General features: G+C 40.9%; 1 protein-coding gene and 1 pseudogene across 1 annotated transcript; one reads left to right on the top strand and one right to left on the bottom strand.

The window, feature by feature from the left end:
- Positions 1-72,542: 72,542 nt before the first annotated feature.
- Ahr (aryl hydrocarbon receptor) lies at positions 72,543-113,672 on the top strand. The gene is made up of 11 exons (XM_028878425.2): positions 72,543-72,692; positions 84,977-85,164; positions 95,166-95,269; positions 97,032-97,121; positions 99,664-99,787; positions 100,860-100,993; positions 102,451-102,653; positions 103,336-103,445; positions 104,441-104,582; positions 105,757-107,197; positions 110,970-113,672. The coding sequence occupies exons 1-11, from the start codon at positions 72,631-72,633 to the stop codon at positions 111,105-111,107; spliced, it is 2,736 nt and encodes a 911-aa protein (XP_028734258.1). The 5' UTR covers positions 72,543-72,630; the 3' UTR covers positions 111,108-113,672.
- Positions 113,673-143,020: 29,348 nt separating this feature from the next.
- LOC114699376 overlaps positions 143,021-144,179 on the bottom strand; it is a 9,632-nt pseudogene continuing 8,473 nt past the window's right edge.

Here is a 144,179-nt window from a genome sequence, read left to right as displayed (position 1 = left end):
ATGTTAGCTGATATAGTTAGGTTGTTTGAAAAGCTACTTAAATGACTAATCTCAGAATTATGAGAAACATTGCAAATTTAAGTCCTTAAACAGAACTTAACGTATGTATGTTAATGTGTGTGTGTGTGTGTGTGTGTGTGTGTGTGTGTGTGTATGTGTGTGTGTGTGTGTGTGTGTGTGTGTGTGTGTGTGTGTGTGTGCTCGTGTGTTGACTAAGGTAGTAGACCAGTTGAGACCTTGGGTCTTAAGTAAGAATATTATCATGGTATTGCTTTACCTATGGAATCTTGCAGGTGCACTTATGAACATTTTTTAATTTCTAAAATACAATAAAGAGTCAAAGCTTTAGCTTTGACATGAAGTAAGATGATAAAAGGCAGTTTTAATTTCTCAAATGTCTTCCATTTTCCTGCATAAAAATAATGTTATATCCTCCGCAGAGAGTTGTTTTCCTTAATCAGGGCCATATCCATTGAAATCTGATGTCTTGAAAGACATACATGACATTTCCTGCAAGATTAATAAGATGAAGGAAAAGGACAGGAAAAACCCAAATGGCCAATTATATAATTTGCATTTTTAGAGACTTATTTGCAAACCTTAACTAAAAAATAAGTCTAAGATTAGATTACCTTAATATTCATTTAATGGCAGAAAACCAGAACTTTATCTTTAAAGGTTTCACGTTTGGGGCTTGGAAAGAAGCAGCTGCTGCTGCTGCTTCCTCCTCTCCCTCTCCCTCTTCCTCTTCTTCTTGTTCTTCTCCTCCTCCTCCTTCTTCATCTTCTTCCTTTTCTTCCTCTCTTTTCGATTCTCTGGATTTTGCAACCAACAGGAGTATATTATCTAGAAAACAGAAGGGTTTGCAAGTGAGTCCTGAGGCACAGTGGCTTGCAGTTAGGTATTTTACTTGGATTGATGTCTGTCCGTAGTTTATTTGGCTTAACTTAATTATTAGTGAAAACTTTCCATCGACTATTAAGTCAGTAGACACCGAAGAGGACATAACAAGGTGAATGTAACAAATGGTATGCACTGTAAGCAACAGGAAATAAATCAACTCTGGATCCTAACAGAATTTTATAGATGAAAGGAATTCCCAGAATAGCACATTTCTAACACGTGAATATGGTCACTTTGAAATGATGTGTAGTAGAAAACTAATTTGAGTAATTCGGTGAATATCAGTTATCAACATTTTCCAAGCTACCACATGAAACCCAGCAGTGTCTGATGGCAGACAGAGCCCTGATCTCTGAGAACTCCCAGCTTTTGTCCTTGGATGGACACCTTCAGTTCTACCAACGAACCAATTGATGCAATAAATATTTGTTAAGTACCTACCACGTATTCAGTACTGGGGCACATGTTTGAAGTGTGGCACGCATGGTACTAATGCTTGGTTGCTGAATTCAAGGGTGTTACGATTATAAGTGCTTCTAGAAACATAAAAAAAGACCTGGATATGAACACTTACCAATCAAAAATAAGGATGCAAGGAGAAGTCAACGGAGAAAGAAGACTCTTTTAAAGAAATCATGTCAGGACAAAGCACAGCCGTACATAAAAGAAAGACCTTGGCTTCATTGTACATCATGTAAAAAATCAAAAAAATAAATGCAGCACATCTTCTAAAAGCTGAAACTACAAAATTTTAAACCTGAAGGGGTGAATCTCTGTGACCTGAGATGGGGCAATGGCTGCACTAAGAACGTGGGAGACATAAGAGAAGTAGGTCAGAGTTCATCAAAATGTAAAAAATTACATTTCAAAAGATACGATCAGGGACATGCGAGAACCTAGAACCAGAAGAGACTGTTTCTGGATACACAGGAACTGAGCCTGTCCAGCCATAACAGAGCCCAGACTTTTAAATGGACAAGGATCTGGGCACATATTTCTCCAGTGAAGATACAGAAACAGTGAAACACATGAAAAGATGCTGAATATTGCCGGACACCAGAACCCAATTGAAGGTCTACCTGGCACCCGCTAGGAGAAGCGGCTAGCAAGGGCTACTAAGGATGTAGAGAAATCAGAGCCCTTACCAGGTGAGGATGTGGAATGTTACAACTGCTTTAAAAAATAGTCTGGCAGTTTTCAAAGGGTAAAACAGAGTGAATGTATAGCCAGCACATCAGTTCTAGACATAAACCCGAATGAAATGAAGTCAGGGGCCACACAGCCACATGCACTCAGGTGCTCTACAGAAAGTGGCAATGAAATACTGTACATTCATAAAAAGGAAGGGTGCTCATGTACGCCATTGACATGAGTGAACCTTGAAAACGCTATGCAATTAAGAAGGTTGTAAAAACGCATTACTAGACATTTTTGGTTTATTAAATTTGCCCCATAATTGCACATAGTTTCCCTGAATTAAAAAAAAAGGAAGCAGGGTGGTGGTAGTGAATGCCTTTAATCCCAGCTCTTGGAAGGCAGAGGCTGGTGGATCTCTGTGAGTTCAAGGTCAGCCTGGACTACAAAGTGAGTTTCAGGAAATCCAGAGTTGTTACACAGAGAACCCCTGTCTCAGGGTGATGGAGGGGGGAGAGAGAAAGAAAGAAAAAAAGTGGACTTACTACAAATTGGCCTAATAGAGATAGGGGAGAACTCTAGCACAAAGCACACATCCACACACCACCTGTAGCCATCTCACAGTTTACAGAAAAGGGCTAGAACTGTGTGGGCGTGTGTGAGCCGTCTGGTTCACACTTTCCTGGGAGGAAGCAGAAGACGTGGGTCTCAGCCTGCCTCCAGGTCTCTGTTTTTGTTGAATGTTTGTTTAAGCTTGGGGCTGAGGAAAATTGTGTCTGAAAGATGCCTCGTTTTGTTGGATTCCTGCCCGTCCTGAGACAGTCAGAGTTTTTCCTCAGTAACCCGTTCCTTTGATAAGAATGCAAATGTTTTTCATCTTTTCTTTGGAGGTCAGCTTCAAGAACCAGACTCCTACATTCTTGTATTTGGGGAGAAAAATAAAGGTGTCAGTCTGATTGCAAAGGAGAGGGGTGTATTCCACTGTAGCAGCCACTTCTGAACAACCGTTTCAAAGGGATAAATGTTATGTGATTTAATTTGCATAAAATTTCTAAAATAAGCAGATCCAAAGCCGCAGAGGTAGACAGTGATGAGTGACAGGTAAAGACAGGAGTTCGTGTTTGAGCTGGGGTGGGGGGGAGACGCGCAGCTCTGGTTAAAAGGTAGACGGTTTGTCCTAGAGGTGCTAAAGGTGTTCTGACATTGATTGTGAAGATGGATGCACAGATCTGTGAATACGAAAACCACTGAGTACACCCCCTGCATGAAATGTAGCTTACTGATGCTGTGTTTAGAGTAGCATAAATCTGAGACATTTACATGACACCTGGAGCCCCTGCTCTGTAAATGTAAGAACGAAATCTTTTCATTAAAACAAAAACAACAAAAACCAACAAATGATAAGAAGTTACGGGCAAGAGAATTTTAATTGGGAGAGAAATTTCAAAAGTCTCTAGTTCCCAAGTGTCCCTATGATTCACAAAAACTTAAAACATTAAAAAATTACAGTAGCAGTTAAGTATGTGGGTTTTGGAAGTGGTAGACATTGGGTCTCCATCATTTACAGCCATGGTAGACAGACAGACATGTTCACCCTCAGCATTTTCATGTAGAGAAGCAAAGCAAGGGGCAGGATATAATGCAGAATTTAATTATTGCAGGATTTTTATGAGAATGCACACAGTCATAAAAAGAGTTATCAATGAATGCTGCTGTTAAAAACTACGTTCTCCGAGTCATTGACTATATGTAATGGAATAAAGACACAGTATACTAGGTTTTCTTTTGTACTTCCTGTCATACTGAAGGACTAAAATTGATGATTTATTCTCTCAGGACGGATTTAACAATGCTAAAGTCTAGTGATGTTTAGAGTGATTGGTTTCTATGCTGTTGTGATGCTGCAGACAGAAGGGACCCACTCTGAGGTACTAGGAATGTCTGTGGTGCTCTTGGCCTATCCAGAGCTCAGCTCCACCACAGCAGCACTTACACTTTGGCCTGAGACTTCATCCTGTGAATTCTCTTGTTTGATATTCAGTCTGTCGCATGTGTTAATGTGATATGAGTCATGACATCTGCAGGACTTGGGCAATCACATCTGATTTTTCCTTTAGAAAGGTAAATTGGAAAATTAGATTTTACAGATTTTATAAAAATTTACCTTTACAAAGGCTTTGTATTTACCCAAAGATTCCCTTTAAGGGAAACAGATGACAGTAGCTTCAGATCTTAGAATTCTGATAGTCTCCTACATGCTTCAACTTAATTGAATTTTGATAGTTTTCTATGTGGTTCAAATGAAATGGCTCCTTTCATAGATGCTTCTGAAGTTTCATAAGTAAGTTGATCATTGGCTCTTACACACACCATCATCGTGCTGGCCAATTGTATGCCAACTTGACACATGTTGGAGTAATTGGGAAAAGGAACTAAAGTGGAGAAAATGCCCCTGCCAAATTGACCAGGGGGCAAACCTGAAGGGTTCACAACACACCCCCATGGTTGGGCGGGTTTGCATATGCCTGGCAGACACTTCTGCCTAGCCAGTTCCAGGTCAAGATAGCCATTTCCGGGTCAAGGCATCTCATGTGACCAGGATCCGTGACTTTGCATGTTTACGTAAGCGCGCAGCGTAGCCATGTGATCTACGCACATGCGTAGAGTAGTGATGTCAACCTGTGCATGCCCAGCCTTTATAAGCCGGTGCCGTATTCCCGGCTCCTCCTTCTTCTCCACACGTGTCTCCCACAGGCCTGAGCACTCTCTGTCCCTTTTATCTCAATAAAACTCTTATTAGCGGATTCTGTCGTGTTTCGTGACATTTCCTTGCAGGGTAAGAACACAGCGCCGAAATAACTAACAAAACCCCTGGTGCATTTCCTTGATTCATGATTGGTGTGAGAGGGCCCAGCTCACACAGGTGATGCCACCCAGACTAGTGGTCCTGGATGCATGAAAAAAGACTGAGCAAGCCATGAGGAGCAAGCCAGTAAGAACATTCCTCCATGGCCTCTGTTTCAGTTCCTGCCTCAATGTTCCTGTCTTGAATTTCTGCCCAGATTTCTCTTAAGAGATTTACAAGTTGTAAGGTAAAATAATCCCTTTCTTCTCTAAGTTGCTTTTGAATCATGGTGTTTTACCTAAGATAATCCTAGAAACATTTTAATTAATAGGCAGACAAATCCTACCAATTTGCATAAGATATAGAAATACAAAGTCTATAGATATTTATAAGGAACACTTTATAAGTATACATTCCTGTATTACTAATGAGATTATTTGTAGAGAAAACTCTTCTAAAAGGGATTTTGGAAAAAGGCTTCAAAAATCTTCAACTTTTGACTCAGCATTTTGCTTATTAGTAATTTGACCAACAAAAATTGTGAGAGCTGTGCCTGAATATGTAAGAATAATCAAACTAAACATTATATACAATGTTGGCATTTTTAAGGATAACTTAAATGTTCAACAGTAACTACTTGCACAAATAAAATTCAACATGTCTATGATTTTTTTATTTATAAAAGATTACTCATATTATATATTCTACAAAAGCAGTGAGTTTTAAACAGTATGCATTATATGGTTATAATATCACAGTATAAATTTTATATAAACATGTCTATATGCACATCCATGTTTCCAACTTTGTCATTTAGATTTAATTTGCAAACCATCTTACACTTCTGATTAGCCCTGAAAATCCCCTGGACTCCTTAGCTATGTAAACCTATGTAAACTCAATGACTTTCCCTAGAGTTCCCTGCCATCAGAATATGAACTATAAAAACAAATGTGATGCTGTAGTGTAGTTATTTCGTGATCTAGTACTACCGAGCAGTAAAAAATTACCTTCTGGTTTTGGATTTTGAAAATATGCATGCCTTGATGACATTTAAAAGGAGCATTTGGGGACTGTTTTGTGAGTCCTTGTGTTGTTCATTAACTGTATGAAGTCTTGTAGAGTACACAATAGACAATATAGATACTTTGTCACTCTGATTTATTCCTAATGTACTGTGGTGTGCTTGAAAGAGACCCAGATGACAATGGAGGTTGTTTTTCTGGCAAAACTGCTAACTCATCTTCTGATAGGCTTTGCAGCTTGCAATCTTCCTACATCTTATAGGATTGTATGTCATGTACTGAACATATTTATGGGCCTAACAGAATGATCGTTCCCTAAGTCAGGTGTCTGTTCTGTTTTTATCTTCATTACTCTGCTTTCTGATGCTGGCAGTGCCAATTTCCTATTGCCAAAGAGAAAGAAAGTTACCCTACTTACATCTAATCATACCCCTTTCCTTTATTTTACTTTGCTGAAATGCGATTGACATAAACATGTAAAATAGGCAAAAAGCTTTCCATATGTAAGGCATATATGTTAGCATGTTTGGAGAGAAGCAAACACCAACAAAGTCATAAGCATAACCTACAGCATTAATGGACCCACCTCCTTCAAATGTTCCATTACCCTTGCTATGCATTTTTATGTCAAGAGCTCAGCCCAAGACACAACATTTTAGCAGATTTTAAAGTATACAACCCAGCACTGCTAGCCATTGGCGCTATGCTAGAGAGCAGTAACTCTGTGAGAGGACTTACACATATCCTGAATGATGAGAACTTTGGTGTTTTCTCTTTCCAGAGTCCCCGACAACTACCATTTGCTTCTCCACTTCTGTTAGCTTTGCTGTCATAGGTTACGCATGTGTGTAGTGCTATAACCTGCCCTCCAACATCTGGTTGGCTACTTTGTTCCACCATGAATCATCAAAAGAGTGACAACAGTCAGTGACATATACATATACTGAGCCAATGGTGTGCATTCTACCCTCAGGTAGCTATTCCTTTGGGTATTACCCCACGTGCACCCCAACCAAGTCAATTAGGTCTTTAGAAGATTGTTTCACAGAACATTTTCCCATATGTTTGAAAAAAAAGTGTCAGGGATTCTATGCCAACAAGTTGCTAACCTGTATGTATTTCGATTAAACAACTTTCCTTTTCCAAGAATAAAATTTGTGAATAATTGAATAACTATTTTCTAAGAATTTTAAATGGAAATATCCTGAGAGACTGGTTTTAACAGAAAGATTAATATTTCATCCAATGCCAGGCAGTCTGTGTAACTTAAAACTCTTCATAGTATCTCTACATTAGACTGGAAAAAAACTCCCATAAATACTGACACATGCCCTTGGAGTAAATTTTCCTGATGAGAATTGAACTTTCTGTTCTCTACAGGGTAGAAAAACCACAGAGAATACTGGCTTTTCCTCCATACTTAATACTACAAATGTTGTCTGCGATGAAGAAGAGGAAGAATAGTGTATTTTTACTTTATGGAAACCAAGAGATGCTACGTGAAGGAGGCAGGGCTTGTTACTTGATGTGAGAGAATATTAACAGGAATACTCAAATAGCTGGTGACTGGGAGCTTGTAGTTAAACAGGATTCACACCACTGTGGCAGACAAGCAGGAGTTTCTGATCCCTTTCACATCTCATTAAGAGAAAGAGTAGATAAGTAATCTAGAGCAAGCTGTTGGCCAAGCATCACATCCCAACAGACTCCATCAGGATGATGGACAAGGGAGCAGACAGAGGAACTTTGAGCAACTCCTGGTTCTCCACGTCTCCCCTTGGTAACAGCTGTAGAACGAGTCTGCTGTCACCACTTCCCAATACTATCATTTAAAAACTTCACAATAAATTTAATGCAGTTCCTGAGGGACATTATTTTTCTGGTATCACAATGTAGAATTCATGAGACAGTCAGAAAAATGATATAATAAACCCAAGAGAAAACTTTACTATATTCCAAGAAACACTCTGACTATCCTGCAGTAGAACTAGAAATACCACAATATAGCTAGTAAAAGAACAATGTTGCCTTACTTTTTGCTAATAATTTGTTTCCATCTATCCAAGACTTTCCATGCCTCTCTGCTACTTGGATAATATTTTATGTGAATATATAAACATACATGAGAATAAAGCAATTAAAAAATTTCTCCAATAGCTTCAATATCTAAGTTTAAAAAAGAGGACAAAGTCATTCTGTTGGATGTCTTTGTATATTTTATATCTAATTTTTTAAAAAAAAAACAAAGCAAAGTCTTTTGAGAGCAGGACTAAGTTTCCAGTATAAGCAGAGCCAGCGTTTGGAATTAGCTCTATACATTCACAAAGCTATCTCTCTTCCATAGTCCCAATCATTCAAGCTGAAGATGGGTATTGAGAAGTAGATTCAGGACTGGGGCTGTGACTTAGTGGTAGAGTACTTGCCAAGCATGTAAGATTCTGGGTCAAATGGCTAGTAACTCAATTTATACAAAACCATGCATGATTTAAAGTCCTTTTAAACAATGTTAGTGTACCTGTGTATTTAGGGCTACACAGCTCATCCATTAAACCATTTTACTGAATGTCTATTATAGGGAAGTCATCACCGAGAAACCATTGAACAAAAATCTACATCTGTAGTACTTTACACTACAAATTTCCCAAGTAACTGTCTATAGGCATCAAAACTGAATCTCCTCGGGAGTTATTTTGAAATTGCACTAAAATGCAAGTTTCCCTTGAGCCTGGAAAAATCTAGGTGAAGCGAGTTTGTTTGTTTGTTTGTTTGTTTTTAGCTACCAACAGACTGCACAGTGGGAGAATGAAGATAAGAAGAAAGACAACTAAGTAACCAAACTGTCAAGGTAAATGGTTGCTCTGCCTTTCGGGGAGGCATCTCTAGATGAGGCCCTAGCTAGGTCAGATAAACAAGGCAGGATAAGAGGTAGCATGGTGTATCAGAGAGCAGACCCTATGGAGAATGAACAACAGGAGCTTCCTCACATAAAACTTCAGCAAACAAGACAGCTGAAATTAAACTAATGTTTAAAAGTACAGTGTTGGGCTGTTTGAGATGAGAAAATGAAATTTCTCAAGTATCATGTGTAAAATAAAAGCAATCATTTTCTTTTTTGTTTCAATTATTGGCATTTGGATGTGACAGCCTCTATCTTAACTTGTCACTTTAATCCCAGCTTCTCTTGTTGTTATTTGGGGTGGGGTGAGGTATGCAACTTATTTCTGGATTCTACAAGCCAGTTTTCTTGTTTCCATCACCATAGCCATCGATCACCTCAGAATACTATCCTCCCAACAACCTCCTCCCCTCACCAGGATCTCCTTAGCCTTGACCAGTCCCAAATCACCTTTGGGTGGAATTATCCCCCAGATCCTTCTGGGACAGATGACATTGCTGATGCTTGGAGGTCTTGTTACATTCTTGTGTATCTCCCTACCATTTCTAACTGCTCACTATTTCTACCACTTTTAGCTTCTTACTCCCTAACAGATGTGAACTCAGGGTGTCTTATTAGTTTACCTATTGCCAACTAAGCTAGAGACTTAGGGTTAGTCCACGCAGGGTGATTTTGCTTAACTATAAAAGCCACTGTTTCTACTTCCACTCACACAAGTGGCCTCAGGGAAGGTGTAAGGGAGCTGGAAGGATGAACAGCACTTGAAGTATTCAACTACTGAGACACATGAGGAAAAGAGGGAAGAGGAGTGAAATACTGACTATAGCCACCAACCCTGAAGAACAATTGTATTTCCTATTTGTGCCAGGAGCCATTCCAGCTCCGAACAGCCAGGGTCATAATTGGGCTCCATTAAAACACAGCCAGCATCACGACAGCTGCGTTGCAAACGGGTTAAACCGTTCAGCTCAGTTTGCTATGTTTGTGTTTGCTTCAAGCTTTTGAGTATTTTTTCTTTATGTTTTTATGCTTTTATCTCTTTAAAGATTTGAATATTTGCATCAGGGCACCCTTTATTTTGACACCATTTTACGGCAGTTGGTTTAAAGGTGATTTTAGATCGTCAGTCCCTATTGATTTGTTAGTGAGCAAGCTGTCTTTGAGTTCACAATGATTTTTCTCCTGGTTCTTGCATGCTGGGTGGAGCTTCCACACTGAGGCTGTTTTGTTAGGAGGTCCTGATGCTGCTTCTATTCCCCATGTTAGGTAGTGGTTGTATTCAGGATGTGCCTATTGTTTCTGCTCCACATGTGGTGCGTTCTGGTCAAGTGACAGTTTTGTCTTCCGACTCCTATGTAATTTTATTCTGGTCCATTCTGTCTTCAGGTACAATTAGACTTAGTGTTCCATCTCTTCTGCCTCATCTCCGGGGTTAGAAAGTGCTGTAGCTCAGTGATCTTCTGGGGGAAGACGCCACTGATATGAGAAGTAAGTGTGTGCTATCTTGTTCCAGAACCAGAAACCATACCAGGTTTTGTACTGTTTCTTTTAAGCGTTCTTGAGAGTCTTGGCTGCCAAATGCACAAGGATGTTGGCTGGAAAAAAAGATACCATCAAAAATATCCAGGCGGTAAGGAATAATGTAATACAACAATTTATCATTGTTCAATACTCAACAACTGATCACCTGTGTTTCCTAAGTGCTAGCCTAATAAGGGAAACAGGTGCCTTAAATAAACTACCTCCAGCAAGGCTTGACTAAGGAAAACAGGTGCCTTAAATGAACTACCTCTAATAAGGCTTGTCTCAGATAGAAATTAAGCAGAGTACTAAGGTCAGATCTACCTCAGGTAAATGTCACATGCCTCTATCTGGGCAGGCCAGATCTACCTCAGACAAATGCCAACTCCAAAATAAAATAATAATGATTCTTTCTCTCTAAGCTCTTTCTATGTCAATAGTATCTTGTCAAACAGGAGGTCCCCAGCCACAGCACGGATGGACAGCCGCAGAACCAGGAGATGGCAGAACGTCATTCCAGGACCTCCACCATCATCCCCGGACTTCACAAGATACCCCTCATCCCCCCCAAGAGCCAACCAACACCCACTATTCAGCTGGAAGCAGTCTTTGAGAGAAACATCGCCCCCATACCCAGTCAACCACAATTTTTTTCTTTTTTTAAAAAGGAAAGAGTCAGGAATGAAGGGTTCACAACACGCCCCCACGGTCGCATATACCAGGCAGACACTTCCGCCTAGCCAATTCCAGTCAAGATAGCCATTTCCGGGTCAAGGCGTCTCCCGTGACCAGTATCCGTGACGTTTCATGGCCACGTAAGCACGCAACATGACCATGTGATCTACACACACGCGTGGAGTAGTGACGTGACCTGGCCACACCCACAGCCGGTTTTAAAGCGGAGCACCATGTTCCCGGTTCTCTCTTCTTCCTTCTTCTCCACGCACGTGTCTCTCCCACAGGCCTGTGCACTCTGTCCCTTTAACTCTAATAAACTCTTATAAGCGGATTCTGTCGTGTTTCGTGACACTTCCTTGCAGGGTAAGAACACAACGCAGCTAAATAACTAACATTTTGGCATGCCAACTTCCAGCAGAGTTGGTCAGAAGGACCAATGACAGTCCATTTCTCAGGATTTAGAAGGCACAGAAAGTATTGAACAGACATTGGGCATATTCGTGTGCTTAAATCTTCCATTTCCTGCCATCTAGTTAGTTCTTTCTCACCAGCAACTGTGCTTCATGAGAGGCATCGACTTGGGGAAACCGTGGCTCCATGAGTTACCTCAGGAGCCTGTGGTAAGGAAAGTCACAATGATTCCATGTGGTAGCATCACTGAGAGTTTGGGAGCTTGGACATAGATAAGCACTTGGCCCTTTCTGCTTTTTGAAGAATATTTTCATCTCCATAGAAGGAGGAGGAGGAGGAGGAGGGGAGGGGGAGGAGGAGAAAGGGGAGGAGGAACTGGAGGGGAGGAGGAAGGGGAGGGGAGGAGGAGGAAGAGGAGGAGGAAGAGGAGGAGGAGGAGGAGGAGGAGAGGAGGAGGAGGAGGAGGAGAAGAAGAAGAAGAAGAAGAAGAAGAAGAAGAAGAAGAAGAAGAAGAAGAAGAAGAAGAAGAAGAAGAAGAAGAAAGAAGAAGAAGAAGAAAGAAGAGACCATCATTGTAGAGTACTTGCCCACAAAGTGGTCTAGCCACACACTACTCAAAAAGTACTTTGTGATTCAGGTGTTTGTTCAATGATCTTCTAACCATCTGACTACATCTCAGCTTGGGTGTTCTTGCTCTTCAGATCATACCCAGGCAATTGGCTCACTATGCTAACTACTCTCTTGGCTTTCTCAGTATATGTTGGCGTCTCTCATGTTAATGGACGTGACTTCCGCTCAAACACTGTTGGAATAGCTTTTTCCAGCCAAGATCCAACCCGCTGATGAAGTCATAGCTCTATGCCACTTCTGGTTTCTTTATAGTAAGCCACAAGCTGCCAATGCCTCAGCTCTTACAGGAGAAATGTGTTCTAAGGAGTCTCTTCAAAGTACAGCTTCTGAGTCCTCTGTCTCCTCCACCAATGCTCCCTGACCTTCTGCTCCTACAGAAGGGAACTTCTCAAAATCCTGGATCCCCAATCCTGTGAGAAAGGAGCAGTAGACAGACTGAGCTCTTCTCTTGGGTTCTTCGTTCCCAGGCCTGTGACAAAACTTCTCCACTAACTGCTTCAGTACCAGATGCTGGTCCACATGAGAGTTCTAGAGCACTCAGAACAATGCCACAGTAATTTGATTAATTTGTAATTAGGCTGATTACTTTTTCTATCAGCAATCTAGCATCAGAGACTTGGAAGACTTCACTGGTTTATTGTTGAAACAAATTTTGTTCTATTCATCAGACTTGTCACATTTTGACCATTTACTTGCATATTAATTTAGGAATTGAGGACATAATTCTGTTATAAGGCAGGATTAGGCTCAGTGATCTATTTACCACACCACTAGAACTCACTAGCAATGTGTTTATTTTAGAGCAGCTTTCTTCCACCAATTACTACAAAGTTTGCAAAATGGCAGATTTCAGCAAAAACTTGTCTGAAGCTCCTCTGTACCAAGAACTAACTATCATACAGAAAACACAGAGGTTAAAAAAAATCAATATGAATCTTTTTTCTAAAATTATTCTGAAAAAATTTACATGCACAGATGGTGAAATTAAGTATATGTTGTTGAGTACAGCAGTAGAAATATGGGTAAGACCAAATGTCTCTCTTAGAAATGGCCTTTGGTGGCACTGAAATCCAGGAGAAGGTGACATTTGAGTTTTGGTATGGAGTGGGGATAAACAGAAGTTGATCACATGAGAGAGAAAGTTACCCCAGGCTTAGCAAGTCACGTGTCAAGTCACAGAGATGGAGAGTTGGGAAGTAAATGCAGCCCTGCATTGCTTTATGCAAAGAAAGGCTGAGATGGCGGGTGCCATATTACTGTGTCCATTATGAGGAGCTTGGGTTTTATCCTCTAAGAAATCAGAAACTTATAGTAAATTTTAAAGTGTAAAGAAATTATATGATTATATTAAACTGGGGGGAATCACTGTTATAATATTTAACACCTTTAATTGTCAAATGATAAGTTTAAGTATAAATTCATGTCTGACTGCACTCTCCTACCAAGGCTATACTGCTATGCAAATCATAAGCATACAATATGGGATATGTCTCATCTTAGATGAGACTTTAGGTAAGAATTGCTGTGAAAAAATGTGTCACCTCTCAGGAAACTTCTATATTCTTTCTAGGAAGAATCCCAGACACATGGAAATATGTTTCCTTATTTATTTTTGCTAGGCCTCTTTGCTAAGCGTAAGTTCCCACCCACACTATCCTTCCCAACAATGTTCCTACAGCCTCCATTCCTCATTTCTAGGAGAGAACTGAACTCAAAGCCCTCAGTGGAAGAAAACAGCTATGTGTTTAGTCACTGGAAAATACCCACCATGACAGGAGCCATCTCAAGGATGCCTGGTGAACATGAAGATGATTGTTAACACATCTCCCAGCAGAGGCTGTAAGAAGGAAGGCGCACTGATCCTATGGGCAACAGTCAATCTGTCTCTCTTTTCCTGTTTCATCCTTGCCCTGCCACAGCCACCCAGAGAGAACAGCATAGTGGTGACATGGCTGGGATTCCTAACCTTGCTGGAAATTAACACCCATTTCACCAGCCTCTGCTATCATTATAAGAACATACCACAGGAAGAAAAAAATAGAATCTCTGTTGGCATATCAGGTACTTTATATAAAACACCCTGTATGAGAAAATGGGCAAGTTGAAAGATAAACAGAAAACATGTGGTTTCTCAATGTGTCATAGCAGGGTAGATATGATTTTCAGGTCAAACTAAATTCCCTTTGTGTAACTGACATTTAGTCACTCAGACATTTTTAATTTTAAAAAAGCTAAGAAGCTACTGTACTGTGGCTTTTGCCGGTACTTTTTGTAGCCACGGTGTGGTAGGAAGTAGGGCCCGTTTCCTTGGCAACGACAGAGTATAAGTGAAACAACACAGCTTGTCAGTGAATCATCTGAGGACTTCTGCTTCTGATCCTTGGAAATAATTGACCAACTGTTTTTACTTGCTCAGTCTTTGCTGAGTCCCCATGAACCCTTGAGTGAACAAGAGGCCTTTGGCTAATTTGGTCAATCATTGAAAACAATGTGACTGCTCCATGAGACCTCCAGATTGCCATCCATGCCCCCTCCCTTTGCTTTCTTTATTAAGAGTGAATTGGTGCACTCAGGAATCTTCAGGGAGGAAGTCTCCTTTCTACAAAGATGTCTGATACACCCAGCAGGTTGTGTCAAGGCTTTACCCCAACTCGTTTGTTTCTTGGCATCAACGGAAGCTGATCTCTGTAGATCTCAACTCCAGTCACAACACATATGCAAACAAGCCGAGAAGAAAGGTGGTATGCCTTCCCATCTGAAACACAGACTGAACCCTACAAGACTTTCAAGAAACAACGTGCTCTTAGTTTCTCTACTATTGTTTTTCACAAATATCCTGCTTAATTCTGTTATCTCAATATCTGCTGAACGTACTTATCCAAGGTTTACTGCTATCTTGGTCTTCCCAACTCAGACTATCCCTTACCCTCATTCTGCATGGAGAAGGAAAAACAACTTCCCCAACAAAGGCTGTTCTCGTGTCGACAATCAAATCAAGCTCCTTAATGATCCAGTAGCTATTTATGGATGTCTTTATCATTCATTATGGCTGCAGTAGTTGCCATGGTGCCTGGATCATAGAATATGTGTAATTAATGGGAGGGGGAGTTGTATGTATATGGCGTGTGTGTGTGTATGTGTGTGTGTGTGTGTGTGTGTGTGTGTGTGTGTGTGTGTGTGTGTGTTGCATGGGATAGGGACTTGTTAATGTAGGTGTGTGCACATGTGTGCGGGAGCACCTGGGAAGGGCAAAGATTGATGCCAGGTCAGGAGCCTTTCCTGTCACTCTCTCCCTTGGTTTTATGAGACAGGAACTTTCACTGAACCTGAAGGTCATTGATTGGTCTAGTCTAGCTGACTACTGAACTTCATTGATCTGCGTGTTTCCTCCCTCCCAAAACTCACATAGTACAAAAGGTTAGGGACACATGGCACTCTGCTGGGCTTCATTTTATTATGGGGATCCAAACTCAGGTCCTCATGCTTAAGCAGCAGGCACTTTGCTGATTGAGCTACCGCTCATGTCCCTCAATAAATAGTTATAGAATGAATTACAATAGCTGATAGTTTCTCCTATATCACTCCATTCCCTGCTCTTATTAGACCTACAGAAGCCTTGTCTCACACGCCTCTGTGTCCTCTGCTCCTAGATAGATGGCTTCTGGTGTATTGTACACATCTAGTCAACGTTAAGTGGAGTGAGGAGGGACATTTCCCATCTTCCTTACTGTAACTTGAGCCTTTGGACTATTTAAGTCCCACACAGTCATTCATGCCATTTCCCTCATCTGAATGACCCTCTACATCCACTACAATCTGGTCAAGACTCATGGACTACCTTTACCTCACAGCTCTTGATTTACTTCCTCCATGTGGTCTTTCCTTAGATTTGTGCCTAATGAGTGTTCCTTTAAATCCTCAGGCAATGTTATATATTTATCTATTTTTCACATCACTTGCAGGTTGAGGCCACCAAGTGCCTTTTTCTGTAGCCCAGACCTCTCCCTGAGTACCAAAACAGTACTTCACTAGGATGCTAAACATGTTCAAGTTTCCAAAGTCTTAAATTGTGAAAGTGTATTTATTGTGTTTCTTGTTGTGATGAGTCCTTTTGCATTTATGTATATAAATCAAAATATAGAGGGAATGACATGATGTGTCCAGTATATTTCCATGTATTTGAGGAGACGTTAAAAGGAAGACAATAGTCTATTGTACCCACCACTGTGTATGCTGGGACTTTTCATTTTTTATACTCTCTCATAGTTTCCTCTGCTGCCGCTTGTCATCATTTCAAATCTGTTCCTCCTTCACTCCTCTATCTATCAGTGTTCCCCTAGTTCCAACGCTTCTGGTGGGGGTGAACAGATAGAGATCGACACATGAAGATGAGTCATACTTTTAATTAATTTAACCCCTTTATAGCCTATATCCCAATTTATTTTGACTTTGGCAATATGTATCCCATCTCCCCTGCTGCCCAAAACTTGTATAAATATTGGTGTCTTTCTTCTTGCTATTCCCTACCTGTCCTGAGTATTCTTGGTTAATCTACTGAACTGAGTAACATCAAAGACATGGAAAGAATGTATTTTTAAACTTGAAATCAGCAATACTTAATATTTGATATCCATAGCCTGCTTAAACAATGCCATAAACTCAGTCATCATTTGATGAAATAAAAAGGTCTGTACACAGGCTGCTAGTCCTCATAGCTACTCATACACCTCATCAAGATTCTCAAAGTTATACTTATTTAACCATTTAACCAGTACACACAAACACAGTAATTGAAGGCTCATATCTGCATCCTAGCATTGAATAAGCAAACTTAGCTAGTAGTAATTTCAGAAACAGATAAAAGTTTAACCCCACACTTTCTGTATAATACTCCATTGTCCCTATCCCGCAGATAGCAGGTGCCTGTCTGTGGATGGCAACAGGCTGAACGCACCCAAAGCTGTCCATCCATCATAGATACCTTACAGGATTGCTGCCTACAGGACTTAAAGAAGTCTTCTGAAGCCAGATGTTCAAGTCCTGCCTATGCCTGGCCTCAGGACTCTCAATGTGTTATTCCATCTGGTAAACCAGTACATCTACCAGAATACAAAAGACCAGGTTAACTAAATGAATATAAATTTACATAGCTCACAGTTCCTGAGGCTTGGAAAGCAGGTTAGGGTCCATGTCTGGTGAGGGATTTACTGCTACGTCACAGCACAGATGATACCACTGACAGAGAAAAGACGGAACCAGCTGGCTTCTAGAATATACCCACTGTCTCATCAGTAATGAAGGCATGCCCTCATCAGTGTGGGCACAGCCCTAATGATCTAGTTACAAAAATGCATCACCTCACAACACTATTACATTGTGAAATAAATTTACAACACATGAACTCTGGGGGGGCCGTATTCAAATCACATCAGCAGCCAAAGTGGAAGGAATCACCGTGCTAGTGAAAGTGGTGATGTAACAGCAGAAGTAGTGGTGTTCCCCTTGCTATCTAGTGTCCTTACTCTGTGCCTCAGTTTCCTTGTCTGTAAAAAAAAGATAGTGCTGCCCTCTAAAGAGGATCAGCTTTTTGAAGCCTAGTGCCTATGGTGAGACACCTTGTGCAGTCTTGTGGACCACGTGCAAGGCACTTTAAATAGTGAGTGAACCCCACTATTTGGTGGGTTTTAGGGTTTAACTTCTGAGGCTGTTTTTGAGATATTTAGAGCCTGAGCATCTCAAATCTCATTCATAGTCTCCACAGTCTCTCCAGACATGCTTAGTCTGCACAATCGGTTTTAACATTATACAGAAATAGCTTTTCGCATAATATTTCAGCTACAGTTTGGAATATGGATGCACGCTGAAATTTAAAATTAGGTGAAAAATACAGCTCAAACTAGTTCTTATTCAATTTTCAGGTTAGAATTTTGGTTAGAAATAAAAGCAATGTTAACATTAAGTTGATATCATTGGTACATGAACAAATCACCTCAGACCAAGGTAATGAACTGAGAGTGACGCTGATATCTGGCTGTGAGAAAAAACTAGCAAAATATAAAAGTGATATAGAATGTATTTGATCATCTAGCCTCTAGGATCTTATTGAGTATTCTCATGTCACAGGCAGGACTCTTGATCGGTTAAAGGAGAAAGGAAATCACAAGTAAATGAAAGCGCTTTCTATGGCGGGTGTCACAGAAGGAATGTGCTAACTGTTGGGACCTTCTAGACAAGGGAGAGGCCGATGACTTCACCCTCTGCCTCTACCTTATGGTAATCTGGGGTGATCTGAGCAGAAATCCTGACCTAAGAAGCCAACACGGCGGATGAACTTTTCAGACTGGGCAGCAGGTACAAAGGCCACAGTAAGCCTGCCCAGCACACAGCAGAGAAGGAGGCTCCTGCCAGCTCCCCTCCCACCCCCACTGCTTGCCCCCTGTTCCTCGCACAGGAGAGGAGAGGAGGGAGGCCCCTGCCCCCACCCCCACAGCAGAAGGGGAGGGCCTCCTGGCTTGCACTCAGGAGAGAGGGGAGACTCAGGTTGGGGCAATTTACAAGTAGATAGCAGCAGAAAACCCGAGTCTGGAGGCCACTCAGGCTTCTCTGCAGAGGTCTGGAAGCTACTGCACAGAAGGGGATGGCAGTGTTATGAAGAACGGAGTGAAGGAATATCCACTGTGGAGTGAACACCAATACTGATAGTAACGGAGTGAAGGAATATCCACTGTGGAGTAAACACCAATAGTAATGTAGTGAAGAAATATCCACCATGGAGTAAAACACCAATAGTAATGGTGACGGAGTGAAGAAATATCCACCATGGAGTAAAACACCAATAGTAATGGTAACGGAGTGAAGAAATATCCACCATAGAGTAAATCACCAATAGTAACAGAGTGAAGGAATATCCACCATGAAGTAAATCACCAATAGTAACAGAGTGAAGGAATATCTACCATAGAGTAAATCACCAATAGTAACGGGGTGAAGAAATATCTACCATAGAGTAAATCACCAATAGTAACAGGATGAAGGAATATCCACCATGGAGTAAATCACTAGTAGTATTTCTTCAAAAATTTGGAGTTTGGGGTTATAAATTTTCCTATTTATGTATATTTTTGTTCTTTCATTAAAATTCTCTATTTGGTCATATTGTAGTAAAATAACTTAGACGAAGGTCAGATATAATACAAGGTTTGTGTATGTTTTTGGTTTCGAACTCTCTCATTCTCTCCCTTTCTCCCACTTTGTGTTTGTTGGGGGGGGTGGTATTTCTTTTTAGAATAAAACTAATATACTACTCTTTGCTAAAAGGTTAGAAAGTCACTGAAATTTCAAATGAACTGAAATCCCCCACAACCCAAACCCTAACTGCATTACTAACGGCTCACTCTGGGGTAAGGTTTTTTACAGTTCTGCTTGCCATTCTCTGACTTCAGTGGACCCAGGACGAAGAAAGCAAGCCCCGACTGTAAGGAGACGCTTTGGGGGCTCAGTGCAGATGAGAACAGACAGGGCTGAAGAGGTACACCTGATCCGAGACGAGGCAGTTTGGCCCGGGTCAGCACCATGTGCCGGAGGAGAGCCTTGATCTCAAAAGTTACTAAAGTTTGTCTCCTCTGAGTGAGTCAATGAGATAAGGTCCTGTCTCCCTGTGGAAATATGTTTGAGGGAGAACAACCTCCGGGAAGTTAGACTTGTTCTGATGAACACAGGCTGAAGTGGGAGGGACGAAATCATGACAGATTTTGCTCATTCAGAGCGTTTGAGACGTGTTATTTCAAAAGCACAGCCTCATACCTCCTCTTTTCCTCTTGTCCTCCTTTTCCGTATTGGATTTTGTAACTCTCCGTAAACAAAGAAAGATTTTCAGTTGCCTTCTACTAGGCAGTGTGGTACCCAAGCTCCAGGGATTCAGAGCCCATGCACACCTCTACACTAGGATGAGCCAAGTGTAGAGGTAGCCAACTGCTACCTCTGTTCTAGAGAGTTCTATCTATCTCCTCTCAAATAAAGACATGCTTTTGGGGGAGCCAGAAATGAAAACTTAGAGGTGGAGATGGTTCAGCTGTTCTTGGCTGCCCTGTGGTTCTCAGTTTTCGCCCTTAAGCAGTCCCCAAAACCACTTAAGGTGGAGCTAGAGAAAGCTGAATTACATCGCCTTCATCTCAGAAGTCACAGGGAATAATTCTCTGTCAAATGTATATGCAGATATAAAGGTAATCATATCACATGTATGTATACCTTTGTGTATGCATGCACATTCATTATTGTAAATAAAATCCTGTATTTTATATTTTCATTGATGAAGGTAGCTCCCCATCACCAATTAATTCTCAAAACATCTTGCTGCAAACAACACAATTATACAGATGTATTTATTATTACTAGCATAACTAAAAGTATCCTGTTATTGGACTTTTTATTGATTTTCTTTATTGGATTTTTTATTGATTTATAATTAACTTAATTTCACATATCAGCCACGGATTCCCCTGTCCTCCCTTCTCCCACCCTCCAGCCCTCCCCCAATCTACCCTTCATTCCCACATCCTCCATGGCAAGGTCTCCCCTGGGGAGTCAGCCCAGCCTGGTAGACTCAGCTGAGGCAGGTCCAGTCCCCTCCTCCCTACACCAAGCCTAAGCAAAGTGTCCCAGCATAGGCCCCAGGTTCCAAAAAGCCAGCCCATGTACCAAGGGCAGGTCCCAGCTCCACTGCCTGGGGGCCTCCCAGACAGTTCAAGCTTATGAACTGTCCCTCTTATCCAAAAGGCCCCAGTCCAGTTCCATGGGAGCTCCTCAGCCATTGGTTCACAGTTCATGCGTTTCCACTAGTTTGGCTATTTGTCCCTTTGCTTTTTTCAATCATGGTCTCAATATCTCTCGCTCATACAATCGCTCTTCTCTCTCACCAGTTGGGCTCCCAGAGCTCCACCTGGAGCTCAGCCGTGGATCTCTGCATCTGCTTCCATCAGACACTGGATGAGAGTTCTATCATGACAGCCAGGGTGTTCAACCATCTGATCACCAGAGCAGGTCAGCTCAGGAACTCTCTCGACCATTGCCAGAAGTCTACAGTGGAGTTATAATTATGATGGCATAATGAATGTTTCCAGTTGTTCATTTTCAGGATCAATCCCAAGATATAGATCTGGCATGGTCGGTTATTTGAATGCCTGTGAAGGCTCTTAACTCTTATTGTCCAACGGCTCTCCTACAGGCAGTAGTTTAGAAGGTTCTTATAAACTCAGCAAAGTTGTCTTTAAAAATACTCACTAGAATTAGTTTTTACCAAGATGTAAGATATTAACTCAGAGTCACTTTTTATTTTCCTCCCTACTGAAGAAAATACAAGGTAAAAAAAAATTCTTAGTAGAATTAAAACAAACATTAAATTACCAACTACAGTTTAAAAACAGTATGCAGTTTTTAAACTACAAAATGCCCCATGTTTCCTTTCAGAAACATTGTTGTCTTGCAGCATTTCTACAGACCTTGGAATTATGTTGTTTTTAAATCCCATATATTTGACTTTTGGCTATTTTTCAGCAAAGAAATTCCTAAAACTTATTGATACATTAATATACTTAAAATAATATGACCTGTGGATTGGATGGCAACAATGTATTTAAGCTAAAAGCAACGTGTGATTGAAGAGTTTGCCTTAAGCAGTCATGCAGAAATAGCATGGTTTGAATATTTTCATTTGTAATCTAAATTATGCTTATACCATTAAGTACTTTTAAATGAAAATTTTTTCTTTGATCTATGGCAATAGTTAATTTTATTAAAATACAGAATAAATTAAAATTGCCTTTATTCTGTGAGATTTCAACAGAATTTGGTCTAATGTTCTTTTCCATAGCTCTCAACCAGACAGCTGTTTTATTTCTAATGTTATTACTTTTTTCATATTTACAGTTTACTTAATGGAAATCATAAAATAAATTGATCAACTTTTCCCAATAATGATTATTTCCCCACTGTCCATATCTACTGTAGTTTATGAAAACTTTTAAAATTTAAATTTTATACATTATGAACAAGGTCAATGCAGTTTTAACAATAACCCTCCATTCTAGTATCCTTTCAGAGAGGTGGTAATTGCTATCTCAATAATGTGGATTCTTCTAGACTTTCTTCTGTGCATTTGTAAAAATAAATAGTTATGAAAAATATATGATATTGCTTGGTTTTCCTCTTCTATACAAGTAGTGAAATGTGCCTACCATGAGATCAATGCCAAACTGTTCCTTGTCTATAACTTTTTCCTTTTGACCTTTGTACTGGATCTGAGAGTGTGGTCACTCTGTCCTCAGCTGTATAGTAAGTACTATCATAGAGCAGGATCAAATGGTAGGTTAATTTTAGCTTTTTGAGTTTTCCACACTACTTTCCAGAGTGGATGTCTGGGTTTGCAATCCCACCAACAGTGAATAAGAATTCCCCTTAGCTCCACACCCTCCTCAGAATTTGTTATCAGGTTTTTTTGTTGTTGTTGTTTTGTTTGTTTTTTTTTTTCTTTTTGTTTTTATCTTAGCCATCCTGACTGGCATAATGTAAAATATAAAAGTTATTTTTGATTTGCATTTCTCTAATTGCTAAGGATGATGGGCATTTTTTGAGATATTTCTTAGCCATGTTTATTACCTCTTTTGAGAACTCTGTTCAAATCTATAGCTTATTTTTTTAATGTGTTGTTGGATTTTGTTGTTTCTTGACTTTTGACTCTGATTTCTTTATATATTCTGGATATTAATCCTCTGTCACATGTGTAGCTGGCAGATTCTCCCCCACTCTGTGTGGCTTCCTCTTCACTTGATTGTTTTCTTAGCCTGGCAGAAGCTTTTTAGTTTTATGAGGTCCTACTTGTTGGTCTTAATCCTTGGGCAAATGGAATCCCATTCAGGAAGTCCTTTCCTACATCTACATCTCGTAGAGCATGGCCTATGTTTTCTTCTAGCAGTTTCATTGTTTCAGGTTTCACATTTAGGTCTTTGATCCATTTGGAGTTAGTTTTTGTGCAAGGTGACAGATGCAGGTCTAATTTCACTCTTCTGCATGTGGATATCTAGTTTTCCCAGCACCAAGATACTGTTTTTATCTCTAATATAGTCTATCTATCTATCTATCTATCTATCTATCTATCTATCTATCTATCTATCTATCTATTTATCTATCATCTATCTATATCTATTTATCTATCTCTATCTATCTATCATCATCATCTACATATCTGTGTTGGCATTTGTCAAAAATCAAGTGGTTATAGTTACATGTTTGGGTCTTCAATTTTTTTCCATTTGTCTACATGTTTCATAATGTTTTTATTACTATAGCTCTATAATATATTTTGAAATCTGGAATGACAATCCCTCCAGCATTATTTTTCCCCTCAGGATTGCTTTGATTATATGAAACCTTTCATGATTACATATGGATTTTAGAATAGTTTTGGTGTATGTGAGATGAATGAGTCAGAGATTTTACCTGGGACTGCATTCAATCTGTAAATGGCTTATAGTAGAACGGTCATTTTCAAAATATTAATTTTACCAAGCCATGAATATATTCTAGTGTCCTTCTCAATCTCTTTCTTCAGAGATGTAAAGTTTTCAAAATGATTAGATTATAATCATCCAAAATTTATGTTATGAATAATTTAATTACTGTTTTTAAGTAAATAGGGAATTGTATTAATACTAAGAACTGTAACTTACTTGATTAACTGCCTTGTTTATATTACATGAACGATCACGTTTCAGTGGAGTTTTTGCAATTGCATCGACACAGTTCTCAACTCTGCCCCAGTGTGTGTTTTTATGTATAATTCTAAAGTACGTTTCAGATGCAATAGATAAGGTCACTTCTTAGTTTCATTTTGCAAAGTTTTATTTTTGTATAGTCACTGTTCTTTATGAATTTCAAGCTTTGCATTTCCTTAGCAGATAAAATTCATATTATACTAAATTCATAGACTGTTGAGAAAAGAATGGACACTTTCAAAGTGTTGAATCTTTCTATTCATGAACACAGTGTTATTACCTCTCATCTCTCTTCTGTTTTAGTCCCTTAAATTCTCACTGGGGTTATTCCTAAATCTTACATATGATTACAGCTGTTATAAATAAAACATATTATTGATAGACTCTAGAAAAAATGCTGCTTCTGGTTGTGCTCAGGTCAAGGACAATCCATCACACTGTATTAATAGTTTCCTCCTGTAGCCCTTCTTACAGATGCATCACTCACTTAGTGAGGAAGCTAATCGGACAGATAGGAAATATTTCTCATTGCCTGGGAAAGGAAGAGTTGGTCAGATGGTGTGAAGTTCAACCGTGGGACACATGTTTGGCAGGGTGTGCTACTTTTAAGAGAAGTATTTGTGCAAACTCATATCCTCTCTTCTACCTCTCATCACAGAATTTTGCAGTGTAACCAACTAACATGTTTGACACAATATTCAATTTTGCAGACATTTCACTTTTCAAATGATGTGAGGGTCACCTTTCAGCTCAACGGATTCTGAGGAACTAGAAACTTTATTTCACAGTATACAGACTTCCTTTTTCTCTACTTCTCATACTTATTGCTACAGATACTTGGCTTTTGATCTAATGTGTTGACACCATGAACTTCTCACCATTAAAAAATAACCTGTCAGACCCCCAAATGATGCCACCAGGAAGTAAGATGGATAAAACAAATGAACTCACATAGAGAAACAGTGTTTGTTCCCTAGCAACATATATCTGACCAAACATTACACAGAATACTTTTGCCTGCCTTAAAATGTTTGGATTACTTCTGTCTTTCATTCTGAGATAAGCAGTATTTACAGTTCAATGAAAAATTAACTAAATTTGGCAAGCTTTAAGGAGTTCAAAAGTTTGTGAAGGTACAGAAACCTTCATGTTTTATTTGAATTGGACACTGACTTTTAACTTAGCGACAAAACTAATTTTTCTGGTTATTTCCTACTTAAAACCCATCAATCTTTGGACATTAGGTAAGAAATGGAAAAGTAAATATGATGTAGGAGTTACTGATATGACACTGTCCTTAAATAAGAAAGGATATTTTGTAGCAGGTGTGGTGACTGAGATTACTAATCCCTGTACTAAGGGAAACTAAATCGGGAGGGTTGGCATGGACTCCAAGCCTGCCTGGGCTATAGAGTGACATTCTTTATATATATATATATGTAATTGAGAATTCCATTAAAGCATGTTTTGATCCTGAGTAGTGAGGTTGATTATGATCCTGTAGCTTCCACTAGATAATGCTTAACTTGCAGCTTAACCATTGTCTCTGTGGTTCTGTCTGCACTGAGCTATATTAAGTAAGTATAAGTAAGCATCAGGATTAGACATTCATTTAAAGAGAAATTCCTCAATTAGAAGCCACACGCATTATCTGTAAAAGGATGAACCATATTAATGAAAATTTAAAAACCAAGAGCTGTAAGAGATTGTATTAAAATAGAAATCTCTTGTTTTTTAATTAATAAAATGCAACAGTTTTAGTGAACTAAAAATGTTTCTTAAAACTTCTACTTAATCTCTTAAATTAATTTAGGACAATGACAGAATACCAAAATAAAATGATGTCTTCTTTCAACATGTCAAGAAACATGATTTTCTTAATCTTCAGGTGACCAGTGTGAAAGAAAAGCACGACTATCCCCCTCACATCCTCCAGTCTTGGTTAAACAACCTATTTTTGTTATTGTTTTCATTGTAACTGTTTTTATTGATGTATTATGAAGAAAAAGTACACAACTTGTAGAAATTAAAATCCAATGTTGTTTTTTACATTTCATTTTATTTTTTCATGTGTGTGGATGTTCTACCCAAATGTATGCATGTGCACCACATGTATGTCTGGGGCTCGCAGATGTCAGAAGAGGGCAATGGATCTCCTGGAACTGGAGTTATAGAGAATGGTGAATTGTTATGTAGGTTCTGAGAACTAATCCCCGGTCTCTGTGAGAACAATAAGTGCTCTTAACCACTAAACTGCTCTCCAAACGAAACCAATACATTTTAAAACATAGTTGTGTAAGCAGCAAGCCATCAAAAATTAAGCCATCATAACTCCTGACATAGAAACTTCTCTTCACTACTCTTCCCCCATAAAGGGAATATCTCTTCTAGCTTCACTAATCAACTATTAACTCTGCTGATTTGTGAAGTTTATATTCGTGAAACAACATCAAATGTGGGTTTGTTTTGTGCTATTTTCTGAACATTTTGTCATTTAAATTTGTTCTTTGACAGTTCCATACTTGTACATAATGCCTAGGTAGCACTCTCAACTCCCATTCTCTCCCATCTCCTTACTACCTTGTCTGTGTGTCCTCTTCCCCACAAATCACGTTCTCATGGTCATGTTTATTTGTTTTGGTTTGTGGCCATTGAGCTTAAATGAGGCTTTCAGTCCAAACATGAATTTAGAGCTAACTGTTGGAGTCTAGTGATCATACAACTGAAGTAAACGGTTCCCACGTTCCCAGAATCTATCAATAGCCAAAAAATAGTTCAAGAGTAAGAGGTAAGGCCCCGAGTAAGGAGTGTAACTTACCAATGGTCACACCACCAAAGAAAATGACCCTCCTTGTCCCAGCAATCATTAACAGCATTAACACCCCAGGGAGGATAGAGGCCTTAAGGGCCTCTCTGTCATACATAATAAACCATCCATGGTGGGCCCAGTCTTGTGCTGGCTTTGTGTAGGTGACCACAGCTGGCAGGTAGTGACAGCTGCTGTGCTTCATGAGTGCAAGAGTTGTATCCTATCCAGGAAATGTCCTTTTGCTGACCATCTCCCCATCCTCTGGCTCTTATGATCTTTATGTCTCCTATTATGCTTCCTGGGCTGTGGAGGGGATGGTAAACATCCCTTTTAGGTATGAGCACTCTGACATCCCTTTGACCACATCTGAATCTCTGGATAACAACCACTGACAGCCACAAAAAGAAGCTTCTCTGAGGAAAGCTAAGAGCAGCAACAATCTATGGCTATAAACATGTATTTAGGAGGCCATTTGATGATATAATCATTTAGCAAAACAATAGTAATAGGCTCTCACCTAGGGCCTATACCTTCCCCAGACACACAGATGGTTGACCAGGTTATAGTACTAGGCATGAGTTCCTTCCTATGGAGAAGGTCTTCAATCCAGTCATAAAATGGTTGGTTACCCCAATAATCATGCTACTATTACAACAGAAGTCATATCACATCTGGAAGATCGTTATTGCAGCTTGTTAGATTTATCATTGAGTAAGGCTGTTGATGACTAGTCTCCCCTAGCTTTCTGCATAGCACTATCTAGTACCAGGGAAGCTACCCAGTTCAGCTCCAGCTTCATTCCTCTGAGTCCTGTGACAAAACTATGTCCACATATACATCTGAGAACATTATCAACAGCAGTCATAAAATCGATAATAGTCATTGCATGTGCTCATTCCTTTACCTGCATTATTTCATGGCAAATTTATGAGGAATGAATACTGTAATTATGAGTTTCATTGAACACAGGCACCAAGAGGTGAGTTACCTGAAGGCCATCCAGATGGTGAGTAGGAAAACCAAGATTCACCCAACATCTAACACCAGAACTCAGGCCTTCAAGCTTGTTCTTGCTTATCTCCTCTCTCCTTTCTCCTTTTTCTCTTCTCCCTCCACCCATTCTTTCTGTTCTTTCCCTTTCCCATTGCTCCTCTTTTCTCCTTCCTTTCTTCCTCTTTCCACACACACATATGTATAGATATTAAAGCACAAATATTGTATGTTCTATATAGATAGGAAAACTGAAGCACAGAGCATTAAGAAATTTACACAAATTAACAGAATTATAGAATTAAATTATCTGGAAAGCAAGAGCTTTTACATCCAATAACTGGGCTTTTTACTACTATTTTCTCTATCATCTGTGAAAAGTAATTCTAATAAAAAACATGACATTTCTAGTAAAAAAAATCTATTCATACAAAGACACATTTGTTGTGGAATATTATTAAAGTTTGTTACATTTGTTTATGCTGTGGAATATTTGTTTAATGATGCAAAGGTGTGTTGCATTCTTTTCTGTTGCATTTGTTTAACTCTGTGAAGCTATGTTGCTATGCCTGTCTAAAACACCTGATGGTCTAATAAAGAGCTGAATGGCCAATAGCTTGGCAGAAAGGATAGGTGAGGCTGGCAGACAGAGAAGATAAATAGGAGAAATAAACAGAAAGATAAGAAGAAGGAGTGAGAAAAGAAGGGACCAGCCACACAGTCACACAGCCAGATACAGAATAAGAAGGGAAGAAAAGATATACAGAAATAAAGAAAGGTAAAAGCCCAAAGTGATGGGTAGATGCAATAACTTAAGTTAAGAAAAGATGGCTAGGAATAAGCCATGCTAACGCCAAGCATTCATAAGTAATAATAAGCTTCTATTTGATTTACTAGGTATCTGGGTGGCAAGTCTCCCAAAAGGGACCACCAAAGACTAAAGAGTAAAAATCAACCAACAATACTAACGCCAAGCATTCATAAGTAATAATAATCTTCTATGTGATTTACTAGGTATCTGGGTGGCAAGTCTCCCAAAAGGGACCACCAAAGAGTAAAGAGTAAAAATCAACCAACAATACACATTTGTGGAAATATAAGTCACATTTGTTCAGAAGGATCTTTACTTTCCATCTCTTGTGCCAGTCTCTCTAATGGGCAATTCTCAGAGTCAGCAACATCTGCGAACATTAGTATTATGTGTTGCATATTTATGCCAGCTAATTGTGAATAATGGTTTTTCCACACTATATGGTTATATGTGGCTTATTATTTAGGCAAAAATCAAAGAAAAAGAGAGTGAATATTTGAGGACTAACAATGGAATTAAGGTGGATGACAACTTCATTTGAAGAGAGTTTAAAAAAGATGTCACAATTAGAAACAGAAAACTGGATTGTAATAGTCAATGTCCATGCCTAGGGTCACATGCACAGTATGAGGTGCTCATTGATATAAACATGCCACCAATGGCAACAAAGTAATTTCAAGCACTGTCCCCATTATGATATGACTCTGCAACCATTAGTGAACTGGTTTGGTGACACAAGTCCTTGAAGAGGTCTGCAGTCATTTTAGCTGGTGTGACATTATACTGCAGTGGTACTTGTCATCACCGCCTTTCTGTAAAGTCCATCTCATCAGGCGCAAGCAGTACATACAGGTAAAACAGGTATGAAGCCTGTTTTAAATCACTATGTATGTATAATCTGGGGCAGAGAAAAGCTCTCATTAAATATTAAACGAGCAAATGAATAAATGAAGATATAAAACACTTGAGGTTCAAATACACAGCATTTAAGCAAATTGTATCTCTATTATACTAGACAGCCTGGGACACCAAGTGTCTTAGTTAGGGTTTCTCTTACTGTGAAGAGACACCATGACCATGACAACTTTTATAAAGGAAAACATTTAATTGGGTGGCTTACAGGTTTAGAGATTTAATCCATTATTATCATGGTGGGAAACCTGTTAGCATACTGGCAGACATGCTGCTGGAGAAGGAACTGAGAGTTCTACATTTCTGATGCACAGGCAACAGGAAGTGGTCTGAGACACTGGGTGTGGCTTGAGCATATCTGAGACTTCAAAGTCCACCTCCACAGTAACTTACTTCCTCCAACAAAGCCATGCCTCCAATAGTGACACTCGCTTTGGGGGCCTTTTTCTTTCAAACCACCACATCAAGTTTAAGCTCATCTCATCAGAAGACAAATTAGAGGTGGTAGCATAATTTGTACCATGGTGAAATGGCTGAGTCATGACTAGAATGTAACTGTAGCTAGAGTTGGAAGGATCTGGAAGAATTCATCCCTGTTTCTTCCCTAACTCTGCAGTCACTCCCATCAGCAGCTTTGACTCAGTGGACTTTTCCTTTCTCCTCGACGCAAGGTCTTTGTTTGGATTCCAGTGTTCCACACTGTCTTGGTTTTTACTTTTGTACAATTCGCTCATTCGTGCTCCTTGACTAGCTCACCCACTTCTTCCCAACTTAACTTATTTTAACAGTGTCTGTAGAACAGCCAACTTTAGAAACTACTAAGTCTAGCTTATTATGTCTTTCTTTTATGCAGCAGTTTTTGGTATAGCATCTAGGAACTCTTTGTCTAATTCAAAATAACACAAAAATTTTCCACAATTTTACCTTGTAAAATGTTTCATAGTTTTCTGTTAACATTCATATCAATTATCTACTTTGAGCTAATTCTTGTGTATAATTAAACATGTTAATTGCTGTTTATTTTTGTATGTTTGTGTGCATGCATATTCATGTGTCTGCAGGCACACATGTGTTCAGGCACATGTACAGGTGCATAAACATGCTTGGGGAGGCCGGGTGACAACATTGAGTTCATTCATCAGTTGCCATCCACTTCTTTCTTGTTTTGTCTTTGAGGCAAAATCTCTCACTGCTTAGGAATTTGCTAAGTGTCATGGCTAGCTGGCCAGCGAGTTCCAGGATGCCTCCTGTCTCCAATTCCCCAGTGCTGGGATTATAAGCATGCATTACAACATTCAGGTTTTTTTCTTTTATTGAAAATAGATTTTTTTTCACACACAATATATTATGATTATGGTTTCTCTTTCTTCTACTCCTCTCACTCCCTCCTCCCTCCCCTCCCTGCTGGATCCACAGTCTTTCTGTCTCTAACTAGAAGAGAAAAAGCTAACTAAGGAGTAATAATAAAATAAAAGAGAATAAGATAAATAAAATAGAAGCAAATTGGAATGTGGCAAAACAACACAAGAAGAATCCAGAGAAAAAGTATAAGAAACACATATAGATGCAGAAATAGACATATTTACACACTTAAGAATCTCATAAAAAAAAACCAAAATGGAAGCCATAATATATACACAAAAGACCTATAAGATAGAAAAAAACATACAAAACAAATGAAAAACAAAACAAACAAAAAACAAAAACTCACCCTGGCTTAACATTGTGAGACAATTAACTTCCAAAATTGCTGTTGAGTTCATTTTGTATTGGCTATCTACTGCTGGGTATGGGGCCCACCCGTAAGAGTGGCCTGTTTGCCCAGTAAGACTCCTTTGGAAAAACTTAATTTTTCATTTGCAAGTAGCTATCAATTATGAGATAGCTTCTGGGTTAGGAGTAGGGGTATGTATCTACTTCTCCTTTCAGTTTTAGGACACCATGTGATGCCAACCAATGCTGGCCCTGTGCATGCTGCCTCAGCCTATGAGTTCATATGTGTGTCAGCCCTGTTGTGTCTAGAAAGCCTTAATCCACTGGTGTCCTCCATTCCCTCTGGCTCTTACACTTTTTCTACCTCCTCTTCTGCAGAGTTCCCTGAGCCCTGAGGGGAGGAACTTGATGGAGGCATCCCTTTTAGAACTGGCTGTTCCAAGGTCTCTCACTCTCTGCATATTATCTGGCTGTAAGTTTCTGTATTTGTTCCCATCTGCTGCAAGAAGAGGCTTCTCTGATGATGAACAAGCAAGGCACAGATCTACAAGTATAGCAGAATGTCATTAAGAGTCATTGTACTGCTACATTCCTTCATCAGAATAGTAATACTTAGTTCCTGACCTACCTAGTCTCAGGTTCTTGGCCACACAAGCAGTGCTGGGTATGGGTTCCATCTCATGGACCGGGCAAAACTCAAATCAGATAGTGTTTGGCTACTCCCACAAGCTCTGTGCCGCCATTGCACCAGTAAATACTGTCTTGCAGGCAGGACACCATTGTAGATCAAAAAGTCTGTAGCTGGGTTGGTGTTTACCTTTCTCCTTTGGTATCATGCAGAGTACCTTCCAGTACCATAAATACTAGTCCATAGGGGTAAGAGCTGTTTGTATGTGGGCACCAGCTTGACTTCATGTTCAATGAGTTGTAGAGGTACAGTATTCATCTTTTTAAAATGAGTACTGGCCATTGATTGGACTTAATCTTCATGCTTGCAAGGCAAATGCTTTACTAATTGAGCTATCTCCCCAGCCCTGAAATTCATTTTTCATAGATGAGTATCCAGTTATTCCAGGATTTCTTTTTTAGAAGAAACTAGTCTTTTTCTACTATATTTTCATTCAATCTTTGTCAGAAATTGCCTAAGAGAATGAAACACAAGTAACCAACCAAGAAAAAAAAACACCCATAATCATATATGTGATAAGTGACTTACATGCAAAATGAAAAGATAATTCTCAAAATACAATTGTAAGTTTAAGGTTCTATGGGCCCTCACTGGCCAATAACTCCAGAAGAGGTGACCAGCTCCTGGCACTGGAATTTTTGTTGGTTAATCTGTGGTGTCTTGTAAGTTCTCTACTGCCCTGTTAAAGGGTAACTCCATTTAGTGCCTTTTTATATGTTTATGCATTCATGTATGTCTGTGTGTAAGATTCTACAATAGTAGGTTCTTTTAGACTCCTAAAAGTTAAAGACTATTGCCATTGATACTGATTACTCTCCAGAATTTGAGGATAAGATCCTTTTACAGTTGACATCCACAGTTAAGTTATAGAACATGGAGAAATGAAGCTGCTACTTACCTGAAAGCTTTTTGTCCCAACTGTTTATTTTTCATAGGTTAGAAGGGGAAAAAAGAATAATCATCAATAATTGTACCTAACTTTGGACTTTTAGAACTACAGTAATGACTAACTGAGCAAGACATACCCACTGGGGCAATAGAAACACTGACATCGTGGGGTAAACAACAATTTTCTAGTTGGATTTAAGGCCTACTCCATAAGTTGACATCCGTACCTGGAACCATTCATTATCTGGGCCAAGACCCTGAGGCTAGATGGATCATAGGCCCTAGGGGAAGAACCTACTACTATTATTCTGCTAAATGGACATAGTATTAAACTGACTTCTAAAGACTTATAATACCCATCAATTAATGCATCTCTCAAATCTCATCAGAGAAGCTTCTACTTGCAGTAGATAGTGATTAACACAGAGACTCACAATTGGTCAAGATGCTGAGAATAAGGGACTATGGAATGCTCTGTCCAAAATAGGGCATCTACATCATATTCCCTCTTCTCATGACTCTGAGATCATTGTGAAAGTAGGAGCAGAAAGATTTTAAGAATCAGAGGTGTTGGTTGATGATAAGAAAACTTTCTACATACTGTGGAGCTGTTGTACATATGAACAACTAGTGCTTATGAGAGCATGCACAAAACTGCACAAGCTCAAGCCAGACAAAATACAGCAGAGGAGTGGAAAGGGAGGCACAGTTTCACCTCTGGCTGAGCAGACAATAGCAGTTGATAGCTGTTGAGAGAGGAAGGGATAGTTTTCTTTAGAGATGTATTTGTAGGTAGATTGGCCGTGCTCCAGTAGAAGGCCAAATATCTAAGAACATGTGGGCAGCACAAATGGGACTCAACAGTTTAAGAAAAAAGAGGACACAAAATCAGGTGGGTTATGGAAGTGGGATGGATCTGGGTGGAATTGGAGAGTATTAATATTGTCAAAACACACTGCCAGAAATTCGCAAAGAATTTATATGACACCAGATGCTTCATCAAAGAAGACATTCGCAAAGCAAAGAAACACCTGAAAAGAATTTCAACATCATTAGCCCAAGGGAAAGACAGATCAAAATATGTGTCACCACCGGCCCATATTAGAGTGGCCAAAGTAAATATTACTGACCCAAATCAAGTCCAGGTGGAGAGGTGGAGTAACTCTGAGCTGCGGATAGAAGTACAAACTGCTGCTGCCTCTTTGGAGAATTGCTTGAAAGTTCCTTACCAAGTTAGAATGCATTTCAATATGATTTATCAGTTCCACAATCAGAGGTTTACTGAAGAGAGCTGCAATCCCATGTCCATACATAATCCTTGGTATGAATACCCATAGCAATTCTTTGCCTAATTTCCCAAGCTGGAATGAGCCAATGTGTCCTTCAGTGGAAGAGGCATACAGTCGAATGCTGAAGAAAAACAATAAATAAACAACACCTTGGCTGAATCTCATAGGCATTTTACTAAGTCATAAAAAAGAAACTAGTTTGATGGAAAACGGATCAAATGGAAAGGGAATGGGGAAAGGAAGGACAGGAGAACTAGGCTGTGAATAGATATCATGAGGACATTTAGGGGCTGGGGGAGGCTACTCTGTATGTTTTATCTAAATTTAAACATTTGTAAATGTCATAAAAATTTGAATAGGTGTATGACAATGTGAACTTAACATGACTATTATTTTCATAAATACATTTGGTTATTTTTTGTGCTTTCTTTCAAGATGCTTATACCAAAAAGTAAATGGAAAACCAGGGATTGACTGATTAAAAGGAATATTACTAATCAAGTATTAGGAAATATATATTCATTTGATACAGAGGCTTTTTTTCTATAAATCAGTTCTTTTATTTGGTGATTTCTCAAAGGTGGGTAGATTGATTTGTAGATAAGATGAAGGATCAGGCTCTAATCACCTAGATATCCCAGACAAAGAGAAATCTGGACAAAGACTCAAAAAGGCCACCAAGCTTGGGGTGCTCATGGAGGAGTAGTCAGCAGAGTTTGGAAGGGACACTGAGACACAGCTCAGTAGCAAGGTGGTTGTGAGCCAGGCCACACTGGCCTAATCCATTTCAAAGGTGGGATGCAAACCTGGGAAAATTGTGAGTAGCAGAGACATATCTGAGTTTGTTCTAAAAATACTTGTTTTGCATATTGCATGGACGAAAGACCAAAGTGGGTGAGGAGGCAGCGAGGCAGCCAGACAGAGAGAAAACGGCTTTCATCATGTGAGGCCATAGAAGAATCAATAATTTAGCAAATTACAAAACAAAGTGATATAAAAAATATTGAATTAAATAAGTACTTTATCAGAATAAAAAATATTAACATGCTAATGTCTCTTCTTTACATACTTACCATTCTATAAAGTGACAGTCGTATATTTTTCTTTTTGACTTTATTATGGAATTATTATATACTTGTCTTATTGGCATTATTAGGTTAAAGAGATAATCTATTTTTAAATGGAAAGATGCAGCACATGTTAAGCTCTGTATGAAAAAACCAAGGAAGTGATGGTCCTAATAGGAGTTGTTTAGAAGAAAGTGAGATTGGTGATTTTTTCCCTATGCTTTTCATGCTGCAACCATTTGAAGATAAATAGTTCTTTAATAAGCCGGACGAGCAAGATCCTCCTCACTGCCAAGTCAGGGAGCTTCTCCAGTTGAGAAGGACTCCAGCTCTCGCCCACAGCCATTTCCTCCCTTTAGATGACAGCGGTTGAGCGGCTCCTTTTCTCTTTGGCAGCAATCTGCCCTACAGCTAGTTTTCAATTCAACTGCTGCACTTGTTTGGTGAGAATTTTTTTTCAAGATTCCAGGCTGAATGTATCCACTGTTCACAACCAGCATAGAGCCTGAAGGCGACTTTCAAAACACATGTGCAAAATAAAAGAAGAGGGAGATACAGTAGCGTGGGATCATAATGTCTGACTAACTAGCACTGTCTCATGAGTTGTTGATAAATCTAACCTTAGCTTTGCAGGGCCACCACAAGCTAGGAAGTGAGAAATTTCTGTATGTATGTATGTATAGATGTATGAATGTATCTATCATCTATCTGTTTATTTTTGTTTTCTTTTCTTTTTGGCCTCTCACTCAGGATCCTCCTTGGTGCTGGGATCAGAGGGTATACCACCATACCAGGCATAAGAAGACATTAGACATCTTTTATGGTTTGTTTATTTGTTCGTTTGTTTGTTCTTCAGGCAGGTCCTAAACCCCCTGTGTAGAACACCAAGCTGGCCTTAAACTCACAGAAATGACTTCCTCTGCCTCTCCAGAACTGGGGTGAATGACAGATTTCTAATATCTGAACCCAAACATTTCCCTCATGCTTCACTATCCATCTCAGTGAAACTCATGATTTAAATCTTTTCCTCAAGACCTGTCACACACACATAGAATATCTAAGTGAGGTAATGCATTTGGTAACTAGCGAGATTGAATTACTTCCATGATGTGTACATACTTCAGACACAACACATTATACATGTTAGGAAACATATCTGTTCGGCCAGCGAGATGGCTATGAGGGTAAAGATACCTCCTGCTAAGGCTGATGACCTGAGTTCAATTCCTAGGGCCCATGTGGTAGAAGGAGAGAACTCCATCCCACAAGTTATCTTCTGACCTTCACAAGTATGCCATGGAATGCCCCTCCTAATTTTTTTCTTAAACTCATATCTATTACTTCAGGAAAATATAACTTTAAAGAAACTAACTTTTAAATTAAAAGGTGAATAACAAGCCTGGTGCCAAGCCATTGTTTGCACAGGTAAACACTTGTGGTTTGTGTTACTTCCTTGTATTCATTACCTAGCATGTGAGAGAAAGGGTCAATTAAAATGTGAGAGAGCGGGGATTGCCACCGTCAATTGCCATTTCTCCCAAGTGCATTTGATACTATTCCTGTTAAGCAGAATATCTTTCAAATATAAAGTCCTGCTATTTAACATTCAAGCATGGAAATCTTTTCCTGAGAGATAGATTTGTCCCTAAAATTTCCGCCAATGTCTTTTAGCATTCAATGATGCTTCAGTTTACTGTGAACACACAGATAGACAAAGCTCCTGTGTAGACCATATTTACCAAATTATTTCTTATCATTGTCTCATTGAAATGCAAAATGGTCAGAAAACCATATAAATCAATTACCATAATCTGGAGCTTGCAGACAGAATGTCGAATGAAATTTTAAGGTCTTGTTTTGAATTCATGTAAAACTAAGAGCTGAGAAAAAGAGTATATGAAGGATATTTCAATTGGTTAATTATGAAAACAATGCATATTCATGAGGAAGATGTATTTTTCAGATGCAAGTGTTTTCCCTTTTTCAGCCTGTTTACAACTCATAGTTACTGAACTGGAGTGTAAGATCAGAAAAAAGACAGAAGGGAAAAAAGAGTAGTTGAGATTAAGAGTTGAGTGTAAAGGGATTATGGGACTTTCATGGGGAAATACCCCCAAAAGGTTGACTGCTCACGTATTGAGAGAGTCCTGAGCTAAAAATGCAGAATCCTGTTAAAAGCACGTTGATGGCAGAAGAATTGATGGTGACTCAGAAGGAAGAAGGGTGGGTGTGCCAGGACACTTCACCGTGGGATTTATCTTCGCCGAATGTCACCGTCTCTGTTAGTCTACATCCTGATACACCGATATTACAGTTAAGAGGGCTGAATTTACACTTCATGCAGTTCATAAAACAGAGAGGCAGAAATAATTTTCCAAGAAAAAACATTGTGCACATCTTTCTCTCTACTCCAAATACTTCCCAAGACCTGGCCTTCTGGCAAAACCCAACTCACTTGCCTTTTTTGTTTGTTTGTTTGTTTTTTTGTTTTTAGAGACAGGGTTTCTCTGTGTAGCTTTGGTGCCTTTCCTGGATCTCACTCTGTAGACCAGACTGGCCTCGAACCCACAGAGATCTGCCTGCCTCTGCCTCCCAAGTGCTGGGATTAAAGGCGTGTGCCACCACCGCCCGGCTCATTTGCTATTTTTTATGAGTCACTGATGACATGCTGAAATCAATCTGTTGCTCATTCCCACCCTGGTCTGTCTGTTCTCCCTGCTAAATTGAATGGTTCTGGAGGCAAGACCATGTTTTCTTCCTCTTTGTATTTATCATTCCTGGTCAATGCCATTTATATTAAAATTACTTTTTAAAAAAATTCATTAAAATTAATTTTCCTTGGTCATCAAATTTGCAATTATTGTAAAAGATTTATTTTATCCGTGTGTAAGTGGATATGAACACATGTGTATGCAGGTGCCCTTGGAGCTTGAATTCCAAGTGTTTGTGAGCTGCCATTCAGGGGTGTAGGTAACCAGACTCACGTCCTCCCATAGAGCAGTAAGTACTTCAGCCTACGGGCCATCTCTCAAGCTCCTTAAAAGTGATTCTGCCTTTCAATGTCCCATCCATCTGAAGAAAGTAGACACAGAAACATACCATTAGACCTGGCAACTTCAAGATGTCTGACTTCCATATGCATTTCTTTATTTGTCAATGTCTTTGCTAAAGATTTGTGATTTCTTGTTGCTTGGGGATTATCTTCTAAGTCTTTTGCTTCTTATTTAAAAACAAATACATCTTCCACCTTTTTTTTGTTTGTCCCTGGTGTCCTCATTAATTTCCTAACAAACGGTTACTGTATATAGAGCATTAGGCAATATCCTTTTATTGAGAATCACTGTAAGGCATAGATGCAGTCAATACACATCAGCTGCATGCACCTCTACTCACTATAGAGACAGAACAATCATCCAATGTGAAATTCGAGGTAAAGAACAAGTTTATTATAATAACAAGTATCTGTAATGGAAAATCCTTTTCCCACAATGTGTAGCACAACATTTCCTACTACTAAAACACAAGACAGTGAGTCGATGCATGATACAAAAAATGGGCTTGAATGGTAGGAAGGATCTGGGAATTTATGGGACCCCAGACATTCTTTGTAAGGAAATGAGCAAAGACAATCTTGGTCCCTGGAAAAAGGATAGAAAGCTTCAGAAAAGTAGAAAAGGGAAATTGTGTCATGGGAGTTGTAAATTCATACATTCTCCCTGCGATTCAGAAGTGATGGAAGTCTTCATGAGAGACTCCTACAGACAAAATATAAGTTTGGGGGCACACTAAAATTTATGTCATCCCCAAACTATATTTACCCCATTACTCTCTGATAAAATGAACATTATTCAAGAGGCTCTCTTATTTATTCTTTCCCTAAGTGGCTTCTATAATTTTGGGGCCTGCAGCTTATTTAATATTGTGGAGAAATATAGAAAAGGAAGGCTCACTGGCATTAACCCTAAAACAGCTGACGCACTCTGTGCACTGGAACAAGCAGCAGTGATTCCCATGATGCTCAGGTGTCATCGTGAGAGGTGTGAGCTGGTGGAACTTGGTCTGGATATTATAGGCTTGGTCAGGGCATAGTCATCTGCACACCGACCCAGCCCGCCCACCAGTCTCATATCCACTCAGCTGTGCATCTTCTGAAGTCGGGATTCTGAATTCCTTGGCTCAGACCCCAGCCTGCCTCTCAGCTTACTTCCCCAAGTCTGTCTCAGTGCACTCCAGGACACATGAAGAGCCAATCACAGGAAGAAGCCACACTTCTCTCTCTAATCCACCATCTTCCACACTAAGCATACCTGCTGTCTCAGACTCAAATTGACACAGGAACCCATGTAGTATCTTGTTCTATGGCATGCACCTTCGATTAGGACTTCAGCAAGCTAATTAGCAGTCTTCTCTCTGCTGAGAGGAAAGTTCACGAGGGTAGGACTATACCTTCTTCCTCTTTTGAATTTATATACATAGGCAGTTCATGCCCAGTTAACCCTAGGGACTGAAAGGGCACGATTTCTATCTTTTTTACTAAACTATGTCTTTCACAAAATTCTCTGGTCTCAGTCTTGGTAGGCCAGTTTCTAAATGTTTTAAAGGGAGGAATTAGGAATTTAGAAAATCCTCTTGAATAGGTCTGGCTCTATAACTCCCCTCCTGTCCCTTTGTGTCACAGCTCTCTTCAGGTCCCTATCATGGTCATCAAAAGCCCTTCTCAAGGAAAAGCCCCAAATACACACACAGTCCATTTGCCAAGATATTATGTCAATTATACCTAGCTTCTCAGAGTGTTACTCTTCATCCAACGGGGGAAAATATCCAGATTAGATTTCTCTCATATGTGAAATTTTCCTCCAAAGAAATCTGGGTTCCCGAATTTCTGAACTCCTAACGCCCTTTCTTTCCATTAAGTTTTCCAAGTTCACAGACCCTTTCTGGGTAACTGATGCTATATTCTCTAGTTTTCTAATGTCCCAAAACCATGTTTACTTTTAATTATTAAATAACTATATTAGTTTCTTCTTAAAATGTGAGTTTGTGAAAGTTTTTAGTAAAATTCCCCAGCATTCAAATGCCTCCTTATGTTCATTTTCTATATGAACTCTTGAGTTCATATTACTGATTTTAGTACAAATATTTACATTCCAGGCTGCTGGCTCTACCATTAGTTCATACCATACCCTCCCCCTTTTGTGAAGTGCTGGTCGGTGTTAGCTACAATGTTAAAATCAATTTTGATTTTCTGGTAGGTTTGATTATATTTTCTATTGAGTTTGTAATTGCTCGACAAAGATTGCTTCTTTTTTGTCTCAATTCTTTTTTATAAAGTTGATTCTACCCTAGTTGTTCTTAAAATTCTTGAAACCTGGATACATCTACCAAAGGAAAAATATTAAAATTTAGATTAAATTCCACAAGCTGTTGAGAAGGACAGACCAAAAATCCATCCATGTGATTCGATTAATCAAAAATAGTAGACACAGTGTCGAGTATCAGTGCTAGTCACGTTGGTGGGAAAGGAAACTAGAATAATCAGGTAGCCAGAGCTTGCTTTAATTTCTGTGCATTTGCTTTATCAAATCACCATGATCAGCAACTTACCACTCTGAGTTTACTCAGTCCTGAGACTGTAAATGTCGAGAAATACCAGAAATACCTTGGGATCCACTATTGTTATGTGGTTTCATACCTAAATGAGTCACCCTGCCAAGAACCCTCAGAATACCAGTCCAGTCTAGACATTCTAATCTTAGTGACTGATAACTAGACTTGGCATAAATTAGTGCATCATTAGAAAGAGTGTGGGTGGGAATGGCTCTGTGCATATTCATACATTAGAACTTAAACCCACAAAATCCTGACTAGTCATTTCCTCCACTAAACCTTTCCGTTCCCATCATTTTTATGAAATTTGTATCAATAACTTGTTCATTAGTTTGTCTCACATCTCTAGAATAATCCATACCTGTCCTATTGGTATTTTCAGAATGTGCCATGATATGACTTTGTAGTTTCAGTAAAATGTATTGAATGGATACTGACATAAAGGAACTCATGTAAGAACTTTCTTGCGTGAACCTTTGAAACGCTTACCTGACAATTCCTTCCTTCAGTCTTCCCTGTTTCTTGGGCTTCAGGGTATTTGCTGTTCATTTTCACAACCTTATCCAGCAAGTATGATGATAAATTATGAGTGACTAATTAAGTTTAACTGTTACCAGCCTTTTGATTTCGAGGAAAATTGACTATAGCTGCAGGATGTTACTTAATTTGGGGTGGAATAAAGGACTGTCAGTCAATTTAGGTTGGTAAATGGGCCAGTGATGGTCATAGAAACTAAGATGCAGAGAAGTCCATACAGAGCAGTCTGAATTTTACCCCATGCTATTCTTTTGGCCTTCTGTCCTTGGGAGGTTTTAAGACTTTGAAATTAGCCATGTGAGCATATTGTAAATTTAAGGCATCATTAGGAAGTATTTTGATGAGAAGCATATAGAAGGCATATCTTGGCAAAGATTAAAGACATATTTCTCCCTCTTGATAAGAAAACAAGAACAGATAATCCTTTTAGAATAACCAGAGGAAGAATAGTTTAGAAGGGTAGATATAAGGTGGGAAGCTTCTATTTGCCTAGGGAGAGGATTCTGGGATCTTCTGGGTTTTGAGAATTGAAGAGCCAAGCTTTCTAAAACTTTTCTGAACCCACCTCAGCTCTGCAGTTCAGCTCACATGCTCGCTGAAATTCTTCCTTTGCTGCCTTTGTTCTGGTCCCTTTCCTAGAAAGATTAGACATCCTCATCATCACTCAATACACTGATAATGACCAGAACTCTTTGCCAGTGCTGGGGCTTGTGTTATTTTAGACTCTTGTATGCTCATATGGTGTCTGCCTACTTGGGAGATTTCTAACTTGCTCCTGCAAACCATAATGTACTATGTCCTGGTTGGCTTTTTGTCAACTTGACATAAGCTAGAGTAATCAGGGAAGGGGACACTCAATTGAAAAAAAAAAAATGCCTGTAGGTATAGTCTATGGAGCATTTCCTTGATTAATGATTGGTGTGAGAGGACTCAGTTCACGGGGGACATTGCCAATCCTGGTCAGGTGGTCCTGGATTATATAACAGAGCAGGCTGAGCAAGCCATGAGGAGCAAGCCAGTAAACATTGATCATCTGTGTCTTCTGCTCAGTCCCTGCTTCCAGCTTCTTGCCTTGAGTTCCTGTCCTGACTTCCTTCAGTGCTGAAATATGATCCAAGAGTCCTAAGCAGCAATTAACCCTTTCTTCCCCAACCTGATTTTGGACACAGTATTTTATAACAGTAAGGAAATCCTAAGTGGGAATCCATTTGTGACAGTCCTAGCCATACCACATGGGGTCTAGGCTCCAAGTACTACTGCTTAACCAGAGCTAAGGCCACGCCTCATTCACCCACAAGAGCATCTCACTGGTAGGAAGGATGTCCCAGTATTATACTGAGTCAATGTGGGAAGATCACGCACGCTGTTTCCTAGTCTGCGCTTAGAGGAAGCTCTTACATGTTTTCACCATTAAGCATGTCATCAGTGGTGAGCTTTACTTGCTGTACCCCTCTCAGTCCTGCCACCTCCTTTCTCGCTCAGATACACCATTTCTCCATTTCCCTTCAGAAAAGAGCAGGCTTCCCAGTGATGTCATATCATAGTGATAGCATTACAAGGTGGAATAAGACTAGGCACATATCAAGGCTGGATTACACAACTCAGTAGGAGGAAAAGGGTCCCAAGAGCAGGCAAAAGAGTCCCCATCCCACTGTTAGGAGTCCCACGAAAACCCCAGGCTGAACAACCCACAGCATATATGCCAAGGACCTAGTGCAGACCCATGCCAGCTCCATGACTGCCACTTCACTCTCTGTGGGCCCCTATGAGCCTGCTCAGTTGATTCTGTGAGCTGTGTTTGCCTGGTGTCCTTTGCCCCTGTGGCTCGTACAATCCTTCCTCTCCCTCTTCTACAGTGTTCCTCCGAGTTCTGCCTAAAGTTTGGTTGTGGTTCTCTGCATCTGCTCTCATCAGCTGCTGGAGGAAGCCTCTCTGATTCTAATGTGAACTGGACTAGGCACCAATCTATGAGTATAGCAGAATATCGTTAGGAATCATTACACGTGACTTGTTTTGTTTTGTCTTTTTAGTCAGTCATGTTTGCTTATAACCTAAGTATCTGAGTTTTCCGCCTTCTAGCTCCTCGCCATCCAGGCACGGCTGGGCATGGGTTCTCTCCATTGCTTGATCCTCAAGTTAGCAACCATTGCCCCAGCACATCTTGCCAGCAGGACAGCTGTGGGTTGAAGGTTTTGTAGCTTAGTTGGTGTCCAAGTCCCATCACTGGGAACATCCTGAGTTCATTAATTTGCATATATTAAATCATCTTTATATCCTCAGGGATGAACATCATTGATCTTTTCAGCATGCTATTGAACTAAGTTTCCTGGCATTTTTCTGAGTATTTTTCCATGTATGTTTAGGAATGTTGTACTATAATTTTCTTTCTTTCACAGTATCTGTTTTTAATGGCTCTTAAAAGCCATATTTGTAAGTGGTTTTTTTTCTCTATTTTTTAATGAGTTTCTAAAGACTGATACTACTAAATCTTTTTTCAAGGTTTATTGGAATTTTCCAGTGAAGCCATCATTTGGGGGGATTTTTTTATTATAGAATCAACCTTCTTTTTTATTGGTCTGTTCAGACATTCTGCTTCTTCATGAGCTAGTCTTGGTAAGATTCACATTTGGGAATGTATCCAATTTTTTTTTCTTCAAAAGTGGTTTTCTTTTCAGGGATAAGATATATAGTTTGTAGAGGAGATTTGTACAAAGTGACCAGATCTACATGAACAATAAGATTTCACAAAGCACTAGCATCTGAGGCACAGATCATCTGCTGTGTTAGTAGCCCTGGGGTCTTAAATACAGGCACCTGGAGTGGCCAAGGACCTAGGGTTCAGAAGTGAACATGCTCTGGGATCGAGGGTGCACATACTGCTGGAGTGGCTATGATGTCTCTTGTCATGTGCTTGTAGAGTGAGAACATGTGAAACTCTAGCGCCTCTGGGGTTTGGGCTACCGGCTGCTAACCTGTAGCAGTGCTACTCCAGTGCATGTGTGAAGTACGACCATCAGTGTGGAGCATGTGCAGAACAGTCACAGCTCCTGGCCCAGGGTATACACAGCGTTGGGCAAGAGGAACGGACTCCATCTTGGAGCTGCACTGTAATGGCTGCTCTTTGGGCAAGGGGTGGAGACTCAGGAGCATCTTTCTCTCCTGGCAGGTCAGCAGTGCCTGCCATGCTGCTGACAACACTGCTGTTTCACGGGTAACCAGTAAATTATTTAAGGTAACGTTTATCAAACCAACAAGCTGATTTTATATCCCATTCTGATAAATAGAAAAATTAGGAAGATTTTCAGGAAGGAAAATATAGAAATGTGGTGTATTAACCTTGGTTGAACAAGTAGATTAGTCGAAGTCAAGTACAGCTCTAACTACAGGCAGTAACTTTTAAGTGTCCAATCTTGCACAGTACAAGATTTGAAGGACTGAATGTTTGTGGTGGAGATTATGATCCCTGTGACACATCTCCTGAATCTACATTTACTAACATCTCAGGAAAATCAGTACCGGTCAGACAACCCATCTTAGTTACCCTTCCATTGCTGTGAAGAGATACCGTGACCAAGGCAGCTTATAAAGGGAAGCATTTAATTGAGGGCTTGCTTATGGTTTCGTAGGAGTGGGTCCTTATCGTCATGCTGGGAAGCATGGTGGCAGGCGGGCATGGTGCTGGGGCAGCAGCTGAGAGCTGAGAGCTGAAAGATGGAAGCAGAGAGAAAACAGGACAGGGCGTGGCAGGGGCTTTTGAAACTTTAAAGCCCACACCCATGGACACATATTCCCTAACAAAGCCACACATCCTAATCCTTTCAAAAACAGTCCACTAACTGAGAACCAACTCAAATATATAAGCCTATGGGGAGGGGGGGGTCATTCTTATTTAAACCATCATGCCATCCATTCTGGAAGGTGTGTTTAAAATGACCCCATCCCATTTGGTTACCTCCCTCTGTATTGTTCAGAGATTTCTTTGTCCCCATTCTGGATCAAATAGAACAGTCTCCACTCTGGAACCCACTTTTCCTCCCCTTAATCAGGACTTCTCTTAAAATACAGATTTGACCTCATTTTTCCTTTTTCTCTGCTTAAATACTCTAGTCAGCAATTACACGAGGCCCTTTTTATTCAACTCTTTCCACAGTGTGTCACCCTTCCCCCAGTAATACTGAATGGAAACATCCAGAAACAAGCAACTCTGTTTTATATTGTATGCATTCCTAATACAGTGATAGGATGCTGGATCACCTTGTTTCTCGCCACTCAGGACATAATCCACCTTCCCTTCTCAGTGCTACGACTTTGTCTGGTTAGAACCTAACATCTGTAATCTTGTGGTTGTAATTTAGCTTTCCCTACTAAGAGCTCTTGCTTTATGCTCTAGCCTCATTTCCTACTATGATGTTCTCTCCATTCCCATCTACATTCACAGTGTACCCATTCTAAATACAAGGGTTCAGACATTTTTTGCTTTTTACTACCTCCGTAGATAAAGAGTTTGGTGTTTTATTTATTTGTTTGTTATTACTTTTATGTGTTATGCTGAGGACAAAATCCAGTACCTGGCACATATTATACAAGTATTCCACCACTGAGTTATATACTCCAAGCTCTCAGCTGTATTTATAATTTTTAATGGGAAATTTAGAGTTTTACTTATCTTTCATTAATACTGACTTATGTCATCAATTTCCTTCCTCTTGATTTCAGACTCTTTAAAACAGGAAACTAAGATGTATTACTTTATGAAGTAACTGCCAGAGTCCAAAGAAAATAATGGGAATTACTACCTCATAGCTATAACTATGGCAACTCCTCTTCCCTATAGACATTTAACTCCTGCAAATGGTCAGTTTAACTTTATTAGTCTCTCCAAAATTTTACAGTCATAGACCCTCACTAGAGTTGTGTTGAACTGAACCGAAACATTCTGTGCATTAGGCTCCCACAACTGATTACTGAATATATATTATTAAATGTTTACATAATGTAGGGTGATAGAGGACAATAGAATCCTCAAACCCTTCTAAGGTACAGATGCTATGGATGAAACTCCACTTCCATAGTAACATCCTGTTTTCAAATATTTAATTAGTTAAGGGAAGCAACACTATTGTGATAACGTTTTTTTTTTTTTTTTTTTTTTTTTTTGGTTTTTCGAGACAGGGTTTCTCTTTGCGCCTTTCCTGGAACTCACTTGGTAGCCCAGGCTGGCCTCGAACTCACAGAGATCTGCCTGTCTCTGCCTCCCGAGTGCTGGGATTAAAGGCGTGTGCCACCACCGCCCGACTGTGATAACTTTTATTAATATATCTTATATTGTTGTTGATAATGATCACATTTATAAGAGATCTAGAGATATGCAAAGATCTGTGTGATATTTAAAGTGCCAATAGCCACATGGTAGGCAGTTCTATACCTTTGCGATTGAAAGGCCATGTGAGATTTAGCATCTGGAAATCCCAGAAGTTTGTCAGTATTTTCCTTCTCTTATTATTGATTTTTATCATTTTAAAACAGGACACTACTTTATGCAGCAACTCTTGGGGTCACATGAAAATAATACCAAAAGTTGCATTAAAAATAAAACAAAACCTAAACCATGAATGGTAGAATCTGAAGGAAATTTGAGAAAAGAAGAGACAATTGCCTCCATTTGCTCTTATCTTCTCTGGGGTATTTGTATCACACTTGTCTTTTTGGTCTTCACAGGTATTTACCACATAAAGGGAGACTAGAGACCATGGACTGAAGGCTAAATATGTTCTCTTGTTCTTATAGACCATCAACTATTTTTTATATATAATGTATATGTATATATACACACATATAAAGTCATTCATCAAATATAATCTAAAAATATTTATTTTACAAATGAAACAACCAAATCATCAAGATGGTATAGAATAACCCAGTGGCTTCAAATCTGTGATGATCAGATTGGCAGTTTGTGGATGAATTTGACAGTTACTTACAAATACGTATTTCTCTAGAGAAGCAGGTACTAATCCTGTCTTTAGTGTTGTCTCGATCTCTGAGGGAGTCTCTGGAATGTGGCAGGATATCCTTTGCCTAGTGCTGTCAATGATAGCTCCTGTGCTTTGTCAGCCAGCTAAGGTAGCTGCAGTGATTTCAACAATAGCCCAGTGCCCTCTCAGGGTTAATGAGCTTCCCAATGCCTAACCTGCTGTGAGGGAGTAGTTCAGAATGTGGGGAGATTAGATTCTTCTTTATCATGGCAGGACTTTTTTTATTTGTTAACCTAATGCCCTTGACATTTCCCACAATTATATTTCTTTCCTACGTTTTATGCCCCACATCTTTAAAAAAGCAGTGTGTGCTCACCTCCTCCCTTAACCTCACCTCCCACTGCTCGATCAGCTTTTGGCTGCTTTCCATAAGCCGAATTCTGTGTTGGGGCCTTTTGTTCTAGACCAATTCAAAGGTCTTTCTCAAGTATCTCCTCTCGATTCCTTTGTTTTATGAGAGTTTAATTATTGCCTTATTTGAAACTATTTCATTATTTGGTTGGCAATTTAGACTAATAGAGGCCAGTCCTGAAAATCTCTCTACCTCACCCCACCTCCCCCATCCCTTCCTTGAAGGTGTTCTTGACCTTGCTGACTTTACTTGCCTCTCTTGATAAATCTATTTCTACTGATTGCTTCTATGATCATGTTATGGCAACGAGTCCTTAAATCATGGTCTTTAGACTCCATGTGCATGCACATCCATGCCTGTGCACCCCCAACATACACATATGAACACATATACAAGTATAACACACACATGCACACAAGCAGATAAACTATCACATTAATTAAATTGTGCTCCTTCCCAACCTACCATGAAAATATCCAATGAATTTCTATTTTTCATGCTCTAAAGATGTAGCAAACATTATTTCTAGTTAAGGATGTATTTGTAGAACTATGGTATTACACTAATCATTATGCATGTTCTTCATAAAAATTTTATTATTTCCTCCTCCCCTTTTCCCCCTCCTCTTTTATCCTCCTCCCTGCTCTGAACACAGAGCCTTGCACACACCAAGGGCTCGCCCTCTGAGCTACATCCTCAGCCACAAAGCCTTCACGCTTGCTATCGTCACTTTACGTTATCCGTGCCTCCACCCACCTCACGGTCCACGGCTTAATCTCCAGACAAACCTTCCCCCTGTGACAGAAAGGCCTCTGAGCCGGTTTTCACATGGTAACTGTATGAAATGTTCCTCATGTGACTAAACCACTACCCTTCCCTGACTTCACTCTCATAAATGAAGCATGATGCACCCAAGGTTGTGTCTGTTACAGAAGGGTGGGAGGGTAGGAGGAAATGTGAAGAGTGGCATCAGTAAACCCTAAATCAGCTGCTCCAGTTCCTTTACTTATTCTTATTTGGGTTGGCAACAAGTCCCTGAGGAATAAAGGAGGTAGAGGAAAGCAGCCTGCCCCAAGGACAGAGTATTCAAGAATGCCCTTGCTTTTAAGAATTAATTCAGAATCTCTAGTTGCCGTATCTAGCCTTTGCTATAGAATTACATTGCTTCCTATAATATGAAGCATGGCTTCTCTATATAGAGGCTTGCTTTGTCTCAGTTCATCTTTCAATCTGTGGACTTCCTAGCTGTGCCTCTTTCAAAGGCCAGACTTGGGTGATGGTGTCGGGAGCAGGGATCTGCGTGTAAGCCTGGAAGAAAGTTTGCAGACTGCACCATTTTTAAGGCTCACTGTTTCTTAAGTGTACTGTTTCTTTAGAGATTCACTCACTTAACAGAGATTGGTGAACTGCTGTTACTAAATGTCCCTGGGTTGTCAGATTGCCTCTGAGAATGCAATGCTATCCACGGCAGACACAGACTGTGCTCTAGACTATGAGAAACAGCAATTACCAAGAAGTTGGAGAAGCCTGGTAATAAGGGAAGTGCCCAGTTCTGTGGAAGCACGTGGTATTCACAGCATCAGCAGAGTTCCACTACTTGTTGCCTTGGGAGATCACAAGCAAGTCACTTAGGGACAGTTGTAGCAGCAATAATAGCTGCCTTAAAGATTTGTTGGGACAGTTGAATTTTTACAAAGCATTTCATAATTGATATGTAGTGAATACCCAGTAAGTACCACTTACAATAATAGCATAAGTAATTTTATGTTATGAATAGTTTTATTGTTCTGAGTTTCACTTCTTAAAATTCTCTTTGCTTCAACTCTCAGCAACGATGTGGTTCACTTCTGACTCAAAACTTCTGACTCAGCCGAGTCAGACAGATAAACATTAAACAAATCATCACAAAAGCAACAGCGGATCAGCACTGCATCACAGCATGTGTATAAATGCATTTAAAGAGAAAGTTAATGGTCTTTTAACATAGCGAAAGACAGCCCCAGTCAAGCTGTGAAGCTGGAACCACCTAATCCCAGGATCATGGAAATGTCAGGCTTCCTTCTAGAGCCCCAGAGCCGAAAATAAGCAGAGAATAAAAATTAATCTTCAAATTTAGAATATATGCATCTGGTAAAAATTTCTTCTCTTGTTTTATTAAAGTAGATGAAGAATACTTACGATTTTACAGTGGGCTGTAATAGTAGGTCAAATGCAGTCACATTCCTTAGAATGCAAGTTATGCTAAGTGCCTGAAGCGTTGGAAATACTCGGATGCGCTTTGGCCTAACAGTCAGGTCTATGTGGCAGTGTCTTTCTTCTGTCAATGAAGGAAAGCAGGCATACCAATAAACATACCTGATTTATTTGATTCACTCTAGACATTTCTGCAAAGTCCTCTGGACTTGGCCTTAGCCTGAGATCTGGGGCCACTTACTAATACTCCCAGTTTCTTTGTGCCTGAAGCAGGGCTGGTAAAAGTATCTCAAGTGATGGGAGGAAATGTGGGACATGATGACAATCTGGTAATGTCAGGGGTGACATGGTAGCAAGGGCTATAAGTATTAGTAAAAAAAAATGTGGGCTGGGGATATGGCTGATGGGCTAAGAGTGCTTCTGTTCAACCACAAGGACTGGAGTTCAATCCTTTGCACTGTTGTAAAAAGCTTAATATGGCTCCACATCGGTACTAGGGAATAGAGACAGGAGAGGCCTTGTTAAAACTGGACAGAGGAGGAGAGTAAGCAAGCAGGACACTCAATGTCTTCATCTGGTCTCTGTAGACATGCCTATATGCACATGCAAGGGCAAACACACGTGTGCTTGTACATACACACATGTGCACACACACGCGCACACACAAATACATATCCAAATACATACACACACACACACACACACACACACACACACACACAGAGCAAGAGGGGAAGAAACTGAGTAAAAAAATACATTTGGGGTTTGAGTTATGTGGTGGTTTAAATGTGCAAAATTCCCTATAGGCGCCTATGTTGAAAACTTGGTTTCAGCTAATGGCACTGGTTTAGAAGTTGTAGGACATTTGGGAAGTGAAGCCTTGTTGGATGAAGTGGTCACTGGAGGCAGGCCTTGAGGTCACAACTGAGCCTCACCTCCTGCTCATTCTCTGATTGTGGACACAATGTGACCAGCTCCTAACACCATACACTCCCTTTCCAGATGGACTGTGTCCTGCCGGGGAACAGAAGGGCAAACGCTTGCTCGATCGTGATTTTTGAATACAGACCATGAAAGAGGAGCCTCACAATCCTTCAGACCTTTTGGGTTTTAAGCAGGAGGTGTCAGAAAAGTTACCGCTGGGATAACTGGCTTGTGGCGGCCAAGCGTTCATAGCTAAGACGTCGCTCTTTGATCCTTCCATGTCGGCTCTTCCAGATGGGCTGTGAAGTCAGATACGCCCTTCCTTGTTTCCGTTGCTTTCTCGGGCGCTTTGTTACAGCATCAAGAAAGCATATGACTGACTGTGCAGCCGGCTTGGAGGGTTTGTTCCAGACCAAGGGTTTTCACTGGATACAGGACCAGGAACAGGTCACAGCAGGCCAATGAGGAAGTCCTGGTGAACCAAGGGTTGTGCTCATGCATTCCTAACCTCAGGTCTGTTCCCATGTTGATCTACATAGAATTGGCATTATCCCATAAACCTTGACCCTCAATAGGCTATTTAGCAAACATTAGGTCCTTAACAACAAAAATTGACAAAACTGAATATTTGATGAGACAGAAATTATTTTCTGAATATTGCATTTTTCCCCTTACAAACACCTAGTGCAATGAAGCAAGGAGAATTGGAAAGTTATAGTTAGTTGTCTGAGGGAGGGATTTTCAGGTTCACATTTATGTATTCTGGTAACAGTATGCATTCTTTATATAGCCAACTTTGGGCTCTGACAGCCAGTTTCCTACTGCAGACACCATTATTGCCAGTTTCTATGATGCTGACATGGGAAACACAGCCAGCGCGTTTAGCACCTGTTCCATCCGAACGCTCCCCAGCTGTCTGGGATTCACACTCCTAGTCTGAAATAGATGTGCTTGTCAGCAGCTACATTAGTTTCAGGCTCTGTGTGTCACCTGCTGGTTTGGGGTTTGGGAAATTTCTTTCTTAAAATGCATCTTTAAAAAAAAATGTGTGTGATTTGCTATGCTGCATTTGTTTCATGAATTCAGAATCCACAATTTGCATTTTAATACATACTTTATCTGTAAGGGAGATCTGCCCCTGGGAGTCAGTACAGGACACACCCAGACACCTAGTTCTCAGCACAAAGGAGATTTATTACCCCAGAGGGGCAAGGGTGGGGGCTGCAAAGGCAGCAGCAGCAGCAATAGCAAGCAAGCAGAAAGCAGAAATCTGGTGTTTGTTTTTATTTGTTTGTTTGTTTTTGTTTTTGTAGAAGTGGGTTTTTAAGGAGGAAAAAAAAAGGGGGGGAGTCTGTGCTAACGTAATCAGGTAAACCCTGATTGGACAAATTAACCAAAAAATGAATTTTGATTTTGGATCTTAGTGTTTTGTCTCTAGAAGAAGTCAGTGGCCCACAAGGCACTGGGTCTTGGGAGCTAGCTTTAGGAGTGTGGTGGTGTTTAGCCAGGGAGACGAAAGGAGGTAAAAACTAGAATCCTGTTAGAACCGTCTTTGTAATGCTAGGGCCTGCGAGAGCCCTTCATTATCTGTTACATTTTCATCCTAATCCAGAGTCGTCCTAACGCTATTAGAGATGATAGAAGTCTTCTGTCTTACATTTCCTAGTTGCCTCTGAGCTGGAGTATAAAAATCTCTGACTCTTCGAGAAACAGTTTATCTCCAGCAAAGTGAGAGATGGCTCACCGATTACCGTGTCCTAGAGAAGAAAAAAGACAAGTAGGCGGGGCACTTCTCAGCCTGAGTCATGGAGTCTGTCATAGTCACGGTTCCACAGCTGGGATAAGGCTCGTTCCGGTCATGGGCTGACCCTAGACAGTCTTCTGTGGTGTTGGCGTCACTGCTTCTCTGTAACCTTCATCTGACAAGTGGTCCTATCTAAGTTGAAGATTTAGTGGAGCTCAAAGGTGGAATCAGCATTTTTTTTTCTTGGTTCAGAGCTCTGAGAGTGATTTTTAAGCTCTAGAATTTAAAAAAGAAATTGTTTAGAAAATTACAGTCTCATACATAGTAAGTTACATCTATTTTCAGTACCATCTTTACTTAAAAGTTCACGGTCTAAAACTGAAGTATAACCTTGTAATACAATTGTGTTTCATCAACATGATGTTGGCTTGCAGTTTACAGTGTTCTAAGGACAGCTTACTGTAGTCGAAAGTTTTCTCTGTGTCCCACTCAGCCACACGGTCCCTTGGCTGCTTATAAAATAATCACTCACTCAGAAACTTAATATTAATTATAACTGCTTGGCCATTAGCTCAGGCTTATTACTGAGTAGCTCTTACAATTAAATTAAGCCATAATTCCTATTTATGTTTAGCCATGTGGCTTGATATCTTTCTCGGTTCTGCCTTGTCATCTTGCTTCCTCTGTGTCTGGCTGGTGACTCTTGACTCAGCTCTTCCTCTTCCCAGATTCTCCTTGTCCCTTATCCCACCTATTCCTGCCTGGCTACTGGCCAATCAGCGTTTTATTAAACCACTGTACAAGGGCATTATCCCACAGCATTTCCCCTTTTCTGTCTAATCAAAAAAGACCACCCATCTCAGCTTTTCAACATGGTGGAGATAATTCACCGCCAGCTCTGGGAGCCATGCTGTCTGCTGACTCTGGGATGCAGTGGGTCTGTGCTTCTATCAAAGCAACCTCTTTTTTTTTTTTTTTTTTTTTTTTTTGGTCTGTACTAGCAAAGGTTAAATCCACCAAGCAGCTTAATGTGTGGCTTGGAGAAACCACCATAGAGTAGCTCAAGCCCACAGGCTAAGCTAAGAAGCTGTTTTTAGCTCCATTTTAGAATTTTTTTTAAAAGCTTTCTTGGGTTTTAGGTGGAAACTCTTGCCCCACATTTTGGTGCCATTTGTAGCTGAAAGTTTTTCTGTGTCCTGTCTAGCCCGTGGTCAGGAAAACTCTCTCCTACCCACTGGTCTTGTAGCAGTTCAGACTAGCTTTAAACTATGGCCATGGCAAGCTTCTTGTTATCTATAAGTCTATACTTTGCCACATGGCTTGTGGCTTACCTGTACTTTTACATCTTGCTTCTCATGGTGGTGGCTGGCAGCGTCTCCTCTGCTCTGTCTTTCTCCTTCCTCTCTATCTGTTTGGATTTTCTGCCTGCCTCTAAGCTGCCTTGCCGTAGGTCAAACAGCTTTATTTATCAACCAATCAGAGCAACATATTTTCATAGAATACAGAAAGACATTCCCTCATCAGCTTACAAGCTTAAAATGTTCCTTGCAATACTTTCATTTTGTATTATTTTTAGTTTGATGGTTTGTTTACTCAATGTATTTTTTGAGAACCGGTGCAGGGAGCAAATCCTATACAAGAAACGCTGAGAAGTCTCCCCACAAACCCAGCATCGCTTTGCTTTCTCTTGACACAGTCTCCTTATTAATCTCTCATCTGCTTTCCTGGGGTATGAAAGGAAACACAGACACATTTCTACAACACAGGGGATACGATATATAGAGCACCTGGGCTGGAGAGAGGGCTCAGTGGGGAAGAATCTGATGCTCTTGCAGAGGACCCAGGTTCACTTCCCAGCACCCACATGGTATCTCACAACTCTGTATCTCCAATTCCAGGGGATCTGATACATTTTTCTGGCATTCATGGGCACCAGGCACACATGTGGTACACATACATATATGTATGCAAAACATTTATACACATAAAATTAAAATAAGTGAATCTTTTTTTAAAAAAGATGTATTGAGTGCAATAAAATACTATATGAAGAGTGCATGGTGAATGGTTTCCAAGTGTGATTATTAGCTGAGAATGAAGAGACACTTTTGGCCCGGTGTCCTTAGGAAAGGCTCCACAGAGAGGCTGGCATTCGAACTAATTTTGCAGTCTGTGAAAATTATTGGATTTGTAGGGGACTTCACCTCTTTCCTTCTTGTGTTCATAGTGTATTGAGAATCATCGCAGCCAGTGCAGACAACTAGATATATGCCAGTTACCTGCCTACCGAGTTCCCTGGAGATGAAATGTTTGCCTCTGGAGCAAAACAGTGTGGGAAGATTATGTTCCATACTTTCCCCAACTTGTTTTTGGAATAGCCCAAAGAGCCAAACTCTGCACTTTCAGAGCAGAGTGCCCTGGAAATGAAGTCTCAATTCTCTATTGACCCAGTGGAGAACATAGACCAACAGATGTTACATGTTCTCACAGAACTTGTTTTTCCTTTTTCCTAAGAGGAAGAGGTGGAGCCAGGAATGTGACTCCAGTGATTGTTCTTGTTCAAGGAAATATAAAAGGAGCAGAAAAGAAGTCACTTTGTCCTTAGACATGTAAAATGTAGGGTGTCTGCAGAACCCATATCTTGAAACACATTCTCTCTTTTCTGATAAGAGAATGTGTGGGATATCAGTGTAGCCTGTCTGGTAATAGTATGACCCAAGGAAACAGTGAATCAGACAAGACATGGCGAAACCAGGGACACAGATACAAATCAGATGAATTAGAGAGGGAACGACTGAAGAGGAGGAGGACACACCAGGGGAAGGGCGGGACAGGCTGAATGTTAACTGGGTCTGGAATGGGAGAAACAGATTCCAGAATGAACTTTTCCCTCCTTTTCCAGGACTCACATATTTGTTGTGCATTATTTTATCATTTCTTAAATCAGAAGTTCTTGGGGGTGAATCTATGGTGCCCACAAACACCTAGCACAAACCAAGCATTTCATGTAAATCATCCTGCATACATGGATTTTCCTTGGAAAATGAGGTAGTTGTAGGAAATTTTAAAAGGTGGGAGCTCAAGAAGGAAAGCATCCATTGCAAATCGCCTCCTCTGAGTTACAGACACAAACACGGGGTGAAGGTCTATGTAGGCACGAGCTGAAGCTGCTCATGTTGAATGAGTTGTGTGGGTGTTGACTTCGGCTCTGGGGCCTTGCTGTCAGTTTGTGGAAAGCAACCTATTGTCTTGGCAACAGCCTTGTTTCTTTGGGGCAACAACCCAGTCCTGGCATTGCAAGTGTCGTTTGATGAAGAGAGATAGCCAGTAGGAAGGACTTCATTAGGAAGGATTGCCTTTGTATACTATAGGAAGTTTCCACTGCACTAGGCTTCCATGCCACCCCTCAAGTGCTCTTCAGTTCTAGCTGACTCTCCCCTCAATTCCTATATCTCCTCCCCAATCCCACCAGATCCTCCTGTTCTCATTCCCCCTCCCCTAGCTCCAGTCCACCCATAAAATCTAGAGAAAAGTCAACACCAACCCTACCACAAAACCTTTAATCTACAATCTGTTAGATCTGCAAAATATACTAGAGCAACACAAACTCTGTGGGAGTAGCTTTAACTTAAGGGCAACTCCAAGAGACAGAACCCACACCCAACACTGCTTGATGACCAAAACCAGAGACTAGTTAGCTCAGAGACCTAGGGTAAAACCAAATTACTGTCTAAAAAAAAGTAATAATAAAATGACTCCTAATGATATTCAGCTCTCATAGATTGGTACCTTATTCAGCCACCATCAGAGAGGTTTTCTGCTGCACCAGGTGGGAATGCATAGATTCATAGCAAGACATTATGCAGAGAGAGAGAGAGAGAGAGAGAGAGAGAGAGAGAGAGAGAGAGAGAGAGAGAGAGAGAGACCTTGGAGCACACAGTTCCAAACTAGGTATCTCCATCAACTTCCTCCCCTCAGAGCTCAGGGACCCTGTGGAAGAGGAGGCAGAAAACATGAGAGAGACAGAGGGAATAGAGCCCATCAGGATAACAAAGCCCTCTAATGCAACTGGCCAAAGCTCATAGGAATTCACAGAGACTGCAGCATCAGGCACAGGGCCTACACAGGTATGTACCAGGTCTTCTACATATATACTATAGCTTTCTGTTTAGTACTTTTATGGGATTCCTGAATATGAAAATGAGTATGTCTTTGATTCTTGTATGTAGCTGAAGTTTTTCTGGTCCCATCTGGCTCCTGTGGTCCCTCAGTCCTGTATCCACTCAGACCCAAATGAACACACAGAGGCTTAATATTAATTAAAACTGCTCAGCCATTAGCTCAGGCTGACTACTGACTAGCTCTTACACTTAAACTCAGCCCATAATGTTAATCTATGTGTCTCCATATTTTCTGTGGCTTTACCTGTGTGCCATTACACGCTGCTCCCTGGATGGCGGGCTGGCGTCTCCTGACTCAGCCTTCCTCTCCCAGAGATCTCCTTCTCTGATAACCCCGCCTATACTTCCTGCTGGCTATTGGCCAGCATTTTATTTATCAGCCAATCAGAGCAACACATTCACAGCCTACAGAACAACATCACCGATCACTTGGAGTTTCTCTTGGAGCTCTTTTATTTTTTTTATGTTGGCATGTCTTGTCCAACTTCAATATGATGATTTTCATTTTATCTTAGTATATTTTATTTTGTTAAAAATGTTTTTAAAAACTTGCCTTCTCAAGGAATGCTAACAGTTGGAGAGATAGTCCTCTCCAACTGGTTATCAAATACCAAATGATCAGCTGTGAAAACATATATATGAGTAATATTTAGAAATATGCGTGTGAGTGTGTACATTTTTGCATGTAACAGTAATTAAAAGATGTCATGAATTTGAAAGGGAGAAAAGAGGGATATATGGGAAGGTTTAGAGGATGGAAGGGAAAGAAGAAATGATATAATTTCATTATCATATTGAAAATAGAGTAAAAAAGGCTGCCTTCTCAGCATTTCCTCTGAGCAAGATTCTCTTTTTATTATTTTGCTCTGCATGTCTACCCTCTGCAACTGTCAGAGCTTCATTGGCTTTCTACATCTGAATGATAACCGGATCTGAGTTGATGACTAGCAACTTCATCTTGAACTAGATCTGTATTTGTAAGTGCTCCTAAACTGTCCACTCAGTCAGTCTAATCTGCTTGAAGGCCAACATACCATATCTGACACTGGAGAGACAAGGAAGTCTTTGCTTTCAAAGATTATTTTATGATTTGTAACTATTATTTACTGAACATGCAATATAACCTAGGAGTATGCAAATGGCTTTTCTATATCATCACATCTTACAATATACCTATAAAGTTTTGATTTATAGAGATGATGATGTCACCCAATTAAAGTCAACTAACTACTTATCTGAAAAGGCTGAATTTGACTTGAATTTTCCAGGCTCAAGGGGCTGAGTTTTTGATCACTATAGTGTGCTGCCTATCTCATAGCAGTTCACACTTAGAAGCAGATCTTGGCAGCAGCAGCACACACTGGGAGAAATACAGGACAATGTCCACTTGAAAACTGTGATTCTCAGTGGTCTACATGATCAAGTCCACAGCTTTAACCCCACTAATGTTTGCTCTCGGTTTTCGATTGCCAGAACATTTCCTATCACATTCTGGCATCTAGTCACAGCAAACCACTAATCTTTCTCCCAGCATATTGTGCTTGCTTTTCTTGAGTTATGATTTGAAACAGAAGTGCCTTGGACATGGTTATATTTTTAATGACTATTCCCCAGATGGTTGTCTATTTTAAGAGGCTGCAGAACTTTTAGGAGGTGGGGCCTAGCTTGGAGAAATAGGTCATTAATGCCAGGCCTTTAAAGATTGTATCTGGGCCTTTGCTTCCTCCCTTGCTTTCTGCCTCACGGTCCACCACGATGTGAACAGTCTCCACCACACAATCCCACTGTCATGAACTGAATTTCTCAACATGTGTTCTCTACCATGAAGACAGAAGTCCTTGGGAACCATAATCCAAAAGACATCTGTCCTCCTATCAGGCACTCTGACCACAGTGATGTGAAAGCTAACACACACACACCCTTTAAATTGTCCCAATCAGGCATTGTGACTGGTGACATGTGAAAGCTAACTGACACACCTCCTTTTCTCAGCGTTTCATGCTGCCTAGCAGGATGCTTGCACCTCCATCTTATCTTCCTAAAAGAGCTTTATTGTCAATGCCTTTTCACGTGGTATGCTTTATGTGGTAGTTTGAAGAGGTGTGGCCCCCAAAGACTCATGTGTTTGAATGCTTGGCCTATTTGGAGTGGCACTATTAGGAGGTGTGGCTTTGCTGGAGTAGGTGTGGCCCTCCTGGAGGAAGTGTGTCACTGTGGAGATGGGCTTTGAGATCTCATCTATGCTCAGGCTACATTCAGTGTGGGACAGTTCACTTTCTCTTGCCTGTGAATCAAGATGTAATACCCTAAGCTCCTTCTCCAGCACCATATCTGCCTGCCACCATACTTCTAGCCGTGATGATAATGGACTAAACCTCTGAAACTGTAAACCAGGCCCAATGAAATGTTTTACTTTATAAAAGTTGCCATAGTCGTGGTGTCTCTTCACAGCAATAGAAACGCCGATGAAGATAATTTCTATGTACCTCACTGGGCTAAAGTGAGTTACTCCTTACTCTTCTGTGCCCTCACCATAGGGATTTGATATGGCCACTTATTTCCTGCAGTTCCTTTATTCCATAAGTGATGCTGATGCAGTGTCTGGGCTCACTAGTGTCTGCATAACAAGAGATACTCAAGTTTCCTTTGCCTTTGAGAGGAGGCTTCACTGTACAGCGAAGAAACCACACAGAACACCTTTGGACATGGACGTGGCCATGTCCTCTAGACATATGTGATTTAAACCATATTATGTAAGGAGCCTGGCTATCATTATATTTAATTTGTCATTCATGGTTTTTGTACAATCTTTTAGAAGTTTGATTTTTTTAAACCTTTGATTCTTTGACAAGTTGACACACATAAAGAGAAAATTGTTCTAGCGAGGATATAACTGAGGTGATTTTCCTAGATTACCTCCTTGATAAAGATTTGTTTTATGTAATAAGTGTGATTTAAAAAAAATCATAGTTGGAGGATAGAAATGACCTGGAAGCCAGTGATGATCTGCTTCAAAATATGGTGGCAGTGAATAAGCTTGACCTCAGGAAACCTACAGCAATTAACACAAAGTAGAGAGACAGGGGTCACTGGTGGCTAGGTGCAGACAGGCACTTGCCAACAGGTCTGACGACCTCAGCTCCATCCCTGGGAACCACGTGGTGGAAGGGAGAACTGTGTCCCACAAGCTGCCCTCTGACATTCACATATATGCTGCTCCATGTACATGTCATCCCACTCACAAAGATGCAATAAGAATTTAAAAACCAAAGCTACAATAACTAGAACTATGAGACTATTAGAAGAAAACATAGACAAAATGTTTAAATCTCAGATTTGACATTTTTAGCAGGGACACTACAGGCACAAGAAACACACTGGACAAATGGGGTTTTATTAAAGTTGAAAATGTTTGTACATCAGCAGACATTATGAGGAAAGTAAAAAGACAGTCAAAGGAGACAAAATTATTTTAAGTAATTTATATAAATTTAATAAATAAACACCTATTTATAAATATGTTTAACAGCAGAGTATATATCTATATTATATGTAATATACTCATATGTAGTATTCATATATATACTCACATACACAATTCAACAATAAAATAATCCAGTTTAGCAATTGACAAAGAATTTGAGCAAACATTTCTCCAGAGAGGACATAAAAAAAGGTGCTTCGATCCTTAGTTATTAGGGAAATGGAAATCAAGATCATAGTAAAATATTACTGTACACTCATTAAATGACTATAATAGCCAGGCTGTGGTGGTGCACACCTTTAATTCCAGCACTTGGGAGGCAGAGGCAGGCAGATCTCTGAGTTCGAGGCTAGCCTTGTCTATAGACTGAACTCCAGGCCAGTCAGGGCTACACAGAGAAACCCTGTCTCAGAAAAGTGTTTATAAAAACGAACAGCAATGAGATTTGGCAAGAATACAGAAAACTGTGACCCCCCTCTGATGCTGGTGGGAACAGAAAACTGTGACCCCCTCTGATGCTGGTGGGTGGGAACACAGAAAACTGTGACCCCCCTCTGATGCTGGTGGGAACACAGAAAACTGACCTCCTCTGATGCTGGTGGGAACAGAAAACTGTGACCTCCTCTGATGCTGGTGGGAACAGAAAACTGTGACTCCCTCTGATGCTGGTGGGTGGGAACACAGAAAACTGACCTCCTCCGATGCTGGTGGGAACAGAAAACTGTGACCCCCTCTGATGCTGGTGGGTGGGAACACAGAAAACTGTGACCCCCTCTGATGCTGATGGGAACAGAAAACTGTGACCCCCTCTGATGCTGGTGGGTGGGAACAGAAAACTGTAACCCCCTCTGATGCTGGTGGGTGGGAACACAGAAAACTGTGACCTCCTCCGATGCTGGTGAGAACAGAAAACTGTGACCCCCCCTCTGATGCTGGTGGGAACAGAAAACTGTGACCCCCTCTGATGCTGGTGGGTGGGAACACAGAAAACTGTGATCTCCTCCAATGCTGGTGGGAATGTTCTCAGTGATTCAGCCTCTGAGAAAACAGTCTGGCAGCTCCTCACAAAGTTAGCCATCATTACTAGAACCCAGCAACCTTACTCCTACACACAAACTCCAGGAAATGAAAAGAGAAGTGTATATGTTGCTTTTCTTTGTAGTACGACAAACTCCTGACAAGACATGACCATGAAGGAGCTATTTCAGCTCATGGTGGCTCAGTGGCTGGGCACAACCTTTGGTGAGAAGCTGCACCTGGCCACCTGTAGACAGGAAGCACAGAACCCAGCTAGGCTATACCCCAAAAACCCGGTGACCCACAGGCAGGACTTACGTTTTAAGGTTCCATAACCTCTCAAAGCAGCACCTACCAGCTCTTCCATCATAAAAGCCGATGGGGGACATTTCACATGCAAATCCTGAAAATAAGCTCACACAGGAAACTTGTACATGAATATTATTCAGAATGTCCCTAAACAGAAACTACCAAAATGTTTATCAACTGATGAATGAATTGACAAAATGTGGGTTATGCACACAACTAAATATTATTATTTGCATATTTCACATTTTGTCTATTCATGTAAAAGAATGAAATACTGATACATGCTATGACATAGATGAACTTTGAAACACTAAAGTAAGCAAAATAAACTAATCATGCACACACACAATTACTGAATGCCTGTAAATGTGTTGGTCATTACACCACCTGAAAATCCTATGTAACTACAGTAACTATGTCATAATTTCATATCATTATTAATGGAGCTTTAACTTACAGCATAAAAAAGCTTTTAACTGTGAGAACTAAATCATGCCAACCCATAGCATCCTGCAGACAAAATATGTAGCAAGGAGCCTTTCATTCCAATCAGTGCTACAGTATGTTGTAAAGACACCTTACACTGTAAGAAGTGTGTGCGACTGTTTTTGGTTCTGCATTCCTGAACGTTGCACATGCTGCACTAAATGTTTAAACACCCTTGCCCAAACACAAATGTGGTATTAATTTTGTTCTGTGACAGGTTGACACAGTAGTCTCAGAGGTGACTTAGTGAGTCACAGCTGCTTCAGGAAATTCTGCTCTTCAGCGTATGGGATTTCTGAGGAATAAATAAGTCTTAAGACTGTCACTTCAAAGAACATCCACTACACTCATCCAGAGAAAGCCACAAACATTAAATGGTTTCCCAAGTATTAACTGAACAATCTCCTGATAGACACAATCTTTCTTTTCAGTTTTATTTTAGTTCACAACACCAGGAAAGAGAGGAGAGGGAGGGCTGGTGTTTTGGTGCAAAGTCTCTTGGTTCCATGGGCACAACAACAAATGGAGTTACACATAAACTGATGGAAGAAAAAAGAGGATGGTTTTATTCCTTTAGAAGATGCAGAGACAAATAATACAGAACAAAGTGTTCTGCACCTTCCCACTCTCTCCACACATGGAGGGGGTGTCAGCTCCCTCCCACATGCAGAGTTAACCACCATATTTCGGATGCTGTTATCATAAAAAACGGGTCCAGAAACAGAAAAATATAACTCAGAAGTAATCTCTCCATTTCAGCCATAAGAATTATGTCATATAAGCACATGACTCTTCTTGGCAAATGGAAGCCTTGTAATATCTGGACACTTTGAAATATGCAATATTTTTTTTGAATTATGTGCCCATAATTTTATGAAATATGTTTATACATATATTATCTTGTTAAAATTAATAGTAACAGAATACAATGAGGTAATTCAACAGCTGCTGGTTGGCAGATGTGGCTATTTTTTCAAGAGTGTATGTATACTTGTTTGGTCTTCTCAAAGACCTAAAAGAATAAGATTTACCTGTATATCAATTAGAACTCATTTGGAGACAGTATAATCTCTGGGCATTTTAAGTAGACAGAGATTATCTACAAGGTATTAAAAGCTTACAAAATAATTGGAAAGGCTAGAGATAGAAACTCTAGGCTGGGCATAGAGAAATGTTTCCAGAATATTCTGCAATTGACTAGTAGGGGGACTACTGTTTCTGCCTCAGTGGGGAAGATGGCAAGTATAGAAGTTCTTAGAAAATCATCATAAAATACCCCACCGCAATAGAATGAAAGGACCAGGGACTACCGCAGCTGTCACTCAAGAGCCTCTCGGGCTAGTGCAGAAGTCAGATGCAGAAGACCGTTACGGAAGAGCCTTTCCTCTGCAAGGTCACTTAGCAGGAAGCAAAGCAAGTGATGGGAAGATGACTTTCGCCTCTGAATCTTCACAAGTGCTTCTAACTGAACCTAATCAGTGAAACTTTCTGAAAGTTCAATGCCATGGAAATCTGGGAATTCTATTTTCAGCCCTTTGGTCTCTGTAGTGTAGAAATGCACTTTATAAAGAAGCAAGAATGGTTACAATTGACCATACCCATCATCCGGAGACTCAAAGTTTTGGGAAATTTCTTATCTGAGGTCACGGAGCTGGCGAATGCCACAGCAACCAGCTTGAACTCCAAGATTCTGGCCCTTTGCCCAGCACTCTTTCCACCCCATCAGTCCGCAGTTCTGATTGCTCTGGAGACATTTGCCAAAGGAGACATATTTTCAAATCTTGTGCTAATTATATTTTTCACTGAAGCATTAATTCAAGCATCTGTGAATATTGTTACCTTTTAGTCTTCTGTCAAAGCCAGTTTTCCTTCCAAACTTGGACTTAATCTCATTCTACAGTACTTATAGTTAAACCAACACTGCTAGGCTTTAATACCTCTGAGCATTTTTCTCAGCAGGCTTGCTGTTTAATCCTTTTAATGTCAGCACTACACAAGCTCCTTATTAGCAGGGGGAAAGAACATTATCACAAGCTGCGTTAGGGGCTTTCTCTGTGCCAGGGAAAGCTACCAAGTGGCAATGGTTGTCGCTTTTTCTTTATTTTAATTTGTGCTGTCTGCTGACCATACCCAGAAAAAGGCAAGAGTTGAGATATTAAATTCTCTTGAGTTTTAATCCTGCACAACAGAAAATAGTATGTAAGATTTCAAAATCAAATTCTCTTAGATGTATAACTTAATGTTAAGTATTATGTAATCTGCAAATAAAACATATGGATAAAATGGAAAAATTGAGTGGACCTGTAATATTCACTTTCAATTACATCGTACATTTTTTTTTGCAAATACCTCTTAAAGCAACTCTGTGTGTGTGTGTGTGTGTGTGTGTGTGTGTGTGTGTGTGTGTGTGTGTGCTCAATGATGTAAGTATAAAATTTCCTAGTTTACACCTTAAAAGAAAATGTAAATTCATAGTATGCTTCTGTTTACATTTATAATCAAGCTGTTTTTGTTAGTTTGTTATATTTAAGGCTGTTTCCTTTATTAATAGTTCATGGATGCCATGTTCATAGGTAATTGGGGAAATTCTGTTTAGACTTAAGTGAAATATTAGGTTAAAATTCAAGAGATGCTGGAATTTATATAAGGATTCAGCCATCCAAGTTAGCTAACAATGGGTCAGTTTCCTCTCTAAAAACAAATGGTATTATTGACCTGAATTTGTTGGCAGGAGTGTATCTATTGGCTTTGTGCTGTGGAAACCTTGACAGAGGAATCCCCAGTTTTTAACAATGTATGTGCTGTTAAGGATGAAGTGATAGGCATCAAGTCGCCATAGTCTTGAGTTGATTAGGTCATTTATAAATTGGGGTTTTCCCAAAAACTTCAAACAAATTGCTACTTAATGACTTGGCACTTTAGATATAATGACAGAGCATTTAATTGAAAAGGGTCTCTCATATTTCACTTTCAGCAATAGTAGATTTCTTTCTTCTTTTGAAGAATTTGAAAATACAAGGAAACAGCTATTAAGTGGCAGCAATTATGTACTTGTTCATGCTGCTGTGACATATGCTTTCTTTCGAATGACTTATAATGAAGGCTTTGACAATAAGGACAGAGTTTTGTGCCAGTAAACCACAGCCAACTTCTAATCAGTTGGTACATTGAAGTATGATCCGTTTTATCTAAGGCTATTTCCTTTATGGATCTATTGTGTAGGATAGGTTTACAAGTAATTGGGGGGAAGTCTATCGAATGTCAACTTTTATTTGCCACCCCCAAAGACAAGTTTGACGAATGAACCCCAGCGGTTGGGGCACTGTGCTGCCTGACTCTGGCTTCCTTTTGTCACGTGGCTCCGCTAATGCCATTTTTGCTGAGGTTAGCTTTTCACTCTGAACTCCTCTAGGGCAGCCCAAAAGAATCACAGTTTTCACTTTACCTCTTCTACAATCAAAGCATTCCAGCGAGATTCAGATTGGGGATTTTACATAAGAGTGTATACTGACTTTTCCTCCCATTGGTGATGTGCTATAAAAAAGTCTTTTGAATATTTGGCATAAATATGACACAAGCAAAATGTGCTTATATAGGTATATATTATGGGAAAATGACGTACAACTGTTTTAAAGTAAATATTCAAAAAGCTTGATTTCTAGGTTTAAATAGGCTCACGTTACCAAAAAAATTGAGTTAATGTTTTTTAATATAGTTTTTAATCACCAATGTGCTGTCACTTAAGTTTATGATTTGTATGATTTTCCCCTGTGGCACATTTGCTTAATGTAAATCTATTTATGTATTTTCTATAGCAGTGGAGATTGAACCCAGGGCTTTGTGCATACTAGGCAAGCGGTCTACTGAGATGAGGCCAGCCCTATGTGATTCTTTAGCGTAATCAAATAGATTTGACTCAGAGCAGAGATGGACAGAATGTCAGATTTGTCTATGGAGCAGAATAAACTGAATCTAACTCATTTCTGTCAGACCTCCTCTACACATCTGGGAATTCCATCTGTGTGTAGGCAGGGAAGTCACTCAGCTCAAATTCAGAGTTTCACGGGGGACATTCTTGCAGCTTGATTTTGGAGAGAGGGCTGAGAACATGCGACGGCTTTTTGGAACATTTCGCTTTGGCTGTGTCCTTTTCCTTAAATATATAACTAGACCTCCTCTATCGTTAGACTTACCAATCAGGTAAAGGCAGATGCTTTTTGGATGCCTTATGCCATCTTCTTTGCATAGGACTTTTCCCAAAATGGTTACCAAAACCTGTCATTTTAATATATAAGTATAAATCCTGACTACATATGTATTATAAAGCCTTGTTAACAAGGAAAGTACATAAAAGACAACTGGCCAGTAGTTAAGGACTAACGACAAAGTATTTGTATGAAATACCATTAGTGTTTGTTTTAGGATATTTAGATATATAAATATGAATAATTTTGCCTAGCTTGTTCTTGAATTATCCAACCAACTATACAAATGTTCTTTGGCTCTTTCTGCTTAGAATAGTATGTAAAACAGATTAAGGATCACTGTCTGCAAGACTGGTTAATGCAAGTTAAATATTTCTCAAGAATATATTGCTGTGTCATTTACTATGCATAAGAATGCGTTAGTCTTTTCCAGTTTAGCAAACTTAAAAACATAGATTTTTAGATTCAGTTCCATTATCATTTATCTTTCCTTAACATCTCAAAAGCTAATACGATTTCTTTATAATACATTTATCTTCTTTTCATTTTCTTTCTTTTTGGGGGCTTAAATTGCAGAAAGCACATGTTATTATTTCAAGCTCAAAGGCATTTATCTTTGAAGTTGAATATCTTTACAAAATTTATCTTTATACATATATTTAAATAAAATGCTTACTAAACAGAAAATAAATCTTGATATGTGAAATATAAAGCTTCTTCATCAACTTCCCCATGATTGAAATAATATATATTAATATAAGAGGCCCAGAAAATACAACATTAGCATTTAATCCGAAGAATGTTGGGCCAGCAGGGATGCTGGTGGGTAAAGTTCCTCAAGACCAAGCCTGCTGGCCTGAGTTCAGTCCCCGGAAGTAACATGGTGGAAGAAAAGTATGAACTCCTACAAGCTGTCCTCTGACTTACACATGTGTGCTCTGACACACATTTGCTCATATACACTCAATGCCTTCTCCCACATAGATAGATAGATAGATAGATAGATAGATAGATAGATAGATAGATAGATAGATACATGTGAATAAAACCCCTTGCTTTTCCCTAAGGTAAGGAAAATAATTTTGAATGATAACAAATTATTCTTACATTTTATTTTAGGTTCTTTGTCAAGCATAATACCAATTACCATTGTCAGTCTAACCCTTATTTACAGAATACTTGAACCTCTGTTAATCTTTGTTCATACTTTCTGACTAAGACACTGTAGTAGAATACCCAAGCCAGTAAAGAAGAAATTACATATTTAGACATAGATGAGATACATAACTGTATCCTAGAGTCTTCAGTGTTGCATTACAAATAAGCAATGTATAAACTGATTATGTTTAAGAAATGAATTAAAGCAGATTAGACACTGATAAACTATATTTGAGCTGCAGTATGATTGACAAGCCCTAGAATCTAAACTTGTCTTCCTGGGCCTGAATTTTTCAGCTTCTTAAATGAAGAGTTGAACTATGTCAAGGTTTCTACCCTTTCTCTTTTTACTATATTTTAGTGTATTGATAAGTTTTACATGATTTGTAGGAAAAAAGCAGTTGCATTTATTAAGTAGTTAGGTTCAAATTTATACATGCTTAGAAGCCTACCAACTTAGAAGCTATTTAAAAAATCATAGGCATACCTGAGATGTTTTATTTCATTCTTAGTGGGATATTCATATATTTGGTATTTTACTTATAAAAAGATTGGAACCATCTTTATTTTGTGTTCCACAATAATTCCCTCATTGTTGTATTTTATGATAGCAATGTATAGAAACTTAGCCTCACAGCAACAGGTCAAGAGGAATGGAACAGTTAAATGTTGAAGTTCGGACTATTAGTAGACAGTTTGGAAGGTATGGACTATGATCCTTAAAAACAAAAACAAAGAAACAAAAAACTTAAGGTGTGTCGCCTGAGAAATAGAAGGGTGTGGTCAGTACTTCTAAAGGCAGGTGGTAAAGAGCTACAGAACTAGAGGAGGGAAAAAAGGAAGTGTTACAAACGCTGGCCTGCTTGAAATAGCCTCTCCCCTCTACACTTGCAAAATGGCCATTCTCACTGTGAGACTCAGCGTGGCTGCTTCAGAGTGACCGCCCCGAACGAATCAGGCACACCCGTGACACGTTCCTTAGCATTCCTCATAGCATGCATGAAAAATGCAATTGCATTTGCAAATGCAACTCCCTGATTAGTTGTTTTCTCTTCTATTACAAGGTGGGCTCTATAAAGGAGCCTGTCTATCACTGCTAGTGTATCACAGTGTCTGGCTTCTTGCAGGAATTAAATACATTAGTGACAGGGATGGATACCAGTATTAATTGATACAGAATTGGCTTAGGATTATTTTAGTTATTTTCCTTCCTCAAAGAATAACTATATTTATAATATTCCTAAAACATGCTGTTCTCATACTGGGCAAAGGAGTTGGGTGTTAATGAATTCTTATAAACAAATTATTGCAAGAAAAATATCATGTTACTTGATGACAGGCAACTGAAATCTTTGTAGGTGGCCACAAATGACAACTTGAGAGCCATGCTCTGCAGTGGTAATTGGAAGCACTGTTTTTGAGAAAGGGTCAGCTGTATTATACTGTTGTTCCTAATAGCTCGCAGTAAAGACTGGCTTTAGTAAAACACAAACTCTTTTTTTTTTTTTTTTTTTTTGGTTTTTCGAGACAGGGTTTCTCTGCGTAGCTTTGCGCCTTTCCTGGAGCTCACTTGGTAGCCCAGGCTGGCCTCGAACTCACAGAGATCCGCCTGGCTCTGCCTCCCGAGTGCTGGGATTAAAGGCGTGCGCCACCACCGCCCGGCAAAACACAAACTCTTAAGGAGACTTTACACTGTCATTACTGAAATGAAATGGATTCCTGAAGTTTGGGTATGAACCTTTGACTGCTAATTTCGGCTATACAAAAACTGATGACCTAAGACTGAATATGAGAACATAGCATGATATCGACTCCTAGATAATGTTTTAACCCAACACAGAAAGTATGATAGGAAAATAACCACCATTTTAAAAATGACTTAAAAACAAACAAAAAACCACCAAGAGTTTAGTACAAGCCTTGCTGTAGAGGAGCTGTGGTTTGTCCAGTCGATAGATGTTGTGTGTTTTACACTTTAGCTTGCTGTTCTAAGAGGAGTTATTCTTTTCCACTCAATACATGTTGGGATAGAATGACTGTGTTTTGTCTTTGCAGGTGAAGAAATGGAAGAAAAGGTAACATGCAGATGTTTGGTCTGTGCCCTTGGTTTGCCGATCAATGTAAATGGTCTTCTTTAGAATCTTGCTTTATCTACCTATCTATCTATCTATCTATCTATCTATCTATCTATCTATCTATCTATTCATTCCTTCGTCCATTCATCTAATTCACTGCTTTAAGTAAAAGGCATCTCTCAGTAGGATGGTTACTTCCTATAGGTTTCCCCTATGGTGCCCGGTTGTTTGGGAGGCTTATGTATCAGGGACGCAGTGCATTAGCCCACCTTCCTGTTGCCATTCCCAGATCACTTCTAATGCAAGCTTTTCTAAAACTAAATTAAAATAAAAACTACCAACCACAGGGCATACCCATCCCTCTACAGCTCAGGTTAAATTCCCTCCCTATTGCATTTCCATTGTAAACTTTACAAGTCTACTCTGTCTCACTCATGTATCCTCTCTCCCTTCACCCACTACACAGGACTCAACCTCAAACAGTTGGATCATCTGGAAGACCTTATGAAAGTCATAGTCTGACTCCGTAAGGACACTGGACACTCAGAGATTCTACGTTTCTTTTTGTGCCCCTCCCCTCTTAAGATAAAAACCATACTCCCTTGCTTAGACTGGCCTTGAACTTGTAGCTACCATCCTGCCTCAGCACACTAGGTGCTGGGATGACAGGTGCGAGTCACGAAGGCCCTGGTTCCCATGAGAAGATATGGAGGACTTGGAAAAGCACCTGAAGTGTTGGTCACCTCGGCTGTCAGCAGGTCCACTACAGCCCTGATCTCGTTTTGGTACTTTCCCACTAATATCTACCGTTCCTTATTGCCCTTTGTCTTCCCTACAGTCAACTTCCCTCCCCTTTTCTGAAGAAGTAGCACTCACCAACCTTCCCACATTATCACTAATTAATAATTAATAATGGGCCCTCACAACACAGTTCAGACTGGTCCCTGAATCTGGGTTCTCCTGTCTGCCTTCCAAGCGGTTGAATCTACAGGCCTGCTTTCATCTTCTGCTCCCCCACTGGACCCAGCCGGACCCAGCACTCCAGCGTGGGGCTCCTGAGTCGCCAGTCCTGGTGGTCCCTCTGCAGTTTCCCACGGCAGCACTGTGCTCTCTTCTTTGTCCACCCGTAAACGACTTCTAAACCATGGCTCCAGCTTGTGCTTCTTGAGTTGGCCCACTCATCGTCTTTTCTTAGATGGCTTAGATATATTTCAATCCTAAGAAGTATGAAGTCAAGTTTATGATTTCTTCCTAGTAGTGTGTGCCCTTATTACTCAGCCAGAAACATGGCTGGGAAAACTATTACTTTTAACTCTTAACCTTGTTCCTAAACTTAGCATACAAATCAATGGGCTTAATGAAATGCATGCATTTTCATGCTCCGGTTGGTTCTGTTGACTCCCCCAGCTCCTCGCCCCATGCCTGCTGCTCCTCCTGTCCCTCAGGAGTGCCTCTTCTGCTTTCAAGTCATATGTATTTATCCTCTTATTTCCTCTTCTCACCCCACCACAGCAGCTCCTTTTCCTTTCTCATTTCCCTCTTCTAGTTTCATGTATAAAAATCAAAATCTAGGACCTACAAGAGAGAAAACGAGACATTTGTTCTTCTGTGTCTACCATGCTTAGCATAGTAATCTCCAGTTCCACTCATTTACCTGCAAATGTCGTGATCTCTTTTTCCATATGGTCCAATAAAATTCCACATTTTGATGTGCATCTAGCCTAGGTCCACTTCTTAAGCTGTTACGACTGAGAGTCCTTCAGGTATGTACACAGGAGTAGTATAGCTGGCCCTATTGTAGCTGTTTTTAATCGGTGGAGAAACTCCACACAGAGTTCCATGGTGGCTGGACCGGTTTACTCGACCACCGCAGTGATTAAAGGTTCCTCTTTCTCCACAACCTTGCCACTGTTTGTGCGTCTTAGTTTTCCAGATACACCCTTTTCCCTCGCTGTTGTATACCCTCTCTTCTAATCCCTCCCCCAAATCTATAAAACAAATCAAACCATCACCGCCCTGACTCCCAAAATGCACTTCTCTGCCTCTGTTTTCTTGAGGTTCACAGCTATCTTCCCTCCTTCATCTCTGCTCTGTCCGTCACCCCCACCGCGGTCACCGGACTTGCACCTGGGACCACTTCATCAATTTTCCAACGACTCTTCCTTCATCCACTTTGCTCCCCAGGAACGGAATTTTCAGTTTCCCACAGGGACTTTCCTGAGACAGCAGGAACATCATCTTCCAAATTAAACCTTTGCCTCCCATTGCCTACAGATTGAAACCCACATTCTTCATCAAGGCTTTACGATTTTTTTCCTCTTAGAAATCCTGAATATCCACTCCAGTTTTTCTCCCCAGCTCTACCAGACTACCAACAAAAGCCCCACCGATCACACCAGCCTTGGTGCCCATCCTCCAATGCCTCAGCACTCGTATGCTACTTTCGAGGAAAAGATACTTTATTGTCTACTGCAGAGGTACAGTAAAAGTGGGAGGGAAGGACTATAAAGCTCTAGCTTAGAGGCCTCGACTTTGCAGGGCATTTCTGCAGCCTTCCCCACTGGAACGCTCTGGTCGCAGTACTTATCTACCAGCTTGTGGTAAGCCTTTGCCCAAAATGAGGTGACTCAGCTCTAGGAGGAGCTAAGCTCTTTGCCCGGTACATCTCGATGTCTGGCTACAGGGAATCTGCCTAGGCCTAATCTGGCCTCACACCCCCTTGCAGGCTGGAAAACAGGTACCGGGCGAGGACCGCCCCAAACCCAGCACCTCGGCCAGATGGCTAAGGCAGGGAGTCACTGCGTCCTGCGTCATCACGTGCTGGGATGAGGGTGGGGCCCCCCTGGGAGCCGCGAGGGGCGGGGCCGAGCAGGTGGGGCGGGGCCGGGGGGCGGGGCCGGGCCGCGCAGGGTCGCGGCCGCGGAGGAGCCGGGCGGCGGCGGGCGGCAGCGCGTGTGTGCGGTCCCCTCGACGCGCGGTGCCCCACGCGTGCTCCGGAGAGGCTCGGCCCCGGGGCGAGCGAGCGAGCGCGCGGACGGGCTGGTGGACGGACCCCGCGGTGGCAGCGGAGCGGGGCTCGGCGCGGCGGCGGCACTCGGCGGGAGCCGGGGAGCCCCTGAGCTCCGCGGCCGGTGCCCCCTGGCCCCCCGGGACGCGGCGCGGCGGGCGTGCGGGCTCCTCCTGCGCGGCCAGCCCCCCGCAGCCCCGCGTCCCCTCGGTCGCCCGCACCTGCGCGTCGCGGTCGGTCCCGCCCTCGGCAGCGGCGGCGGCGGCGGCTCACCTGGGCGCAGCGCGGACCGGGCGCCGCCTCCGGGACGCAGGTGGAGCTGGCAGGGCGCGGGCACCATGAGCAGCGGCGCCAACATCACCTATGCCAGCCGCAAGCGGCGCAAGCCGGTGCAGAAAACGTGAGTGACGGGCGGCGGGCCGGCTCGGCGGGTGCGGGAGGTCCCCACGCGGGCTGCCATCCGGGAGCCGGGTCCAGTCCATGCATGTAAAACCCATCCCCGCGCCGGGCACCGCACCCTCGCAGCTCGGTGACCTTCGCTGGCCCTGATTCGTTGACAGGTCTGACCTACCTAGTGCCGCTCTGGATTATTTCGCTAAGCCTGTCTTGAAATCCTTCTCCCCTCTAGATCGCCACCTTGGTGAGCTGTAGAGGACTTGTAGGATCCTTGGTAGACGACAGCTCGCCGCGGCGGCGAGGTGCTGGGTTTGAAGGAGCGGGGTCCTGTGCCTCTGAAGGAATTCCTTTCTGTTCTCAACAACTAGCTTTCTGTTTGCTATCTCGTTCACTTACGAGGCAGCCGTTTTGCAGCGCTCAGTAGAGGAGCAGAGTGTGCGGCGGGCAGGTGTCCCCGTGGCTTGGTGGCATTCTTAGCCACCCTTCGGTGACGCTTTCTTCCTCCTTTTGGAGTGGTTTTAGGGCCTATAAAATTAAAAGGAGAAGAAAAAGAAGAGGAGGAGGAGGAGGAACTGGACTTACTTATAAATTATTCTCAGTATCTACCTGTAATTCATTTCCCCTCACTTAAAAAGTCTTGCCAATTCTAACAGGGTGATTACAGTCTTGGGACTTGGTTTCGATGTGTGAGATGGGAAATACCTCTAAATAATTTTCTCCAGAAAAAGAGACCCGTGCTTGAGACAGGTTTCCATTTAGGAGTTGGCTGTATTGTATGCATTTATTCACAATTATCTTGGAGTTTCTACAAGTTACCATTGCCCAGTTTTTCATAAATAGTTTTAGGAACACTACCAGACAATCCATGTGCATTTTGCTTAAAACTTGACTTATCTATCACACAGGTGAACCAGAAAAATAACATTTTAAGATTTATATATTGTTTACAACTAGTTACTAGCTTAGAAGTTGGGTTATTTGTGAATTTTAATTTCCTTTAAGAATGTCACCTGTCCTAGTTTCTCATATTGTTAGGGTCCTCGAGAAGTCCCCTAAAGACCACTAGTCATGATGCAGTCAGTAAGAGTGTTTATTTATACTACATGCATGTGGGGCTGCTCACCAGAGAGGGATGTGTGGGCTCCTTTTCAGCACAGCTAAGGGGAGTTCCTAGGGCAGTTAGGTCATTTTGTCTACGATTTTTTTTTTTTTTTACTTAATTGGCAATCATATTAGTACGTTTCTAATTGGTTAGGGATTGCAGGGGTGGGCTAAGGCTCTAGCTTTTCCATTCTTGGGCAAGTCTGGACAAACCCCAGACTCTGTCCATATTTGGTTATCACCTGTTGGGGGCTGGGGGATGTAGAGGTTTGGCCCAGGCCTGGAACTGCGGGAACTGAGGCCTAGTTCTTAACTAGGTTAGGAGCCTGTCATGATATTTGCCTGGCCCTCTCAATATCTCGACTTATAAGTTAGTCCGACCAGGATTTGGAAGTTCTACAGTATAGGGGATCAGATGCCAATATTGCCAACTCAGCAGTTTTCTGCCTCAGGCGTTCCGAGGACTCTGGCTTCCAATGCTTTGCTGTTTGTAGAATGGTTTCTAGAGACACCCTGTCTCGAAAAAACCAAAAAATAAAAAAAAAATAAATAAATAAAATAAAATGTGTTTGTGCCGGGCGGTGGTGGCGCACACCTTTAATCCCAGTACTCGGGAGGCAGAGCCAGGTGGATCTCTGTGAGTTCAAGGCCATCTTTGAATCTTTCCTGGAACTACTAAGTGAGTTCCAGGAGAGGCACAAAGCTACACAGAGAAACCCTGTCTCGAAAAACAAACAAACAAACAAACAAACAAAAAATGTGTTTGCTCGATTTGAGAGGCGTTCAAGTGCCTGTTCCCCGTTTTCACTGACAGCAGTGCTAACTCAGCGCGAGGTGAAATGGCCGTGTCTTCGATTTTGTGTAGATGGACATAAAGATCTGAAGCTCCTTGTGGGTTTTTAAGTGACCTATTTTCATTGTGTCACTTAAAGACATAAACTGCTTTCTATACAAAGTTCGTTATCTTAGTTTTTATTCGTGATAACGTTTAATGGTTTTTGTTTCTAGTTAATAAAGAGAGCTTCCTTTTTAACATTACAACACTTCCCTTTAAGTACAACTTTGATCATTGTCTCAGTATTTTTATTACATCCCTCACACTGTAATAGACTTGTATTTGATAATTTCTTATAAGTGTTGTCCCCACTGACTTACATTTTTTTAATCTGGTTGGTAGCTGCAGTTTATCCGATCTTGACTGAGCACTGTGAATTGACTGTAACCTTTCAGGGCTTTAAAGGTCACCAACTTGCTTTGTACAAGAGCTCAGTGTTGGCAGTTAGATTATCTAGTCAAAGTTCTTACATTTTCCCCGAATGGAAACTAGCTAACTTTATAATGCACTTAATCTAAGTTCACTCTAACAATTGGGTTATTAAACTTTAATGTGAATCTTTAAGTTACCATACTAGGTTGTGTGCAGTGAGGCCCCGAGACCCCTCAACTTCAGGGAAAACACATCTTTGGGTTGACCATGCTTTCTCATTTTACTTAACTTGGACCCTTTACAGGATAGCCTTTTTTTTTTTTTTTTTTTTTTTTTTTTTAACTCAGAGAGCATATGCACCGCTATTCTACGGTTTTGGAAAATGCCCCTTTAAACATGCAGTTTCGTGCGAATTTGGAGCAAAGTAGGTGACATGATTTTAACCTGAAGTCTTCAGTCTTCTGATGAGGATCTGGAGGCAAAATGAGCTCCCTCTGGTGGCTGGTCTCACCATGGCAATTCTCTTTAGTAGGAACTAAGTTTGAAATGTGTTCAATTTGATCCCAGTGCAGTGTCCTGCATGCAGTTGACTGTGAATAATTGTTTCCTTCTTCTTTGGTGCAATGAAAGTTAGAAAATTAAAAGACTCGAAGCAGCATTGCATCTAGCCCATATCCTTATCTTCAAGGACAAAATGTCAAAGACTGCCACAAGAGTAGAATCTCCTGCAATATTTCTTAGCTCGCTGACCCGTACTTAGTAAGTTAGCTCCAGAAAATGAACAAATGTTTTCATTTAAATCCTGTTCTTGCTTATTCTCTTTGGAAAGGAAAATGTTTTGTGTATTTGTTTAGTTTTTCCATCTCATGAAGATGGCTGATAAAACCTACTGTGCGATGATTATTCTTTAAATATATTTTTTGCAGCTTTAAGACAGAAATGGTCTTACTGTTATTTTAGCTTATCATGTTTTTAGAAAATCATTAAAACCTGTTAGCAAATAGGTGTTCAGTAAGGAAAATGTGCATTCGAAGATGAGACGGTAGTGGTGATAATCAAGCAGCCATAGTCCGGTGTCAGGACAGTGGCCTTCAAGAGTCCCACGAGCCGCTGCTGAGGCTCCTCAATAAACAGCTTTTACCTCATTAACACGCTGGTGATGCTGAAGGAATGTGGAAGCCCTCCACTCTGTTAAAACATTGTGGGCCTCACCTATGTGCTAACCCTCACTGAAAGTTTGTTACATTATGTAATACTAGTTTTTCCACAGGACTATGGTGTGGTGCCCTGTTCCAGAGAGCACCGAAAATTAAAGGTCCTTCCAGATCTTTTTCTTTCTCTTTTCCCCTGGAATAGCATTATTGAGAGAGCGTCTGTGTTGAGGCCGTGGATATGCCTCACGTTAATTAACCCGTGGCTGGATCTAAGCACAAGGCTCACATCAAACTGAACAGAAGCACCACAGATCCAAGCTATTAGAAAAGGCCTAGTTTCTCACTGCTGTTAAATGGGCCAGAGTCTTTGTTGTTTGTTAGTCTGTGTTATTTCTTTTCATACTGTATATTTTGATCTTATTCTTCCCCTCCGACAGCTCATCCTGGGTTCTCTCCCCACCAACCCACCCCACTTCATGTCCTTTCTCTCTCCCTTTCCCAGTCAAGTTCTTTTAAGAACAGCAGGACAGTCTCCGCCACTGCTGTCCTTACCACTAAGCTAGAAACCGAAGGCCTGGTAAACCGGAAGGCTGCGGGAGGCGGAAGTGAAGGCCTGATGTCTAAGACATCAGGGGGAGTGCAGGCCCGAGGCAGCACGCACAGACATGGCTGACTCTCACATTCCCAGCCAGAGAACTCAGTGTGGGCTTCTTCCTCCGTTTAGCTAACACCTTTTTTAGAGGTGGGCACTGCAAATCTTAACAGTACTCTTCTACTTCTAACCTCTTTAAAAATTATTTGTTTTGCGTAGCAGTGTAATAGCAAAAAAAAAAAAATCTGTTTTCTTTTTTCAATATCCTCTGAGAGGAGCATTGAACACAGAACTTTCCATATATAGTTTAATTTCACTTTTATAGTAGTACTATGGAAATAATGTTATTATTTCTGTCATGTCACTGGGGCCTAAGGCTCACATTCAAAGTTGGCTCGTGTAGTAAGTTAGTAAACCAGACTTTGGACATTGAATTTCTAGTTGTTGGCCCCAAAACATAATGTTCTTACCACTGGGCAGGACGGCCGAGGTGAACAGGTTGATCAGGGAGCATGAGGGCCTCTCCTGGGGTGGCTTGTTACCCCCTGCGTCTTTCTAGATAGCATCAAGGCTGAAAACACTTCCCTGCCATTTCAGACTTGGTCTGCACTTGCTCATCTCTTACTTGTGTGTTCGTGTCTTTTCTTCTTAGACTCTTCCCCCAGATTCCTGCACTTTGCACACCCCTCTCTGTCTCCCTGGAAAGCATTTTTAATAACCATGTGGTATTCTGTGGAGTAACTTCAGTATTTCCCTTTATAGGGGACGCCTGCCACTTCTAACATTTCAGTAATTTAACTGGTGTTTCAGAGAATACCCTGGATATTTGTAAATTCTTATATAAATGTGTCATTGCCATAGGACAAACCTCTCTAGGTAGAATTTGGGGGCACAAAGGTGTATAGACACTCTTAAGGTTGAACCATGTGTTACACTCAGATATACGGTCAAATGATAAGATTTTTGTGAATTACCTCCATTGGTTGTCTATGAAACATGCCCCTATCTGTGTATTTCACTTAAAAATATTACCGTGTTTGCAGGCAAATGTTGGCGGTGCCTGAGCTTGGGTGCTGGGACTGTGCTTGTGTGCAGTGGTAGGATGTGGGCTTCGGATTTTCTCCTTCCCATATTGACTTACTTTGTCTAATTCTTCAGTTTCTTAGTTGGTTCTTTCTCTTGTTTTGCACTGAATCCCTCTAACATGCATGCACATTTAAGAAGTCAGTAGCATGCATGCGGTGGCATCCGGCACCCAGTGGCTGGGCATTGCCTGTGATGCTTTAGGACTTCAGCATCCCAGCTTCTCCTGAGTTCTCCTCATCTCCCCTCGCCTCTGAGTTTGGGATTAAATATGTTTTCAGCGCTTCACTCTTTTCGACTGTGTAAAAATTCCTTGTTGCTGAGATACGTAATGTTCTGTGATTTCGGTTTCCTCCACTAGTATCCACTGGTAACGCTCACCGTTTCCTCCTCACATCCTTTGCCATATGTGTACAATGTCTTAGGTTCAGGAGAGACAGTTTCTGCCTTTGCTTTCCTTCTTTGTCTTTAGTTCTGAAAGAGGATGAAAGAGTTGCAGAAAGTGCTGTACGCTGCCATTATGAATCCGGAATGTCTTGCTTATGTTTAACACCTGATTTAGAGGCCTGCATCTTTATGAACTCCTGACCACCATCACTGCTAAACCACCTGCATCACTGAGCGATGCATTAGACCTGTTTGCCTTGCTGTAGAATATGTTTGCTCCTGGTAGGAAAAGCAGAGCTGTTACATTTGTCTCCACAGGGACCAGAGCTTCCTACATAGTAAGTGTTTGAGGTTTACTAAGCTACCAGTTGATCGCCACTTACCAGTTTCCAGGTCGTGTCTTGGTGATGGTGGTGTATTGGATCTGTTGTGTGGGCTTTGAGGGTAATACTGAAAGAGAATGTGCATATGCTTAAGAGAGAGAGGGGGAGCATTCATCCTGAACTCAGGATCACCTGCGGAATCATCATTTCTAGGACATAGCTCATTTTCCTTTTTTTTTCTTTTCTTTTTTTTTTTTTTTTTTTTGCTATGTATTTCTCGTGTGAGCACCTGCTTTTCACACATAAACCTCTCCTTAACTAAAGCCAACAGGAAAGTACAGAATCCAGCACAACTGGAGAACAGCAACAGGACAGTGGCCAGAGAACTCTGACTCAGTGTGACTTCTCAGAAGGTCTTGGATGCCTTTTGTCCCCTATAGGAAAATAAAACAGCAAGCTGAACTAGGCTAGCAATGAAATTCGCGCCATCTATCTCGCTGTCATTTTGAATTAAGCACATAGTTTATGATGGTTCACATTTGACATTCTCATTCAGAGGCCAGTGTCCATGCACTGGAGCTGGGGGAGCAAACTGAAGAATGCATGGGGTTAAGGGCTAGGTGTATTCTCTTCATCTGGAAACCGTTCCCCTACTCTGTGTGTGTGTGTGTGTGTGTGTGTGTGTGTGTGTGTGTGTGAGAGAGAGAGAGAGAGAGAGAGAGAGAGAGAGAGAGAGAGAGAGAGAGAGAGAGACAGGTATCTTGTTCACTTGCTTTCCACTTTTTTAAAAAAATGTTTTTCTCTAAGAATTTGATGCAGTGTATTTTGATCATATTCATCCTCTCCCCAACTCTTCCCCAGACCCTCCCCACCTCTCTACCTGCCCAGCTCCCTCATCCCCTCTCTGTCTAAACCTTAAAACCCATCTCATCTATTGTTTGGCCCACTACTCTGGGTGTGTGCCACTCCATTGGAGAAAACTTGACTTTTTTCTCCCAGCAGCAATCCGATAACAATAGCTTCTCAGCAGGAGGTGGGGGCTTCAGGCTGACCTCCTCTCCTCCCTGCTGGGCTTTTGTCTGGACTGAGCTTCTGTAGGCCTTGTGAATTGTCACAGTCTCTGTGGGGTCATATGTTTGTTCCCTGCCCTGATGTCACCCACCACCTTTGACTCTTAGGATAGTTCTGCCCTTTCTTCCATGTAGATCCTTGAGCATTGAGGGGAAGGGTGTGATATGAACCTCTGAACTAGAGTTGAGCATGCTTCTTACCCTCTTTTATTTTCTACATGTTTGCTAGTTGTGAGTGTCTGCCAATGGCTGTCCACTCAAACAAAAAGCTTCTCTGATGAGAGGTGAGCAACGCTCTAATCTATTTGCGTGGCAATAAGTCATTAGGAGTCATTTTATTGCTATGTCCATTGAACAGATTAATAGTAGTAGGTTTTCCCCAAGGACCCACAACCTATCTAGCCACAGTTTCTTGGGCTCATTGACAGTGTCAACTGGTATGGGTTCCATCTCATGGGGCAGGACTTAAATCTAATCAAAAAGAGAAGATTGTGGTTCTGTATCAAGGGCATAAAAGTAACTGTAATAACAGCACAGTTAATCTTAGTCTGTGTGAGAGGATAAAGGAAAATCTTTAAGGAAGATTAAGGAAGTAGAAATTCGAGCATCAATGCTAACCAATATGTAAATGATTGACTATATAAATCAATAAACATTATACATTCTAAAGCCAAAAGCATGTTTAATAATTTTCTAAGTAAAATTTGCTTTAAAATAAATTTTTACTTAAAGGCTCTTTCAATTAGGGGAATACTTCTGTTTTAATTGTACAACTCAATGGTTTTAGTGTATTTATGAATGAATGTTGTGGACCTCTTTATAGTTTTGGAAGTATTTGCTATTGTCTGACCTTTTATCATAATTATGCTAGTGAGAAAAAAGAATAGTTGGGTGTAGCTAGTATAGTAGAGAGGTTTATTGAGAAATACTTCAGATTTCCTGGGTAGAGAGTAGCACCCTACAAGATAAGGAGACGGGGAGCCTAGGTTCCAGGAAGTATGAAACAGGACGAGACTTAGAGATATGTAAGTACTAGTGAGTAGACCGAGGCAGTAGGAGTAGGAGTAGCTCAGGACGCAGAAGAAAAAGCCAGCAGAGTGAGCTTGGAATCTAGAATGTGTTAGAAGACGCCACTTTGTCTAGGATTCCTGAAACCATGTTTGCATTGCCAAGCACCTCCAATGACATTAACTTATGAATAAATCGAATTGTTCATCTTTCTCCACTTTGAGCCTAACAGATGTATATTAGACTGGTAAGTCCTTAGAGAATGTAGACAGTCTGGCATTAAAACACAGCACCAGATACAGGGAGCTGGACTTCTGAGACAAGCTGGCTTGCCTGCGCTCAGCTGGAGCCTGTGATCGACAGGTGGGGACAGGATTTTTAAGGTTAATCTTTAAACAAATCATGAATTGTGTCTTTGCCTCATCAGCATCTTGTAGTCTCTCTGTCACATGTCTGAACTCCATTTCTCCTTAATCCAAGCGTACAGGTTATTCTCTTGTGTGGAACAGCTTTTATTTAAGCCTCTAACGGTTGGCAAGCCTGACAGTACAGATTTAAAGACCACAGAAGAGTAAATATGCTAGCATCCCCCAGGTCTGGGCTGCTGTTATGGGACGACTGCCTCTCTATGTTATTCTGGGTGTCTTCCATATGTATGAAAATGTATGAAATATCTTTATAAAATAATTTTAGTAGATCTCATTATCAGTGGAAAACTGAGCCAAATGTATTGCTTCACCTGCCTGATAGTTCAATAGCTTCGAATCCTGGGGAAACACACTGTAGAGTTGAATTACTGAGTGGAGGGTCCCTTTCTTCACTCAAACTTTCTAGACCTTTCTGTGCATTTAACTTTGCGCTGGGACCTCCATATATGCTAATCTTGTCCATTTCTGTCTCATCTCTTGTTCTCCTTGCCCATCTCTTCCTTAGCTCCATCCCTAAATGTCAGTCTTGTTCAAGCCGCCATTTTGTTCAGTGGACCTCCCCTTAGGAATCAGTTCTTTTTCTAGGCTCAGAGTTATTTACAGTCACTCTTCACTCTGTTTTCCTTACCCTTCCATTGCGTTATCAGTTTGGCATAACTGGCCAATATTTGGATCTGGCTTAAATCTCCCTTTAGGTACTCCTCACTCCTCTAATCACAGCCTGGGGTCAGACTCTGATTACTTCTCTGAACACTTCTAGCTAGCAAAGATTCTTTAGGAGTCCAGTCTGTATCAAGTACTATGCTGAGCACTGAGAATATAGAAATGATTGTGTTTTCACAGTAAGAGCAACATGTGAACAAGAATATGCTGTTTGCTTTAATTCTAACTTTAACAATTTTGGGAATTTGGTCCCATGTTAAACATTGCATAAGGTCCATGGTAATGCATTGAATGTAGACGCTTTTGATTTGTGTAAAGAAACAGTCTTAGAATCTAGTACAGGGTTAAAGACTGCAAGGAGCCATCGCAAGACAGCAAGACAGGGAGCAGTAAGTACCGCGTGGGCTGTGCCTCTGGGTTACTGCTACTTCTCTGTGTCATCTCAGGGATCTTGCGACTGTTTATGTTATTCTTCTGATTGTTTCATGGTTGTTACTGCAAAGCAATTAAGAGTGCATGACCAGACGGAATATAGACTTTCAACACACATGCAGTTTTTTACATGGCTTATTCCTTAATGGAATGTTGCTGATGATTTTGGGAAAGGTTCAGCAGATAGGGGCTAGGCTAGCAGTCCATTGCAAGGCAGGTCATAAAAGGCTTCTTAAAAGTCTCCCATTGTAGCCTTGAAGGGAGTGAGTCAGAACGAGGAGGTGCATGAGAGCCCCAAAGTGCTTGCTGATAGCTCTGGGGACTTCTTAGCTCTGGAGTGTGATGGTCGAAGGAGACTGTGGCCAGATGAAGCAGAGCCAAAGGGGCAGAAAGAAGCTAGAGGATCGCCAAGGGCTCTGTTAACCAGGGGGGCCAGGGCTACTAAAAGTTATAATCAGAGGGGCAGCGTTAGATCCGTGTTTTAGAAAGAAGTTTCTCATGACGGGATTGGAACTTAAGTGAGCCCTGCCCTGTTGTCCATATTCTCTGTGACCAAGGGCTGCTTGGCAAAACAGAACTGATAGGGTAGATCCCAGCTCAGAGCTTAAGATAACTGCAGATGTCAGAATCCAGTTTTCTACCATGGCTTTGAGGAAGCTTGCTGCTTCCTCCATCTTCAGCCACGTGATGCCCTCCTTCATCTCTGAAATGTCTGTACTGAAACGTCAGACAGGCTTCCCTGTCTGTTACAATCAGCACCTCCACTGGTCCTTCCTCCCTTCGCTTTAAACAGACACCAGATGCGAACGTTGGATGGGCACTGGTTTAGTTCCCTGTCCCCCAACTGCAACACAAGAATGAAGGAAAGGTATTGGGTGCTAATTTTACATCTGAGTGGTCAGCATGTGTACAAGGTAGGGAGGTATTCAGTGTTTCTTGAAAGACTGTGGCCTCAGCCGTCTTCCCCCCTCCCCCGCACCCCCCCCCCCCCCCCCCGAGTCCCTCCTGTTTTCCTCCTCCTGACCTGGCTTCACATGTCACCTCAGCCTCACCTGAGGTCTGGGTCGGGTCCCATTGTGTGTGAATGATCCCTTTTCAAGCAGTTCTACATTTTATGGAGCTCCCACATAGCTTTTAATATAATAGACTAATATCTTTCTGGACTGTCCAGGATAGGACATAGCTAAATAAATAATGGCAAAGTCTTTAATTAACCACCAGAGAGAGAATTTCAGAATGAGGTAGATACACATTATGAATAAAGATTGAAATTTGGCTGCTTAGTTGAGAAATATGGTAATTAGCTGTAACTTGAATTTGATTATATGCATATGACTGGGAGAAAGAAATAGGGAAACAGTCACCAATTTCTGCTTAATAAAGAATTATACAAACACTTTAAAGAAAGTATTGATTTTTATCTGTATACCTCTTTACTCTTTTTTTTTACATAAATAGTATGAATTCTAATATAAGAAAGACATGTTGTTGAAGAAATTCTCTAGGGAAGTGTAAAAAGCATGTTAAAATTCTGAACTTCCGTCATCTTTCTATGAAATATTTCTTTTCCACTTATATTAGTGAAGATATAAGTTATCTAAAAATGCCTTTTCAATCAAATTAGTGCTATTCTGTCCAGTCAATTTCTGCTTCGTATGACACTGTAATTTCATTTGTTGTGTCTAAGTGGCTTTTGCTGTACAGATCTTATGGAAAGGTGTAGAGATGTGGTCTAAAATTTTATTTGGTTTTCTAATTTTATTTGGTTTCTTTTAAAAGTGTGTGTGTGTGTGTGTGTGTGTGTGTGTGTGTGTGTGTGTACATGCAGGCCATGGTATGCCTGTGGATATCAGAACAGCATAGGGAGTCCCTCACCATTTTCCACCGTGTGGATCCTGGAAATTGAACTCTGTTCCGCAGGCCTGGTGATGGGCCCGTGTTCCCACTGAGCCGTCTCACCAGCCCATTGAATATCGTCTCTGTTTTAGCATGGGTGTCTGCTGATCTGTCAGTTGACAGTAAGTTATTAATTTTTACTTTGGAATCTCGGATAAGGCCTTTCTGTAAAACTCAGGTTCATCTCCTACCCGTGTCTATCTTTTTTCTTTGTTTCTGTGTGTTTTGTTTTGTTTTTTTTTTTTTCTCTAAAAAGGACATCATACTACATTGTCAGGGATTCCTTGGCTTTTTAATTCAGATGCAAACCATAAAAGCTAATCGTTACATAGATTTAGCCTAGCCGTGAAAGTAGAATATTTGACAAGCAACAAACACGAATACCTGAATTCAGATTTATTCTTGTTTGTATTTAAGGACCATATCAGGTAGGTGGTGGGCCATCTTCAGGTTCCAGAAGGGTGGGGGAAGCAGTTTTTGAGGGGATGTGTACAGGAAGCAGCCGGTCCTTCTGTTTCTGGCTTCTCTGCCATCCTCAGAAGCAGCACTAGGCTGCTTATCTGGAAGACTGCAGAAGTGTGATTTCAATACACTATAGTAAAGAAATTTCCATTCCTTTGGCAATGACTAACTATTGGTTTTGAGGGGAAAATAAAATCTAGTAGACTTGTTCATTGGCGGTTACTACGCTACAAATATGTGAAGTGAGTAAGCATTTTTGTAAGATGTATTTAACATTTCCCCATGAGTCTGTATGCTTTTAATGACACACCAAAGAACAGTTTCCCCTTCCTCTGTTTTTCTTAATTAAGATAGGAAAGGAAGATTTGGGGATGAACTTTGCAAACTCGAAGTAGATCTTTAAAGTTCATTCTACTAGAGAGGTGTCTAAGGAGACATTTTGCTGTGTTTTCTAATGGCTTTTGTGATTCTTTGTTTTTCAGAGTAAAGCCAGTTCCTCCTGAAGGAATCAAGTCAAATCCTTCGAAGCGACACAGAGACCGACTGAACACCGAGTTGGACCGCCTGGCCAGCCTGCTGCCCTTCCCACAAGATGTTATTAATAAGCTGGACAAACTCTCAGTTCTCAGGCTCAGTGTCAGCTACCTGAGGGCCAAGAGCTTCTTTGATGGTAAGATAGCAGGCTTGACTTTTTTAGCAACAACTTGTAAAATACTAATGTTAAATAGGCTTCTTTTAATGTTGATGACTATAAGAACTACCCACGAGTGAAAATGTTTTATCTTTTGTCATAAAAAATAAGTGACAAAGCTAAATATGTAACTATTGTTAAATTGACTCCCCTGTCTCATTCATCAGACACATATAGCCATGTGAACGTTCTATGGTATTATTCTTTGAAAGTCATACATTTAGAAGGTATATCCAGGCCTCATTTTTAGAAAGAAATAACAAAATACTTGAAGACTGTGATTAGGGCTGGGCTATGACTAAGCGGATAAGAGAGTATTCGCTGTACAGACATGCAGGTCTGAGTTTACGTCTCCAATACCCACGGAAAAACTTGGAGTTGCCTCGCAGGCCGGTATCCCTAGCACGGTGGATGGCAGAGACCGACGGGTTCTGGGGCTTTCTGGCAGCCAGCTTCTCTCCAGGGTCGTGAGAATCCTTGGTGAAGAGGCACACAGTGATAGGGAAGGACATGCGAGTCTTTCTCTGGCCTCTGCGCGTGTGCACACACAGATGTGTACACTTGTATCTTACAACACATACACACACACTTCTCTCTGACACACACAACGAGACAGTAATATATTGTTCCTATATTTTCTGTTTTTATGGATGTCAATTCATCTAGTCTTTCAAAATTATATAGACCTCTACTGATTTATGTTAGTGTATGTTTGCATCAAGAAAGTGTAGCTAAAATGGTTTGCAATTAGAAAGAAGACTTAAGTATGGCCACCAACAGTGTTGGATTTCATACTCCACTGTTTGACTTGAATCGTGCCAGGGAGCTTTCTGTACTTCAGGTGTACCTCCGCTGTGAGGTTGGATGTGGGCTAAGTGGCCGAGTGATGTTTGTTACATATTAACCATCTGGTATTTCATCACCACAGCATTTCTAAAATGGCATTCCTATTTGAAATTAGTGTTCTAATGTATTTTTTTCCATGTAAAATAATTCCTCAGTTATCTTTTGCATGCATTCTGGGGATTGAAACTAGAGGTGTTGTGTTTAAATGGCAAGAGCCCTTCCTTCCCTGGAAAGCCATTCCCAAGGGCCTTATTTTGTTTATAAATCAAACATTGATTTCTTAAGGAAATGCTTTTCAAAGCATCCTATTCTCTCACGAACTTTAGTGAATGGATCGATATCGAGATCTCAGTGGACGTTACCCCAGCTTCTCTGTTTACTGCAGTGTGCTAATCACTCGATAGGCATCATGTTGAAATGCAGATGTTTTCCCTTCTGCAAACTCAGATGGTGCTGACGAGGCACCAGGTCACCGGGCAGCACCTACTCATATCTGCAGCTGTCTTAGAGGATTGCCAAAAAGTCATTTCCCTTCAGATTTATGTTTATATGATTTGATGCATTTTGTTTGAGCAACTTTGATTGCATTGTTCTTTGTGTATGTTTTAATAATAATAATTGTAGTCTGTCAATGTACACTGACCCCTACAGTAGTGATTTCATGTGATCTGCAGTGCACACTGAGTCCTACAGTAGTGATTTCATGTGGTCTGCAGTGCACACTGAGTCCCTACAGTAGTGATTCCATGTGATCTGCACTGCACACTGAGTTCCTCAGTAGTGATTTCATGTGGTCTGCAGTACACACTGAGTCCCACAGTAGTGATTCCATGTGATCTGCAGTACACACGACCCCTACAGTAGTGATTCCATGTGGTCTGCAGTGCACACTGAGTCCCACAGTAGTGATTTCATGTGATCTGCAGTGCACACTGAGTCCCACAGTAGTGATTCCATGTGATCTGCACTGCACACTGACCCCTCAGTAGTGAGATTGCATAGTTTCGTAGCAGTTCCATCTACTCCGCCCTTCATCCTGGCTCCTTGTGCAGGGCTCAGTGGTGTGTCTGAGCGTCCTTGTCTGTGTAGCCTCCTCTTGGCAGAGCTAAGGCTGAGCCCAGGCTTCTCGATTCCTTTTATTGTTTCTAACTGCAGTTCTGCCCCTGCCCTCTCTGCAAAGTCCCGAGAACTTGTGCTTATCCCTGGCTCTTAAAAGTGCCGTCTCCAGATGGCAGCATCAGCACCGACGGGGCTTGTTAGGAACCCTGGACCTGCAGGATCGGTCACTGACTGAGGGCAGATACCTGCGACCACTTTGGAGCCACCGCTGTGTAACCTTGCGCTTGTGCCATGGCTCTGTACCTGACCTCAGTGTCTGCATGCACCCCGTGCTCACGGCTCTGTACCTGACCTCAGTGTCTGCATGCACCCTGGGCTCACTGCTCTGTACCTGAACCTCAGTGTCTGCATGCACCCCGTGCTCACGGCTGTGTAACTGACCTCAGTGTCTGCATGCACCCCGTCCTCACGGCTCTGTACCTGACCTCAGTGTCTGCATGCACCCCGTCCTCACGGCTCTGTACCTGACCTCAGTGTCTGCATGCACCCCGTGCTCACGGCTGTGTAACTGACCTCAGTGTCTGCATGCACCCCGTGCTCACTGCTCTGTACCTGAACCTCAGTGTCTGCATGCACCCCGTGCTCACGGCTCTGTACCTGACCTCAGTGTCTGCATGCACCCCGTGCTCACGGCTGTGTACCTGACCTCAGTGTCTGCATGCACCCCATCCTCACCGCTCTGTACCTGAACCTCAGTGTCTGCATGCTCCCCGGGCTCACTGCTGCACCCGATCCCCTCACTGGTCCCTGACCTGGGAGGTATCTCTGCCCTTGGAGAGCTGCGTGTCCAGGGCAGGGGGCCTCTGTCTCAACTCCGAGAAATGGTTGGTGTGTGTGTGTGTGTGTGTGTGTGTGTGTGTGTGTGTGTGTGTGTGTATGTGTGAGGAAAATATATCTATTGTCCCTTGTTTAAAAGTAGAGGATGACACTGAAGCTATTTAGATTAACTACTATGCCAGGTAAGCATTACATAATCACCATCTTTAAGATATATGATTACTTAAGATATATTTATGTTTACACACATGCATGTGTAGACATGTGTCTTGTTACCCAAGTCTGCCTTATTAGCAAAGCTGTAGTGTGCTAGGCATGTTTAAAGTATTTTTTCAGCCTCTCATTAATTAGTTGGGTTTTTATTCAGGTTTAATACCTATTTATATTATTCCTCATCAATTATATTATCCTTAACTTTAGACCATCTTACTGGTTTCACACTTAAGTGTGCATAAAACTTAGCTGGAAATTTTGTTAAAATATGCCTCCTAGAGAATGCTTGTTCTGTGCTGATTCAGTCACTTTTACCAAGGAATCAGTATTTGAGCAAATGTACCACAAAAGTTGTGACAGTGTTTTAGTTTGGCCTCCACTATGCCCAGGGCTAGTTTTTTAAAAGTTGTTTGCTTTGCCTTTGAAAGGAAAAACCAAAATATACAAAATTTCAGGAAGGTTATAAAGAGTGTATGTGTGTGGGGGGGTGGTTAATGGTGCGTATACACTTTGAGCAGTATCTTGAGCTGTTCCATATAGGAGCACAGTTAGATGGAAAGTGAGGGGGATAAAAATCAGTTAAAACCAAGATGACCACACATCTTCTCTGGGCCATCAGGGGTCCCGCAGTGTGTCAGAGTAGAGCTTAGTACCTGTTTGCACAGAGCAGTGCTGTGCAGACCAGGTGATGTGGAGCTTCCGACCGTCCTGAGGGTGCCGTCCACGGTTGGTCTCGCCGTCCCTCTATTAAGGAAACTGTGTAGCGGAGCAAAGGGAAGCTGAAATGAATAACAGGATGCAAACAGGGGGTGTGTAAATTCCTGCGGAAAGAACAATATAAACGAGTAATCATACAATCTTGCTAGAAAGGAAACTCAAGTTTTACTATAACAATAGATATTTTTCCAAGAAAATACATCTATTTATTGCAAGTTCAAATAATCCGGCTTGAATTGATCTTAAACTTGGGAGCCGTGACTGCGCTGTCACTACTGTCTGTAAAGCAGCAGTTGAATGTTAGGTAAACATTAATATTTATCCATTCTATTAGTGGAAACATCCCAGAGTGCAACTGTTAAGTACTTAGTACTGCTTAGTCATGTTGTAGGCAGGGTGAAGTTTGAAGTGGTTTGTTTTAAACTGTTATCTATTATGTCTGATGCAGAAAATATTCAAGAAGTTCAATGACTGTGATCACTAGGAGTTTAGTTCTGGAGACTTAAGATTTGGGTGGCTGTATCCAGGTCTTGAAATCGACTGACATTAACAGGAAGGTGTTTCTCCTGAATCATATCTCTTACACAGTCATCAAACAGGAGATTCTTATGATTCTTGATAACCAACCTCATTAGGGGTAACAGTTTATTTTTACTTATTTGTTTATTTAGGTTTTTCCAGACAGGATTTCTCTATGTAGCCCTGGCTGTCCTGGAAATCGCTCTGTAGACCAGGCTGGACTCCGACTTAGCCATCCGCCTGCCTCTGGCTCCTGAGGGCTGGGATTAAAGGTGTGAGCCACCACCACGCCTGGCTAACAATTTATTCTTAAGAAGAATAATTTTGGCATGTATAGTTTGAATGAAGTTTTCTTACTACCTATTGAAAATTTCAAGATAAAGAATTTGTTCAAATTGCTCTGCATTTAGACATTGTCTTAGGGTTGCTATATATGTGGTAAAACTTCATGACCAAGGAACTCATAAAAGAAAACATTAACTGGGAGGTTGCCTACGGTTTCAGAGGGTGAGTCCATGATCAATAGGGCCGAAGGCAGTACCATGGCTTTTGAGCAGTGGCGGAGAGCTCACACCTGATCCACAAGTTGTCTTTGGAGAGACAAAGACTGGGCCTGGTGTGGGCTTTTGAAACTCCAAGCCCTCCTTCAGTGACCCACCTACTCCACCACGGCCACTCCTGCTCCACCATGGCCACACCTCCAACTGGGGACCAAGCATTCAAATGCATGAGCCTTTGGGGCCGTTCTCATTCAGACCACCACAGTCTGCTCCCTGACCCCCATAAGCTTGAAGCTATAGCATAATCCAAAATGCATCCGGTCCAGCTTCAAAAGTCAACCTAGTCCTTCACAATGTCAACACTATTAAAAGTCCAAAGTCTCTTCTGAGACTCAGGCTAATATTTTAACTGTAGCCCTCTTTAAAATGAAAACAAAAAGGCAGGTCACTGACTTCCAACATACCACGGCGTTCCAAAAGGGAAGACCCAGAGCGGAGTGAGGAAATGGTGTCTAATGAACCTGCAGTTGTCCACTGTGAACTTGTTTTTCTTGCTTCACATTTTCCTACATGATGTGGGGTGCATCTTATTGTCGTGTGACAGAACATCCTAGTGACTCCTGGTCATGTCTCCTGCACCGTGGAGGAAGCACACAGCAGAGGATACTGTGCCTTAAGATGGGAGGGAGCAGGCTGGGGAGGCACTCGTCACTCGTCACTCGGTGGACTAGTGCTGTCTTTGGAGAGGACCGTCATCTTCCTGTGCCACACTGTGGACAGTAACAAGGCTTTCCTGCTCTGAGGTCAGAAGTGACTTGAGGCTGAAAGGAAAGGCTCTGTGAGTGAATTCTATAATTAAAATTGTTGTCATGTAAACTGTACTCATTTCTTATGGGATACTGACAGTTTGTTTTAATGGAGAACTTCCTTGTTGTGACTGAATGTGCCTAGGGACCTTTTGGGACCCTGAGTTGATGTCCCCTAAGAACTCCTGTGTTGAAGAGATGCTGCACTTTCACTCAGGTGGAACTCGGCTAATGAGCTCTTCACGGTCTCTCGGTGGAGTAGGTGGTCATACCTTGCCCCTGGTGTTTTCTCTTGTTAGAAATGGCACATTGCTCAAGTCTAGATATGCTCCGGGGAGAGAGCTGTTGCTTGTTTGGGAGGCTGTGAGCCATGGTAGTGTGTTTGTGTATTCACCCCGTGGGTCAGCTTTAATGGGGTGCTGCAGTTTTAGCCTTGGTAAAATTGTTGAGGTTATCTCCAAATGTTCATATTAGTAAATGTATGTGCTAAGCCTATAATAACTTCAGGAAAAAAACGGGAACCCGGAAGATTTCTAAACCATTTCCTAAGTCCAGATATTCTGTCACTGGTCTTCCGACAGAGTCATGTGGTTTGTAGTGTTGCCAGGGAATTGTTAGTGCAAACTGTGGATGCCATCTTCGGGCTCCTGAGTCAGAAGGTGACAAGGACCGGTCTTTGAATTAACATGCCTTCCAGGTGATTCCAGTGTCTGGGAAGGTTTCATAGCAACTGGTATAATTTATTAGTCACCTTCTGCATTTCAAAGTCATGTTTAAATTTCACTCTTGTATGTAAATGACAGTGTGACACAGTAAGGTTAATGGCCCTATCAAAAGCCACAGACTAACAGACACTTCTGCCTTTGGCACATTAATGCAGGGAGGGACTGTATAGAAGAGCTGCATCTAACTGAATGTGTAGCATGAAGCGCGATAACTAGATCTTTGGAAATGGGTTTTCACTTGAGATTCAGAATGGAACTAACTTTTAAAGCCATTTGCATTTTGAAAATGATCTGCTAAAACCCAGCACCTTCCCCAAACTGCTATCACAAACCCAAATGCAGTCCCCACCTTGCCTCAGAGGAACACACTGGAGGGGCTGCAGAAATGGCCCCGGAGCTAACAGCACTTACTGTCCTTCCGGCGACCCAGGTTGGATGCCCAGTGCCCACATGAAGGTCACAAATGTTTATAATTCCAGTCCCAGGGGATCTGAGGCCTCTAAGAGCACCAGGCATAATTGTGGCCCATAGACACCCCTGCTGCAAATACACCCATACACACAATAATATATATATATATTTAAAAAGACCACCCTTCATATACAGAAGAAAACTTTACAATGTATTAAAGTAAAATATATCTTCTATCTCAAACTGTATAGGGAACTGCCTTTAGGTATACTTGATGTATTATTTGGAAATTTATTGATTCATACAAACTAAGGTGGGGGTATTTTTCTTAATAAAAACCGTGTTTCTTAAACAAGTCTATTATGCATATGCTTATGTGTTTTGCTGATTTTAAGCCATTTCTCTCTTATGCTTACATCAATATTGGGATGGAATTTAACTTTCCTAGTCAAAATAATAAAGGAAATAACAAATATTGTAAAATACATTAAATTAATAACAATTATTAGAATAAATAAAACACATATAGTTTTCCCTTACAAACTGTGTCATACTACATTTCAATTTAAAAGTAAACTTATAAGAACAGAGTTTAAGATATAGTTTACCACAATCCAGTATTTTGTCTTATGTATTTTCCTTCTTTAACAATTCAAAATAATATATAAAAGAGGAAAGTACTATGTTAGAAAATGTGAATTAGGTAAATGTTGGTTGGATTAGGATTGGAGTCATGGGTGCTGGCTCTGGCTACTTGATAGTGTGTACGTGTACAACTCAATTCCATCACTGAGCAAAATCAGTTCTTTGTGCTGTGTAACTGCTCCAGATACCTCCAAATGCTTGAAATACCCTGGCATTTGCCTGTCTTTATTTGGTGCTATTTTTATATGCCTGTCACTTCAGAAGGAGGTATATAACCTATTGCTGGGGAGGTCTAACAGATGTCTGTTAAACTTCAGCAGGTGCTGCTCAATCAGTGACATTTTGGGATACTGTTTTATTTCTACAAGCTGTCACATATTCCAGAGCTGTTAACTTTCAAGGATCAGATATATTGGATTATATACATGATTTGTGTACCACTTAACATTTGAAAGATTTCAGGTATCATATAGACATCATAGTGATTCTAGTTGATGTTCATCAGTGTTCTTCATTTAAAGATGTAGAAATGGTTAGCCTCAGTGCAGTTTACTGTAAGTTTTTTGTAGTGGTCCCAGCATGTGTAAACACAGGGAAGGGTTTATTATCTCTGCCCTTGACTGTCCGTGAATAGGCTGCATGTTATTTTACGCTCACCAGAATTCATCTCAAGTGATAGCATTGCTCTCAGTTACAGGCAAGAAAACTAGAGGTGAAAAGAGGTTGGCTCAGTGTGAGAACTGTGGGACGAGTAGGTCATCGCCTGCACACTGGGGGCAGGCTGCCCGGATTTTCATCCAGCTTCACCTCTTAAAGTTTGGCAACTCAGAGAAAGTTTTTTCATTTCTTTATGTCTTAGTTTCATATCATATTAAACAAACAATACCACTCTCATAAAGTTGTTATGGAAATTAAATGGGACATAATAGTTTGGAAGTGCTGGGCATAGATTATAGCCCCAAGATCATACATTATTATTCAGTAAATAGAGTAATTTGATTGGTAGAAAGCAATTGCTGTCTTCCGTTGATTTCTTAAATTAAGCAACATGAACAGAAGAAAGAGTATTAATATAGAGTATTAATATAGCATTTTAAAAAGGGAGAGGTAATAGTTATGAGCCTGAAACTTCAAGGGCTACATCATAAAAGGTTAAAATGACTTAGTCTGGACTGAGAATTGTAGGCATAAAGGACGCTTTCTGAAATGTCACAGAGGTGTCTTGTGGGGGACCTTGGGAAGTGAGTGCGCACACTGTTTCTGGACTTGTGTTTGTGCAGTTTTACTTTAGGCCTTCACTAGGGGCTAAACAACAGAAACATCAGTCTGGTCTGTTTCATCAAATATTGTGCTTCCAATCTTTAAAACTCCAAGAGTTACTACGCCTTGCGAAGAGCTTGCTCTTATTTTTATCATCTCAGCACTTTCTATAATGCTTTGTGAACCTATTCTGATTCTTGACTCTGACATTCTCCTCTACGTCTTTATTTCTGTAGCTTGTACATCATCCTTAAAGACTGGCCAAGTCTAATTTCCTTGGTTACTAACCTCAGTACAAGCCCATTAACAAGTGGCACATGACTGAGACAAATACCTCTGGTTCCTCAGTCACCTTTCTGGTGATTCAGAATGTATGTAAATGCTCAGCTGTTCTTTTCTCCTATTGGTGACTCTAGTTGGTACTGACATGAATTCTGTTGATTAAAAAATTAATGTGAAGAGATTCCAGGTGATAATCGAGATCTTTTTGTCTAATACTGTATCTGTCCTGGTTTAGATTGCTATTGCTTATTTTGTAAGAATGGGGGGGGGGTTGGGCTTGGGTTTGTTCCCATCTTTTGACAGTGGGTCTTACTTGGTAAAATCCTACACTGTTCTTCCTGGGGAAGCACTCGGTGTAGTAGCAGAGTCTTTATTTAACCTTGGCGTTGTTAGCAGGCTGTGCTTTGCAGCAAAGTTTCCCATGAAGTAGCTAACAGCAGCAGCAGCTGCACAGCCCAGAAACAGCCATTCCCTGCCTGCGTTTCAGTGAGAAGCACTGAAATCTTTCCTTTTAGTCTTAATGATTTACCAGAAAGTGCAAATGTGAGAATGGTTCGTGTGATGCCCTGCTCACTAAGAAAGCTTTCCCTGAGCCAGGGGAACATAAAAAATATAATCAAATAATTCTTGAGGACTGTGAGTCAGTATTTAAATATCACAGGTTAGAAAGGGATCAGGGAAGATAAGAATTTGAGGCATTTAGGAGATTATTCTTTCTAATAATGCAATCCTTCAGCTCTTGTAAACACTAATTAGAGAGGCTGTTTATTGAGCTGTTGGTCCGCCGTGTCAGGAACTGCATGTACCTTCTCATCGCTCTTCACTCTAGCTTTGCAGGATGGACTGCTTTAACCCGCCCTTTCACATTCTAGTTAAAGCAGGCTCCGGAGCTGAGGTGTTCAGTAAACGGCAGAGCTGAGATGTGCAGCTGACTTGGTCAGATACATGAACCACGTATTTTCACATGAGACTTGTTAGGACTGATGAAATGCTGAGGGGAAGGGGGCCATAATGATTCTGTACAGCTGTGTTGCCTCTCACCACCCACGCTGCACACAGTGTTTCGGATCGTCTCTTTGATGGTTTTTATTCTAGTCTTTTAGTGCTGCTTGTTAAATATGTACCTTTTGTACCATCACTTCTTTCTCTTTCCCCCATAGTTGCATTAAAATCCTCCCCTGCTGACAGGAATGGAGGCCAAGATCAGTGTCGAGCACAATTCAGACATGGGCTGGACTTGCCGGAAGGAGAGTTCTTATTACAGGTAATTCTAGTGATGCAGTTCCTTCCAGTGGTGATCACAGGGGGAGGTTCATTGGTCCTGATGCCTCTAAGTCGTTGAAGACTCACTGTCCACTTTCATGTGAATTGCACAGTGGTGTTCTCCAGTACCTGGCAGATGGGATTATGAGAAGTGGATTGATCAGGTCTGATCACCCTGGGACTATGGGGACTGGATTAATCAGGTCTAGTCATCCTCCCTGTTGCTTGATGGATCTGTGTGCCCTTTCAAGAATGTTGCTCATGTAGAGAATTAAAGCATGTGTTCAATATAAAAACATCATTCCAAATCTGAATTTTATTTTTAGTATGTAATATTGTAACATATTTCACTTTAGCAGTGATGTGAACATGTTACAGATTTTCCCAGCAACTATAGACCCTCATTTTGTGCTTTAGAATTTGGGAGTTTCTAATAGGTTTGCTGTGGATACATTCTTAAAAACACCATCACTAAAATGACCTACAGAGGGAACAGCTTACTTGGGCTCCCAGAACCAGCGGGCTAGAGTCCGTCATGGTGGGGAAGAGCGGCAGGAAGCAGCAGGCAGGACAGCGGGAGCAGCAATGTGAACGCGACACAGAGAAGAGAACTGAGATAGGGTAGGACTGTGACCTCAGAGCTCGTCCCCACTGACTGGCTGCCCCCAGCAAGGCCCCACCCCAACAGCTCCACCAGGCTGCCCAGGACCAAGGGGGGCATCTCCCGTCCTTGACACACTCTACTCCCTGTCGGCACATGGAGCTCCAGGATGTCCAGAAGTCCTCCCTTGTGAAACAATGATGTATATTTTCTGCCATTACATGTTGGAAATATGTAATTTGCTTTTTAGTTTTTTAGGGGTTACAACTAAGAGATTGCCTTGAGTCTCGGGAGAGACTTTGGACTGAATTCAGGTCTAACATAGTGAGAGCTTTTTGAATTAGTTGAAGCGAGCCATATACTTTGGTTATTCAAGAAGAAGATAAACCTCTAATTCACACTGACCTTGAAAAAAACCTAAGCAAAATAAAAAAAAGAGAACTTGCAAACTAAAAGAGAAAAACATGGAATAATCCTAACACTAGTACAGGTGCAAGGGAGAAAAGGGGTAGAGTGTAGCTAGAACTAACAGAAATAAGGAGCGTGTATAAGATAATGCATTTAAACATGAAAGTATTCACAATTAGATTAAATGTTAATAAATGTATGTGTTTTATAGCTGAGAGTTATATTGATTTTTTTGAATGCTACATTTTATATGCATTGTGCTTTCTAATAAGAGTTTTAATTTCTTTAAAATTCTTTGAAAGCATCTAAATTTCAGTAGTGCCTGAGGCGTTTTGGCTGGAAGTCATTCTTCTACTTAGATTTCTCCACATAAGGCCCAATAAGCATTTTTGCCTGCTGTCCTCCCTAAAGAAGAAAGGCATGTGATTATAGTGAATGTTTCCTGTGCACTTTATTTTATCAAAAATTAGACGCAGTGTATTTAAAAGAGGAAATCTGGAGTGTAAGGAAAATGGAAGACCTGATATCTTATTCATGTACCTGGTTGGACTTTAAATTTCGCTGTGATTTTCCCTCAGCCCAGTGGGAGGGATGGGTAGGTTTGCCCCAGTCCATATGCTGTGTGCCTGTGTTTGGGGAGTGTAAGAACCCTAGTCATTTTGAGGAGAAGGTGTTCATAGATAAAGAGAAACAGCTTCTACCTGACAGTGGGTATTTCTGAGTGACCGACCAGTCTACACTTCCTGTCCTGCAGGCACTGAATGGCTTTGTCCTGGTTGTCACTGCAGACGCCTTGGTCTTCTACGCTTCCTCGACTATCCAAGACTACCTGGGCTTTCAGCAAGTAAATACATTTCTCTTATATCATTTAAAATGATTGTTTTTAGAAAGCGAACTTTCTACTGTTTTATCTATTTTCCAATGTAAGATCAAAGTTGGCCATTTCTACACAGAAAGTCTTGACTAAAGTGTGTGCTATAAGAGTTGAAAATATATTTCAGGCTGTTGCATTTTTTCAGTGTTGATAATGTATAGCACTGATGGTTTGTTTCATGGTGACTCTGTTTCTTTTGTATCCATCAATAATCATATATATGTGAAACTCTCAGGACCCTGCCAATGTATCTCTGTGCTGTATAGAACCTGCTACGCTAGGTTCAACCGTTAGCCTGGCAGGAGGGGCCGGGGGAAACTTTAAGGCAGGTCAGTTTCGAAGCAGACAGAACATTTGCCATTAGATGGTGTGAGCTACAGAGTAAAACTGTTACAAAATTATTGAGATGCTATGAGGAGGCACATGTAAAATGCTGTGGTGTATACTTTTAGTTCTGACGCATCTGGATTATGAGTATTGTCTTGAAAGAAGGGTATTGAGAGTGAGCGAAAGCATGTAGAGTGCACAGATGGTTGGTGAGAGAGCAAAAGGGAAGAGAGAAGTGTGTTAGCAGTAGACAAGAAGTCCTTGAAGGAGGTGAGTGCTTCCTATGCGTAGGCAGTCTTGAATGGATGGTGTGTGTGGTGGCCAGCAAGAGAAAAGAAACGAGACAGCGTGTTAATAGAATTATGAAACGGTGGTGTATTTGAGGGACGGGGACATCTGATACGATCTGAGAACAGACCAGAAGTACACTTGAATGCTTGCTGTTCTTATGTATCTGGTTCTCACACTGTAATGTCATAAGCATCACCTGAAACACTCGATAAGATCTTGGGCTCCGTTCCCAGATACTCCGTTTCAGTAGGTCATAGTGTGGCCCATGAGTGTGCATTTCTGCGAACCTCACAAGGCTGCTGGCCTACACACCCCAGACTGTTTAACACACATGTAGACTCTAGTCCACTGACAGTTTTCATTAGAGAGAAAGTGGGTGCTTAGCTTTGTGTCAGATCACCCTGGCAACTATGTAATGGCTGCATAGAGATGACTGAATTGTAAATTTAGTCCCCAGGGAGACTTACTTAAGGGAAGATGATTAAAGTCATGGAATGTGGCCACTGTCACGAGCCTAAGTCTTAGTTTCCTTTGTTTTAAACAATGTACTGTCTGTAGAAAGCCTGTTTGAAACATAGTGAATCACTTAAGGTTTTAATGATGATACTGTGATTTATATTAGTTAAAAAAAATCTCAAATAAAAGAAACTCAGGTGTGGTGACACCTTTAAATCCCAGTACTAGGAGGCAGAGGCATTCAGATCTCTATGAATTTGAGGTCAACCTGCTCCACACTATGTGGAGTGCCAGGACAGCCAGGGCTGTATAATGAGACTGTCTCAACCCCCCCGCCCCCACACACACACAAAATACAAATGAAAATAAACTAAGAAATGAGCTATGTTCCAACTTATTTTTCTCATATATATGCATACCTTGTATATTTTTTCTGATGTGGGACTAAGAGTCCAATCTTAAAAACTACAAGTTGTGACATATTAGTGGGAAATAATTTAGGTAATACAGTGGATAAGAATTGAATTTCCTGTTTCAGAGCTTAGTATGCGATAAAGTAAAATGATAATGTTGGGTATTATTACAAATAAAGATGCTACCTGGAACTTTTCTGCATGTATATGTTTGTGTAGGATGGATGGAAAATGCATTAGATGCTGTGAGTTTCAGTGGGAAAGATAAAAGAAAGACTCTACCAAAGACCAAGCATTCAGCACTGAAGTCAAGGCTGAGAGACATCGGGGGTGAGGGGTGAGAGGGCGGCTGCCATGGAGGCTGCGTCCTTTGGTTTGGAGTCTATGGAGTCTGCTTGGGAAGAAAGTTACTGTAAAGAAAACACACAGGAAACTGCCAGGAGATACAAATGAAGTACTGTTAAGATTAGAGAAGACAGAGTGAAATGCTAACAGGGATTCATGGGTGACACAGGATCTGGAGCAGTGGTTCTCAACCTTCCTAACACTGTGACCCTTTAATACAGTTCCTCATGTTGTGGTGACCCCCAACCATGAAATTATCTTGTTGCTGCTTCATAACTGTAATTTTGCTGCTATTATGAATTGTAATGTTGATATCTGATATGTGACCTCAAAGGTGTCACAACCCACAGGTTGAGAACCCCTGGGCTATAATGTCATCAGCTGGCATGAAATGGACAAGGAGTGAGCAGATCTTAAATTGGTACATTTGAAGAACAGATAATGCCTTGTGAACCAGAGTATTCATGTCAGCAAGTGATGGCAGATAATTTGTTGAATCAGTTACAGGGCTGCTCTGTAAGTTTTCCTGTTGTGAATGACTTGGGAGCTCTGCAAACCGTCATTTGTATTCAGTTCATCATCACTAACAGGTGCCTTCTGATCTAGACATTTTGAAACTGTTCACTAAAGCTCATCATGGTTTAATCACTACTTTATTTTCTCATGCTCCTTTTCTTTAGTCTGATGTTATACATCAGAGCGTCTATGAGCTTATCCACACAGAAGACCGAGCTGAATTCCAGCGCCAGCTTCACTGGCCTCTAAACCCCGCACAGTGCCCAGACTCTGCACAAGGAGTGGATGGTAAGAACGTTTACCAAAAGGCCGTGTTGATGCTTTCTGAATGTCTGTGAAGGGAGGCTGAGAAGGTGTAGGGCCTGAAGCTCCATGCTGAAAAAGGGGAACAGGTCAGGCGGTGTGAGCCTGTAGCCATAGATCAGAGCCGGACTGCAAGAGGATCTGGAGCTAAGGAAAATTTAGCAGATGAGAGCCATGAGGAATGTCATACACCAGAGGGTTGGCACTGCCAGCAGTGTGTGTGTCTGTGCCCACTTGTAGGTACATGTGTCAGCAGTGTATGTGTCTGTGCCCACTTGTGGGTACATGTGTCAGCAGTGTGTGTGTCTGTGCCCACTTGTGGGTACGTGTGCCAGCAGTGTGTGTGTCTGTGCCCACTTGTGGGTTCGTGTGTGGAAGCCAAAGGTCACCAACATTGGGTGTCATTCTTTGTACACCCTCCGTCTTATTTTTTTAAACAAGATCCTGCATTGGCCTGGAGATCACCAAGAAGTCTAGGCTGATGGAAGCCACAGGGACCCTACTGTCTGCACCTCCCCATCACTGAGATTACAAGCATGTGCCCCTGTGCTTGGCTTTTCTTGACATGGGTTCTAGGGATCAAACTCAGTGCCATGCTTGCATTGTAAGCCCTTTACCAATTGAGCTATGACCAAGCCCAAAGAGGTGCTATGTTTTATAAAACTAACTGTGGTACCACGTGAAAGATGGAGGAATATACAGGGGTGTGTCTGAAGAGTGAAAATCATCCTTACCAAACGTACCCATAAAAACATACACAGCCTGTGCAAGAATAGAAGGGTTTTCCTGATGCCAGCGTTGTTTTAAGATAGCTGTGCAGCTGAACCACAGGTAGAAATACAGACATAGTTGACAGGAGTGGCTCAGAAATACGAATAAGAAATATGTCAAGTTCTCCAGGATGGATGTGTTAATAAGTTTGGGCTTTTGAATTAGTTTTGAAATGGTACTTTGAATTCCAAATACAGACTCCAGTTTAAAATGTGTCACAGTTTTAACTATACAAAATCGTAGTTTTACAGCACATGTAAGGTAGACTGCTGTTTCGTTTCTACAGAAGCTCATGGCCTCCCACAACCGCCGGCAGTCTATTTCAAGGCAGACCAGCTTCCTCCAGAGAACGTTTCTTTCATGGAGAGGTGCTTCGTGTGCCGCCTGAGGTGTCTCCTGGATAATTCATCTGGTTTTCTGGTGAGGTGCAAAATCTTAAAATACTGACTTTTGAAATGACTTAGTATGATGAAAGAAAGCAACCATGAAAATTTAACATTTTAGGGCCAGTAAAAAGGCTCAGTTGGTAAAATGTTTGCTTTGCAAGAATGGGGACCTGATTTGGACCCCAAGAACCCATGTAAAAGCCTGGTGTGGTGATCTGCACCTGTAATTCAGTAGATGAAAGGAGAAAACTGGAGCATCCTGGAAGATTATACCCAAACATCACAAACACATATGTACTCATCCACATGCATACACACACACACACACACACACACTCACTCACTCACTCACCACAAACCCACACCACATATGCATACACACACAAATTAATACTTTGGGCTGTGGGGGGGGGGTTCTTCTGTAGCTCATAAAACCCTATCATTTAAGATGAAGTTGTAGAAATTGAGTGGCATAGCATGAAACTTGTACTTTGAGTGCTTTGAAACAATTTTTAAGTCTAAGAATTAGCTAGCCACTCTTCAATAGGATGCCTAGCATTTGGGGGTTGTATGCAATCCACACAGGAAATGCATAGATGTATCTGTGTCTGGGATAAGTGCAAATAAAATGCTCGTATTTGTGGTTCGGAGTTACCATCTGATGGGAATGCTGCTACAAGAGGTAGCCCTAGGGATCACCTGGCAGGGTCCAGACAGTAGCATGATCTCCAGCCATAGGCCAAGAGGGGTTACATCTTAAGTTAAGCATCACAAATCGGTGCATTTTGCTAGTGTATTGTGCTTTAGAATTGTTTTTGCTGACCTGGAGTTAGAGCTGTGTACTGAGGTGGCTAAGATTGGTTAGCAGGGTTAGATGAGATTTCTGTGTGCGAAGGGTTTCTTCTACCATGTGCTGCTGTATCAGCAGTGTGTTCGAGAGTCCCATGGGTTCCTAGGCCAGCTAAATTTATCACACCCGTGTTGAAATTCTCTTAGGCCTCTGTCTTCTGAAATCATTCTTTATCTTTGATTTCTGCATTTATACAGTTTTATAAGGTTCATTCTACTGTTTTAATAGAATTGTATTTTTTTCTCAGGAAAGATTATGGCAAGCTATGGCATGTAGATCATGAAAGTTTGAAAATTAATATGCACAATGTGACTTGATCACCCCTCTTTCCTTTAAGATACTTATTGAGTGCCTGGTGTGCCGAGAGCCGAGGAGGGTGAAACCGGTCAGGTGGTCTCAGGCACAAAGAGGACAGGGCTCTCCTGTCATGATGCTGGGGCAAGGGTTCTTCCCTCGGCGGCCCTCACATCCCCACTCTGCCTTTGGGGTTCTAATAGGCTTTCTGTAGAGAGCAGAGTGGAAAGGGCAGCAGTTCTAAGCCCTGGGAGCCGTCCTCCAGTACCAAGAACCCCAGAGGAGCCATAATGGAAACTTTGAAAATGACACTGTTCCACACTGTTAATTTTCACGACTTTTTAAAGGCAATGAATTTCCAAGGGAGGCTAAAGTATCTCCATGGACAGAACAAGAAAGGGAAGGATGGCGCCCTACTTCCCCCACAGCTGGCTTTGTTTGCCATAGCTACCCCGCTTCAGCCACCGTCCATCCTGGAGATTCGAACCAAAAACTTCATCTTCAGGACCAAACACAAACTGGACTTCACACCTATTGGTTGTGATGCCAAGTAAGGGAAACCTTTTCACTCTTATTTCATGAAATGTGTACTTTATTTTAGCAGTTCTATTGTTGTGTGGAACGTTTGACTTAGGTTCTAATGTTATTTGGGACTATGTTAACAATTATTCATTTTCTTTCAGTATAGCCCACTAAAATAAGGTAATTTCATAAATCTGACAATAATCTTATTATTTTGTATTTATCATAATATAAAACTTATTCTTAGGACATTGGTTTATCTTACATTTTGTAAAAAATATTATTTAATTTTTAGATTTAGAAATGAAATCACTATCTAAAGTTAATTAGTTAACTAACAAGAGTTTATATCAAAGCATTTTAACTGTCTCCCTTCCTAAGGGAGGATGCAGGGCAGTGACTTAGCAGACGCTCTCTGAACTCAGTCTGAGCACTCCATGGTTTTAGTTTTAGAATTTGTTTTACTTTTACAGTTAACTCTGCTGGATTCATTTTTGACCATCCTAATTTTAATGGCCTTATTCAAAAGTATAAAATAGGCTAACACTGCAAATTCATAGCTAGAAGTGAGAAAATAAATTAAAATTAAAAGGGATGTTTTCTGTGTACTAATGTGAAAACTTTGAATGTCAGCTACACTGTTTGTAGAGATAATGTATAGCCGGTGGCTGTGTCGTGATTCTGTTACAATGTGATGCTTTTTTAAACAGAGGACAGCTTGTTCTGGGCTACACAGAAGTAGAGCTGTGCACAAAAGGCTCAGGATACCAGTTTATTCACGCTGCTGACATGCTTTACTGCGCAGAATCCCACATCCGAAGTGAGTTGGAGCTCTTGTGACCTGCCTGGCAAATGGCACATGGACTAGAACATGTTAAGCTTTTTAAAACATTTACTCATTCTTGTGTGTGTGTGTGTGTGTGTGTGTGTGTGTGTGTGTGTGTGTGTGTGTGTGAGAGTGTGTGAGGTGGTCAGGGACAACCTGTAGGAGTCAGTTGTCTTCCATTTTGTGGATTCCTAGGCTCAACCTCAAATAGTCAGGCTTGGTGGCAAGAACCTTTTCCCACTGAGGCATCTCCCCAGCCCTGTGATTCGTTAACCAGCTTTCCTTTTTAATTTCCTAAATCCTCTCAGCTGCCCTGCAGTAACATAGTGGTCTAATGATTATGAAAATAACTATTTTGCCCATGAGGTTTTGCTCAGAGGATCTTTAATGGCATCTTTAACTCATACATGTATGTTAATATAAAGTCAGGACATAACTAAAAACATTGCTCATTTAACGTGAAAAGTCTTCATGTTTACTTTTCTCCCAAGCTAAGCTCTTCTCATGTGTTACCAAAACTCTCTGGCCTACTCTTGATATTAATCTTTATATTTTACATGCTAACCTTCATCTAAAATGGGAAAGCACCAACTCTGAAGAAATGTTTCCTTGCCTTTCACTGTGTTTACTGTGTTCAAATGTTTTTGAGATGTTATCATAATTGCTGGTTAATGAAATATGTCAGAATGGCTTTTTAAAATTTTTGTTTTATGTTTTGTATATGTGTGTTTGTCTCTGTGGGAGTATGTGCACATGGATGTAGATGAACTTAGATGCCATAAGAGGGCTTCCATTCCCCTGGGACTGGGTTATAGGAGGTTGTGAGTCACTAGTGTGGCTGCTGGGGACCAAACTAAGTCCTCTGCAGGAGCAGCCAGTGCCCTTAACCAATGCATCATCTCTTCAGCCCTGCGGAGGGGCTCTGTTGTAGGACTTTTCTCTACTATATTGATACGGGGTTTAACCTTGTTTTAAATGTTTGTTTTTAGTGATTAAGACTGGAGAAAGTGGCATGACAGTTTTCAGGCTTCTTGCAAAGCACAGTCGATGGAGATGGGTCCAGTCCAATGCACGCTTGATTTATAGAAATGGAAGGCCAGATTACATCATCGCAACTCAGAGACCGCTAACGTAAGCTTACTGAAAGGACATGTTTTGGTTTTGTGTTTTCATAACTCTCCTTACATGGAAATTTAAAAGCAATCTTACGGCAATTGAACCTGTAACTAAAAGTTAAAAGAATGTATCTAGAGAGGACAGGGCAAAGGTAAGAAATGCTGAAAAGCAAAAGCAACAAGCTTCATTGAGCAGCTAAGCAGATAAAGCCAAAGAATCCGACTCATCCTCCAATTTAAGGGGAGATGACAAATCCAAGACATCTTTACAGTAAAAGAAAAAACCTACAAACACTGTGGTGTGTACCCAGTGACCTGGAAGATTCTCACATATTCCAGAAAGGAGTCTTTTGTGAAATGTTTGCACTGCGAGGGCTCTCTCCATGAGAATTGCTTCTCTGGGTGCAGCTGGATGTAGGAATCCTGACTGATCTTCTCCTTTTGAATATCAAATTGACCAATAGAATTTTTTAAAGAGACAAACTCTTGAAGACCTGTCTTGGCCCACTGCTCTGCCTGTCAGAGTGGCCTTTCTTCTTGTTTCTTGAGTTGCTGGTCCCGTCCCTCTGTCTGTCTCTGTCATCACATCACCTGAATGTCCTGTCTTTATTAGCAGTTTTGATTTTTGAATGCATGTCTTCATTTTGCTTTTGTATAGATGTTATTCTCATTCATGATTGTTGACTCTTCTTTACACTTTACACAATGAAACTGATGGGATTTTGATGACATGGTTCTTTGGGAGAAGAATTAACATCTGTCCAGAGCTAAGTCATCAACCCATGGCCATAGTGAATGTTTGTATTTTCCATAAGAGTACATGGATGTGTGTGTCACAGATCCATCGACTGGTATAGCAAGCAGACCTCTACCTTCGTTAGTCTCTTTCAGGCTCAAGCATCTTGTTTATTGATTTTACTATTGTCCATTTGTCTTCTATTTAATTTATGTCTCCTAGTTATTACTTTGTTGATAATTTTTCAATATTTATATATTTTTCCTGTATAGTTTTAGCTATATTTGCATAACAGTAGTCATAAGAATTTGGTTCAAAATAAAATTCATGTTCTGTTTTATCAGGCTCTGCTCTAGTACATTTTAATTATTTTTTTCTTCTTTTAAAAATATCTTGCTTAAAACATGTATGATGCAGTGTTAATGTGTGCGGACGTTCTTGCCCACCCTGTTAGGGAGGAAGAAGGAAGGGAGCACTTACAGAAGCGAAGGACGATGCTGCCGTTCATGTGTGCTACCGGGGAGGCTGTACTGTATGAGATCTCCAGCCCCTTCCCTCCCATGATGGAGTCCTTACCAACCCAGACCAAAAGCAGCACGAGTGGGAAAGACTGGGCTCCCCAGTCAACCCCAAGTACGGATTCTCTCCACCCCAGTTCCCTGATGAATGCCATGATCCTACAGGATGAATCCGTCTATCTCTGTCCTGCTTCAGGTCCTGCACCGTTAGACAGCCGTTTTCTCACAGACTCTGTGAATGAATGCAGTGGCTGGCAGGAGAGCCTTGCACCGGTAGGGAGTGAGGCTGTGTGGAAACACGAGCAGCTTGGACATTTGCAGGACACAAGCCTTGCACTCTCTGGAGGTCCTCCGGGCTTCTTCCCAGACAATAAAAATAACGACTTGTACAGCATCATGAGAAACCTAGGGGTTGATTTTGATGATATCAGACGCATGCAGAGTGAGGAGTTCTTCAGGACTGACCTGCCTAGTGAGGTTGACTTCAGAGACATCGACATAACAGATGAAATCCTGACATATGTGCAAGATTCTCTAAACAAGTCGACCTTGCTGAATTCAGCCAGCCAGCAACAGCCCGTGACTCAGCACCTAAGCTGTATGCTGCAGGAACGCCTGCATTTAGAACAGCAGCAGCAGCTACAGCAGCACCAAACTCAGGCAGTGGAACCCCAGCATCAGCTGGGTCCTCGGATGGAACCCCAGCATCAGCTGGCTCAGATGGAACCCCAGCATCAGCTGGGTCCTCAGATGGAACCCCAGCATCATCTGCCTCAGATAGAACCCCAGCAACAACTGTGTCCTCAGATGGAACCCCAGCATCAGCTGTGTCCTCAGATGGAACCCCAGCAACAGCTGTGTCCTCAGATGGAACCCCAGCAAGAGCTGGGTCAGAAAATGCAGCATATGCAAGTCAATGACGTGTTTGCAAGTTGGAACCCCGCCCCTCCTGTGCCTTTCAGCTGTCCTCAGCAGGAATTGAAACATTACAATGCCTTTTCAGACTTACAGGGGACTGTTCAGGAGTTCCCCTACAAATCTGAGGTGGACAGCCTGCCTTACACACAGAACTTTGCTCCCTGTAATCAGTCTGTGCTACCACAACACTCTAAGTGTGCACAGTTGGACTTTCCTGGAAAGGGTTTTGAGGCGCCCCTGCACCCCACTACTTCTAATTTAGAAGATTTTGTCACTTGTTTACAAGTTCCTGAAAACCAAAGACATGGGATGAATGCACAGTCAGCCGTGGTCCCTCCTCAGGCATACTATGCTGGGGCCATGTCCATGTACCAGTGTCAGCCAGGGCCTCAGCCCACCCCTGTGGACCAGATGCAGTACAGCCCTGCAATTCCAGCCTCCCAGGCTTTTCCAAACAAGGTAAGGGCTTTTAGAGCTGAACAGATCAGTCAGGCCTAAGCATCTCCATGTCTTCTATTATGTTGAAACATTTTCAGAACCCTTTGAAACAGCAAGTGACTTCAGAACTGCATTTGGTATATTTATGTTCACATGACTAACTTCATTATAATTTACTTAAAATAGTACAAATAAATTATTTAAATAATTTTCTTAAAAATAGGTTGATATTAACATAATTTAATAGCTGTTCTCTGTTGCCACTCAAGGGTCTATCATGCTTACCACTAATTAATTTCTGTTAGAGAATATTAATTTATTTGAAAATATACTGGTTTAGCTTCTAAAAATATCTTGACTAACATTAAGTTCATTGCCCTGTTTACAGTTTGAGTGTGGCTTGAATCTCAATCCTGATTGTTTCTTCTAGATTATTAATATGTCTGCTTTATCTGATTGTGTGGGATTTTTTTTTTTTTTGGCGGAGAGTAATGATGGTGGTTTTTCTTAATATTTTCCTGATAGCCCTCAAGTCCATTCAAATTTAATATTTATCATAAAGAAAATTGATTAATCGTGCATTAGATATACTTTGTCATAAAAGAATGGAATATTATCATTTGCCCCAAAGTGGTGCTTCTGGAGGCCATAGAACACAGAACAGAACTGCTTAGCATATCCATGTATGGAAACGCCCACGGCTGATTCCTCAGACACGGGAAATGGCAGCAGAACCGTGCTGGCTGCTGGGTACTGACAGACAGACAACAGGAACACACAGTAGGACGACAGCAGTCAGCAGTAATTCCCTGTATGATTCACCATTACTAGAAAGAGGAATCCAAATGTTCCTAATGTAAATGATGAATGTGCATATGAGTCATTATGTGACAATTACAAAAACTAACAACATCTTGAACCTGGAGAAATAGCTCATCAGTTAACGCTTGTTCTACTAAAGGTCCTGTATTTGATTCCCAGCACCCACACGGGCAGCTCACAGCTGTCGATAATTCCAGTTCCCAGGGATCCAGTGACCTCTTCTGCCTCCTTGAACACTGCACACTTGTGTCACTCATGTATACATGCAGGCAAAACACCCATACGCATGAAATTTTATTTTTTAAAATAGTTTCTTTTTTTGAAATTAAAATACAATTACATCCTTTCCCCTTTCCCATTCCTTCCTCCAACCTTTACTGCTATTCCCCCTTCCTCTCTTTCAAATTGATGATCTCTTTAACTGTTGGCACGCGCAGTTGTGTGTGTGTTCCAAAATATACAAATACAACCTGTACAGTCTGTACATTACTTGTAGGTATATGAAACCACGACCAACAGTTCAAAAGGGTGCTTCTCATGCCTGGTGTTGGGGCTATAGAGTGAGTTCAAAGGCAACCTGGAAAACAGGGAGACAGAATAAAATTGGGGAAAGGTCCTGAGTATAGATCGATGGTGGAGCACTGAACTAGCGTGTATGTACTAGCTGGATCTAGAAGGTTGGCAAGGCCCCTCACTGGATCTCCAGCACTGCAAAATAAATGAGTTAATTGAAGCTGCTCAGGAATGATTTTATGACTTATCTTATTTTTATTTTATTTCATCAACTATACACTATAAAGTGAAGGTTCTATAGACTATGAACTCTGTGGGGGCCCACAGAGGCTCCCTAGTAAGGAAATATAGAAGTAGATGAAGAAAAAGGATAGAGATGCAAGATAGCTTTGGGATAGCTTTGGTAGCACCCTGGGTCAGTACCCAGCATCCTTGAGTTTATTTCTAATGAGCTTTCTATACACTAGCAAGGGGAGAGGCAAAAGACCTCCCCTTTCAAGATCAAAGCACAATGTACAACCAAGTGTAGACCCTTCAAAACACCTGGTAACCACGCCTTTGGCCAAATCATCCTATTGTGCAGCCCTGCTGGATAAAGCAAGCTCAGACTTTCTGACCTTGAGTAAGGCCTTATTGGGAGCTTCTGTGGGCCCCTACAGAGCTCTTACATTTGTCCTTCCTCTTTTTCAGCAGTTCTGAAAATGAGACTAGTTTTGGTGTAAGAAGGCAAGTGTCTTAGTTATGGTTACTATTGCTGTGGTGACATGCCGTGACCAATAGCAACTTGAGGAGAAAAGGGTTTATTTCACTCACAGTTTCATATAACAGTTCATCGTCAAAAAACAGGAGGGGCTGGAACTCAAGCAGGGCAGAAATCCTGGAGACAGGAGCTGGAGCAGATGTCATAGAGGAATGCTCCTTACTTTCTTGCTTTCCATAGCTTGCTCAGCCTGCTTTCCTGTGCAACCCCACACAAAGGGCTGCACCCTCCCACATCAACCGCTGATTAAGAAAATATTCTACAGGCTTTTGCCTACAGCCAGATCTATGGAGGCAGTTTCTCAATTGAGGCTGTCTCCTCTCCAGTAGTGTTTTTTTTTTTTCGAGACAGGGTTTCTCTGTGTAGCTTTGCGCCTTTCCTGGAGCTCACTTGGTAGCCCAGGCTGTCCTCGAACTCACAGAGATCCGCCTGACTCTGCCTCCCGAGTGCTGGGATTAAAGGCGTGCGCCACCAACGCCCGGCTTCTCCAGTAGTTTTAACGGAGTCGAGTTGACATAAAACTAGCCAGTACTGACCCTTTGCCTACTTGACACACAAAACATCCCTTTCTCATTTATCCCCAAGATGGCACATTAATACTAATATAAAAGATAAATATAAAAGATATATAATATAAGAGATAAATGTAAATAGATAAAAGATAAATGACTTTAAAAGCTCCATGGTCTTTACAAATTTGAATACATTAAAAGTTTGGTTTCTTTAAAATATCCAATATCTTTTAAAATCCAAAATCTCTTTTAAAAGTTCAAATTCTTTAAGCTGCAGAGTCCTATAAATCAAAATACAATTAAATGCCCTCTAACTTCAAGAAAAGAGCCAAGGCACAATCACAGTAAAATCAAAGCAAAACCAAACTCCAACTCTAAATAACTCCGTGTCCAATGTCTGGGACCCACTCCCAGTCTTCTGGGCTCCTCCAGAGGGCATGGGTTCCTCTTCAGGCTTCACCTCTGCAGCATTACAGTTGATCTTCTAAGATCCAGCGGCTCCACTGTAGCTGCTGCTGTTCTTGGTGGTCACCCCATGGTACTGACATCTCCAAAATGCTGGGGTCTTCTGCGGCAACTGGGCTGCGCTTTCACCAATAGTCTGTCCTGGACTCTCTTCATGGTGCCAAGCCTCAAGTTCCCTCCATGACCACATTTAATTGTGGGCTTTCAACTGCCACTCAAGCTGCACTTTCACTAATGACCTCTCCTGGCCTCTCACAATGCCAGGCCTCAGCTGCTCTCCATGACCCCTTCATGCCTTCAAAACCAGTACCACCTGGGTGACTCTTACACTACCAGGTTTGGCTGTCAGCACAAGGTACCACCTTGGCTGCCTCTGGAACACAGCTTCTCTGTGCTCTCAGAAAACAGCTGATTCTTCAGCCCCAGCTGGCCTACCATCCAATCTTTGGAGGCATTTTCTCAATTGAGGTTTCCTCCTTTCTGATGACTCTAACTTGTGTCAAGTTGACATAAAACCAGCCAACACAGCAAGCAAACATTTTCCATTTGGTAACTTGCAGAAAAGTTAATTAAACATGTATTACAAATCAATTCATTAAATCATACCTATCATGTAATGTAATAGGAACAACAAGAATCATGCAGATTAAGGAGTCTAGAGCGTTCTCTTAAGGTGTTGTTTAGAGTTCTTAACAAGTCACTCTGCTGTTTTTGTTTTCAGTTTCAGAATCGGGGAGTGTTAAATGAAACCTATTCGTCTGAATTAAACAGCATTGGTCACACTCAGACTGCTGCTCCTCTTCATCATCCAGCAGAAGCCAGGTCTTTTCCTGATACCACACCCAGTGGATTCCTGTAGCTTCAAGCCCAGGATGAAATTCGTTCAGGAACTGTCAATGCTGGGCATCAGCACTCTTTTTCCAAACCAGATTTGAATCTTTGTGTTTAGAAAAGGAGTTTAAAAACATATTGTCGGTCACCTATAAAATGGGAAGCTCCCTGGGAGCATAGGGAGAGACCACATGCATTTACACGGCTTCCGCACGTCGGGCGCCAGGGCTCACGGCAGAGAACTTTAGGACTCTGGAAAGTTGAACTTCTCTGCTCAGTGACTTCAGCCAGAAAAACAGTGAAGTACTTTGAGCTTTGAACTTCAGGATTCTTGTTAGTATACCAAATACAGAGTTAGAGGACTAATTGATTTCCTATATTTTTAACTTGTTTTTGTCTCAGATGTTAAAATAAATGGTTTGGTGCTTATATCAAAAGAAAAATCTCAATGTTTTCCTTCTGCACTGTTAATATAAGTGCCTCACATTTTTTTCTATCTACCTGTAACACAATAGGGTGTCTATTTTGTATAAATATTCTTTATCTTTTTTTGAATTAATATTCTTTCTGCACACAATTATTACTGGAGTTTCCTAAGTCCCATCGTTTTTATTAATTCGGGCATGTTTTTACTGCACTACTTGTCCTCTTTCTTCAGATAAAGGGCAAATGATGACTAAGAGATAACTATTTATTATGTAATATACTTGCTCTGGACTTTGGATGTTCCTCTGTGCCTTACATTGAAAATTTTGAAAATAACGTGTTACCAAAATTATTTAATTATTACATAAATATTCAGACAGCAGCACTTACATTTTAACAGTGTTTTCTGAGAAGCGGCGTTCTGAGAATGCCACTGTTTGCTCTCACTGACACCTCTATATTGATAACGGAATACCACATGTAAAGTGCTCAAGGCAGCCGTGCTCACCAGGCTGCAGGGAAGGGAAGCGGAGTCTGTGTAGCTCTGTAGCTATTAAGCAAAGCACTCAATTCATTCATTGTGTATAAATTGTCTTTAAAAGCTATGTTGGGTCTGCAATCCTTTTTGTTATGTTGACCTTATAAATTTCACTTCTTATACTAGTGGAAGCTATTAGTTTTTCTCATATTTGAGGAGTGTTAAGATTGAAGATGCCATGTTTGGTGCAAGGTATTTTAATGAATGAAATGAATGGTGCATTGCATAAATGTAACGAACAAAATAATCTGAAAAATAGTTTCAGTTTCCATTGAAGACTAGTCCTTACCTCATATGCATATTTTTTTCAGTGTATCTTCTTCAGAAATCAAATAATGAGTTGAGGCTTTTGAGCTGGTATTAAGATAAAGATAAAGATAATTGGTTCACCTACATACATTGTTTGTATAACTTTTGCTGCCAATACGGCAAGTTTGTCACTCTGCAAACTTTACTCTTCTAAAATAGCTTAAAGGAGAGAAAACGCTGGGTCCGTCGTTCTCTGTGCCATTTACTCAGATATGATAGATGAAGGACGTGGACCTGGTTTCATATATTGTTTAAAAATAGGATGAAATCCCAAACTGAGATGTAGTATTAAAATACAGCAGTGGTTCTCAATCTGTAGGTCTTGACCTCTTGGGGGGTCAAACAGTCCTTTCATAGGAGGCACCAAAGATCATCAGAAAACACAGGTATTTATATTATAATTCATAACAGTAGCAAAATTACAGTTACAAAGTAGCAATGAAAATAAATGCATGGTTGTGGGTCACCACTACCTGGGGAACTATATTAAAGGGTTGCAGCATTAGGAAGGTTGAGGAACACTGAAATACAGGCTCTTTTATTTTTCTTTTAGAAAATGAAGGTATGTAAACATGGCTTCAGGTAAAAGGATTTTTCAATTCCATGCATTTTCAGTCAAAATTCTGAATCTTTAGGATTAAGCATTGAGAAACGACTGTCTAAGACATTTCACAATTTGCTTCCAGCATGAGGTATCACTAAGGGTTTAGACGAGTGGTCTGGGCTTATGTTCCATTTTCATTAAAAGTTGTCATAGAAACCATTTTGTCAGTCTGCTACATGTTAACAAGTGTTCAGTTGAAAATTACTTTGGACATTGTAAGTATGGTAACATTTAATTACACACTTATAAAACTAAAAGTTTTAAAGGCAATATAGTGTGTTTTTATCTATATAAAATAACTAAAACATCTAAGTATAATAAAATCACATTAAATTGAATATGCATTTGTCTGTATTGATAAATGTCAAACAAAAGGAGTTATTAAAGCGCTTCTGGACCGAGGGATCAACTTCTAGGTGGAATCCACAGCTAAGGCTGTGTGTGAGACTGGAGTTCTTCCCATCCAGCTGTTCTTACACACCTGAGCACTTACCAGTGTGCCATGTGTTAACCTCTTCCAGTTGTTACTCTGCACAGGCTAGCTTGTTTCAATGTGAGTAGATCTTAGGTTTACAGGGCTGCCTGCTGTCCTTCAGACTGTTATTGCTTACATATGCCATGCAGAGATTTTTGTTTGTAATATCCTTAAATGTCACAAAGAAAATGTAAACAGTGATATATGATAATAAAATAACCAAGTATGAATAATGTTTTCATGCAAATTCTTCTTTCTTTCTGTATAAAGAAAACAGTTCCTGTACCCTCACATGATTGCTAGGTGGAGGTTGTCTTTGCAGGAAGGCCAGCACCAAGTCTTCCATGTAAAAGTCATTTAAATTCTCTCTCAGTATTTGATCTGAGCAAATTCAAGCTTTAAAGTGATGTCCCTAACCACTAGTGTGTTTATGTTGGTGGCCATACATGACAGCAGAGTTGTGCAGTGGACCGCACCCCCAAGGTTTGGATAGTACACTCAGTGATGCGATGTGTCCGCATCAAAACAGTCTGCATCGCATCTCTTACTGTATATCACTGCATAATGATACATGACTATAATCTTTCTGACCTCTGCACTCAGTTCAATGGCTTCCAAGACTGCTGACCCAGGGTGTTGGACACTCCGAGGAATTGGGTGGTAGTTGTGATGATTCCTGTCTTACATTTTGCAGATGACCTTGCTTCCAGCTTTACTGATAAAATCCATAACCTCACCCAGTGTTTCCCTATGCCTTTATCTCTTCAGCACTACCGTCCTCAGCCTTTGCTTTCCTGTAATACATAGGAGGAGACGTTCCTAGACCTTACCATTTCTTTTTATTCTTTGGAGTTAAAAATAAGTTTCGGTGCTTTCTTCTTCAACTTCCCTACTTCTGTAGACCTCCCTGTGGACAGGTTACCATCAACTTTGGGAAAGCATGGTCCTCCTTCCCCATGAGTTGTTTGCCTTGCTCGGAAGTTGTTTTTGTCTCCTCACATCCACAGTTCTCCCCTTCTGTGTTACTGAGTTGTCGGGGTTCCCATCAGTCCTTTGCATGTGCTTTCTAAGGGGATGATCACATCACATCTTCAGTGAACTTCCCCTGACTTCCAGGGCTTTAGTCTTCCTCCTCACATCCCCTTTTTATCCTCTCACTCTTCCTCAGCCCTCTCAGCTCTCCAGTCTCCACTCCCTGTCTCTTTCCCAGCCACTCTTCCATCGTGATAGGTCTTGGTTCTGGTTTGGGTTCTGTACATGTTCATCCATTCTACAGTCTTACCTGCATGAGGAGTACCCTCAAATTCCTGTCTTACTCGTGATTGGCCCTCATCATCTCTTGATTCTCTTGATTGTAAATGACTTCCAAATAACAGGACAGAAAAGCAGAAAAATAATTCGTGAAAAAATTCACACTCTTTGAGATGAGGAGACTGAGGCCAAAGAGGTAGCACGGCCTCGAACTCAGTGGTAAGGAGGGATATCTGAGTAGAACTGCTGCCGAAGCACAGAGCCGCTGGCTCTGCACAAGGCTTTCCTCCATCTTCCCTTCCACCTGATACTTAGTTTAGCTCATTTATATCCCCATGAGGCAAATTTAATGACTCCATTTTAATAAACTACTAAACTAGATTTCTACAAAGCAACTGAAATCTCCAAATGGTTGTCATACACAGAATAATGGTCAAGAAAATATATTTATATTTCTTCAGAACCCCTGCTTATGTTAATTTGGTGGCAAGGGATGTTTTGTAGCTGTTATTGAGTTCAGCACCTAGGGATGGGAAGGTGCTATGGAGTGGATCTTAAATACCCTCCAAGTCTTGCCACTCAGTTACGCTTTATTGAGAGGTGAAGGAGCCTTTAAAAAGTAGGACATGTGAGAGAATATTAGGCATTGAAGTTGTGTCCTGAAAGAGGACTTGAGACTACAACCGTTCCCTCTTTGTGTTTCCTGAGTGCAGTGAAATGAACAGACGTTTCTACCTCTCCTTTCTGTAAGGTATACTGACTGAGCAGTGGCATGACAAGAAACCATGGATGGAAATCCTGGAAACCACGACTTATCCCTTCTCTCTTAACAGAAGTCTGGTACCTGGGCATTGGTGGCACATGCCTTTCTTTAATCCCAGCACCAGGGAAGCAGAGGCAGGTGGATCTCTGTGAATTCGAGGCCAGCCTGGTCTACAGAACGAGTTCTAGGACAGCCAGAGCTACATAAAGAAACCTGTGAAAAGAACAAAACACAGAGATGATAGATGATAGATACATAGATACATAGATACATAGATAGATAGGTAGCAGAAAGACAGATGACTAACTGATTTACTGACTGACAGACTGACTGATGACTGACGGATAGATGGAAGACTGACTGACAGAGATATATAGACTGACTTGGATTACCTGGAGAGGCTCAATGGAATCACCAAAAGTTCTTTCAAGAGGAAGGTTGGAGAGTCAGAGGGGAGGGAGAAGAGAAACAAAGGAGAGAAGACACCGTGCTGATGCTGTTGAAGATGTAAGACCACATGCCAAAACATTCAAAACGGTCCAAGAAGCTGGAAAAGGCAAGAAAGTAGCTCTACCCTAGTGCTTCTAGAAGAAGCCCAGCCTTGCTGATGCCTTGATTTCAGAGCTAGCATCCTCTAGTTCATAAGTTCTCAACCTGTGGTGGGTCATGACCCCTTTGTTCACATATCAGATATTTACAGTTTATAACATTAGCAAAATTACAGTTATGAAGTAGTAATGGAAATAATTTTATAGTTGGGGGTCACCACATAAGGAACTGTATTTAAAAAGCTCATATTGGGAAGGTTGGAAACCACTGCTCTAGTTCTATTAAAATAACATTTGTATTGTCCTAAACCAATAAATGCAGTAACTCATTATAGTAGCCATTAGAAATCAACACAAATGTCTCAGATTTTAAGGAATGATGCAGTTGGAATGGAAACATCTCCATTTTCATAATTTCTATAGGAAGAGTTGCTCTGTGCATTCTCCCAGGCTACAGCGACTTTGCTGTTTCAGAGAACAGCCAGAAAAGTTTGGTAATACTTCCTGTTCATCCTCCTACCTTAAAGTCCCTCCGGACCAACAAAAGAGACTGCACTTTATGAGCGAGACAGTGGTGCCCGGGAGGCTCCAGCCTTGCCGTAGAGAGCAAGCTTATGTGGAAGAGCACTCTGCAGCCTTGCCTTCCCCAGATGTTCGCCTCATGTCGGGAGTCAGGAAACGCATTGCTCACAGCCTCACACATGTTTCTAAGGCAGAGTCTTAATAATGTGTCTGCTGGTTACAAATCACCATACAAACTGGCCTGATTCCTAGAAGAAAAATGGCTTTCCTGAAGTGGGTTAGACATTATACTCAGGCATACATCTTCAAGTTGTTTCCTGCTTTTAAAATTAACACAGGTATTTTGAGGGTAATTTTGTAACTCTGTAACTAAAGTGCTTGTGTGAAAAAAATTGTTTGTTTTTTTCAAACCTCTCTCAGGATATTGTCACTTCATGGAGTCCAAGGGAAGCCCACTGAATGAGAACAAATCACAAGCTGTTAAAATATTGTCCTTTAGAAACACCTTGCCAGGTGTTACTGATTCCGTGTTTTATTTGAACAGAAATTTCAACTTTAATATTGGAACTGATTTGATTATCATACAATAAGGTCAGTTTATAGTCCTGTGGTTTTCTATTTAGTGTCTTGAGACCATGGTTGATTGTGAGTAACAGAACCACAAACGTGAATCCTTGCGTGGGGGTTCTGCTGTATTTCAGGGTGGTTTTCTGTGGTAGGACACAGTGAGGTGTGAACCACTGATTTAAATATGTGCCTGACTCGAGCATTTACAGTTTTCCTCAGAGATTTTACACTGGATGCAACTCAGGTTATTCTTGCATCTATTGAAGAATTACCCTCTATCTGATGGAGTTAAGGCTAAAATGTAAACTGATGTTTAACTGAAATGCTCCTTTAAATATACAAAGTATTATAAACATATTTTAGAATGATTTGGCCATCTTGCCAAGTTTCAGGTTTCTCTCCTTGATTCAAAGAAAGTGTGAAATGAAGGATAACCCGCTGCACACTCAAAGCAAGCATTCTCCTTCCTACATTCATCTAGAAATCAGTATATGTCCCAGTGCAAAGAACACTTGCAAAATCTCTGTGTATGTGTCAATAAAAAAAAAAAAAACCTTAACTGCAAAATGGACATTTAAAGAGACATGATTTTATCAGTTAAAACAAAAGTGTTAGAACATTCGGATAATAGACTATTGATTTCCCTTGAATTAGCAAACTGCATACACACACACTCACAAGGCTCAGGGAACATCTCCAAGTAAAGGACAGAAAGAATGTGAGAGTTGGAAGACGGGCAGACATGCAAGGAAGTGCTGTCTTCTGGTCTTGGCTGTTGCTCTCATGAATTCACAGCAGCTGTAGTTACCTACACGAGACCAAGCCAGTCAACACTTCAGCATGCATGGGGGAGGACTCATGGGAGAGCAGTTCTTTTTCTTCGGGGATGTGGTTAATGGAGGTTCCTCATGCCATGTGAGCACTAACCAGACATAGTGAGTGGGTTATTAAATTATCAAAAGGACTTACATGTGAGAGTTCTGGGGAACTATCAGAGGGGTCCAGGGAGGTGAGAGAGATAATTTGCCTTGCTTCTGAACATGGTACATGCATGAAATTGTCAAATAATAAATAAAAATATTCAAAGATACAAAAATAAAAATTAATTTCACAAGGGAGGTAATTAATAGATTTCATGGTGTAGCAAGGACCACTGACATATGAGAGGCTCTGATGCTTTCAATGTGTAAACTTTCGGGGGGTTGTGGGGATTTTGAGGACTCCTTGCTTCCATTTTACATTTGTTTGAGGTAAATTGGAAAGAATCTCATTTAGTCTGAAAGGTACGCAAGAGCTTTGTGTTAGTGTCTACTGCTCTGCTTGCCCTAACCTTCTTCACGATGACATGTTCTTGGTGATTTCATCTCAATAGCATGTTGAGTCCCTGTTTTCAGAATCGAGCTACGAAGTGTTTAATATTCTATTTACAAATGTACGTGACATAAGATGTTGGCATGGAGACCTTGTGATCAAATGAGTTCAGGAAAAACCTGGGCAAAAAAAAAAAAAAAGTTAATTAGTTCCCTTTGCTAAACATTTTTAATGTGTTAGAGTAGATTGTAACTTTCAAAAGAACTGGTGTGCAGATTATTTCAAACTTGACACCTGAACTCTTTACAAAAATCTTTCACATTTTGCTAGTGTTCCAAAGAAAACATTGAAATAGTCTCTCTTGTGGGACGAAATCCCAAGCTTTTTCTCATGTTTCCTTGTGGCTCAGTTTGTATTTTCAGATACAATTCACAACACATCGGCCACGTTTTCTGTCCTACAGGAATGCACCATCTTCCCAGAGCACTCACATGCAAGAACTTGCTCCCCTCTGCCTCCCATTTCCCAGTCAAGGTTTTCACTTTGTGAAGACCTTAACATTCTCTCTCCACCTGAAGTATTTGCTATGGTCTCTGCTCCATATCATTTATAAATAGATCCCAAAGTTTCTTTTGTTCAAACTTGAGCTTCAAAATGCTCCTTGTCAGCTATGCTATTTTGACAATCTGTAGAAAATTCCATTGTCTTTGTTTTTGTTTTTTAAACCTTAGTTTCATAGAGAGTTAGTACTAAAAGCAGTTTGTGAGACATGTGAGTCAATTTACTGTAGCGATTACATTTAAATCTTTTAGATAAGACTCATATGCTTTTGTTTTTATGGCTAGAACTAGAAGAACGTGTTTTCTCTTCATCAAAATACAAGTAGCTCTCTCTTTTATTTGGAGCACCAGGAGGCTTGGAACAATCAGGGCAGAACTGGGACAATGCTTGGTGACATACTGCATGTGCAGTTGCTGTATTCTTACTCTCTCTGGCTTACATCAACCCATTCCATTTCATCTCCTTCTATTAAGTTATTTTTCCTGTGCATACTGTATGACTTTACCTCTTGTCATCAAACTCAAGTCCCCCTTTGTTAGCAGTGCTCTTTGGAATAATTTGCACAAAAGTAATAAAATAAAATAGAGCAAAGCAAAGAATGTAATGAACAAAAGAAAATCATTCTGCCTACAACTCTGATACCAGACATCACTACTGCTGGGAGAGACTGATAATATTCACAGTTCAACTTGTAATTCATATTCACAAGTTCATAGTAGCTGATTCTCCCTCTGTTCCTTTAGTGCTCACATTGTAAATAATTGAGAAATCAGATCCTTAAAACGCTTCAATTAAAAGAAAAATCATCAAGGGTCTGAAGGATATGACATGAACAATCAAAATCATTATGAATTATGCCAGCTGGCCTTATGAGATGTAGTCAGAAGTTTTCCTGTATCCTGCCTGCCCTGCAGCTGCTCGGACAAATAAACACACAAAGGTTTATATTACTTACAAACTATATGACCTAATGGCTCAGGCTTCTCGATAGCCAGTTCCTGTAACTTAACCCATTTCTATTAATCTATAAGTTGCCACGTGGCTGTGGCTTACCAGTACTTTCACATCTTGCTTCTCCCGGCAGCAGCTGCTGGTGTCTCCCCTCTGCCTGTGCCTCTTCTTTTCCTGTCTCTGTCCTGGATTTCCCGCCTGCCTATAAGCTGCTTTGCCATAGGCCAAAGCAGTCCATTTATTAACCAAAGAGAACAACACATATTCACAGCATACAGAAAGACATCCTCCAGCAATGAGGGAGGATAGAGATTCTCCACAATTTAAATGCAATTGAGTGGTTCCCATGGTGTGACACAATCTGCAGAGTACCCTGTGGGCCAGGCAGGAAGCAGAGTGTAGATGGGCCCGTGATGCCACCTAGCCATATGTATGTCAAGCCTGGCACCAGGGCCTACTATGGGTTTACATTTGTAATCAGTCAGAACAACTCCTCCAGGTAGGTGCCCAAGGACCCAGACACAGATCTCTGAGGTCTTCAGTGACTCAAGAAGCAGAAATCAGGCTGGACTTGCTGCTTTTGGTGAATGGCAGCTGAGCTCAGGTGTAACTCACAGAGGAACATTCATTGACAACCTCATAATAAACATTTTCCCCATGCTTGGTTAATGACACAAAGATATTTTATTATTGTACTTTTTCAAATGAAACAGTCCCACATGCCCCTCCAGGATGTCACAAGATAGAGGGCAGTAGAGGCTGGCATCATTTTCTCTCACCTTATTCTCCACTTCCTTTTTGTTGTTGTTGTTTAGAATAAAATTCAGCCAAACAAATATTAATGGGTTGTACATAATTCAGCATTTTTGCATTTTCATATATAGCTTACACCCATTTTATTTTAAGACCGAATATCTCTATGTAGCCCTGACTGTCCTATGTAGACTAGGCTGGCTGGAACTTAGATATCCACATGCTTCTGCCTCCTGAGTGATAGGATTAAAATGAGTGTGCAACACACACCCAGCTAGACCATAGCCTTATTGAAGTATAACTGACAGATAAATGATAGCCATTTCAAGTTCACAGTTGAGCATTTTGCTGTGTGCATACTTCATGTAGTGATCACCACAGGAGTACAAGGCAGTTCCTGTGTAAAGAAGAGAGCATCTCTGCAAATCACCCTCCAGAGGAAGATGTTGAATCGCAGGTCCCTCCTCAACTGAGATCCCTTGATCCCCAGGCCTTTTGTTTTCATCTGTTCTTACTTCCAGACTCTCTAACAGACCTGATGAGTACTTGGTGGTTAATTTATAAATGATGTTCATGCAACTAGGCTGAGAAAGAATGCTTAGTTGAAGAGTAGATACAGGTAGCAAGGCACAGGTACACCCCATCACCTCAGCAGGTTCCGTTCCAATTTGGACGTAGAATTGTTAATTAGCATAGATTAGCTAGCATATATGACTAGTGTGTGTTAGTTAATATATCTATTGCTTCTCACATTGATAGTCACCAGCACAACCCCAATAATTATGGGTTAACATTAGGAAGAAACCACTTAGCAATCCTCTTGTCCTCACTCTTTTTGTTTGTTTTTTTCTTTTTGCCTTTGTAAATGAGAATTGTGATGTCCAAGAGGTAAACCAACTCTCTTCATACAACACAGCGGCTCTCACAAAAGTCCACATAAAAATGAGGTCCATATTACTAGGAATGAGAAGTACCAGTAATGCTTTTTGATCTTCCTCCTGCAGGAACCCCTTAGGGATCTGTTGTCATACAGACTGATTCAGTAGCTGGAACAGGTCCTAAGAGTCTGCATTTCTACCAAGCTCTCCCATGCTATGCACCCAACAGGGCCTGGCACATTGAATATTGAGGATTCACAGGCAAGGCCCAGGGTTTGCCTGTGTATACCGAGTCTTCAGCAGAAAGGCATGCAGAACTTCCCACTGTAAATTAATTACTTCCTGATACAGACAGAACTCTAATCAGAGAATTCTTCTGTGCAGAACAAATAGAATTCCTTGTGGGTGCTTCTTTCAGAAGTAGACCAAGAAGATGAGGCATATAAATCTCTGTTTTGTAGACAGAGGGGCTGTACTCCTGAACACTCCTTGGTGACTTAGCCACCATGGATTCACATCTGTATCTCCCGTTCAGCAGGGACACTTTTCTTCCTCTTCAGTAATAGTTAACCTTGCAAATTTGCAGCTAGGTAACCAGCAGAAGGCTTTGTAGTAACAACAGCCCTTGCTTTCTCTCACAGCAAGTCTCCTATCCCGTTCTCATCTTTCCCTCATCTGGTGCTGTCCAGCAGCCTTAGTACCATCGCCATTTCTGAATGTGTCATCCCTTACTGTGCTGGGCTGTCCTGGGCACAGCAGGATGCTTCACAGAATCTCATCACTCTCCTTACCAACGTTAGCAGCTAGCAGCATTCTGTAATGGCTCCCAACATCATGAAATGGCTCCAGGAAGCAAGAGCATCCCCAGTGAGAATACTGCTTTAAAACAGTTCACACTATGTTGAGGACAGCTAGCTGCAGACACAGCAAGAGACCTTTAAACCCTGCTGCACTGGCCAGGGTGGGGGGTAGGAGGGGTGTGACACACTGAGTTAGGTTAGAAAGACTTATTGACTGCAAATCTTTCTGTTTAGTCAGTTGTAGGCACCACCAATGCTCCATTTCTGAGTGGCATGGATTTCAGTTAAAGAAAATGTCTCAAATTGTGTGGTAGCTATAGTCTTTGCAGATGGGATGGGCAGTGGGAACAAAGCAGAACTTCTCCCCACTGACTTCAGTGAAGATCTGGAAGTGTGAGATCAGCACTCCACTCTGCTTCTCACAGATCAGATCGTGGATGGAGGGTGAGAGCCTCCAATCTGCTGTGAAGTGTAAACTCCTCGTCATCAGAGCCACTCCAAAATGAGTTAGTCTGCATGCTTGTCAGCCACTAGCTAGCTAAACTCTGGAACAGCTTTTCTTGACAAGCAGTTACGGTAGGCCATAACGGGTTATATGCTCTGTGTGGTTTTGAGAAGGGTTTTCTCCCTACAGTATTAGTGGGAAATATTTTACTGATATGCAGTTGACAAAAATGAAGAGATAGAAAGCCATCAGGCATTTTGCATAAAGATAAAAATGATGTACCAGAATAACCACTTGTTTTCATGCTACCTCTTTTTTTTGTTTGTTTGTTTTGGTTTTTCGAGACAGAGTTTCTCATTTTTAAGAGAGCTCTGAAGTAAAATACATATGTTCAAAATTCATGGTTCTTGCTCACAGATTCTCTAATATCAGTAAGAAGTGATTGCCCTGGAAGCTATCTGGAAGACATGAGAATGGAGGCCCAGGCACCAGGCCAGAGGGAAGGGGCCCTCTCCCTGCTGTCCCACTGAGAGAGATGACAGGCTGCAATCTGTCAGCATAAGCTGGGGAGGGCATTAGCTGGCTTTCCTGCAAACATTGCTGGCCCCTGCGGCGGCCGCCAATACTTCTTCTATACCTGCCCCAATTCAGCCCCCTTCAGAGAGTTTCATCATCATAATTTGGTACACTCTAGAACTAATGCAGAATCTAAAGTAAAGCAGATGACCCAGGATATAGACCTATTCCAGAGATGTTTATGCTCAGAACAGGGACTAGCCGAACAAAGGTGAAGCCTTCAGGTTGAACACTCAAGTCTGAAGAGTGGGTACTTGTATGAACAGTCAGGTCCGTTTCTTACTTCTCTGCTTGCTCCAGCATGAAGTAGATACACTCCCAGAATTTGGAAGCAATTTGCAATTTCAATAGTTGGCTTACTTTTGAAGTGTTTTGTGTGGTTTCAGAATTTTTAAAACTCATGCAATCATTTTGTTCTTAAACAAAACATCCTTTGGTAAATGGTCAGCCACCCATTATCTGATTTTTTTAATTCTAAATTTTTTTTTTTTTTTTTTTGGTTTTTCGAGACAGGGTTTCTCTGTGTAGCTTTGCGCCTTTCCTGGAATTCACTTGGTAGCCCAGGCTGGCCTCGAACTCACAGAGATCCGCCTGGCTCTGCCTCCCGAGTGCTGGGATTAAAGGCGTGCGCCACCACTGCCCGGCTAATTCTAAATTTTAACTTCATCATTTTCTCTAAAGTGGCTGTATATAATCCTTTCTCAGGTCATCATAGGCAGTCTGAGCCAGTGGCAGATTGTATTTTGATAACAATGTGTTCCATTTACAGTAGTGTAGAAATCAAATATTAACCCCAGTAACCAGACTATGAGGTGGCACATACTAGTTGTGTATTTTGAACATGTCTGTCTGTTTCCTGTTGCCTTTGTAAGAAATTACCATCCACATGGTAGCCTAAAATAACACAAATTCCCTATTTTCAATTCTGGAAGTTAGAGATCCAAAGTAAATCTCATGAATAATGTCTGTGTGGTTCGAGCCTCTTCTTCTAGGGAAGGCAATTCTGTTTCCTTCCCTTTGTCGGCTTCTAAATGTTGCCTGTATTTCTTGGCCGGTGGCCCCTTCCTGGTGTCATTCCCACCTTTTATCTCCTCTAACTCTCCTGCTTCCCTTTTTTAAAAACTGTAATAATTATATCAGGCCCACTTCAATAATTCCCCCCTTTCAAGATCCCGGGCTGCATGTGCAAAGTCTGTTTTAGTCCACACAGTTCCATGTCCACAGGACTCAATATCTTGAAGTCCATTTAAGTATGCATAGTTCCATGAATATAAGACTCAGATATCTCGGGAGGGCATTATTTATTTTATTATAGTGTTGAAGGAAATCACACAATAAACGTAGTACAGAAATAGTTCCTTTGTTTATAGGAAACAAACAGGTATGTCTGCCTTATACACTGCTTTAAACCATAAACTTAAAATAGCATCAGAGACAGTTAATGTTTTAAAACAACAAATTCATCTAAGAAACAATAGACTAAAACATTTAAGGAACTGTTGTACCAGCTTTCATTTTAACTTTTGTCTCTGTGCAGCAAATCCCTTTGGATGCTCAACCTATTCTGCTTTTCATTAAAAGATAGTGTCTAATAGAACTTCAGAGATACATGCAAAAAGTCCCATAGGCAGAAACAAACTAAAGTCCACAATTCAGTGGAAAATTACTTCCCCCTTCTTGGTCTTCCTTCAAAGCAACAATCCCTCCTTTTCTATATCCCCAAAGGCATAATTTATCCAAACCTCACACATATTTAATTTTGATTTTATGGTGCAATGGCTCATAAAAATTTAGCACAGCAGAGGTCAAAGCCTCTCCCTCCTTTTCTCAAAGAACATTTGCACTGTGAACTTCATCATATTATCCTTCTGTGTCTTTAGTGAGCTAACCAGCCTGCCATGGAGGTCTAATCACACTGCTTTCTGTTGCCATGAAAAACAACCAGTGTGTGGAGATCAAGTCAAATTGATATAAGTGAAAAAATCTACCATTGAGATGAGAAGCTCTAGTGTGTGATTTCAAATGAGCCTTTTCCCTGTGATCATTTGTTAATCTCTTATCAGAAAATAGACTGAAGCCCAAGGATTTATTTCACAGGAAAGATATTTGGTTCAGTGAGTTGCTCCCTACAAAATCAATAGAAAGCAGATGTCTTATTGGTCCCCCACCCTTAACCACTGCCTAGAAAATCGTGCTGGTACTGGAATGTTCCATTTGTAAGATCAAGTCTAGCTGGTCTGTCTTTATTTGTGGATTTGTGTTACTGGAAGTCATGTGAAAAGGATAGCTGTTTCATGCCAATTTCATCCTTTTATTTAAATTGGAACATAAAGACCACATTTTATAGAATATTGTGATGATTCACATATTCATTGTAGTGTGATGTTCAAGGCAGGTAAACATCGTAAAACTCAATGTAAAGGGACCCGGAGCAGAGTTTAGCTGCAGACAGAGGCTTGGGAAAGTAGGGAGGGGAGCGGTGGGCAGGGGCACTCAGCCATCAGTACTGCTCTGCACAGTAGAGTGGGAGGGGAGCGGTGGGCAGGGGGCACTCAGCCATCAGTACTGCTGTGCACAGCACCATACGGAGGCTACCGAAACCATGTACTGAACATTTCAAAAGGCTAGAAAACAATATCCTGAATGTTTCCATCATGAAAAGAGAACAGGGCCTGGAGAGATGGCCCTGTAGCTGAGTGTGTACAGCTCTCTCGGGGAGCTTGAGTTCTATCCTAGGTACCCATGTTGGGGGCCTCAGCTGCCTGTAATTCCAGCTCCAAGGGATCCAACACCCTCTCCTGACCTCTACAAGTGACCTGCACTCACATACACATCGCTTCACACACACACACACACACACACACACACACACACACACACACACACTCTTGAAACTTAAAATACAGTAAGAAGATAATAAACTAAACAAGTATCTAAGGTAACAGATGCACTCCCTTGTTTTTAACAGTGGGAAACCACTTTGTCATAATTCTATAATTTCCCCTGCTTTGTCCAGGCCACCATGCCAGACTGGGCTTGTTTCTTTAGTGAGTTGCAGCTTTAGACTAGCCTTATTCTTCAGCTGCACATCTTTCTTAGGTCAATTTACTACTTCCTAATAAAGCAGCGGACCGACCTAAGAACCATCTGCGACATAGACTGTTGGAACAGTAGGTGGTAGAATGATTCCCACTCCCTGTCCATATCAAGATCTCGCCTTTGCTACTGTAAGCAAGCATTTTGGGAAACTCCCTCCTAGTGTATATCAACAAAGGGGCAATTCACTACTTACATTTTATTCTTTGTTGAAATAAATCCATGCCAATTGTAGAAAATACAATCCTATATTATAAATACAAGAACACATGTCTGGAATAGCGTGACCAGCATTCCCATTAGCATAGACACAGACAGTCTCCAGCCCTCCCTCTGCAGACCCCTTACATCCTTCCTTTTGCTTGAAATGAGATTTGAGCGTGGGGGTGCACACTTTTAACCCTAGCACTTGGGAGGCAGAGGTGAGTTAATTGATCTTTCTGTGACATTGAGACTAGCCTAGTCTACATAGTGAGTTCTAGGCCAGCCAGAGCTGCATAGTAAGGCCATACTGAAAAAAAATCCTCCTCAGACCTACATGTGTCTATTCATTTAAAATGTCACCTCTAAGGAACAGTCTAGAAGAGGAAGGAGAGCCATCACATCCTTCCAGTCTCTCCATCACAGTTTCCTATTTTATCCTTAAGCCTTAACATAAATTGAAATGCATCCCTGTGTGCCAGGGCCATGTCAGAGGAGCAGCAGGTGGCAACTGAAGTTCAAGGTGTCAGCCCACCAGGAGGAAACTGTCTGGGTCAACCTCGGGTAGGCAAGGCCCCGAGACCCCAGACCCTAGAATGTCTTTTGCTTCTGCTCTGCCTTTGCTTGGTTGCTGCTGACGTCTTTCTCTGTTATCTGACTTGGTGTGAATGGATGTGGGGAGATCCCCACTGGAGTGTGTTTATCTCATGGAAACATCCAGTTCTACTTGACATTTTTACCTGTGGATTATTATGAAGATGGTTCCTTCCCAAGCTGTACTGTCTAATGATAATAATAATGTTAGCTTATGTTAGTTTTGTTATGTTAGTTTAGTTACGTTAGTTTTGATGAATAAAAATAAAACAAGGAAGTGTCACACAGCTAGAACACATGAGTTTTTATTGAGGAGCCATATAGACTATGGCTTAGGCTAATGATTAAGAAAAACAACTGAGTCCCAGTTAGCCCAGCTAGCTTTAATTCTTTTAACCTTAATATTGGAAGATGTGTTCATAGGTTTCAGAGTACATAATAGCTGAAATAAAGCTTTAAAAGTAACTTAAAGCTAGACTAAGATGATTTCATCAAGTAGCTTTGAGGTAAAAAACACAAGAAGATAATCTAAAGTTTTAGAAAGGCAGGTAGTTGAATGTGAAACTCTTTAAGGTCAGGGAACAAAAACAAAGCAGACCAATTATTACTAGCTGATGCACTTTTCTTGCTAGGACTGGTTGATGACCAAAGGTGATGATTAATTCCTTGTACCCATTTCTTCCCTCAACCTCCTGATAGAAAAACTATTGATGAGTGGGGATGTACCCTAAGGATTTAAAGTAGAGCTGACTGATACTTTTTCATATATAAAAGTTTAGATTTGTGATTCCTTTAAGATTCCTTATAAGATTACCTTTCCGGATAAGTAATAAAGTAATTGACCCTTTCTTTGTAACTACAAAATGCAGACTGCCAGTAAAAGACCTGACTGAGAAGAATACCTTGCTTGCCCACATGGTTAATCTATAACAAGTTGCTTAGGTATGAATGTATATGGGTTCTTGGGATAATTTGTTTTTCACCTGTAATACATAAAATGTTTAATCATGTAAGGGGTATGGAAAACATGCTGTTTTTTACTTGTATTCACTTGCTTGAAAAACAGAATGTAACTATATTGTAATTTTTATATTGTCTGAAAGATATTGCTGGGGTGTATAAGCTGTAAGGGAAAGAATAGAGATAGAGTTGGAGAGAGTTAAAACGTGTTAGAAGGAAAACATCAAGAATGAGAGAAGGAAATCACCAGGAAAATAAAGAATAGAGAGTGCAAAGGAAGAATAAAGAAAAGGTCTGAAGGAAACCATCAAGCGAGTGTGTGAGTATCTTTTCCCCTAACCCCCTCAGATAGAAAAGTCTTATTGTACACCAATGCCATGGGTTCCTTTCGAGCCCTGGGCTCTCTGGAGACTGTCCTCCCCTGCCAGGGGGCAATACCTGCATGTTAGCAGCAGGGTCCCTGTCACTCCTCTGTCTCCTGCCATCTCCAGAGAACAATACAGAGCCAGGACCTATTTATTTGTGTGTCACTGGAGGTATTTGATGGCCTGTTGACTGGTACTTATCCTATGAACCTTTCTCCATGTCAATAATTATCTCCCCAGAACACCCAGCTGTGGTTACCTCCAGTGGCTATGAGTAAACAGAGGTAGATATGTGTGCTATAAACCATTTTAATCAATGGGTGCATTTCAATTTTCTGCTGTAGTGACTGTACAGTGATAAGCACACTAATTGCCACTTGGAGGTGCACAGCCAGGGAAGTCACCGAGAAAAATTCCTAGAAGTAGGATGGCTGCAATAAAGAATACACACTTTTAAGGGATTTTGATGATATGTATTAAATTCTGCCACAAAAATATGGAACCAGTCAACCTTCCCACTAGCAATAAAGGGGAGTATTCCTAAGGCACATCCTTGCCAATCCCCGAGATCTGCTGTTTACAAATGCTTGCTAGTGTTACTTTTTTTGTGTGAAAACTGAGTTGAAATGACAAATACTTCATATACTTGCTGCATCAAACTAGAACTGAGGGGATGTGATTGGCACTGCTCGCCAGTATTGGTCATGGTGTGCCTTTAACTCAGGACCAAGGCCTCGTCTCATCTTCAGGCACCTTTCCTTATTAGTTGCAAATCCAAAAATGAATGTAACTATCTCCAAATGGGCTGCTCTAAACTGTAAATAATCCCCAGTACATTTTAGTCTCTGTGTTCTAAATTTAGATCTTGTCATTTCTGGTTACATCTAAAAATCTTCAAAGAGAAACAAATCTTGGTCCAGAAACCAATTTGGTTTGGCTCTGGCACTAGGAAATTATTGCTAAATATCTAAAACTCTTCATAACAAATTTAGAAATGCTAATGGGATCTTAGAGAAATTTAGTCTACATCTGACAACTCTGAGCAGAAACAGAATGAGTTAGATGGAGAGATTTTCTGTGCATCCGGGCTATCTGCACATTCCTTTCCTCAGTAGATGATTGACCCCATCCACATAGGTGGCCTTGACTGTTGTAAATGTACTGTGGTACAGAGGACCCAAGCTCATATCCAACCACGTCTGGCACACAGGCTCTTTTAAACTCCAGGCAGGATAAACAAAAACAAAGCAAAGATGAAAACCATTTTAAGACAAGAATCTTGGAGCAACCTGCAGGCAACCTGCAGAAGGCCAGAGCTCAGCTTCCTTAGTGGAAAGCAAACAGGGGCCACAGAGGATCAGAAATTAGAACTGAGCTGGGTATGGAACTCGGGGTGGTGTCAGGGCCAGGCAGGAGGGCAGAGAAGGTTTTTAACCAAAGCTGTGAAAAGCAGAGGAAATTAAGAGGTGAACTGGAAATGGCTGGGTATGTGTTGTCTCTGAAGGAAGGCTGGGGACATTAGATGCAGATAGAGTCCTGGTGGCCTCAGCTACTAGTGTGAGCAAGCTCACCAAGAAGCCTTTTCTTTGAGAAAAATCAAATAGTTGCAACAATTTTGGTTGTGTTGCAGTTGAGGTAGAAGACTACCTTGGTAATAATGGAAAACCTCATTCATTCTCCATAAAAGGATAGACTCGGTAGGCATCAGACACAGCCCAAATCTGTAGTTTGTTTTCAGACCTTCCATCAAGGATCCTATGAGCCTAAAGTGTCAAATGTTCCAACTACTGCCAACAACACACTGGTTCAGCAAACATCCTCTTCCAGCAGTGTCTTTTCCTTCACTGTCTTCTCAGTCTGGAAGTGTAGATTTTCTCATGGCTGAACACCACCTGTCAAGATATTCTAGCCTTGGCCAAATGCTACCTGCTGACACCTCTACAGCATCCTGCACTGTTCGGTATCTTTTATCTACAGCATTGGGTCTTCCTGACTGTGCTAGTAACCCCATACTCTGCCTGCATGCCTTGTTTCTCCTATTCATGATGCCCCAGTGGACTTTCAAACTGGTGACTGTTAATCTGCCCATTGTTGAAAATCACAACAAACCAATTAATTATAAAATGGTAAAAGTATAAAGTCAAAGACTACCATGCAAATGCATCTATTGGGAAATATTTAATTCCTGCCTTTTGTTCATATGTGTGTCACTGGCCTGGCCAAATATAAACATACATATATAATATATATTATCTATTATACAATAATAATAGTAGCTAATATTTGTTAAGTTCTGAATAAGCAGACAGTTCTTTAAACTCTTTCCTATCATAATTAAATGTCTTCCTGGGAACAACATGAGGAAATTAGCATTTTTCTCTTCTATTATGAATGAAGAAGATAAGATGGCCTAGAGAAATGCTGTCATGTGCCAAAGGACAGAGCCAATACATAAGGATTTTAAAAGAGATGAGGGGCCTAATGATATCAATGCTTTATAAAATATTCAGCTATCTATTAAGCAGAAACAAAATGTTCCATTAGGATGATATACCTTTATTTACTTAATCATTTCCCTGATGCTAATATTTGAAATGTTTTTTTTTTTCTTTTGTAATTTGGTACTGAAAGCATTTGAATTCAAATTTATTTTTAAGATACATAAAAATAAAAACATCATACATATGTGTAAGATGCCATGAGATGTTTTGAAGCATGTGTACAGTGTATAAATCATGTATACAGTGTGTAAAGCAGGTTAACCTGCCCGTAGCAAGCCTTTTTCATTCCCTCGTGATAAAAACACTCAGACTCTTTGCTTTTAGCTTTGTGAAATGGACAGCTCAATGCCACTGTCTTCAGTCTTTCTCTCAGTTACTAGCATACCAAGACTTTTAATCCATCTAATTAGGATGTGGTAGCCACTGCTCAGTTCCTCCCAACCTGTGTCTTCCCAGTAATCAGCCCCTGGTAAGCAGAATTCTCTTCTCAACCCCTTTGAAATTAATTTATTTTTATATCTCACATATGAGTGAAATCATGTCATTTTGCCCTTCTGTGCTTGGCTTATTTCATGCAATACAGGGACCTCCAAATCCATGGTGTCATGAATGATTGCGTTCTCAATGGCTAAACAGTATTTTCTTGTCTCTTTTTCATAGGCACTGCCTTTACTCCATCCATTCATCAGCTGATGGATGCTTGGGTCATTTCCATGTCTTGGCTATTATGAATAGTGCTACAGTAAGTACAGGAGTGCGGATGTCTCTTCTATATGCCAACTTCACTTCTTATTGATACATATCTGGTGATAAGATTGCTGATAATCTATTTTCAATTCTTTGAGGAACCTCCATACTATTTTCCAAAATGGCTGTGCTTATTGTCATTCCTACCAACAGTATGAAAGTGGTCACTTTTCTCCACATTTTCACAGGCATGTTATCTCTTGGGTTTTTTGTAATAAGCATTCTTGCTGGAGGAAGATACTCTTTCATTGTGGTTTGCCTGGTTTTGTAGTGTATGTTGAAGCAAGGTAGCATAGTATTTCTAGCTTTATTCTGTTTGCTAATAGTTCACCTATTTTTTGGGTAGTGCCACACACATTTTAAGATTCATGTCTAATATCATTGTTATTTTTGATGGGGATTATACTGAATCTTTTATGTAGTGTAGATATCTTAATAATACTGATTTTTCCAATCTACAAACATGGATGTCTTTCTTCTTTGTGGGTGTCACTTCAGTTTTCCATTAATATTCTTGAGTTTCACTACATAGATTTTTGTTTCTTTTGTTAATGATATTTCTAGGTATTTATGTGGTTATTGCAAGTGGGATTGCTTCCCTGATTTCTAGTTTAGATAATTCACTCTTTTTTTTTGTTTTTTTGTTTTGTTTTGTTTTTTTCAAGACAGGGTTTCTCTGTGTAGCTTTGCGCCTTTCCTGGAACTCTCTTTGGAGACCAGGCTGGCCTCGAACTCACAGAGATCCGCCTGCCTCTGCCTCCCAAGTGCTGGGATTAAAGGCATGCACCACCACCACCCGGCCGATAATTCACTCTTTATATATAAAAGTTCTTACCAGTTTTTGTGGTTGTTTTTGCATTCTGCAGCTCTGTAGAACATAGGGCTTTATGGTGGAGAGTTGACACTTGCTGTATATAAGATCATGTCTTCTACAAACACTGATAGCTTAGCTCCCTCTTTTCTGGCTTACTTTCCCTTATTTCTTTCTCTTGTCTGGATTGCTTTAGCTAGAACCTGCAGCTCAATGCTGAATAAAAGTGTGCAGATGATCATCATCATCTTGCTAAAAAACAAAACACCCCAACAACAACAACTTCAAGCTTTTCTGTCAAGTACTCCTTTCGGTATATTAGCAATTGAAATTGGACATGTACCCACCCTTTGCCAGCTGAAAATGTAGCAGCAAATGAGGCTGGAGGTAGTCCAGAACAGAAGGAGCCAAGTGCTTCCCAGTGCCCAGTACCTGTCCCAAGCCTATGGAAGAACGGGAGCTGTAAGTGTGTGTGTGGGGGGGGGATTACTTTGAATTTTGATATTACTCTGGACAGAGGTTAATGTACAGAAAAGGATACTGCTTATTACCTCAGTAATACCAAAGAGTCCTCCCTGGAGTGGGGAGGGGAGTCACAAAGTTCTCAGAGCAGGTTCAAAGCGACAGACTTTTGAAGTAAAAGTTGCCTTCCTCTGAGATGTCGGAAAGGCCTCTTGACCATGAGTTCAAGTGTAAATGTTAAAGACTGATGGAGAAATCCTATCAAATTTATTCTGTCCTTCTCTTCCTGGCTTACAGCATAACCCAACCTTTCTTTCTTCATCATCTCTCTTGAAACATTTGCTTTTATTCTTCTTTTTCCTGCCACACAAGAACACACAACCTTCTCCCCTCTGTTCCGCACTGTAAACGTGTGGTTGTGTCTTTCCCCTGTCTAGAATGTCATCCTCTTAGGTTTGCCAGGTAGTCTTTCAGGACTTTTTAGGTTCACATCTGAAGCTCTTTTTTAACACACACACACACACACACAGAGACACGAAGAGAGAGAGAGAGAGAGAGAGAGAGAGAGAGAGAGAGAGAGAGAGAGAGAGAGAGAGAGAAGCAGCTGGGATATCAAATCCTCAAATCCTTTACTAGCTGCCGTTGGTATATGACACCACTTTTCTCTTTTTTTGAGAGTAATTTTTGTTGGATTCACTCAAAGGATGGGGAATTGGAGGGAGACGGTCAGATTCCTGGATAGAAATTAACTAGAAATCTCCAGCATTCTGCCTTAGCACACATAACTAGGCCATTTTATACACTCCTCACATTATCCCTATAACAGGAGTGGCTGCCGCTTCAGAACACTGAATACAGCCCCTAAACCACACTGGCCATGTAAATTGGAAAAGGATACAAGAGGGGAAAAAAAGCCATCCTCCATGGAAATCAAACAATTACACACCCCTAAAAAAGGGCTTGTAGAAGGGTACCAGCAAAACATACATAACATAAAAGTACAGAAACTACAGTGAATGACAGTTCTGAAATGAACAAATCAGGGAACCAGGAGAGAAGAGCAAATCCAGAAGCAGCATTGTTAGTAGTTAAGAAGAGATCCCTTTATTCAAACAATAATTGAGTAGAAATATTTTTAAAAGATGCACATTGAGCTGACTAATTTTGCCTTCCTGCCTCAAGAATGAGTTCCTCTCATCGAAACTGATGTTTATAATGGGAAATGGCAGCTGGGGAGAAATTTGGAACACTTCTGCAATGACTTTGTGATTCTAAAGAAAACTTAATTCTTATGGACTTTTCTGTACTCTCTTGCTCTCTTTTTCTAGAAGCTAGGATCTGGGAAATTCTGACTTTTTTTTTTTTTTGGTTTTTCAAAACAGGGTTTCTCTGTGTACCTTTACGTCTTTCCTGAAACTCACTATGTAGACCAGGCTGGCCTCGAACTCACAGAGATCCTCCTGCCTCTGCCTCCCAAGTGCTGGAATTAAAGGTGTGCACCACCACCACCTGGCATAAATTCTGATTCTTAATGTAAGCACTGAGACAATAAAATCCTTTCTGATGAATTAAAAAAAAAACCATCCTCCACCTCCCAATGGGAGAAGGCTGCACTTATTATCTAGTGTCTTAAATATGTGTGTTGAGAACAAATTTCTCCATCTTACACACATCTTTGGACAGTTATCTCTATTTTCACTTTATGCTTTATTATTCATTGTATGAATAGACTACTGAGCTCTCCCTTAGGGAGTAGAAAGTGGTATCAAAGATTCCTTCCTGACTCCCTTCCTAGCACATGGAAGTATTTTTCTTTTATGACACCTAAATTACCATGCCTCACAGAAGTGCTGTTTGGCTGAGGGAGACCATGAGAACAGAACTTCAGAACTTCTGCAAAGACATGCTCTGAGTAGTCTTTCTCAGCAACATTTGGATCCCCTGGAGAGGTTAGGACATAGGCAGATTTATGAAATATTTACCAATGGTCATGCAACTAAAATATTGATATCCAGCAATCTTTCCTGATTATCACTTAAGATAAAGTGCAGCTTTCTTGAGTGACATGCAAGAAGTTTGTATCAATGTCCTAAAGATCCTTCTCTGTAAGAATTGTATCTTCAAATGTATAATTGAGGGACGCCAAGGATATTACAGTAGGACTTGACCCAGTGAATCATCTAGCACTTCACTTAATATTTCTGCATTGTGAGAGTTCTTGTGAGATGCATGGGCCAACTTCATTCTGCAGCTCTTTGGCCAAGTTCAAAACCACAAATCCTTAGCCCTTAGTTCTCTTCCAGAAGACCGTACGTCATGACGCCATACTCCACACTGCATGTTTGCCGAGGTATCTCTGCCAGCTTTCTTTGTTTTACAAGCAAAAGAGCATCCAAACACTAATAAACTCCCAGTTTTCTTTTCATTTTCATACAAATCTTTTAAAATGTACATTTTATGTCCTTATGTTTAAAAAATCACAAACTTTCTAAAAAGTGTTGTTCTAAGTCAAAATCATTAATTACACAAATGACAGTTTTTTTTTTCCTTTCCAGGTAAAGTACCTCGTACCGTACAATTTTATAACAATTTTTTGAGAACACCTCTGAAAATGATTGCTTCATCTATTTGACAAAGAGGACCTCGGCTTGTGTGCTTGTTCATCTTTTGCTTTTCTCTTGTGTTTGTGACTTTTAATCCTTTGTGTCCAATTATTTACAGTTGAAGTGCACACACAGTTATTTGAACAATTCAGAACATTTTCTGAACCAGCTGGAAAGCTAGCATAGATTGTTCCTTTTTCTACCCAAAAATGAAAGTTTTGCACTAGTGCCCCCAATCCTGTCAGAAGAATCTGAATCCATCTTCTAAGGCTGTCTGCTCTCTAAATTGACCCCATCATGTATCTTTTAAGATGAGAAGGTACCCGTTTTTCCTTCCTAAGACTTGCACAGCAGCTAGGATAACCACAAGCCAAACAATCAAGCTCCACGGGGTTGCACATGGTAGGAGAGGCAACAGCACACGAGTTCTACTGAGGAACAAGTTGGTGTTACGGGAAAAATGGATCTGCAGCATATCAAGGGTGATTTGGAAATTCTGGGGGAACTTCTCAGGGGCTATAGCTCAAGGTCAGAGCACTAAGCATGAAGTCATTGGTCCCATCCCCAGCCCTGAGGGGAAGAAAGTCACCACTACCAACCACTACCAACCACTACCATCACTGCTACAACCAACCACCACCATCACTGCTACAGCCAACCACCACCTACAACAACAAAAATAGAAACTTACTCAAAAACATTTGTAATGCTGTGTGAAATGCAATTTCTGTCTGTAAAAAAATACAATAAGAATATCTAAACTGATTCATACTTGAATGAAATGGTCGAAACATTCTCTAAGATTCATCAGAGTCCCAGCAAGTAGGAACACAGGATGTTCTTCCCTGTGCCTTAGGTTGCAGCTGTCGCTAGCCCAGCCATTTTGGAATGTAACACTGTAAGAGCAACCATTTCAAAGACTGCTAGAGGACAGGACAAAATGAGAAGCAAAAACGCAATCTGGCTTCCTGCTCCTTCCTATGGAAGCAAGCTGCCAGGTGGACTGGTTCTGTGAGACGTCACCGCTGGCGTGGCCATGATGGGGTGAAAGCTTCTGAGTTGTAAATTCTGTGCAGTCACCATAGGCAGTAACCCAAGACTGCCCAAGATGCACCTGCAATTTTGTGCTGTACACTTTGAAATCTGATCATAGGTACTGTTACTCATTTCCTGGATATGTTTCCCACAAGGCAATGTCCATGACATGTACGGTAATTGTGTTTCCTTCTATTTTGTCCATTCTATTCTGAAGCATCTGCAAGTACATGATGTTTTATTTTCAAAACCTTTGTAAAGATTTACAAAAGCCAAGTTTTTGAGCTATTTGATAAGAAACTGAAAGATAGTATTTTGTGTGTGTGTGTGTATGTGTGTGTGTGTGTGTGCGCGCGCCTTTAGTCCATTACACTTTATCTTGAGGGTAAATAATATCACATTCAAAATGATGGGTGACGGGGACTCTCTTTTGCTGCCAGCATGTGTGTGTGGGCTTCTCATGGATCCCTGGGCTTTGAAGACAGAAAGAAATGAATGAATCTTACAACATAATACTTACCCATTATATTCTAAGGATGTGTGGAATAGCCCTGAATAAAGAGAAAGTATTTGTCACTTCTAAACCCTTTCTGGACACATCTCTTTAGGTGGATGCTCCCAAAAGACAACATTATAGTTCCCAGTGAAAAACTAATCCACTAAATTCAAAGATATTGTTTTGAGATATATTGTCAAAGAACGTGCTTTAAATATCTAGGTTTATGTTTTACCACCCAGAATCCAAACTTGCCACTTCAGTTTTATTTTTAGAGTACTGTGCAATATACATAAGTCCAACAGATCCTTTGAAGCGGAGCTTAACATCTATGCCTTCCATGGTTGCCAGCTTCCATCCAAACACTAACTTAGTCACTACCGGGAAATCTGTGACTCGTGTCACAATATACTGCTTGGCCTTCTCTTTTTCCCTTCTCTCCTCCTTCCTCCCCTTGTTTCCTCTCTCTCATTACTTAATATACATAGACACACACCAAACAACAACAAAAAGTCTGAGAGACAAATAAAAATTTCTAAGTCAAACCTGTCTCTGAAGGTCGTGTGACACTCTGATGGTCAACGTTTTCTGCCTGAAATATATGTGTTATTTACTTTAAGTCAACCTTAAAATATAACCCTAACTGAAATGCTAATCTTTCCACTGCAGTTATTTCATTTAAAAAAATTATTGAATAAATACAAATCTGTGAGAAAAAAATTACTGCAGCACTCGGAGACACCCCTCTCCTATGCACTGCTTAGAGGGAAAGAAAGCAATATTTGTAAAAAGGAATAAATCAACAAAACTTACCAGTTCGTTATTTTGATATTACATGGGATTCAAGTAAAGCCAAGTAGAAGTATTACTAAATCCCGCCTGTCTTTGAAAAGGGAAAACAATCAGCAGTCCCGAGGCGCTCTGCAGCTTCCTTTCCAATGGTGCTGATAGTGGAGCCACACACACCCTTCCTGTTACCCCAGGTGCTAAAGAGATTGATGCTGAAAATATCGAAGCACTTGGAATCCTAAAGACGTCCTCCCAGCTGGCTATAAAAAGGCTGTCCTCGAGGTTCACTGAGGTATAGCAGATACTTCCCTTTTATTTTATTCTACTGCAAGAGGAAGTTTGGTGAGTTGACTTCTTGCCCCTGCCCCCATACCTCAACCTTTTCTCTCCTTTCTTACTATGTACAACAGTTCCCATTTCTGTCTTTCATGGATAGGTTGGGTTGTCAATGAGATTATTATTTCTGATGTTTTTACCTGAGTGTAAGCTACCTCAATAATAATAGAAATGTCCCCATTCTATTTTCTCAAAAGGCATGGAAACTATTGACTAGAGTTGTGAGCAGGTAACTGGCTGTTGTACAAAGTTGCCAGTGGAGGGGTAGAAAACTATGTCTTCATTGATTGAAAAATAATAACTGCCATTTGTGTTTTGACCATGGTGATATAGGGACAGCAGTGCCTCAATCTAGCTTCATGTCTGAAGTGGGCTCATTTGTACTCCTGTTCATGTCTGTATACCTCAAAGATGTACTACAGGTTTCCATATTCACCATTGCTTTGAGTTTTCCTAATGCAATTCTATTCTGGAGACTTTTGTGTTTAAGAATATAGGTATGTTGTTGAAATGAGGCTCTTAGCAATGTTTGTCATGGAGACCATAACTGTGAAACCAGAGTTAGACTGAATCCATCAAAAAAAGAGGAATTTGGAAGTTACAAAGCATTTTTAACTTCCTTATTCAGAGTTGAATGGAGCATCTTTTACATCAGCAATTACCAAAGCAATAGGCAACATTACAGCTGATGATTAATCTATATAGGTCATTTTTGACTATGTGTGGGCTTCCCTTTGTTTTACGAAATAGTGTAGAAGGAGTAATCTTGTGAGAGAATATGCTGGATGCTGAAACAATGAAAATTAATAACTGATGTACAGGAGAGGAGCTTCAATAATACTGAATTTTAGGTCTTTTTAAGATGATTAAACCATTTAAGATCATGCCTTAAACTCAGATGGACACCAGGGCTAATCACACATCCATGCAGGCATCAACTCTACTAGCTGATTGAGGCCAAACACATTGGACATGAGAGGAATGACGGGGACAACACACGCTGTGGGAAGAGCAGCACTCCAAGGATGCAGAGTAATTGACAGATAGGCCTGGGAATGAGGAGTAAAGGGAGGAGAGACTGGAAGTCTCTGCAGCGCCCACTTCATACACGTCCAGGCCAACTGCTACCTCCATCTGGGCCTTATAGAGCCGTGCTCACTGACATTGCTTCCTTCAGCTGAGATGAGGAGGCATTTCCACTCAAGTACCAGTTGAACACCTTTATTTACATACTTTGATTCCAAAGGTATTCAACAAGTTGAAAGCAGAGAGAGACAGTTCTCATAGGGATATTCAGAGTGACACCAGCTATTTTAATTTTTCAAGTTAGCAGAGAAAAGTATACATTTTTGAAATATACATTTGTTGTGTTGCATACATGTGTGTGTGTGTATACATGCATGTATGCTTATGTTCTCTATCAGCAATTTTCAGGCATCCAATACAATATTGACTATAGTCATTATGCTGTACATTGTATCTCAACAACTCACTCATCCTATATATCTCAAATTTTATTGTTTCTGATTAATGTCTTCCCATTCTCCTAATCTTGGGAACAACATTGTACCTTCTTGGGTTGGTGCATTTTTATATTAGATCAACATCATTGCAGATTTAAAAAAGGCAAATGGTTCTTACAATAAATCAGGTTACTAAAATGTGTATTCAAAACCTCATTGGTAGAAAGAGGACATAAAATATTTCCTTGGTTTTATGATATTTCTTAGTGAACATAGAGTCAAAAGCTCTATAGAATAACAATTAAGATTGGCAGTGGCAAGCAAGCAACACATTAGTGCTTGCAAGTCTCCTCAGTAGTGTTTGTATGATCATGCATATCTGTGTACAATAGGACACAAGGGGGAAGAGTGACGCGTGAACTACATGAACAATCCTTTCAAAAGTTCAATGGTGAAATAAAGGTGATGAGTATTTACTTTACTTAGAAATGATGATGTCAGTGGTGACCTTAGCAAGAGTAGATTCTGTAAAATGTTCAGGGCAAAGCTTGGTGACAGGAAGGTGAAGAGGAGACAGAGGTTTCCTTTTCCGACAATATTGGCAGAGTAAATATCCTGAAAATCTATCATGCTGCAAAGCACCTAAAGTTGTAGATACAAAATAGAAAGCCTGTTTTAGTGTATGTCTGAGATGGAAGAAGAACCCATTATACTCAAAAGAAGTATTTGTATTTTAAAGAGAGGGAGAGGGAGGGAGGGAGGGAGGGAGGGAGGGAGGGAGGGAGGGAGGGAGGGAGGGAGGGAGAGCACGAAGTTAAGTGGTTGAGAAAGTGGAAAGGATTTTAGAGGAATTGGCAGAGGGAAAAGTGTGATCAGAATATATTGTGTGGAATTTTTTCCCATTAAAAAAAGGAATCCTGGGAGGAACCAAGTGATAGAACTCTGAGCTTTGAGACCCTATATCAGTTCCTGTGACTTGCAGCTCCAATCTGGGCATAGAAAAACTCAATTCTACAAGAGTACAAGCATTGGTTGGATTCTAGGACCTACAAAGAACTATGTCTTTAGTGACAGTGTGAACTAGAAAAATAACAATATAATCTGCCTTGAGTGAAGAAACAAACCAACCTCTCAAATGCTTCCCTTCTCCCAGGAATCCATCTATCAGAGCCAGTTCTCAAGCAGCCCTGGGTTACAAGGTCTAGGCCAGCTCATTTGAGTGTGCACCTGACTGTACTGGAGCGCGCTCAGCTGGTAAAGCATCATTTCTGGGTGTCTTTGGGATGTTTCTAGAGGAGACACTAGTAAGGATGCCTTGCTTTCCAGGTGTTGGCTGGTACCAATGGGCTGAGGTCCTAGACGGAATAAGAAGGGAGAGGATAAGCCAGTGAGCATCCTCTCTTCTTCTTCTTTTTTTAAAATGTTGCTTGTATGTGTGTTTTCTGTTTTTAATATTTTTATTTTATAATTAATTTAATTTTACATCCCCTCTTCTGAATCCAGGCCCTCACCTCCTGTTCCTGCATGTTAGGGTTCTGCATTTGTAGCCTTTGGGCCAGGGGCTTGCTCATGGCTGTCAGGCTTGCAGGCTTGAACAGTGGCACACCAACACTCTCCCCAGTTTTCCAGCTTGTTGCTGCTTTACTGTTCAGTATCTCAGCTTTCATAATGGTGTGAGCCATTTTCCTAAAAAAGCTCTTCTCATCTGACTGCCTGGACAGTCTAAAAAGGGTTCCAGCAACCCTGGGTTTGACACTTCCTTAAGTATCTATCAGAAAACAGAAACAGTAATTTTCCCTAGAAGAATCGACTGTCAAATCGAACTTCAAAGAATTTTCATGTGTAAATTTCAAGCATGATTTCAGAACTTAAAAACAGAAAACAAAACAGGAAAGAAACAACACATTAAATTTGAATAGAAACAATAAATATGGTAAGGTCTGAGTTCTGAAACTGTCATATTTGTAAATTGGAATGTAACATGAAGCAAAAAATTGTTTTGCAAAACCAAACATGAAAAAGAAAGACATGATTATGAAGGAGATTGTGTAGTTCTTGTGAAAATAAAAAGAAAATTATACATCTGGAAGTGAAATGTGTGCTGCTTAGCCTGTTAGATATCATAGAGGGGCTGGAAGCTAGAGCTGAATTAACTGCTCCAAGGAACACAGGAAGGCAGATGGAATGTAAAAGCAGTCGAGACACATGAAGGACAGCTAGATGTGAAACATGTCAAATCACAATTCATCGAACCAATACCAAAGAAATGGAAAAAAGACTAATTCTGGAAGGGACAAATGTCATAGAAACTCTAAAATTCCAGATGGCACTAATCTCCGTAAGTGAAAACTGCCTTCACCAAATTATACAACAAAAAATGGAAAAATGCATTTTAAAATACATTTTGTGTATAAACACACACACACATATGTAGAGAGATAGAGAGACAGAGAGGGAGTCATCTATGTATAGAAAGAGACTGAGAAAAAGAACATTACCACCAAAAAAACAGAATGATAGCAAAAATGCTTGAAGCCAGAAAATAGATATTACACTGATTCAAATTTAGCTCTATCATTAAAATGTAAACTAGCTTGATATTTCCTCCAGTTGAAAAATTAAAAACAAAGAAGTTTATTCAGAGGCTTTGGAACACAGCTCAATTAGAGTGTTTTCCCGGCATGCCTTGTGTTGGATCCCAAGCACTATATAAACTGAGTGTGCAGCCACCCCTGAGCTCAAGGTCCTGAGTTCTAGTAAGAAAGAAGTTTGAGCCAGCCAGTAAACATTAATTCTCCATGGCCACTGTAAGCAGCTTGGCAGCTGACAACCCTGTGCCCTGCACCCCTGGCTGCTGTTAGCCCCATTGCTAGTCCAGGGTTGAATTCAGCTGTAGGTGTTTCCTGGTAGAATTTGTGGGATCACTTATATAGACTATCATCATCTGCAAACAATGATACTTTGACTTCTTCTTTTCCTGTTTGTATCTCCTTGGTCCCCGTCAGTTGTCTTATTGCTCTAGCTAGAACCTCAAGTACTATATTGAATAGATATGGAGAAAGTGGACAGCTTTGTCTTGTTGATAATTTCAGTGGAATTGCTTTGAATTTTTCTCCATTTAACCTGATGGCTATTGGCTTGATGTATATTGTTTTTATTATGATTAGGTATGTCCTAGCATTCCTTATCTCTCCAAGACTTTCATCATGGAAGGGTGTTGGAATTCAGGAGGAGTTCTAAGTGTCTGTATTGCATTTTGGCCCTGAACTTTGACATAGCTGCCACTGCTTCTTCGTGGACGAGAAACTCAACAGCACCCTCTCCCATCATTCTTTCCTCTGGGCCAGTCTCCATTATGAACTCTCACAGGTTTGAGTGAGAAAAGATGGAAGAGTCACCCTCCATTGCTTTGTAGGGCAGCCCCCTCATGTGGACACAGTGGCCTATGGTGCTCTGCACTGTGAACTTCTGTCTCCATGTCTGGGGTCATATATCCCTGTTGTTGGCTGTTTTTACTCTTTTGGCTTCTTGATCTTTGGGGGGCCTGCCATCCAGCTCCCAAATAAATCACATGGAGGCATATTATTACTTGTAGATACCTGGCCTTAGCTTGACTTGTTCTTGAAAGCTTTTCTTAAATTATCCCACTTACCTTCTGCCTCTGGGCTTTTATTTCTGTATATCTTTTCTTTCCTTCTTATCCTGTGTCTGGCTGTTTAGATGGCTAACTGGCCCCTTCTTTTCTCACTCCTTGATCTTCCTTGATCCTAGATCTCTTCTCTCATTTATTCTCTCTGCCTGCCAGCCCCACCTATCCTTTCTACTGTCAGGCTATTGGCTGTTCAGCTCTTTATTAGACCATCAGGTGTTTTAGACAGCCAAAGTAACACAGCTTCACAGAGTTAAACAAATGCAACATAAAAGAATGCAAAATACCTTTGCATCATTAATCAAATGTTCCACAGCATAAACAAATGTAACATATCTTAAAATAATATTCTAAAACACATCCCTGGGGGATAATAGCTGCAGTTTTTTTCCCAAACAAGTCAGTAGTGAGGCCATAATGATCACTAAGACCACTGTATTCTTCACAGCTCCCATAGCCTATACTTTAGGCACCAGACCTCATTCTATCCAGGCCTCCCTGTTGCACAATGCCAATATGATGTGCAAATCTAACTAATCTTATCAATAAAAACCAGGAGTTAAATATCTGGGTAAAACCTGAAAGATCAGAGAAGCAGGGGAGCAGCCACAGTTACTTCTTCCCTCTTCAGTTACCCCAGTCCAAAAGGGCCGAGATCCTGTCTCCAAACACCTTATCACTTCGTGTTCCTCTCTCTGCAGTCCTCCAAACCTC

The sequence above is a fragment of the Peromyscus leucopus genome, chromosome 14, assembly GCF_004664715.2.
Source record: "Peromyscus leucopus breed LL Stock chromosome 14, UCI_PerLeu_2.1, whole genome shotgun sequence".
NCBI lineage: Eukaryota > Metazoa > Chordata > Mammalia > Rodentia > Cricetidae > Peromyscus > Peromyscus leucopus.
This window is presented reverse-complemented; position numbering and strand designations above follow the sequence as displayed.

Excerpts from the sequence above, each read along its gene's own strand:
- Ahr (XM_028878425.2), top strand. The coding sequence starts at position 72,631 with ATGAGCAGCGGCGCCAACATCACCTATGCCAGCCGCAAGCGGCGCAAG. Across the intron at positions 97,122-99,663 it reads ACTACCTGGGCTTTCAGCAA|TCTGATGTTATACATCAGAG; the intron begins GTAAATACATTT and ends CCTTTTCTTTAG. Across the intron at positions 103,446-104,440 it reads CGCAGAATCCCACATCCGAA|TGATTAAGACTGGAGAAAGT; the intron begins GTGAGTTGGAGC and ends GTTTGTTTTTAG.